The 144,179-nt window shown below is 39.9% G+C and overlaps 1 protein-coding gene across 7 annotated transcripts; it reads left to right on the plus strand.

The window, feature by feature from the left end:
- Window positions 1–1,804: 1,804 nt before the first annotated feature.
- Window positions 1,805–93,898, plus strand: NPR3 (natriuretic peptide receptor 3). 7 transcript variants are annotated; one of them, XR_009276081.1, is made up of 10 exons: window positions 1,807–2,827; window positions 7,422–7,544; window positions 11,070–11,236; window positions 27,810–27,945; window positions 31,788–31,882; window positions 35,537–35,672; window positions 37,142–37,229; window positions 49,350–49,424; window positions 87,783–87,899; window positions 93,266–93,386. XR_009276081.1 is itself a non-coding variant. In XM_058826360.1 (9 exons), exons 1-9 carry the CDS (start codon window positions 2,125–2,127, stop codon window positions 93,402–93,404), a joined length of 1,659 nt encoding a protein of 552 aa, XP_058682343.1. In that variant the 5' UTR covers window positions 1,805–2,124; the 3' UTR covers window positions 93,405–93,898. The 7 variants fall into 7 exon arrangements, 6 of the variants coding, with proteins under 6 accessions (XP_058682343.1, XP_058682341.1, XP_058682346.1 ...); XM_058826360.1 differs by lacking the exon at window positions 87,783–87,899 and having other exon boundaries at window positions 1,805–2,827; window positions 37,145–37,229; window positions 93,266–93,898; XM_058826358.1 differs by lacking the exon at window positions 87,783–87,899 and having other exon boundaries at window positions 1,806–2,827; window positions 93,266–93,897.
- Window positions 93,899–144,179: the final 50,281 nt, after the last annotated feature.

Consider the following 144,179-nt stretch of genomic DNA (forward strand, 5'->3'; position numbering starts at 1 on the left):
TACCTCACAAGGAGCAGCCTGTGTAAAGGGGCAGCAAACCTGTGATATATGAGCTTACTATCTCTTCTGTTGTGTTTACACAGCTTATGCTCAAGTAAGACAGCTAGGAAAGTATGGAGCTCACATGTGAAATAAAAAAGATATTCTGCTGGGGAAGAAGGAAATCAAGAGAGTTCTGACCAGATTTTGGTCCTGTAAACACATCTGTAGGGTCACCACAAAGCAATGATTACAAAGGTCAGCATTTCAAAATGTGCCTTAAGAAAATGTTTTTGCAAGATTTGTGGTAAAGATGGCTGGCATGTTGTATATTGTAACATTCTGCTTAATCTCCTCTATGTTATACAGAGTCATTTACAACAAAAAATGCCTGACATAACTTACAGCACAGGAGCACACAAAACCAGATTCACCAGGGTAGATGTTTATGTAATCTTTGGGAACACTCTGAAGTTTGATTCAGTAATCAAATAAAACTACGAGAAGCACATTTCTCAGACACTACCCATCTTTGAATTTCTGAGCTTCTTTATTTTACTGAGCCTTGTTAGATAAATTTTGATGATTATTTCTGTACATCGTGTTATCTGCTGTTTTCATTCCACTTCTCGGTTGTAATTGCACAAGCGCTTTGAGGTTTCTCTATTTAATTGAGACATCTTAAAGGTGAGCATATGGTCACCACAGAAGTGCAGGTTTCCCATTCATAGCCTGCAGAGGGAAGGCAGCAACAAAAGTTAAGTTTACACATACTGCCCTGACAACGACCTCTGTGCTGAACTAAACAAACCTTCTGTAAAGCCAGGAGCAGTTCTCTCACCTTTCAAACACAAACCTGGCACTCTCCAGCAACCATAAAACACCAAACTGTGCAGCCCTGCTCTGGCTTTCAGGATGTGTGCTGTGACAAGGTGCACAAGGCTCCACAGACCATCCTTTAGGATATTGCAGTAAAAAAGCATCAGGTGTTCCAAAGCCTCTTTCACAAAATATCTTGCCCATTTCACATCACTTTATTCCAGAAAAGGCTAACAAAATATGAAGCATAGCAGTTTTAGGCCAGTGAGTAGAACTGAACAAGGACACTCTTACACGCAGTGTTGTCCCAGTAATTCCAAAAGTTCATTTTTCTCCTCAGTAAAATAATCTCAGACCTCTCCTTCAGTGGGGTTAACCTCTGTTGCTTGAGGCATGAAACTGTGTCAACACAGTGGGAAATTACAAAACCCGGTATCCAGATCTTCTTGGCGCGGGGGACTCAGAAAGATCCCAGAGGGACACAGGCAGGGGTCACAGATCCACTGTCAAGTTCCCCGTAGGCTTATGTTGTGCATGGGCACCTTTCCGGGTGAAGTGACGGAGCAGGGCAGCTCTGCTTGTACCCTGCCGCAACGCCCTTCAGGCTGCCGCCTGCATCCCCCGGTGCTGATGCTGCAACATCTCCTTCCCCAAATCCCGCAGCCCTGCCGAGCACCGAACCCCTGAGTCCTCCGGGTGCCTCAAAAGCCTTCCTTATGCGGTAAAAGCCAGCTTAAGCAGGCTGGAGCAACCCCCAAAAAATATTTAAGAAAAAAAAAGAGTGCAATGGGATCCTTTACTCCCAGGGCCCGATGGCGGGGACTCGCTTGACGAGGGAGGGCAGCAGCCGAGCAGGAAGGTAGGCGAAACACACACATCAGTGTTAGATGTATGCGATAAGGACACCCCCCTCCCGCCCGCGGAGGTGTGCGGGGCGGGGGGGCCGCAGGGAGGGGGCGGGCGGGAGGGAGCGCCCGGGCCGGCTCCTCCCTGCGCACAAACCCGGCCGCGCCGCGCCGGGCGTGCGGAGACGCCGCCGCCGCTCCCGCGCTACTTAAGCGGGGAAGGCGCAGCCCGGCAGCCCCGCGGGGGGATCCGGCGTGGGGAGGAAAGTGATCATAGTAATAGCCGTCCATCTATAAGAGAACGAGAAAAGCAGAGCCGAGATGCTCCGTCCGTGACCCGCAGGCGGGGTGGGGAGGGGCAGGTTGTGAATCCGCCAAACACCTGAGAAATAAAGCACGACCGAACAATTTCGAGGCGGGCGGGGAAGGGGGGGGGCGAAAAGTTTGCCGGAGCTCGGGCGTCTCCGGGGGGGCGGGCGCGATGCCGCCCTGGCTGCTCAGCCTCTGCTGCGTGCTGGCGGCGCGGGCGGCGCTGGGCGGCGGCCCCGCGGGCGCGGAGGAGGAGGAGGAGGAGAAGCTGATCCGGGTGCTGGTGCTGCTGCCGCAGGACGACGCCTACCTCTTCTCGCTGGGGCGGGTGCGGCCGGCCATCGAGTACGCGGTGCGGAGCCTGCGGGAGAGCGGCGCGGGTCTGCCGCCCGGCTACGCCTTCCAGCTCACCTACGAGGACTCGGCGTGCGGCAACCGCGCCCTGTTCAGCCTGGTGGACATGGTAGCCCTGCAGCGCCGCCGCCCCGACCTGCTGCTGGGGCCGGTGTGCGAGTACGCGGCGGCGCCGGTGGCGCGGCTGGCCGCGCACTGGGACGTGCCGATGCTGTCGGCGGGCGCGCTGGCCGCCGGCTTCGGCGCCAAGGGCGGCGAGTACTCGCACCTCACCCGCGTCGCGCCCGCCTACGCCAAGATGGGAGAGATGCTGCTGGCCCTCTTCCGCCACCACCAGTGGAACCGGGCCACGCTGCTCTACAGCGACAGCAACCCCGAGCGCAGCTGCTACTTCGCCATGGAGGGCGTCCATGTGGTCTTCCAAGAGGAGGCCTTCCACATGGCCGTGCACAGCTTCGACGAGACCAGCCGGCACCTCGACATCGACGACGTCGTCCGCGCCCTCCAGACGGGCGAGAGGGGTGAGTGGCGGCGGAGTGCCCGGCCGGGCTCCTCGGTGGCGTTCGGTGGCGGCTGGGGCGGTGGGAATCCCGCGGAGGGAAGGACCTGCGGGCGGGGAAGAGCCACGGCTCGTCCCCACCCGTGGGGAAGCCCACTGCGGTGCTGCGACGGCAGCCCTGGGCCAGGCGTCCCCCGACGGATGGGAACAGCAGCCCGGAGTGAAAGCTCTGCCCGCAGAGGTAGAGTTTGGCTCCCGACCGCGTAGTGAGCGGTTTGCCCTCGGGGACTACCCTAGGAGGGCTTTGTGGCATGGTAAGAAATCAGCTTTCTGCTGGCGGTCTGGTTTACCCAAAATTATCCACGTCTGCAGGGCAGCAAAACTGTTGCTTACTCGCTGAGATTTTTGCAGTGGCACTGTAAGCTCAAGTACTAAACAAGAGTGTTTTCCTCTCACCCCGCTGGGTCTTGCAGCGGGAGACCTTTTCTCGACTTCTGCTATTGGGAGCCCCGTCGAGTACCTCGTAAATAACAGATGCATTTAGAGGAAACGGTAATTTCAGGGGATGTGTGCATGTGAAACACCTGAGTACATGCTGTGACATTGTCACTAACAGTTAGCTAGACACCGTGGAGATAAATGGCTTGTAAAACATCTGGGACAGTCATGTCTGGGCTGGAGGAACTGACTTTTCATCGTGGAGCAGCAAATTAAAATGCTTTGGAATGTGCAGTTTTATGCTTAGATGTGCTTTAAAGTGAGATCTTGCCTAGTAATGTGTGGATGTATTTATGGGCTTATCAGAAACACTTTTTCTGTTATAGGGTTTGGCCAGCCACAGGCTTCCCCAGTAAGTTATTAAAAAAAAAAAAAAAAAAAAAGTGTTCCAGGAGTGAAGTTCAGGGTGAAGTTAAAGTCCTTAGATATTTTCCAAGAAAGCTGTGGATGTACAAAGCCCTTTGTACAATTCTTACATATCTTGTTGTAAAGTGTTAAAATAGCATCAGAATTGGGCAGATAACGATCATGCTGTGTGTGGCAGGCAGAACTGGTACTATGGTGGTGTAGGCTGTGGATGGAGCAGCCTTGCACTGCTGATGTTACGCTGCTGTGAAATCATCAGCGTGCCAGAATGTGTGAGGTAACTGAGGTCTAGGTATACAGTATAGCAGTATAGGGCTCTTTAATTCCCTATTCACTGAAGCAGGTGCTTAAACCAGAGCTTTCTTTTTAAGCACCATTTGGGGAAATATAATGAATGGAGAGAAATAAATGTGTCAGTGCTGGAGGAAACCACAGTGTGGGGAAAGATGCTTGTCAAGTGTGTGTGTGCGGCTTTCCTGATGCTAAGAGCATTACAGCATGCTTACAGCAGGAAAAGACAAGTGTTCACCCCAGCACCACTCTTCACACCATGCTGACAGTCAGGGAAGAGAGCTTGCTTTCAGCCTAGTCTGAAATGCTTCGCTGAGCTGAGACGTTTGATCTTTCACAATTCTTGCAGCTTGCAAATGACTGAACAGAAGCAGCCCTCTTCTTTCTCCACATTGTGCCCTGTGGGGTCCCTCCTTCCATCTCACCTCTTCATTTGTCCTCTGACTCCTGCCACTCAAGTGGGACCCTCCAGCTTCCACTTGTGCCTTTCTGACCATGAAGACTGACTGCAGGACTCACCTGGCAGATTCATTTGGCCCTCCTGCTTATGGCATCTTTCAGGTTACCACAATATTTTAAGAGTTCTACACCATGTGGAGGGTGCACCCGATGAGGTCTGAAGATCAGTCAGGTCTTTATTTGTCCTGAGAACTCACTGGAGATCCCCTAGCGGAACAGCAGGACTTGTGTGCAACAGCACACTGTCCAGTGCGTTTTTTAGAAATGTTTTCGCTTGGTTGGTTTCCAGTTTTTAACTACTACTGTGTCACACCTGCTGTGATGCCATCCTTGGCTCTAAGCCCTCACCTTTTCTACTTTTCAGAGGCTGCTGCTGTTTAGGCTCCCACCTGAGTGGTCAGCCTTCACTGAACTCCCTGCCTGGGAGTGGGCTTTCAAGCAGATACAGGATTCTTGCTTAAAACTCTCCCAGAGCTGGGACAGAAAATGCCCCACCAGCTGTCCTGTGGGAAGCAGGACAGAGGCTGGCCCCAGGGGTTAGGTTGCTGCTGGTTGGGGGTTTGCACTAAGCTCTCAGATGCCTTAGGAGGAAGAGGCACACTCAGCCTTTCACCCCTGTGTACCAGGGACTGTGTGTTCAGTCCCTGGAGCCATGTGAAATGGTTGAAGTCTTGGAGCCACAGAAAAATGATGATGAAGAATATGATAATGAAAGTTAAGTGCTTGTCTACAATTAGTTTGATTAGTAGTTCAAGCTTCCTTATAGGCTCAGGTAAGCCTGCTGCAGAGTTCATGTTGTAGGCTCAGGTTTACTGTAAGGCTCACAAATGCAGGCCTGTGCTTAAATGTATATGCACATAGTCCAAAGGATGTGTGTAGCAAAGGGAATGCCTATTCCTTTAAACTGGAATTAAACTAAACTATTTTCTGGATGAGTCAACAATCCTAGTCAATAAATTCAGCATATTAGTATTAGAATTACTGTGGTCTGTGTGTATTATGGTGGAGGGAGAACATTTTGTATGGGTTTGCACGTACACATTTGTACATACACAATGGTAAGGTACAGATGCAGATTAAATACATAATTTATGTTTTTGGAAGATTGTGAGAAACATACCCATAGCTTATTTGCTTCAGAATATTGAAATATGTAATTTTTGCTTTCCTGCTGGGTTCGAAACCCCTTCCAAATAGTTAATATTACTTCCCTTACATTCCTTTAGAGGCTTACAAAAGACAATTTAATGTATTTTAAAGTAGTTCCCCACACACTCTCTTTCTTTTATTCCTTTTGCTCAATGTCTTTTATTGGTGTTGTGGGAATCCCTTTGATTCCATCTACAGATTACAGTTTTACGATAGAAGTGAATTACAAAGGCAAAGTCAAGGCAGAATTGGGAGGGCAGCAAGGAAACATTTCAGAAGGAAATCTCTCACCTATATTGAAATTAAGAACAGTGAGACAAATTCATTCCTGATGTGTGTCTGGAAAATATTTGATCCAAATTTTATTGTAAGAAATTTTTTTTCTTGTTCATTTTCCTTCATGCTAATATACTTCACAATGCTCATGAAATATGTCTTGCTCTGTTGCTCTGGAAATTATTATATTTCTCTGCCATAATCAGTAGGACAGAGCTATGCATGGTATAATTCTGAAGCGTGGGGTTGTACTGAACATGACTCACCCCAGCGGCACATCTGGAGGTTTATGCCTGTGATGGCATCCAACCAGAAAGGCGATGGGAGAAGATTCATTGTGTGCGAAAAGATTTGGCCTGTTTGGCGTTTTCATTTCTTATAATAGAAAACACTTCCACCCAGAAGAGCTGAATGCGGTTTTGATTCATTTTTATTGTTGGGTTGAAAATATTTGCGTACATTATTGTAGCTTTTGAGTCCTGCCATGTGTGACGGCGTTCCTGGAAACGTGCATGCAGTTGGTTTTGAATCGCTGTCCTAACAGGCTCTGTTGGGCTCTGCCTCTGCTGTAGGATGCAGTCCCAAAACACACACTTGTAAAGTACTTTGCTCCTCCCTCTGATATTAGGATCTTTGTACCTGTAGTCCTGTGAAACTGTGTAAAATCTTGTAGTATACCTTGCTCTGTATGGGAGCTCTCTCCCCATTGTTGAAGACCTCACCTTTTGCAAAAGGAAAGAGTAGCAAGAGCAGTAGCCCCCTGCCCAGCAGATCTGGGAGGAGACCTACCAACCATGGTCATCACACTGAGGGTCACAGTGCCCACACTGGGCTTGTAGGATTCCTTGTGGCAGCAGAGCCTCTGCTTAGCAACTGGCCCATGATAAATGGGGCTCTGTAGTGTTTGTACCCACCTTTAATCTTCATGCTTATAAAATGGTGCTCGGTTTTTCCATTTATTAACATTAAACATCCCATCACAAGTTGTTGCCTAGGATTGTTGTATGGTCTCTGAAGAGAGAGTCGTGTTCTGGAAAGATTCATACCACTGTCCCTGCTGCACAGGTGCTGCTCTCTCTTAAGTACAGAGAGGTAGCAAAATCTTGGCCAGATACCTAAATATTAGGTAGCTGAGGTGTAGGCAAGTTCAGTCTACATCAAACTGTTCAATGGAATAGAAATTGAAATGGTAAGGTCATGGTATCTCCATCTTTGTCTTATGTCCACTTAGAAATAACAAAAGAAGCTTGTGATTGTGGTCTAGTCTACAAATACATGCAGCTAAAGAAATTAGGAGCCAGAACTTACTGCATTTTGCAAGGGTAAAAAATCAGATCACACACAGACTCTATTTAATTACCTTCAGAGGAGACAAGGAAAGAGGAGGCCTCTCTGTGTTCAATACCTGTCTTGTCAGCTCTTTGGGAAATCAGCTTTGTTTGCAATCTGTGTTTCCATGTTTGTTGCAAAACTGGGAGGACAGCTGGGGTCACTGTCTCTGGCAGCATTCTTGCTTCACAGGCTGTTCTCTGAAGTTTTTGAGCTGCTTCTTATCTATGTTTCTCATTCTCTTCCAGTTGTAATCATGTGTGCCAGTGGTGACACTATCAGGAACATCATGTTGGCTGCTCATCGGCAAGGAATGACCAACGGGGACTATGCTTTCTTCAATATTGAACTCTTCAACAGCTCATCATATGGTAATGTTTTTCTTGCCCCAGTGTGTTGCAAAGTCTTTTGTAAGCTTAGTAGTATTTTTAGATTTGTTAGCCTCAAAACACGCAGCACGGAGTCCCAGAAGACACCACTGTCTCTCCCTGTTGTTGCAGTTTTCTTCCACTTGGGCTATGGTACTGCAGGAAATAAAACAGACCTTGTGGCTATAGTTGCTACTGGGTGGGTCACAAGATGCCAAATATGCTACAGCGATTACTTATTTAATTACTTTCTGGGGAAGTAGTGCCAGACAGAGATGCTGGTTATGGTGTGGGTACCCTATTCTGCAGTGTGTGTGCTCAGGTCTAGGTGACTTACACCATCCCCAGCCTTGTGACTGGCAGCCTGATGACCTGTGGGCTGAGCAGATGGCTGCAAGGAGTAATTAGCAACAGCCAGCATTGTGGGTAGTTGCAAGGTTAGGGTCTCCGGAAGTCTTCTCTGTGCTGGGACATCTACAAGTCTAATTTATTTTGATCAGAGGCTCACTGTCTGCAAAAATTTTCAGCCATGCTGTGTTGAAGGGGAAGCACTGGATGGGACATGGACAGTCCAAAGTTTCTAGAGCAGAATATAGCTGCTCTCAGCTGGTGCAGCTGTGTCACTTAAATTCAAAGTAATATCAGAGAAATGTGATTGCTGAGATCAAACATCAGATGGCTCAAACTGGGGCAGGTTTTGGTGAAGTATAACATGGCTCTTAAAAGGAGCAGGTTCTGCAGGTGTAGAGAAAACAATTTCCTCCATGCAGACTGCTTTAACTAATGCACTACAATAACAAATTAATTTTAAGTTAAAAACCAAGTGAAAGTTTAGAAAAAAGGCAAAGTGTGGAGGTTTACTTTCTTTAAGCCGTAAAGGTTGACCAACAGAAACAGTTGAATTTAAAATTTCACTGAAAACAGTGCTGTGTAACAGTTTGTGTAATGAAGGTATATAACAATATAAATTCAGAGATTTAGATATGTACAGAAGTATAGCTTCTGCTACATAAATCAAGATTAGCTAAAGGATGCCAAATTTTGCCAAGTAAGAAGGAAATCATTCAAATATCCAAAACATGAAGTTGTAGATCAAGATCAAAGCTAATGTGGGAGACTCATTACCACATTTCTTTATCACAGGTAGCCCAGTCTTCTTGTAGCTTTTCTGAGAGATTAATGAAAACTGTTAATTTTCTGATGTAGTGTAGTTAGAATGTATCATTTCCTGACATTTGTTTTAAATCTGTTTTTCTGCTTGTGGATGTGTTTCCCATGTAGAGTGAAATGACTGTGCATCAGAAGCTGACTTTTGTTCAGATGGCCACTGCATGTGAAAAACAAACACAGGAGAAGTGTAGAGAAATTCCCCCAAAAATCATTGTTCCCAGTGCCTTAGATTTTGTACTTCATAAAACCCAAGAGTGGGTGTGATTGGGCAATTGGCACTGCCTCCATGTTCAGATGACTTTATTGCAGTTTGCTGTTGCCCTCTGTTCTGAATATTTCTAATTTTTCAGAAGAACAGGCTTATTAAATGCCAAGACTGCAATAATTGTACACAAGTATTGTAACAAGATGACCTCCTGCAAAATAATCCATGAAGGAATTTAAATATGTAAATTATTCTAGGAACGCTGTAATGCAGGTGAACCTACCCCAGTCGCAGTGTCTGGATTTAAAGAAGGAACATGTATAGTGTCAAAGATAGAAAATTATATTCTACTTGCGCTACCTCTTTGTCTTTGATTTCTTTTTTTATGTATGTAATATCCTGCATTTTAACTATTTCCATTTGCAAATGCAAAGCTGGGGCAGAAGCTGTTCAGCTTAGATGCTTCTGCAAAGCTTCTACTCTCTTTTGGGGAAGGTAGCAAGATGTGCTTGCTTACATCTGCCAGATGTGCATTTCTTTCTCTTTGAAAGCAACAAAGAGGATGGGTGCAGGCAATGGAGGGAAGAGTGGCAAAACCAGAAGTGGGATATTAGCTGCTATCCAGTGTCTCCATTGGGTGTAATGAATAGGGTTCTGTGTAAGTGATTTTGACCTTGTTTTGGGACATAAGTCCCTCAATGAAAGCATATGCATCTGGAGCGCCTCCCTAAAAAAATTAAATCACTTAAAAAAATAGCAAAGCTCATTACAGTCCTAGGTGGTGCTGGGCTTGGTAAATAAGGCTTTCCTCGGGTCGACAAGAGAGGTAAAAAAGCTTAGGTGCTCCTGTGTCTCCTGTCCTGTGCAGGAACTGACATGAGCTTCCCTGGACCCAAAAGCTGCAGGAAAAAGGGCTTATTCCCCAGAAAAGTGTAGGGCCTTTACTCCTTCCGTTGTGCTTTCTGAGGAGGCAGAGCAAGTCTCCAGTTAAGTCCCACCAACAGTGCTGGGATAACAAAAACATGCTCTATTTACCTGCTTCAGGTCCAAGAGTTTGTTCTTGCAGCTTCGTGATGCAGCTGGGAAGCACTGTGCAAGGAGAACCATGGGTGTTTTACCTGTACTCCCATTTCTACAACTTGCTTCTCTTGTCTCCAAATGACACTGTGGTCCTCAACCCAAGCAAAATAACTACATCATCTCTGATTTCAGGTTCCTGTGTGCCTCCAGGTCACCTTGGGAATTTAGCATTAGTTTTGTCTTGGCTCATTTAGCTGTAATGAGGTTTGGTGCTGTTGTTCCAAAAATAAAGACTGTCTAGGTTTTAATTACTTATAAGCATTTAAAGGCTCACTGCTTAGGGCTACCACTGTTCCCTCTAGCTTTTTTTAGTTATCATTTACATCAAATAGCACAAAACCTGCTCCAGAACAATATGAACCTTTCTACTGACCTCCTGAAACTTTGCATTAGGATCTCAGGGTCTGCTAAGGCCAGGGTCTGTTTGTCAGAAGGACTTCTTTGCTAATAAACAACCAGTCAGCTACCGTGCTTTTTAAAAATGTGGTTTCTTTACTGATGGCCTGAGTTAAATTGTTCCCTTGCTGTGACACAAAACACATGTAAATACAGCGTAGGCACAGGATTCCATTTTATTTCTATGTATTCCTTTCCCATTAAAAGCAGGGCTAGTCTGGCAGCCATGGCACACGTGGTTTTGTCATTGACTGCAGTGGGAGAGCCTCCCATTCAGGCTGATGATCATGCTCTTGACTACTGATGCTTTTCTGACTGTCCAAGAGGAGTGATGTGTAACAAAAGCTTTGTACTTGAATCTTCTCTCACTTCTTCTAACCCAAATATCTCTGCATTTGGGATCTGGTATATGTGTTTGGCTCCAAGATGCCACACTTAGGATTTATTCCACTCTTTTAAAATAACAAACACAGCATGGGAGAAAGTTGTCCTTTGGTTTGCATATTTATTTCTTAGCTATTCCGTACTGCCTGGTTTCCTGCATACCTTGAAGAAAGGTCTGTTCTCCTTTGTACTTTACTATCTCTCCAAATCAGATCAGAGAAGGGGACTTTGGGGTGGAAAAAGGAATCCCATAATGGTACCTAGTTTGGAAATATGCTTGTTTCCCTCTTTAGGAAATGGCTCTTGGAGAAGAGGAGACAAACATGACCTTGAAGCCAAGAAAGCATATTCATACCTCCAGACTGTCACTCTGCTGAGGACTGTGAAGCCTGAGTTTGAGAATTTTTCCCTGGAGGTGAAGAGTTCTGTTCAGAAGCAAGGTCTTCATGAAGATGACTATGTAAGTAATTGATGACAGTCTTCAGATCATAGTTTCTTCAAAAAGATGCTCCTAATTAAAGCAGAAATGTTAGTGAGACCTTATCAGGACAGAATCAGTTGAAAAACTATGCTGTTGCACATATAATTAATTTTTGGGGGGGTGTATAATGCAAATTACAAGAATAGACTTGGTCTAGGTGCACTGTATCTGTGCACCAGCATCCATGACCAATTGTCCTGTGCTCACCTCCTAGTTCATCAGCAGAAAGGCTGGGCAAAGGCAATTCTCTCTCACCCTACCACTGATAAGTCTTCTTAACAGGCAAAGAAAATCTTCCTTCCTTTTTGTTTTTTCCCAATAATTAATTTTTTTTTTAGAATCCAATCTCAGAAAGTTACACTATCTGTATTGCATGCGATGAAGTCATTCCTGTGTGAATGAGAAAAGTGGTCTTATTTCTCAATGAAGCACATTTAAGTAGTTGCTGTTTTTTATTTTGAACTGTCTAAAATATCAACAGAGTCCTTGCCAGTTATTTTAAGCCTTGGGAACACCACTATTTTTCATAGGTGGACATGGGAAACTGTGCCTTTTTTTAGCCTCTCAAAATGTATGAGGAAAATAACTGAAAAAAAAGAAAAAAAGGCATCTGCTTTTGAGCTACTGCTAAGTTAGTTATTTAGGCCTTTTCATAGAAAACTCATCTGTGGGAGCAAGAATGTATAGCACGTACCTGCAGGGATTTTTGCATGCTGATACAAGTACTTCCTGGGCAGTCAGCCTTCTCCATGGTGCAGCCTCGAGAAAAGAGGTTCGAAGAGAATTTGGTCAGTCCTTAGCTGTAAGAAATGAGAGGCTGAAAGTCAAGAAAGCAGCCTAAACCCTAAATTTTCCAGTTTCCACTTAGGCTTCCATCTCATGCCTTTGCTTTAAGCATTGTGTCCATGTTTAGTTCATCAGCTTGTGCTTGAATATTGTGTTAAAGAATGAATAACCTTTCCTGTGGTTTATTGTGTAACTTTGGCTACCTTTAGAAAATTCGTTCTTCTTAGAACTTGAATGTATTTTATTGAAATATTTTATCTAAATTTTTAAATTTGAATCACAACAAGTGATATATATGTTATTCCTGTGATACTTTCAAAATCTAATCATAGTCTTTTGTTGGCATGTTGAAGAAATGCCACTTCACAATTTCAAGGTGGTACAGTCTGAAGAATCTGCTAAATGAGTTCTGAAGAAGGCCATGGGTCTTTAATTTGTGCTGTTCCTTCTTTTTCTTTGTGTCCTTTTGCAGATGTCACTTAGCAAGCTATGTCCTTTGAAAACCTGCTATGTGTCTTTGGTTGTGGCTGGTGAAAAATGTGATTTTAAATACTTAAGTATTATATATATATATAATATACTTCAGTACTGTGGCTTTTTTTCCAGTCTGGGCAGTGTGACATCATTGCCCTAGCTAAGAAAAGCCTTATACTGCTGAGAACTCAGGGTGCTGCCTGTGGGCAGTTTAGAGGCAGGCAAGAGGATGCTTTTCTCTTCTTTAGGGTGGTGATCCACTGCAAACCCTGTAAAGTGTTGATTGTTGACCTGTTCTGGTCAGCCAGAATTGTATCTAGGAGAGAGCAAATTCCTCATGTGCCGTCAGGGGGAAGATTTTGAAGGCTAATGTGTTTGCTGGGGAGATTCCCTCACAGCTGCACACCCACTGCCTGAAGTCCTGTGCTGTCATTCTTCACCCCATGGCTGCTGTGTGTGCTGTCAGTGTTCCTGGCTGTCTGGGGCAGCAATGGGGGCTGGCTCCCTGCCATCTCATCTTTGATCTTCAGCCTGGCACTGAGGGCTGCCTCTCCCTGTGCCCCATTTCCATCTGTGATCCAGAGTCCCTCAGATTGTTCCAAGTACTCCTTCACACAAAACCTCGAGTCTTTGCTAGGGCCAGGCAAGTTGCATATGCCCCGTCCTGCTGCTGTTTCTCCTACTCTTCTTGTTTTTCCTTTCCCACTTGGCTTTCTGTTTGCTTCCCAATCTGTTCTTTCAGGGACATAGAGAACTTCTTGTGATGTGTGTGCACCTACTGCAGGTTCCTGCCATCTGAAGCATCAGCCCTTGGCTCACAGGCTCCTCCATGGTGGAGGCCATTGTGATCTGGAGCTGTCTGTAGAGGAGATGCAGGTCATGGCTACGGGGGAGGAAGGTTTGGTTTCAAATGCAGAGTATCCTGGTATTAGATGGAATACCTTAACAAAAGCAGACCTCAGCAAAGCCTCCCCTACCTGCTTTTTCGTGGCCTTCTAACAATGGTAAAATAAAATGTCTCTACGAGAATTAGTTTCTGGTTGAGTATAGCAAAAAAAAACATAGCTGTGTTTCTTCATTAACAGTGCGTGAAGTTTAGCTTTTTGATTTGTTTTGCATTGTTTATGATGAATTATACATTTCCCCCCTTTGGACAGTGGGAAAGAGATGCATCATATTTCCTTAACTGATTGTCCTGCTGCCCTAGTCAGAGGAGAAACATTTTGGTGCAGTCCTCAGGATTAAGAAAAAAAAACATTCTGAAAGCTAATGGGGAAAAATAAAGTCAGATTGAAGGCAAATTCCTTCCCCTCTAAAAAATTTCTGGGTAGTGGGCACCCATTAAGTGTGCTTTCTTTGGCAGCATGGGAAAAACGTGGCCTGGGTATGCATTAGGCAAAGCTGTGTCCTCCAAGGAAAGACAGGGAAGAAGTCCTGGAGCTGAGTGGGTGAGAAGTGGCAGAGATGGATTTTGCTCTGCTGAATTCTGCTCCTGAAAACAAAAACTATGTAGAAAGATAGTCAATAGTACAGCCCATCTCAAGTCATATCCACGGGTGTTGAAATATAGTCATCATTCTTTTCTGCAAGCTGTGTCCCAAGAGGAGATGCTTAGGGAGGTTTGGATTTGAAGCATTCAGTGTGTCTGCTTCTCTGTGTGGATTTTTCCAATGTCATGGGAAAATGGGGCCCCAGGCCCATGGTCTAAATTATCTCACAGTGACCCTAACTCAGCAAAAGTCATTAGTGCTGCCATTTTGTCCTGGCCTCTTGCCAGCGCTAATCCTAAAGGCATTATTATCTACCAAAAAAGAGTATCATAAAAATGGAAAATAAGCAGATGACATAAGGAAAGATAAGGGAGACAGAAAGGGCAAAGTCCTAAAGCAGCAGCTGTCCCACTGCCAGATGCAGAACACATACAGCCCTTGGAGGAGTAACAGGTCAAAGAGTGTTGGCTGTCTTCAGCTCCAGCTGTGAAATCACACAGAAAAAAGAAAAACGTGTTTTGGGTATGTCTTTCCCAGCTCAGAAGTTTCTGTTGTTTCTGCATGGGTGTTATGCTTTGGAAATGGGGAGGGTGGAAGAACCTGTACCTTGTGAGGGAGCAGGAAACAGTGGGAAAGACAATTTCTCCAGGAATCTCTCCTGTGAAGTAAAAAGCTTCCTTAAGCTCCTTTTAACTAGACAGCATTGAAAATAAGAGTGGCAGAGAGGTTCTGAGAAAGCATCTTGGAAATATTTAGGTTGCACAGCATGGGGTATTGGTGATGTTCCCTGTCTGCAACGTCCCTTTGGAAAGTCCCATTGCTGCAGCTGCCCAAGTCCATTAGCAAATATTGTTAGTTTGTTTTGTTCAGCAGTCTGAGTGTGAAAGCAGTTACTGTCATGTTAATGTGACACAAAGAACTGTGGGGTGAAGCAATAAATCTGCTCAGCCATCATTTCAGCATTCAAGTGTCTCATGCTTTTTCAAGAAACATGGTGTAGTTTTGTAGAAAGCCTACCTTTCTTTTACTGTGCCTACTTGAATATCGACTTCTCTAATAAAATAAGAAAAAAAGGAGGAATTTTTTCAAAAATCTAATCAGATTTGGGTTTCAGGCATTAGTAGAATCGCTTTAACACTTTTATAAAAATGGTGGCAGTTTTCTTACTTTCGTAATATTTATGCATTAACAAGGCATTAACAGCAGAGAGTCCTGTGCTCTATAAACCAACTAACATCCGTGGTTTAATTGCAAAATACAGGCAAGCGCTGCTTGCAGACCTATAGCCTACTTGAGGCAGACAGCAGTGGGAATTGCATGCAATTACTTGAAGGAAGAATGTAAAACTGTCTCTAAATGGGTGTGTGAATAATTCCCAACACATACTGTAGGTAAAAATGTTTATGAATAAACAGTGTTTCAGTTGAAGTATATGCATAAGCCATTTTTATTAAATAATGCTGAACACTTAATGAATTGGTGGTAGGGTGCAGTTTGGAAGTTCTTAATGCACCTTCTGTTCCTGACTCAGGCATAGGATTCAATAAATGCTTTTTTTATGTCCAACCCAGTATTCTGAGTTTAGATGATTTTACAGCCAGGAATATTTGCTCTTCTGAGGTTACAGACCACCCATAGCTTGTTTTTTCTTCTCATTTAAAAGCTGAAAGTATAACTAATTAAACAAATATTTCTGCTGTGTTAACTACATGACAGCATTGTTCACAAGGTGGATGCATGGGTTTTTCCCTACCCACAGCCTTTTTCACCCTGAAAATGAGCACTGGGAGAAGGGAACTGGAGCTTCGGCAGTAAAGTTATCTCAGTGAAAGAATGAGCTATGTAGATTGATTAGCTCAACAAGATGCTACTCCCTATTAGAAGGGGGAACTCTGTTTTATTTAACTTTTGCAGCCCTCTGAAAGGAGAAATGGTGCACTCAAAAGCAACCTTTTAGTTCCAACAGTCAACTACAAAAGCTTCATGGGAGGTAGCTGTGCTCATAAAGTTTATCATCTCGTTCATAACATCCGTGCCAGACTCTTCCCTGAGTGCATTCCTTACGTCAGCCTTTTAATTAGGATTGCACATCAGCTAAGATAAGGCTGGGAGAAGTGAGCAATTCAGTCTTGTAGCTGTGATGCTGAAAATGTAACTTATTCAGCAATGTCCTTCTCACTTGTCTTTTCTCAGGCACAGGCAGGCGGGATTAATGTCAGGCAGTCTTTTGTGTCTTCTGACTGCATAAGGATGGGAGAGAGTTTTGAGGAGATTTAAGGGGAAAAAAAAAAAAAAAAGAAAGAACCCCCAAACTCTGCCAGGGGATAATTTGTTCAAATGAATGGGTCTATTCAGCTGCTGGAGTGCTTTGCTAATTGTGTTTGAAAGAATAAAAGCAAACCACAAGCTGCTTTCAGCAGCCGGAAAAAATGGTTTCACATGCCAGCTTATTAACAAGATGAATTCTATTAGTAAAACATATTTAAGATTTTCATGACCAACCCTTCACCCCTTGGAATTAATGAGAGTATCTTTATTTTCTGTAAGAGAAGTATTGACCTGTGGACTCCTAAATTTGGTGAATACAGCAGACTTTTTTTTTTCCACTGAAGTTAATGCTTTCTCAGTGGTATGAAAGACCAGTGTCATCCACATCAGGGTCTTAGGCAAAACTACAGTGTAATAGTAAGTTATTTTCCCGTAACAGATGTCATAAAAGACAGTAAAAGAAAGAAATTATTCATCTCTTTTCCAGTGGATTTGTTTAGTTTTTCTAGTCTGTCTAAGCATATTTTTGAAGCTGTCTTAAACCATGGAGGAGATAGTGTAAAACTGTATGTATATCTGGAAATAGTAACATCTGAACTTTTCGGGAATGTAGAAGTTTAGAGTTGATCTTCGTGGATATGTTGTATATTTTCCATAGCCCCATGTTTTCACTTGGATTTCACAGATATTCGCATTCCACTTTACTGAACAGGCACTCTGAAATTTATGGGTAAGGCCCTCTTTGAAGTACTTGCTAGAAATATACCTTATTTTCCGCTAATAAAGTGTGAAAAAGATGTCCTGCAAAATTCATAGCCTGTTTCTGGTTTTAGTGCCATGCCATTTGCATTGCAAGTAAACCAAAAGCTAACTTTGAGGTATTGTTTTAATGTAAATTTGTAGGATTTTTGACACTGGTGTAGAATGTCCTCAGGTTGGGCTCTGAATGAAGGAAAAGGTAGACTGTCTATCTCATTTTGCATAAAATAATGTCACTTGAAAAATTAAATACCTTTGCTTAACAGACTTTTTAGCAGCCACTGCCTTTTTCTGTGAATTTTGTCCTCTGGGTCTCATGAAAATAATACTGAGTTGGAAGTCTCCTTATTTACTGGAAGAATATTCAGCTCAACAGGGCATGAAGAGGAGGTTTGGGTGAGTCTGTCCCACATCAGGATGGTGTTGCAGCCAGCAGCAGGCTCCTGGGCAGGCAGCTGGAAGCTGTTTTGCACTTGCTAGATGGCTGATTGGATGCTCCAGCCTCAGCACCTTGGGTGCTGTTGGAGGGTTCACTTCACCTGTGCTGGCTGGTACTTCCACACTGTGGTCACAGTGTTTGAGTTCTGTCTGAGCCAAGCAGTTTAATCTGAGACTTTGATTATGAGGCAGGAGGTGTGGGGAGGGGGCCATGCTTTGTTTTCTTTAGGGATGTAAAGGGAGAACAATTCTTCAAAGCCAGAAATGTAAATTCCTTGTTTGAGAGCACCAGAGCAGAACTGTTGCCTCCACACTGAAGGGGGTCCAGGAAAGCTTTCTTGCACTCATTTGGGGTATTGGTATGGTGTAAGTGATTCTGAATGACAGCAGGGCAGGGTCTCACTTTGTGATACTCACAAGTGACAAGTCCTCTGAAAAACCAGTGTAAGTGGCAATCAGTAACACCTCAAGTCTGAGACCTCCTGCTGTGTCAGCACATTCATTTCATATGGCTGAGTGCTCGGAGGTTAAGGTGAACATAGCTCTGGGAAAGGTTCATTCTCCAGAGGGAAAAGAAATCCTAATAGAAGGGCAGGCCAGTCCCATGGGTGAGTCAGGTCACCCTGGTGTATGAGTGTTGGCAGGGCTTGGGTGCGCTCCACTCCATTGGGCTGTAAGAAAAGGACAGTGTACAATGTGCCAGCTCTGATTTTTTTATTCTTTTTTCAGGGGATATTTAGCAATTTTGCTAATGCAGAAGGGGCAATGTAAGTCATCCTATGAGAGTGGGCTGTGTGAATAAATGCAATGGTGTTCTTGTGTATGCAAGGAGGCATAGGAACCCACAGGAGGATACTCAAAACTTTCCTTCTCTCTTTAGTAGATACTTTTTTCATTAGGGAGAGAAGTCTGGGACAAAAATGAGAAGGTCTAGCCCACTCTAAAAAGAACTAATATATCAAAGTGTATTGAAAAGACAAGGAGCGTCTCTGTCCCAGAGGAAATGAATAAGAGGGGCATGAGAAAGGGGCATGCAACAATGGGAGGAGGGTAGGTGAGGACGCCCTTTGCTCCGTGGCTGGGAACAAGGTGACATTCACTGAGCAGGACATTTACATTTGATGGGAAATGCCTGTGTACAATACATCCAGTTAGCCCATCAGCCTGCAGACTGCAAAATACCGTATAGAGCAAAACCAAGGAGGATCTCAGAGATCAGACAGTAAATGCGGCGGCAAGCAGATAAAAGAGTGAGTTTTTAGTTTCTTTGAGTGGCTGCAAATCCTCAGATTTAGAGGTTTTAACTACCATGCTGCTGCTGAAGAGTGGGAGAATGTGTTTCAGGTGTGCAGCTGGAACCTTACTGCTTGCTGACAGGTACAGACAAATATTTGCTGAGACAGCTGTTGTACCTCTCCTGTGCTAATGGGATCCTTGCAGGGATGCCAGCAAAGGGATGGTTAATCAGCCAGCTGAACACCTTTCATCAGATACCCTGAAAGATCAGATATCTGAAAGAAAATAGCAAAACCAAATAGTTAAATTTTAAATTATTTGGAATGGAAGCATGACTAATAGCAGCCTGAGGGTTTGCATTAGTTCCATGCCGTTAAAGTTTACAAGTTCATATGCCCATTTACCCTGGTATTTAATAAAAGGATCATTTGTCATGGCAACCACAGCCTCAGGTGGTCTCTGCTAGCAAATTATTTACTCCCAGCCCACAGGTTCCCAAGGTCTTGGCAGGTCATATCTCTCCCCCAGCACCTGGATTTCAGTTCTAGCGGTGCCTCCACCTCAGGATGCCCTGCAGACAGGGCAGGGGAAAGGTGGAATTCAGATTCTCTGAAAGCAGAGCCTGCACACTGAAGTTCTCTCATGCTGACTCAGTAAAAGGATGCCCAGGGATTTAGGTGAAAGGAGCAGGAAATCTAAAAGGACTGATGCCCTATGGGGTTTTGTTAAGGCTCCCCACTCCATGGGGAGTTGTTACCTGGCTGGTGAGAATAAGAGGGTCACATCATCCCTCATTCCTAATCCTCCTCTGCTGGAAGAGGTGAACTGGGATACTTATGAATCCTGGGTTTGTGTGCCTAATTTTTGCCTGGTACGGATCTTAGATGGCTGATCACAGCTTCAAGCATAATTTTGAGCTAAGCACTTTTTGGCTGTGTCTAAGTCATTTGTGTTTATCCAGCCTTAAGACTGCAAAGCAAATGCTCTGCTGGGTAATCTTTGCTAATCTGCTGCAAAGCAGAAATGAAATGATCCTTTTTATCAGATGTGTTTATTACCCCATCCAAGATTTTGCCAGCCCACCAGCTAGTGTACACAGGTAAATTCAGTTTGAATATATGAGTTGTCTCCAAAGTGATACAGTGATTTTTCTGAGTTTTGTATGAGAACTGATGTGATCTTGAGAGTTTTTAATACAAAAAATAAAATATGTCCACGATTTTTGTGGTTTGGTGATAATGTTAGTAATCCAAAATCCAAAACAATTGCACACTGTACAAGGATAAACATTTAACAAAAAAATGTCCTTCCTGTTTGTCCTAGCTCTACATTCACTTAAATCACTTTAGCTTATTTTAACAAGTGGAACTGATTTTTTCAGATGAGTGACTGTCATCCAGAAAACCGATATGTTCCTGCTTGTAAAACATTCTTGCTTGCTGACATCAAAAACTTAGTAACTAATGAAAGGATGGGGGTGGTGGTTTTTTTGCAGCTAAGTGTTTATCTGCAATTAAAATGTCCCAATTTAAATGCCAACTTAAAATGTAAGCATTCATTACAACTGTATAACAGATTATCAGACTACCAATGGAGATTCTTAAAAAAATCTATTTAAAACAAGCATATTTTAGTTTCTGTATGTCTGTGTGTTTTCAGCTGAAAAGAGTAATTTCTTTTATTATCTCTTGTGTTTCACCACTATGACTAGATGTATAATTTCTGCACATAGCTTTGTAACTCATCATGTGACTAGCCACATAATTTGTTAGAAGGCAGGAAATCCTAAAAAAGTAGGAGGGTTAATTTTATAAATAACATGTTCTATGGTTAAGATCCATTCAGTGTTCAGGCAGTCACATATAGTGCTCTGTGCTAGAGATCCTTTGCATTTGTTGTTTATCTGATTTTAGAGATGTATTATGAGCATGGGATATTTCACCTTAACTGCAGGAGCACGATAATGTATTCTCTGATTATATCCTTTTCCTTGATAGGTGACCTGGAGCCCTTTAGAGGTAAATTATAAAGGTGAATAGTATGTGTGTAAATCATACATAAAGGAGAAATTCCTCTAAATTATTATTCTGTAGGTAGTTGAGTTCTGGTACAAAACAATTCTGCTCCTTAGATACATCAGTTGCATCCCTTAGGGGGCAACATTAAAAAGTAATGCAGGAACCAAACCCACAGAGGGGTGAAAGTGGCTGGTAGCAGCTTACAAAAGGAGTCAGTGAACACAATGGACGGAGCCAGAAATAAATCCCGCACGGTTTTCAGGGGAAAAATCTGGTCTAGAAGAGCATCCTGTCCCTGGAGCAGGTCAGTTCTCAGCTCAGCCTGCCCCTGCTTTGACCATGCCAGTGGAGGTCTGGGGAGAGTCTGAGAGCCCAGTGATGTCAGGCCATGGGTTGAGTGCAGCAGTCAGAACCCCTTGATGTGAAGTGACTGTGGGTAAAGTTCTAACTCTGCTGAGGTGTTTAATGTGTTTTTCCATGTTTAATGGAAGGAGCTCATTTTGGCTGTAGCTGGAAATTTCTTCCCAGCCTGTTCACAGCAGGCACTGGAGGTTTACAGCTATTTTTTAGATAACCATAGGAGAGTGTTGCTAGCAATAAACAAAGAATGGGCAGCTTTTGCAGGCAGTGGGGTTGGAAAGTTTTCTCCATGCCTTTGTATCTCAGTTGTCACTGTAACTTGACATATTCTAGCTGACATTTCACAGCACAGCTGCCCTGTAGTCTGGGACTGAATAGATTTTTGCTTCAGTTCACCATTGAGACAATAGAGCAACTTGTGGCTGCCCCAGCCAGATGATTGTGAGTAAATCTACTAGTTGTTCAAGAATGAAGTATTAAGAAAAACAAGGAAGAAGGCTTGAAGAATGAGATGAGATACAAGAGCAAAGGAGCTGGATTTGTGGTTAGTTTCCTTTCCATAGCAAGAAAATAACCTTCACTGACAAATACCCTTAACTCCCTGAATTTGGCTGCCTTATTTAAGGAAATCACAGATACTGCTTTAATTTCTTAATTTACTTTTATTTTCTTTCTGTTAATTTATTTTATTTCAGCAGACCTTTTCTTGGGTCAAAGGGCTGGCTTCTGGTCCACAGTTGGCTTTAAAGTGGATAGGAGTTTGTTGCTAGTAGTACTTCAGCCCTGTTGGAGTAAGCATCCTCTTGTCTGAGTGGTGCAGAGGCAGCAGTGGTTTGGCATGCCAGGAGTGCACATCAGCTCATGTACCAGCTGAGCAGTGCAGGCAGGCAGAGACATAGCCTCATCCTCAAAGACAAGTGCTTAATTGCAGAACAGCATCTTTGTGTCCAAATCAAACAGAAGGTGAATAATAAAGCAGGGATCTCGCTATACATCTTGTCTCTCAGGTAGTGGAAGCAGGCTCTTTCATGGTGGAGATGGGTGGCTGATGAGCTGCAAGCAATGCTTGAGACTCTCAAAAGGTGGGCTTCAGTCACAAATTCCTCATGCCACAGGCACATTGCCTGGTGTGCAGAGTGCTTGGGTAGGGCACACACCTCATCTCTGCTTTCAGCATCTCTGCTGCTCCAGTGAATACTGGAGATGAACAAGGAGATGGACACAAGCAGGCAATCTTGTTGGAAGAAGCCTCCTTAAAGAAAAGCGATATCTTGTTCAACTGTGGTGCTCAATTTTTAAGCTATAAATTTTAGAGTGGAGTGTAAGCCTCAGTCTGCAGAATTCCACTAATAAAGTCACATGCTCCCCTATGAGAAAAACATCTTAGGGATTTCCACATAAACACTGTCTCCCTGTGAAACATGAAATTGATGCTACAGTACTTGAATAAATCTCTCTTAGATATGCACAAGGTTTTACTGTTAAGCTCTTCCTCTTTTCCTAAGAAGACATGTGAGTTCCAGCTCCAAATAATAAAGTGAGTTTGGATATATTCTTTAGAAAACCAAGTCCTGAGCCCTAGCCTCATGTGTTCTTGAGCAGGTGCCTATTTATATATTTATAGAGACTGGATATCAGTGAATACAGCATGAGGCTCTCCTTGGCTACAGCTGTGCTGCCTGGAATTTGGTGTAATGCCATGTATTCCTTTTCAGTTTTGAATTAAATATTGTGGAAATGGCCTCCTCTGAAGAAAGCATGTATTTCTATTATTTTTCCCTTTTTCTTCCTATTTGTTTGAAGCACTATGGTCCAGTAGGGGAGCAGTATGGTTGCCCAAGCAAACAGTCTGTATTTTTAGTCTTAGGCATCTAAATATACAGATTTGATTAACTGTCTTACAGCTTTATTCGCCTTTCCAGTTCCTGCTTTGGTTCCACAGTGATGCATCCCTGTCTGAAGGCAACCAAAGATATGCTGTTTATGATAGCTGATCATGGGTGTATCCTGTGGCTCTGCATTTGTTGGGAGTCCTTGAAATCCTAGTCCCAGTGCATGTTAGCATTACCCAGCTGTTATCCATAGGTGATGTTCGGGAGCTCTGTGAGTTTCTGTTGCATAGCAGAATGGAGAAATCCTGTGAGGATCTGAGGAGGTGGATGGTGGGTTAGTGAAAACTTCGATCCTCTTAGGGTGGTAGCATGCTGAAAGACGCTTGGTAGTGTTATGGCAGTAGGACTAATACATTACTGCAAAGCTGAAACCTCATATGACATTGCTGGTTTGAAATGCACTTCACCTTTTCTCGGGTAGTGATCAGGTGTAAGAATATTTTTCCCTCAGTTTCACATTTTCAATCTACATGTCAGTTCCACCCAGAGTTTCTCATTGGGATTACATAAACTAGAAGTTTAACACAAAATCAATTTGTAATAATGATATTTTATCTTTAAAAAAGTTAAATGTGAATAATTTCTTTATGTTGATCATCTACTATATGGGAATCATGACCACCTTCTTCTAGATTTGTGCAGCTCAGAGCAAGGTCATAGCAACTCATCAAAGAATCGCTGAAAGATCCTGGCCACCTCAGGACCATAAATAAGTATTTAAAACAGCATGGGCTGTGGCAATGTCCTGAATGGGAATATGCAACATCAGCAAATGGTATTAAAGAAAGAAATCCCTGTTGTAGAGCTAAGTGAATAGCGCTGGATAGTGAGTCAGCAGAAGAAAACGGAAGATGTGTGCCAAGAATGCATGAAAGAAAAGTTATTTATGTCAGGGCTTCTTAGAAAAGCTCATAAAGAAGGGACCATAATTATAATTGGCTTGGTGAAGGAGGATTAAAAGGGGAGAACTGACAGTTAAATTGCAGCTGCTTAGAAAAATGCTTCTATTGAGATATGTTGTAACAGTGTGAGATAGTAGGAGCATCATGTCAAATATGTAAATTGGTAAGATTTTTGCAAAATGTCTGGGTACGGCCCTCTGCAGTTCCCTAGGGTCTTCACTGTTTGGGGCTGAAACTGTAGTTTGACAACTTGAATATTGCTATGGATGTACTTCTGAAAAGTAAATGCAAAGACCAAGTGTGGGAGATGTTGTTTGCCTTTCAATAGAAAAAAAAGTGATGATGATGCTCCCCACTAAGCATGGAAAGTGGTACGAATTGCTGTAATTGCTGTGATTCAGAGATGGGCAGTTCCAGATGGAGGAGAATAATCTTATTTTACAGTCAGTAGGCAGGATATGGAAAATTATGAGTCTGGCATAGCTGTATCTTGGCTGTCTTCCACATCGGTAGTATTTTGCATTGCTGTGTATGCTGTTAACACCTTGGTATATATGAACAGTGTGGTCACAATATAGCTGCTTGGGGAACTATAACTTTGAACTGGGTAAAATTTATGCACATGATTTGCACTGAGAGGGGTTGTTGGGTTTTGGTTGTTTTCTTTTCTCTGATAGAAGGTGATTAATTAGAGGAGAAAGGCAGGAAGATAAAAGGAGTATATATCTTATTCACCTGTGCAGTTAGCATACTTGCTTTTTAGGTGTATGGTATTAGAATAGGATGTGAAAGTAGAACAGAAGATAGCTCAGAAAGAGGTTTCCACATATTTGTACTGCAGCCTCCAAAGATGTTCAGCAGAGCTGGCAGCTTCTCTGATGCCAGTGGCATTGCTGCCACGTTGAGGGGGTGGGCCTGCAGTACAGGGCATGGACAGAAACATTTCAGTAGATCTGATATGCAAATTGTGATCACAGCATTTGGAGCTCTGCTCACACCTGTAATTAAAAGGCAGCATAAATTAAAATGGAAAACACTACAATGAAAAGACTGCTTTGTATTAGAGCTCAAGTAAAAGAACTTTTAATAATCTATAAGATTAGTGGGCCTTTAATAGATTTTATACTCTGTTCAGTTTTTATCCTGGAGGCGTCTAAGTTTGAACAACACATTATTGATTACCATGGATGCCTTCAAGCAGCCTGTAAAGACATCTTCACAGTTACTCTCATTCCTATTTGAAGCTTTCCTGCAATATAAATTTCAGTCTCTAGCCCTTTTAAATGCTTTTCCTGCAGCAAAGAGCAAAACCTTCAAAATTTTTGCAGCTATTACTTCACATTTTAATATTCCTCTATCCACATCATGCAACCCATGGTCTGTGTGGAATTGTGGCAATTTACAAAAGATTGAACAAGATGATATGCAGGAAAACTTTATTCCCTTCATAGGGTCCTGTATCACCTTTCAATAAATGCTGCTTAAACATGTTCCTGGATTAATGTGAAATGTCTCAGGTGTGCCCAGCATACCCTTTGGCTGGGGAGTGTAAGTGCAATCCCATCTGCAAACAGTAATTACAACTCTTTCAGAAGATTTTAAATGGCATAAGTTATCCATAATTTCAGCTTCCTTGACAACATGAGATAAAATGCTGGGGTTTGTGTGTGAGCAACTGAGCAGTGGCATAAATGATTTTCTGACAATTTTTGAATGTGATTTTTCACATGTAATGTAAGGGGTTTTGGCCAAGTGGAGCTTTGGCAAGAGGCTGTGGCAGTAATCTCCCAAACTGCCAAGTGAGTTTTGACAGGGCTTATCTGGCAAATCTGCAGTGTCTACAGAAGGGTTTTCATGGCATGACTAGATTTCAGGTTGAGCAAATTAGCTGACAAAATGGATTTTGAAGGTTGCTGTGTTACACTGAGAGGTCTTTGCCAAGGACAAAAGAAGTGACAAATAGCTTTCCTTGAAACAAATGCCAGCCACAAACTGTAAATCAGCCAGCAGAGAGGTATAGCTACTGGAGAGTTAATTTCTCTCCTGAGAGAAAGAATGTCACATTAAGAAAGCTGAAGTTTGATCATCCACAGGCCACTTGGACTCTAACACTGGCACATGAAGCAGTTGTCGAGCTTTGTGGTTTCTTGGTTTGGTAGGGTTTTTTCAGTTCTGAAAATTTAAAGCCCCTGCTGGCAAAGCTTGTCCTAGTATGCACCCTGTCCATCAGCTCTTTTTATTTAACCAAAAGCCTGACTTTCACCTCTTTTCAGGCTTTCTTTTTACTTCAGAATAACTGGAGCTGCCCTTTAGTCTGCGGCTGTCAGAGTGAGCTGAGCTGTTTTGCACCTCCTGTAGCACCATGGTCTCTTCCCCCTGATGAATGTAATTCATTTAACTGTAGCATAGCTTGGAGTTGTTGAAAGTCCAGTTTTAAATGTCAGAGCAATGTAAACTTTTATAATATCAGTAAATAATTCTGGAATTCTCCTTACTGTTGGCAACTGCTTTAAGAGTGAAGGCGTGTCTTGGGTGTAATAACATTATCAGGGTTTGACTGGCTCAGCTTAGCCAATCAACTATGTAATACTTTATATCTGTGGAGCAGGTATTTAACTGGCCACATGTTTTTGTCTTGTAACATTTTTAATGCCAAGTTAAACCTGAGAGAGTTAGAGTAGCACTTCATTTCCTGGCATTTTAAATTGTTTTGTTACACTGAAGTGGAAGATAACTTAAATGGTACTTCTGTCCAGGGGAGTATTTGTAGAGGTGAGTTGTTCCCTGGAAGTGGCATTAAGAGATCCCATAATGTGGGTTACGCCTTTGCTAGGATGTCAGGAGGTTTTTTTGTGGTTTTTTTTTTTGTTTTTTTTTTTTTTTTTTTTTTTTTTTATTAATTGTAATGAAACTCCTGAGTGGATGGGAACATCTTCCTTGCAGCTGAAAGATAATTTGTTCAGAATTACTGTGTATTGAGTGAGTACATTGCACTGCTGAAATGTGAGTTGCTGCCTACAGAGGAGGAACAGGAATACCTGTGCTGCTCAGGTCATTCTGCATCAACTTCTACTGATGGGTCTTCATCTGAACTCCACTTCTGAAATAATTATTGCTTCACCTCTGAAGCACACCAGGCTCCTGAGAGCAAACTTGTAATGTTTCTGCAGCACTCAGCTGTTTTTGTAACTCACAGACCAAAAACTGTACATTGCCTATGAAGGTTCATTGGCAGCAATCTTCTCTTGTGTTAGTGTTATAAAGCAGGGTTAGGGTTATTTCATTGATTTCATGTAACTTAGTGAGAAAAAGATAAAGGAGAGGAAAAAGTTCTCCTGGCAGTTCCAGAGAATGCATTACTGGAGAGGGTAAGTAGCTTTCTCCATTGCTCATTTGCTAGTGGAGAGATGCTTGGCTGAACAAGGGCCAGGAATAGAAATGGTAATCATTAAACAAGCAAATCTGCCAGTTGTGCTCTCCAAAAAAAATCATGACAGAACATACTTCCCAGACCTGAGAGGTGCTAAGTCCCCTGTGCAGAGGGAGGGGGTTATACTTGCTGCTGTGGGACGAGGGTGCTCAGCACCTGACAGAATCTCACATGGTCAAGTGCAGAATTTGTGCCTCTGGGCATGGGAACTGGGATCTACAAATTTCTACCCTATCTGCAAAGTTGTTCAGACACAACATTATGAGTGTCCAGAATAGCAGATAGTGGTTAACTGTTCTAAAAACAGTTAGAAGTTGCCATTGTCCCCCTGAGGTTTTTTTGAGATATATTCTTTTCTGTTCCAGCAGCTGAGAAAATAACTCTCCAAATTAGTTGCTTCGGTTAATTTGTAGATTTGCTCTAGTCAATCAATTATCTAGGAAAGAAAAAATTTATTATGTACCAATTGCCACTTTTTTTTTTCTTCTTTCTTTTTTAGGTGAACATGTTTGTGGAAGGATTCCATGATGCTATTCTTCTTTATGCTCTAGCTTTACAGGAAGTCCTGAAGATAGGTTTCAGTAAGAAAGATGGGGAAAAAATTGTTCAGCAAACGCGGAACAGAACCTATGAAGGTAATAGTTGATATGGAATTCCAGTTTTCAGAGTCAAAAATCTTCAGGTCTTTGTTCTGTACAAAGTAAGGTCTCATGCATATTCCACTTCTAAGAGAGAGGAAAGCAACCATATGAAACCATGTGCGTCTTTAAGGCTGGCTCACATATCTCACCAGTCTGTCTTTTATTTGCACCAACTGTTGAGGCTTGACTCAATTCAAAAACCTCTTAATGTAATGACCCTCACTGATGTAAAGAAATACCAATAATTTTCTCAGGCTACTTATTTGTTTTTGAAAAGATTACAGCTGCTTGCTTTGCTCACATTCATCTATTAGCTCTGAGATTGCCTCATTTTTTCCATTTCACTTTTTTATCTTGAAAGCCTGGGAATGGATAGAAGCAAGCAGGTGCCAGGGTTGAGGTTATTTTGTGTTTCTCAATGGGATTCCTTTGGGCCCTAGAAGGATTTTCCCCAGCCCCCTTTCAGGAGCTCTGTGTGTTGTCTCAGAGGCAGCAGCTGAACAGCACTGTGCTGTTTTGTGCCTAATCCTCGAGGATGCAATTCTGCAGTGCAGCTGGCACTTGTGTGTCACCTTGCTGATGGAAAGCAATGCTGATGCTTTTGCCAGGTAAGAATTGTAATAAAGAAACTGAAGATTATTGGTTTCATCTGTCATCTCTTAAAATATTCGCATCCATCTCACATAGTAGTCCAATCATTTGATGTAGGACTGGCAAGATTTCCTGTGGAAATGCCTGAGAGAAGGAAACATTTCCCCTAGATAAAAAGCAAATGATTCATCTGAATATGTAAGAAAAACCTCAGTGGCCAGGTTCTCAGCTCCTATAACACACTGGATATGGTGTAGGAAGGCAAGAAGGACAGTAGCCCCAAACCAATTTTCTGTTCTCAAATTATGGTACAATTGTGAACACAAGGCAAAAGAACACTCAGGGTAGTTTAGGGGAACACTCAAGCACTTTAAAGCAAGTGATTACTTTAAATTATGCTGGTTGCAGTCATCTCATGAGAAGCCCTGCACCATCTCTAGGTTGTGCTTGGTATTCCAAGATATCTCTTCATATCTGGGGCTCTCCAAAACACTGTTTTAAAAGGGAGGGAATCTGGTGCCTAAGGATTTGCTTGTCTGTTTGTTTGTGCTGTGTGTGAGCAGATGCCTCAGCACAGCCTGTGTTTTCTCTGCTTCTGTACCTGTGCTCCAGGAAGCCACAACTGGTCCGCCCATGCATCCTTTGTAGTTCCATGTGCTCCGCGTGGGCTACACGGTTGGTTCTCACACCTTGCTTGTAAAACCTGTCAGGAGATAAAAATGTTCTCTTTCCTCACTTTAGAAAACCAGATTGTTGCTGATGGCTGGCTTATTCCACCTATTCTGAAAATGTAGCTGACTTGGGCTTTGAGGGTGCAGTTGGTCAAAATTCTTGTAAGTCATATGACTTTTTCTCCCTGTGGCAGTACTTTGGTGGACATAAAATTGACTTTTAAAGAGGCCTTTATCTCAATGTCTTGTAGTCCTGTCCCTGAAGGAAGATAATGTCCCTTTATCCTTCCTGTGAGCCCCTCTTTGCAGTGGAGGCAGCATCACAGAGTGTGGTTCATACACACCCATCAGGTTCTGCTGTGGGACTAAAGCTTTGTAATTCCCTTTGTCTTTTTCAGGCCTTGCTAATGAGAACTTCAGTTTCACCAGTGGCATTAGTTTAACTTCTGACATGTAGATATCTGATTGTCTTGGCACCTCATTTTTACACCTGCTCTGACTTACCAGGACTCCAAACAGAATGTAGATGCTTCTTCCTGCAGAATTCCATCTGCTTGCCACAGCTGCACAGACATTATGGGCTTAGGAAAGGACAAGGCTGAGGTGATCAAAGGATTGCTTAGGATTCATTGGTTTGTTAAAGACAGCATGGTATAACTTCAGGGCACATCTGGTGCAGAGTATTTGCTATTCATTGTTATTTCCTCTGAAAAAGTAGAAATTTTTTTTTGTATGTAGGTATCTCACATAAAAAAAAAAACAACAAAGAAAGCTGAGATAAAATCATTCCACTTTCATGCAAATGCAATTCTTCATTAAGGTTTTTTCAAAATTCCCTACTTCTGTAGGAAATTTCTTAATTTCCTTAAGGAAATTGAGGAAATGTTTCTTAAGGAAATTGCAGGAAATGTCAGCTTTTCAAATTCCTATTTTTGATTCAGGTGAAAAATTGAAAAATTAGTCCTTCCTACTGGAAAAAAAAAAAAATCCCATAGGAACTCCAGGTTTCAATTTTAGTACTTATTTGCAAAAACTGAGTTTTGGTTTTTTTAGGTCACAAAAATGTCTGTTCCAACTAGCACCTCCTTTCAGACCCAGAATCCAAATTCATGAGTAAGCAGGGACATCACAGTTTTTCAGAGTGGCCTCTTCTTTCAGTGTCTCAGAGCCAAGTGGCTGTTACACCCATTTGATTTCCCTGCAGTAATTGAATTGACAACTATGTGATTACTGTGTTGTTACAATGAAATAGATGCTTAACAATAATCTTTGATTACCACTACATATTTTGAAAACTACAGCAAGCTGAGATATTCTTGACATCACTAAATCTGAACAGACACAGAATAAATGGAGATGTGTTAAGTCTGTTGCATGCTCACTATCACTTGGCACATTGGGGGAAATTTGTACTCTGAATATCTGACCTCTCTTTTCTGATTGACTCTTGCTGAGAGCCTGAATCTCCATGGCTTTGTGCCTGGTTGTAGTTGGTGCAGTTGGTGTAACATGGGTGTACAATGGTACGTTTGCCTTGCCCAGGTGTCAATGGCTGTGTTTGGTGTCAGACAGTGGAGGATCACGTTTGAGACTATCTAAGGTGAAAAAGTGTACCAGCAGTCTTAAAGTGTCATCACCATAGTTAATTGGTATTGTTTGATGGATTTTAAGAAACTGTTTGACTTACACTTGAGAATTTGAAGCCAAGCTTTTTGTACACAAGGACATGCATTTAAAGAACAGGTTTAGATTCAATCTAAGGATGTGTTTATTTCCCTTGGCAGACCAAACCAGTTGCCCCAGTGAGGCTGTGCAATTTCTATCCTTGGAAATTTTGGAGAGCAGATAAAACCTTGAGCGACCTCCTGGTTGATGGTGCTCTAAGCTGGAGATTGGGCTCAGGATCCCCAAAGCCCCTTCAAACTTGAGATAACCTATGAATCAATGAGTCCCAGTTTCACCAAAATTTTCTAGAAATTGTAAAACAAGAAAGTGGAATGGGGCTCTAAGAATATAAACCAAATTAAATGTATTACGTAGTTAATCTTATGTAGATGAATACAGGGCTTAATGCATTTGTAGTGCACATGGAGCCCCTGTTCCATGCCATGTCCAGTATCCCATTAGGTGGAAACCACACTGGACTAGTTGTATGGGTGCAGTAGCCCCTTCAGCCTGTGGGATCTAGGTCTCTGCCCCTGTGTCCTCTGCAGCACATGAGCTGGACTCTATTGAGGCATCATCAGATATTTCAGGATTAGGCTCTCTGTAAATAATTCATGTTAAATATATTTGTGTTTTAGTTTTACATAGTTTTTGGATTAGATTTTTCTCACGTATTCTTCAGTCTCACACGTTTAATATTTAAAAGGGAGAAATGTTAAGAATTCAGGAATGCAGACACCGAGATGAAATTACAGTTTCTTCTGGAATGCCAACAAAAATGCAGGGAGATTGATGAGATTTCCTGTCATATCAGTCTGTAAAAACCTGTCCACTGTTTTCATGTTTTGCTTGGAAAGGCTGAGTATTTTAACTAATTAATCTTCTGATTCCTCACATGCCATTCTTTAGGCATTGCAGGGCAGGTGTCCATTGATGCCAATGGAGACAGATATGGGGATTTCTCTGTGATTGGAATGACAGACCCGGAGGCAGGCACACAGGAGGTAAGGAAGCAAACACCCTTGCAACTGGCCACTGATGAATTAGTAATTCAGAGTAATATGATATCATCTCTTTACTTGGTGGCTTAATCTTATCAATTTAAAGACCAAATCCTTTTTGTAAAATAGCTATCTTGAAGTATTTATAGTAAAGTTTTTTAAACTTTGTTCTTTTCTTTAACAATACAACTTCACATGATGCTAGCCTTTAACTAAAGGGTGAATTCTCACAAGCTGGCTAAGTACTGCTAATCTTGCATATGAGAAATTATTGTTTAAAAATGAGCAAAGCCTTTTATTTATTGGTGGGAAGAAAGATTAATCTTACAGCGACGCTGATGCACAGGTTGTCCTGATGTATTAACACAGCAAGTACAGGTATTTAAATCTTAGGCTGTGGTCAGCCACAGGCAGGAGTGCAGGCCTTGCCTGGCCTTGTTTGTCAGGCAGCCATTCCAGAGTGCCCTCTTTTCAGTGTTTAAGAAACATTTTAATCAGATGGCTCCATATGCACCAAATAGGTTTTTCCACTGGATGCAGAAGAAATGGAAGAGATGGACTGTGAAAAAGTCTGTGAGAAAGAGCACCAGCTGCACGTAGAGAATAGCATGCCTGGGCTGAGTTTATTAATACATGCAGTGCCCTAAGTCCAGCTGCAGGGTAACGCTTTTGTTAGTTGCAAAATCAGCATCAGCCTCAGCTTTGCTGGTCTCCCCGATTTCAACAAGCTCAAACAAAAAGTAGCAGTATCTGAGCTGGACATTTCAGTGAGTGCTTTTGAATCCAGTGAAATTACATTGCTGCTGGTATTGCAGCAGAGAAGAATTCAAGGAACCCTTTTAGAAGTATGAGGATGTCTTGTGTGTTTTAGTGTGTAAAAGTGATTGAAAAGCTACACCAGTAAACTGCAGACACTCACAGGGGTAGTAGGAGTACAAAATGGTTGGGATAACTTCGGTGTGAACAACCTGTGTTTCTTCTGTTTTCTCAGCCCATGAGCTTTTTATCTCATTTATCAATTTAATTTTCATCTCTTGCCCTTCCTTCCATTGCTCTTTTGCTTGCAATTTAAACTACCCTTTTTTTTCAAATGTTACATTTATTATTTTAATTTATTGTGGAATTTCCCTCTGCTTTTTTTTAGATACATAAATATACATGCAATTAACATTTTACACATGATTACTTACTACTTTTGTCTGCCACATAATTTCTAACCTCATGCCTCACTCTAAAAACTCTGTTCGTCTGGATAACTTCTTCTGTGTAGGAGAATGTTTCTCATCAGAACTGTGCCAGGTGGATGGGTGTTTGGGCAGAGCTATTTTCCCAGGTCTATTCTCAGAGTTTAAGGCTAGAAGAAAACCTAGATTTCCTAGTTTGATCTCTGCTATATTAGGCACAGGAAGGTTTCTTAACCTCTATGGAGCTCTGTTGTTTACAAGTGAGTAAAGCTCATGCTGCAACAGGCATTTATTTTTGGTTTGGAGACACTGAAAGAACAGAGACTGCCTTGCTGGTGCGCTCAATGTTTGTTCCAAAGATGAACCATTCTTGCTCTTCAAAAATCTATCTCCTACTTCTGATCTACTTCTGATCTGAATCCATGTGATTCCTGCTTATAGCTTATTGCTCTTAAAGCATTGTTCATATTTTCTTATTTAATAAGTCTTGCTGGTAGAGGACTCACCCACTCCTGCTTGAAAACATATAAATAAAATAAATTAAACAGTCTTTTAATAAAAAATCTGCTGCCTGTGAATGGTCTCTATTTTTCCGGTTTACTGATTTTGCCTTAATTTTTGGGCAACTGCTGAACATAGTCGTTCTTCACAGGATTTATATCCCAGTTACAATTGTGAGAGAAATAAGTGTCTTTATTTAGTGTAAAATGTACCTTTTTGTATTTAACCAGAGGAAATGTTATTTAATGTCATTGACTTCAAAATTAAATTCAGGTGAAAGATTTCAAGAGGCTATCCATGCCTGGTATTCTAAATCTAGTGTATTAACATCTAAGCTTTATCTGTGGTAGGATAAAAAGATGTATTGATGTGATCCTGCCATTGTTTCTGACCACTTCAGTGTCACAGTAAATGGTTTTGCTGCTGTACATAGATGTTTTTAGACATATTGCTGCAGTAGATTCAGTATAGGTTATCTTGAATAAAGCCTGAAACTGCTGAAGACAGGACTGAAATTCTAAAGTGCCTTTGTGAATTGGTATGAAAAAATACTACCCTACTACCAGAATAACGCATATGTAAATACCAACAACTGCAGAAAGACAAGATTTGAAGGTTTCAATGTAGTGAAGTATATCTGAATTCTGCCAAAACAGAAGACTCCATCCTGGAGTGTGTAGTTGAGAGTCTCAGCACTCAAAGTGCTCGAATCCCTGGAACCACAGAAGGGTTTAGATTGGGAGAGGCCTTAAAGATCATCCAGTTCCAACACCCCTGCCATGGACAAGGACTCCTTCCTCTGGACCAGATTGCTCTGAGCTCTGTCCATCCTGGTCTTGAATGGGTGTTGAAGTTATATCCACAGTTTCTTTCTGCATCCTGTGTCACACCACCCTCAGAGTAAAGAATGCCTGCCTAACATCTAATCTAAATCTCTCTTCTTTTAGTTTAAATCTGTTGCCCTTGTCCTGTCGCTACCTGCTTGTGATACAGTTGTTCTCCCTCTATTTTATAAACCCTCTTGAAGTACTGAAAGGCTGAAGTGAGACCTCCCCACAATTCCAGCTCTCTCAACCTGTCCTCACAGCAGAGGTGCTCCATCCCTCTGATCATCTTGGTGGCCTCCTCTGTGCTGGCTCCAGCAGGTCCCTGTCCCTCCTGTGCAGGGACCCCAGCTCTGGATGCTCCAGCTGGGTCTGAGCAGAGCAGAGCAGAGGGGCAGAATCCCCTCCCTCCCCTGCTGCCCACGGGGCTCTGGATGCAGCCCAGGACACGTTTGGCTCTCTGGGCTGTGAGTGCCAGGGCCAGGGCATGTCCAGTCTCTCAGCCACAGCACCCCCAGGTCCTTCTGGGCAGGGCTGCTCTGGGTCTCTTCATGCTCAGTCTGGACTCATGTCTAGCTGCTGATGCTTTCACTTAGCTGGGTGATAATCCTAAGCACTCAACTCACTATGGAGCAATTGAATACAAGCCCAGGGAGAGTAGGGGGAATATTCAGAAGGTTAAAAAGCTTGTATAAACTGGATTTATATAGAAGAGAAGCCTGAGGGCAGAATCAGATATGAGTCTGTAAAGCAGTGTTGCAGAAAGGAAGAGTTTCTATGACAATTGACAATTTGGTAACAAGTGATGGATAGTTACAAAAAAAGAATTTTATGTTAGATGCTAGGGAAAACAACTGACACTAAGGGTAGCTAAGTTCCAGAATAATTGATGCAGAAATTGTCAAGTCTCCATCTTTGAAGGCTTTCATGAACAGATTAGATAAATATCTGTCAGGAATGCTTTCCTTCAGCTGATTCTGCCCCAGGGCAGGGCATGCACTAGGTAATCTCCCACAGACCCCTTCAGCCCTCTTCTCTGAGATTCGACATCATACCACAGGAGCTGAGTGAGTGATGCTTCTCTTCTGTTTGTTTCACTTCCCTAAGTTGATAGTAAAATCTTTTCACCCCCTTCTTGTTTTGGCTAGGTGATTGGGGACTACTATGGAAAGCAGGGGCGATTTGAAATTCGATCGAATGTGAAATACCCATGGAACCATGGCAGGCTGCGACTAGATGAAAGCCGAGTTTCGGAGCACACAAACAATACACCATGTAAATCATGTAAGTTTAGTGACTTAATGCTGCTTCACCAGCTTCAAAGAGAAGAATCCATGAGTTTCTGCAAAATAATGGGCCATATTAAATTGTTTAGCTCAGTTGTCCAACTGAGACATGGTGTCTGTCTCTGTCTCTCCCAACTGCTTGGGAGGTTAAGGTCCGTCAGCCGTGGGTAGTACATGGTCTGAATCACTTCCTTGAACTTAAACATAGCAGTAATCATGCACAGGCCAGAGCCCTGGAGGCTTTAGGTCTTTATGGGGGCTTTTTAGCCAGGAAGAGGGATGTAACTGAAACCCCAGCAGAGAATAATCACACTGATAATTAGCAGCTGTGCCAGTGGGAACAATGTTCTCCCAGTGCAGAGTGATTTTCAGTGTTATGAGAAGGCACTGTGAGGGGCTTAGTAGGCTAAGGAGAGGTGAAGACAGTTGAATGGGTTGACATCTGTGAATTCAGAAGGCTGGGACTACCCTCCAAAGGGTGAGTGTCCAGTCTTTCTAGCACACTGACATTGCAGACCTTCTTGTAGTGAGTAGGAAGTTGCAAGGAGATTGGGATAGGAAGATAATGGTGCCTCGGTGACAAAGAATAATCTTTTCACAGGAGACAAATTGCTAGTCCTGCACTGAAAAGCTAACTTCATCTTGATAATTCTTGAATCCTTGAAAAACTGGTTTGAATGCAGACCATCTGTGGTCAGTGTACTGTAGATATGCACCCTCTTCCATCTGTACAGACAGAATGCCCTCAAAGGGTCAAGGATGAAGGAAGAGAAGAAAGCAGTTGAATTTCCTTCTCTGTTCCTTTCCACAAACCCAGGTGGGAATGGAAATGAGAATAGACTACATGCACATGAAAGTGCCATTGCTCTTCAGGAGCCCTGCACTTCCCAGAGACACTCCCTGTTTGGGCTCCTCTTCAGCCACTGTGTCCCTGTTCTGCTGCTGCTGAGATTTGAAGCAAGTTGAAAGTCATATGGCTTTAACTTGAAACAATGTAATTTCAGGAAATAATATGGAGGAACTGGATACTGGATAATTATAATAATTTTAATAAACCTGGATAATAGAGGGTTAAGGTTCTGATCCAGGTAAGAAAAGTTTGATTCTGTTAACAGTGACTCAAGGCATATTCAGTGCTGATTCCCATTATGTGTGTCACCCCAGTCAGTGTTACAATTCAAACCAAGCTGTCCAGGCCAGTTTCCTAACATTCCCTTGTGTCATATCTCCAGAACTGTGCCTTCATCTGACACTGATCAGTGGGTTTTCTCAACCCCAAGGAAAGCAAGGACAAAAAAGTAAACATGCAGATACTAGAACAGGTTCCCTTGGAGTCCTGAGCTCTGAAAGGTTTTAGTTATTAGCTAATGTTGGTCACTAATTCCCTAATTGTGTGTATTTTCCAATATGTGAATGCAGATAGTTCTCAATATGAACCCTGATTGTTTATTTTTTCCCCCTTTCAAGCAGGTGGTCTAGGAGAATCAGCAGTTACAGGAATAGTTGTGGGCGCCTTGCTTGGAGCAGGATTGCTAATGGCTTTTTACTTCTTCAGGTTAGTCCAATTCATTGAAAGTTCTGTAAACTTTTTATTCATCATCCAAACTTCTCAGCTCCTGGCAGAACATCCTTGATGGGAGACAGAGAGGCACCATAATAATGTGTGGTAACATTTTCACCAGAGACAGTGAACACACTTTGATTGTCCTTTTGTGTTTATCCAAATAATTTTATTGACTTGAGTCTTCATCCTGTTACTACTTACATCTCTAAGTAATGTTACTCATGGAAGTAATTCCAGTGAGTCCCAGGCATTCACAGTTGCTTTAGTGAAATGCTCTGGCCTTGAAAGCTGCCTTTGTTTGGTGCTCCTTGCCAGCACAGTTGTGCAGGCTGTGATCTGCAAGAGATTTATATCTTGAATGGAATTGTACTGAACAGAAAGAGATTTCTGTTTTGGTGTAAGAGAGCATTTGGATTCCAAAGCTGTACATTTAACTTAATAAGCTGAGGTCAGTGCAGGGTGTTCAGTGTTTCATTCCTGTTTAAGTAAAATAATCCTTACAATGCTAGTCAGCAAATGTAAAATCTTGATAATTGATCCTATACTGATGGAACACATTAGTTATACTTGTTCAGCACCTTATGTATACAGTAGTTTATCCTCCTGCTATGGAAAAGCCAGACAGGAGAATAGAATTAATCTCTGCATACAAGAATCAAATAATTCTATCCAATAAAAAGTACCAGTTTATAAAAAATGCTAACAAAATAAAACAGGCGAAGTCTGCTTCAATTCACCACGACACTTTCAGTGTTTCAGAGAACCAAGCTTGTTCCTCAGGTACTTAAAACTGAAATTCTTCAGGGTGATTTTATTCTTGCATGTGTTCAGTGCTTATAATGTTGTTTGGGTTTGAGATAGCATTAAGTTGGCTTGGACTGAATAAAGACTATCTTTAAAAGTAAAAGAGAATAAAAATCTGTCTTTATATTTTATGTCATCAGAGGTTCTTGCATCTTACATAGATTCTCCAGAATCTCTGTCAACCAGAGATGACAGTTGTTAGGTGTGGGCTGTAGCATTGCTGATATTGGGAGGGAATTGGTATGTAAGAATAAGAAAAAACCAGCAAATATCCTGGGCTGCTATAAAGCTATGCAAAGTATCATTTTAAGAACAGAAGTTAAACTCCTAGTCATCTGACACAAAGATTTGGACTGGAAACCCATGTGAAGCAAAGGTGGGTGCCTGTAAAAGTAGATGTAGTACACCTGAGCTCAACACCCAGTCTTTTTATGTATGGTCAGAGGGGAGAAATGAGCACTTTTCTGCTGTGCAGTCCATGTCATCCTCATGTAAAAGTTAACCAGGTCTCTTATGAGTTCCTTTTTCTCAGTTTACTGAAGAAAGCTGTGGGTGCTGTCAGATGGATCTATTTTTTGGAGATGTCTAATGACCTGTGGGTGAATTTCACTCTGCAGATCTGATTGCAATTGCTCAAAACAGAGGCAGGGACAGCCCCCTTATTGCACCATTAGAATAAATATCTGAAACCTAATAATAAATAAATATAATAAATATCTGAAATAAATTATAAAGATATAATAAATAAAATTATAAATAAAATTATAGAGATATAAGAAATTATATAGTTATATAATTATGTCATAAATATATTTATAAAATATAAATTTTTATTATTATAAAGATATAATAACTATCTGAAACCTAACAAAAAACCTCTGAAACCCCAGGGTTTGTGGGTCAGATTTTCAGAAAAAGTAGGCTTAGCAATTGTGTACCTGGGAGTAATTTGTACTTGCAGCTTCTGTACCTTTTAAACTGCAAATGTACCCTTCTAATTACCTTTCATTTGGATCTGTAATTGTCACAAATGAGTATGCAAATACAGTTTTGAGTGTCCATGCAAACAGTTAAAAGGTCTGGGGAGTAGTTCTGATATGTGGCTTTGGCTGGATTTTAACTTAAACTCCTTAAATTCTGGTCCTGTCCTTGTGCATGATCTACTACTGTGCATGCTCTGAACCATGGAAGGGTCTGACTTGAAAATACATAAATAAAGTAAACAACACAGGTTTTTCAAGTTATTTTGGCATTTACTGATACAGACACAAGTACTGAGGTAATATTTTCAGAACTTTTCGGTTGCCACTTTCTATTCAGCTGTGTTGTTTGAAGTAAAACCTTGGTGTTGTGAAAATCTTTCTTCCACTGCTGCATATGTAGATGTGACTCCTGATACCTGTGCTGGTGGAACTTTCCTTGGCATACAGGGGTTTTGCCATGCATTTCCACCAGTAGCAGAAGCACATGGGGCTGGACTAATGCCCTTCTGAAAAATTTGTTCTGAAACTGAGTAGAAGCATAAGTGTATAAAACATAAATGTGAATCATCTGATGATTTTTGGGGGGAGATTTGGGTACTAAAGGGGAAGCAAAAAAAGCAGTCAGAGGGTTTGTCTGACGTACAAAGTAACATAGCAGAATTCTTCAAAAGGCCCTAGAAGAAGACACACAGGAAGAGCTGTGTCTGATACATGAGCATTTGTGTTTATTTCTTATCTGTCGTCTACATCCCTTGTCTTAATTAATCATGTTACCTCCTCTGACATTAGAAACATAGTAGCTTTCTCAGAGGGAAATGGGAAGATTAGTTAGTTAATACATAGTTTCAGTGAGAAACACTGCTGAATAGTCAGATCTGTTTTTTGAACTCTCCAGAAAGTTCCCCCCCACCCAGCATACTGAAAAGTAATTTGGCTTTGATCAATATAAAGCAGTGATGTGACACAGTTCACATGACACTTCACAAAAACTCCTAATCACTTAGAACAGAAATTTTCAAAGAAGCAAATGTCCATGCCTTAGTGCTTTGAGACTGCCATGTACAAATTAACAGGCATTCTTGAGCCGGGTAAAATGTTCTGAGGCAAACTACTTTAATCTTTGACCAGGGTTTCACATTCTGCCACGTTTCATTTTTCAAACGGCACCCAGCTGTCCCCTACAGGCATTCTTCATAAGGGAAGTCTGTTAGCCTGTAGCTGGAGAAGGATTTCTCATTCTGTTCCTCTCCTTTCATGCAGAAAGAAATACAGAATAACTATTGAGAGACGAACTCGACAGGAGGACTGTAACATGGGGAAACATCGGCAGTTACGTGAAGACTCCATTAGATCTCATTTTTCTGCTGCATAAAGAAGTTGAAAAAGAATCCCATTCTTCCTAGGGAAAAGAAAGAATCAGAGAAAAGGACACAACCAAAGACATCAGTGTAAAAAGAAGAGGCTCTTGAAGAACTCACTCTTTTAAGCAGTAATTTTGTCTTAATTTCTTTCAGAAGCTCAGGAATGATTTACTAATCACATTATGCCGCATGGCCTTTCATCTCATGAGAAAAAAAAATTATGCAGTTTGATGTTATAGGATGTACTTAATATGTAAAGACAATATTTCCTAAGGCTATTAGTGCTAGCAGATCTTGGTTTAATTGGTGGGGAATGCCTCATTTTGTTCCCTTTTTTTTTTTTTATTTTTTTTTTTTTTATTAGCTTCTACCACCTTCTTCCATATTTGCATCTCACCCATGGGTATCAAATATGGTTTCAGAGGCACAGGTGCTGGTTGCTGTCAAAAGGTAAAAAGGGATTCGTTTGGGGTATGATCCTGCATCACTGAATCACTGACATAGATAACAGGGGATATGAAATTTGGTGTACGGGCCTTAGTTCTGGGAGGGAACTGGCACTTGGTTGTAATTATTTCCACTGAGAAAGTCAGGCAGGTGGAAACACACAAAGCATTCTTTCCTTGTTTGTGTGGCATCACAGTCAAAAGCACTGTTTCTCCCTCTTAGCTGGTGGGACTTAGGAAAATCTCCAGTGAAGGATGAGGAGTTTCACATGTGTAAAATAGTGACAACAAAGACAGTCACATCTCTGGAGAGGACTGATTAATTCCTCAGTCTTATCTGTGCTTTGTCACACTCTTTTCTGTCCACTGCCATGACTTTTCAGGGGGGCAGATGTAGTCCATATCGAGCCTGCTCCTGTTCCCAGTGAAGTCAATGGCAAAATCCCATTAACTTCACTGAGCACGGGACTGCATCCATAACTGTAAATATGAAAGTATTTGTATAGCTGATGCAATTCAAAAGGGGATTTTTTTTTGTATGTAAAAATGACATTTCATGCTACCATTTTATTTTTTAGGATATTTTTAATCTTGTATTTTTCTATTAAAGTATCTATTTTTGCTTTGGTAGGATTAAAAATTAAGGAAGAGGATGTTTTGAAGACATATTTTTTATGATAGGAGTAATATGCAGGGAAAGTCAACAGCTGTAAATACACTTTAGAACCAGTATTTAGGGGAGGGGAAATGATTTTGTGGATGGTAATAGACTTTTTGCCCCACATTTTTCTCCAGGCATGTGCAACATTCAAAGAGTTGCTTAAAAAACACAAATGCAGTTATTGAATTGTCTATGTGATGATCATCCTGATGCTGTAAATAATGCATTTTTCACATGTTTAAGAGTCCTATAGAAGTAAGTGAGATTTAACTATCCACGTGTGTACAATTAAACACCCAAGGAACTTGTTCAGGATTGTTCAGGAATCATGTGTTAAAACACTATTTGAGGCTGACTTTAATCCTGCTGCCATCAGTATCCCTGGAAATTTTGCCATTTATTTTACTAGGAGCAAAACTGAATCTGTGTTGAATTAGCTACTGACAGGTTATTTTATACTAGACAAAGGAGAGCTTTGCACTTTCTAGTCTACAAATGAACAGTACTTATGTAAATGTGATGAAGACGACCCATAAAAGTATTGCCAGTGGGGATACAGAGCTATAACTATGGTTCTTAAGAGTCCATGAGATATTTTGGTTTATTCTATTCTGATTTCATAAGCAAAGCTTTCTGGTCTCAGCAGTTCTAGTCAGACTTGAAAGTTAATCTCAAAACTGTCTCTAAAGCATGATTTCTACAAAACTTCTATGCCCTAAAAAGCCAGACTACCAATTCTGAGAAACCACTTTGGGACACCTGGGAGTGAAAAACAAGAACCTTGCTGTGCCTGCTTTCTGCTGCCTTTTTTTTCTTGTTGGACATGTATTTTTTTCCTTATTCACTTAGCTTTATTCTTAGCGTATGGAGTGTTCATCATCGCCTGCCCTTGTGATACACTGTCCTATGTCCCAGGCAGCCACAGGGCAAAGCTTCGTGGCTGTCAGGGCAGCTCCAGTACAGAAAGTCAATTTTCAGCACCCCATTTCCCAGTCTGGGCCTGTGTCCCTTCTACAAAGGTGCTTTAGCCAAAGCAGCACTGATCAGTGGACAGTTTTCGGAAATATTCTCCTTATTTTCTGGGCACCAGAGAAGGATGGTATTCTCTTTATATCATGGGCACCAGAAGTAGGCTACAGCAGCATTCATACTGCTATGGACTTGGGGAGGAAAAAAGACTTCCTGATTATTTTCTGGATTTTTTTTTCCCCCAAGCAGTTGAGTTTATCTAGCCCCTGGTCAAGCTTAAGGCTTGGGACGTTTTCTAAGATACTTTTCAAATCAATTTTGATCTACTTCTGGTTTTGAAAATAGGCCTTTCAGTATTTTGACTTTCTTTTACCCATTATGACTACTCTGCCACAGAAGGCAAGGAAAATTTTTAAATGTGTGGAGAAAAGAGGATATGATTTGAAGCATAAGCTTTTTTGGAAATTATTTTTGTTGTGACTTGCTTTGCAGTATGCACTAATACTCAAACAGTGGCTAGTTAGGAATCAAGACATTTGTGTAGATGTGCATTTTTCCTGTGCCATGCACAATTGAGTCACACCAGAAGACAGGGAATCTGGCTGGGACGATAAATTCTCAGGACAGTGTATTTATTATGTCATTTTATGATACCTATTAAAAAAAAAGCATAGTGAAAGGTCATTTTTATAATTAAAAAAGTATTAATTCTGATCCTTTAGAACTCTTGTGCAGGGTTTTAAATCATGACCTCAGGAAGTGTTTCTTTGATGTCTGTTGGTGGATGCTGACCTAGGCTTAGCCAAAACTGTGCATCCCAGCACCTCCCAAGGAGTGAACCTTCTTTGCACCTTAGAGCATTTTGGATCAATGGGGTTTAATATTTGCAAATCAATGCACACAAACGTATGCGTTTTTCCCATGGAAGTGTGGAGATCATTTAAGATATTTCAACTAAGTAGATTCCTTCACAGGATAAATAAACTTGCTCTTCTTAGCTGCCTTTCACAGACCTTTTGCTAATAGTTCCCAAGTCTTCCATGGACCATAGATCAGAAGCTGCCTTAAGTTTAGATTATTCAGCAGAGAGATTCTTTACTGGCTAATGCACTTTTCCTTTCTGGTTCATCTGCATTAGCTCAATGCCACAATGTTTAGGCTCCAAACTCTGTAAGGGAATGTCTAATCAAAATAATAATAATTGATTATCAAAAGAGCTTTCAAAACCTACATTTTTGGCTTCAACAAATTGCCCATAATACAAATATACATCTGTATTACAGAGAAGCACAAGGAGACCCTTGACTCAGCTCAGCACTTCAGAACACACTTAAAATATGCTCAACTTCAGCTTCTAAGTGCTTTGCCCACTTGGGACCAAAGGGTATGACCCTGGCCATGGCTGAACCAAAGGGAGATTGGTCATGTGCTTGAATTTAAGAAAGTCTGGCTATGTATATTTATTGCTAAATTTTACAGCTGCGCCAGTTAAATTGAAATTGAGCTAGTGGTTCATACTCTGTTTGTCAAAGTTTGACAAATTCTGCTAATGCAGTATTTATTAAAATTACTAAACAGTCATCAGCTTAATTTTTGATTCACCTCAGAATCCTCTTCCTGAGGGTTCTGTGGACAGTTTTCCTGCCTTTTTACCCTCATAACTTCAACACCCAGGCTTCTGCTGCAATTGACAAAAATGAAGCAGAACTTTCTGAAGTATTGTGATTTAGTTTCCTGAAACCCACAGCTGCAGAGTCAGATGTCTAGATCCTGGGCCACTGGTAGTTCTGAAACGTTTGTTTATGGGCAGTTTGTGTGTTCTGAGTTGTCTGTGACTACCACCATCCCTGGCTCCCTGGCTAACTACCAGCTCCTGCTCTAGTGTGCTTCATTGAAGACCACACCCAGCTGAGCTCTGAAAACATTCAGTCTTTGCTAAAACTTGTGGGTGTGATTGAAAGCACCTTGGAAGATTGTGGACAGAATTCAGTTTATTAAAGAGTTGTATTAATTAATTTCTGAAAAGAAACCATGCTGATCTATTTTCAATTTGCTCTTAAGCAATGCGCCATTGCATTATTGGAAGTATTTTATTGGGGTTTTCCAGTGGAGAGTTATTAAGGTGTAGCTAATGCTTCGAAAACATTTGTGCTGGACAAAATAAAGAGTGTTCTCCCTGACATATTTTACTGGGAGGTTGATCTCTGATTCATTTTTTGGCTTAGAATTACAATCACACATTAAGCTGACAAAAAAACCCCTCTTACTGATTCAGTGGAAGTAAATTCGGGCCCTCAATGAGTTTCTTCAGGCTTGAAGCAGTTCAGAGTGAGTTTCTCAGCTTTGCAGTAGAACAGGCTGCATCAGCCTTAGGTGACCTTGGCTCCAGTGATGTTTTCAGCTCATGAATGCCATAGTGCTCCTGGAAAGCCAAGAATAGACATCAAAGACAGGAAGCTAATAGTCCTGGTCATAAATTTCTTTGGCAATTCAGTCCACCTTTTCCGGAGCTCAAGACAGTTCCACATCCTTCACTGCCCTCCTCTGTGCTTCAGAGTGTAGCTGTGTGGGCATTCTGGTTCTTTCAGTAAAGCAGTCAAGGTTATTTTTCCTCATTTTCTCGATGAGTAGAGTGAACAGCCTTTATTTACCCTTTTTTTTTTTTTAATGGTCTTTTGTCTAAGTTCAGAAGTACTTTGAAAAGAAGACAGCCATTTCCCATCATTTAGTCAGAAATGCTCCTTCTTCACTGAGAATGTTGTTTTTTATGTAATTTCAGACATGGTTCATTGCTGGACACTGCTCAGCTGTCAACACACCTTGTGTTGGTCCATGGTTACGCCACCCACTATCAGAGTTCTGGACCTAGAATTACCTGTTGGGTTTTTTTTTTTATCCTTATTGTTTTTGCTATAAAATGGTGTCAAGTCTAACAACCACCTTCCCCAAGGCAGGGCACATGGGAACAGACATACCAATTTCTAGTGGTACATTAGCTTTCCTGTTGGTTAGCAACGTGCCTTAGTAACTCACCTCACAACAGTGAGCTGTAAAGGGACAAATTTCAAAGTGCATGTTTAGTAGGAATTAATTTTAGCCCTTTTTAGAAACAAACAAACACAGGCGTTGCTCTTGGAATGTATTTTTAAGGACATGCTGGGAAAAGTTTTGCTTTCAGGTATGTTGTGTGTGTGTCACCTCTCCTCCTCCCCCTTTCTTTCTCGCTGTTGAAAGCACAAAAAGATTTGTATGTGTGTGTGAAACCTTTCAAGTGGAAGAATGGAAGAGTTTGCACTGTGCATATCCCTGCTTAGAGGCAGAAATTAACGCAGATGGCTTGAGGGCTGAATTGTTTTTCATTCTCAGATACCTTTTAACATCTGAACTCTGAGACTGATGAAAAGTGATTGTTGAAATTAAAACAAATAGCTGTTTGTGAGACATTTCAGATCTGGCTGTCTGCAGGGTCAGCAAGCTGTGCAGCAGACATTGATAGTGTCTGTTCTCTTCTAAAGAGTAACGACAAAAGGCCTGAGCACTGTGGTTTGCTCCACAGAAGCCTTAAGTCTGTCATAAATGCAGCTCCCCCTTTATCTCACACATAGAGGAAGAAAGGAAAAAGGTTAATGTTGGACCTTTAATGGAATTACTGCTGGTTTTGATCAAGAAGATAAGACTGCCACAGTTTTGAGGCTTTCTTGGCTAAGTGTTTAGTTGTGTCCAGTGTATCACTATATAGACTTTTATTATGCAATTACTTCTCCCAGAATTTACATTTTAGAAGGTGCTAAGTGACATAAAACAAATTTACTGTATAAAAAACTCGTGGAAAAGGAGAGGCTTACAGTTCCCTCAAAATTTCTCACAAACCACTAAATTAATATTCTGAATCAAAGACAAATTACTCTGAATAATCTGACACTGTCACAGTTTGTATGTTAAGCTATATTCAGAAATGTTAGCTGAATTAATTCGATGAAAAATCTTTGAAAGGTTAAAATCCACTCTGTGTAAACTGTTCCTTGGTGTTTCTGTCACATGAATGTTTCTAGAGGACACTTGAACAAGCAACAAAAATATACCAAAATGGGTATTAAAAAAATAAATCTTATTTTAGGGGTTTCTTTTGTAATGTCAACTGGTATGCATAGGGAACACACAATTCTGCCCCCCACAGCCCAACTACAAGCACAGGTTTTGCTGATATTGTGCACTGGCAGCAGGCACAAGGAGCTCAGCCATGTTATTTTCTACTTGGGGATTGTCTGGACTTCTCTTTCTCTCAGAAAAGAGGGTCTTAATGTGCAGGTCTGAAAGTGCTGAGAAAACCTGGAGAGGTGGGATGAAGGCAATGTGTAGAATTTGCTGTGTTTCTTGTGCACAGGGTGTAACAGTCAAAAACTAACAGGACTCAGGATAGACACTGTGGACAGAAACTTTGTCCCCCTTTTTACGGTGATGCTGTTCCCTATTAATGGAAAAATACTGGACAACAGAGAAACCTAGTGCCAGGTGAGCAGAAAACAAAAGGAAAGCTGCACAGTATATTGTACTGATGTAAGTAGAACTATCTGCATATAATGTGATTTTATTTATTGTTGTTTTTGTGTAGAGGAGAGTGAGTATTCATGACTGTGGATATAACCTTTGTTTATTTGTGTAATGTGTTTTATTCTATGACTTGGTCATTTAAAATATCTACATTCACTGGTGTCCTTTGACTCTTTATTCTGTGCATTTTCTTTCACACTTTTTAAAAATGCAAGAATATCACATAACAGTCACATAAATTGTAACAAAATGTTTCCATTAAAGACATAGGAATATGTTATCACCTGTTTCTGTGGTGTCTTTTGTCATCTATTTACTACATGGTCTGTTCCACATAAGAAAGTATTGTCAGACAGTACAGAGTTAATAACAGGAGGGTTATTCTTGGTCTAAGAAACTGTATAAGCCACTGATTTTAATAATGCTTAGCAACTGATTAAATCAGGAATTAGTCTAACCTTTCCTTGGGACGAAAGCTCAACCATTGTATTTTGAGGTCTGGGAAAGGTTTTAATCAGTGAACTCCAAATGAACTTTGAATATTTTTGCATTTATTCTCAGTTGTCTAGAAATTCAAGTAATTATGAACCAAACTATTGAAATGCATTGAAATCTTAACTAGCAACCATTTATTTTTATAGCCTGCAGAGGGACAAAACTTATATATTTCACTAAGTTACAAGTTCATTTCTTATCAGCAATCTTATCAAAATTGGGGAATTTGATTCTGTTTCGTTCCTGTGTTATTAAATTCAGTCTTCACATTATCCTGTTTTGTCTAGCCTTTTGCTTTCTGTATGCATGTATCTGTTGGAGAAATGTTGGCAAATTTAAGATCTGTGTTTTGAGAGTATGCCAGACCTTTATAATCTGAAATAACTGGAAATGAGTGTGAGGAAGAAGAATCTGATCACACTCGTATCAAAACTTCAAGTATTAAGAAGTCACTGGAGAGTTGATAGAGAGATAAAAGCATCCTCTGGGTTAACTGTGGACCCTTCTACAGCCCAGGAAAGGAAGAAAAAAAGCAGAGTAAAAGCACAGATTTTGAGAGGCCCATTCATTTAGGGGAGGGTTGAACTAATATCCTAGCAGCGGTTCCTTTCACTGGTAAAAACCTAAATATGTCACTATGTTTAATTAACTCAATGCTGAAAAAAATTTTAAAAAATAAAAAATACTAGTTTTTACAGCTGATTAAAAGTCCAAAGTCATTAATCATCTGAAATTGTAGAAGATATTTCCAATATTTGTTAGAGTTGAGCTTATTTTAAATCTGCCTCCTTATAGATACACTTATATGCACATTTTACAAATAAAAATTACTATTTCTCCTGCTTTTGCTTGATGGTTATGCTTTTATATCTTCATCCCATTACAGACAGGAATCCTCTGTAAGTACCTAACATTTTTCCCAGTATTTCTGTATAAAGCATCATAGAAAAATTTTACAAATAGGCTTTTGTGTTCTAGATAACTCAGTTAACACTAAAGGTGTTTTGGGAACAGAAGTAGATGTTTTACATGACACATCTCCAGTGTCTTCTAGCAATTTAAGATTCAGGTCATGGTAAGCTAAAGATCAGTTTGCTAATATTTGCTAATTTTCTAAATTTTCTAGAACTGAGAGTAGTAATGGTTAATGCTTTAACCCTGCTATCTTGTAGGGACACATCTTCAGGGAAGACAGCAGAAAGACAGACTTTTGACATCTTGCCTTCCTTGACGGCAACTGAAAAAAGTCTCATCAGCTTTTCTAAAATGAAGTTTTCTCTCAGTCCTGGGGATATTTTCACTCAGGCATGAGAGATCAGTGACTGAATTTATGTTCAGTACATGACCCTCAGGCCAACATGTCACCACCTTCACAGAGACAAGACTGTCTCCCACTGTCACTAGATTGATTTATTTTTTTTTAATGGCTTATCCTTCAAAATAAATGCTTTAAATGGGTGTGATGAACTGTGTAGAGATAAACATACATCAACATTTATGAAACTGTTCATCCAAATGTGTCAGGGATCCCTTTGTTAGAGAGCATCAGCCAGTCTGACAGGTAAAAATGTCATTTGGTGAAATTACTTAAGGCACTTGATCCTCAGTGGTAGAAACTTTTGGATATCATTTTAGATATCCTGAAACCTATCTGGACACATTTTTGTGGCTTCCTTAGGAAACTATTTCTTGAGGAACATTCATCACATTTCTGAAAAATTGTGGTGGCATTTGAGCCAAATCTTGGTCTTGAACCTCAGCCAATGTTTTCTTGAGTTGAAAGAGCACTGCCAATAAAAAGTAATTGTACAACTGACAGAACCTCTTTTCTTTCCTCCTAGGAATAACCATAATTTGCAATCTCTAAAGCCTGTACGAGCCAAAAAGAGTCTCCCTGTGTACATATGCTACTCTTGGTAAGCCTTTCTGTGTCATTTGAGGATTGGTTTGATGGTCTTTAGTCCTCAGAAAAAAACTAATCATATTCCCCTTTCCCCAGTTAATTGTTCTGGCAAGTCTGGCAGTTTATTATCAGTGTCAATTACTTCTTGACACTGCCATTTAATTTAGGTTTTTAATACCTGTGTATGTAGTTCAAAAATAAGATGATGGCAAAAATTGTAACTGTGTATTTTTAGTTGTCCAGGGCAGAAGACATAGGAAGCACATGTCTATGTAAGCTCTGGTTTTCTCCTACCTGTATTTTTGTGATATGAAAGCAGTCCAGGTGCCAGCTGCTCGCTACATGAGCACCTCTGTAGGCCAACAACCACTGCTGTGCTGTCTGTAAGCCAGCAAGCTTCCCCTTTTGGTGTCTAGCAGGCTAAAAGCACACTTAAAACTACATAAAGCACGTAAGAGAAGGGGTGCTTGTGCCTCTTCCTCCTGTCTTGCCTGGTGTTAGAGCAGTAGTGGTGTGACTGGAAGAAACTCAGCATCCTGCATTTGGATGAGGTGTAGAACTGCAGTCATTCTGCCTCCTCAGAGAAAAAAACATGCTATTTGTAGAACAGTGTGTACTCAATCTACTGTTGCATAAAAAATGAGAATGCCTCAGGTAAAGGCATTTAAAAATAATTTCCTCATAATCTGAATGCCTAGATCACCAGACGACAGCAAATATTTCTCACCTTTTTTTTCTCTTTCTGCAGCAGAACAATTTTTTGTCATTATTTAACCTTCAAGGGGGAAGAGTGAGAAGACAGGCTTCACTGTAGCACAGGGGCATTTTGACAGAAACATTGATTTAAATCCCTCTTAAACCCGTACAGAAGAAAGGTATGATCTGGCACTTGCTACAGCCCTGGTAACTAATATTTATTAAAAAGACAGTGTTAGGAGCAGTCCCTCTGACTGTGACTTAATGTGTCCTGGCCAAGTTAGATGCCTGAATCAAGGACTGGAATAATGTCTCTGACATCTGAAGAGGGGGCAGCCTGCTCCCATAATGAAGAATTTCAGATAGTGAGAAGGTCCTGGCAGCACTGTCTGTCCCTGGCCTTGCACACATGTATAAACATGTGTATAAACATGTATAAAATACATGTATAAACATGTATAATCCCTGCTAAACAGGATTGCCAGTAACCATTAAGTTGGACTTTTGCTTGGGCATTCTCAAAGCATGGAATACCCTGAAACTCCTCTGCAGTATTTGGCTGCATGTACAGGATGGAGGGTCCAGAGGAGGAATTCACAGACAATCCTGCTGTGCAAGATTTCCTCAGAACAAATGAAAGGATCCTGCTTGCTCCCGTTTGGTTACTGCAGAGTTTCATGAGAAATCAGCTGAAATAACAGCATAAGAAATACCTTCCTTACTTAAGAAAAAATACTTAAAGAAGTATCTCTTATGCTCAGACATCTAAGTGCAATAAAAACAGATTGATAAATCCCTCAATTTGGTGAAGGAGTACAAAAAGCACAGCAACAGCCTGATGAGTACAGGAAATTAAACTGGAGGACTTCGGCTACTGGGTAATGATGAGAAAAAGGCATATTGTAGATTGAGGAGGTGAGGGCTTTAGTCTGTTCTCAGGATAGATTTACCAGAGCATTTACCAGCAGGAACTGGCCAGTATCCAACCTTCTACCATTCTGGGGTAGAGAGAAATGTGACTTTCTACTGGGTCCTGGGCAGTTTCAGGGAAGAAATAACAGAGTCTGTCAGGAAGGCACCAAAAGGTTTAAAGAATGCACTTAATCTCTGGCTTTTTGCGTGCCTTTTTAAACAGAAATAAACGTCAGAACCACCTGGGATTCACCCAGCACCAGTTATAAATATGAATAATCGAGTAAAGACATCAAACAAAGGAAAATGCAGGCTATATATCAGGAAAAATTGCATAAGAGTGTGATCTATTAGCCCTCGTGCACTCCTCCCAAAGGGGGTGGAGGTAGAATTTCTGTTGCTCGAAGCAATGAAACCCCAGGCCCTGGGGAATGTGCTGCAGGAACAATCCCACACTGACTGGAGGGATGAGGTGATTTAATGGGTGGTCATTTCCACCTTCAAATCTCTTTTATGTACATGCCAAGGTGCCTTTAGTGACAAGCTGCAGTTCAACGCCAGAGCTGAAAGCAGCCTGGACACAGCTCGAGAGAGTGATTCAGAAGTAGTAGACAGGAAAGGAGGTATAGAAAGAGGGGTGGGGGTGTTAATTAACTGAGACAAGCCAAAGTGCATAAAAAATTTTCCAGTTCAGTTTGGGATGGGAACTGAGGCTGAAAGGAAGAAAGAGTGGTTAAGTGATCCCATCATTCCTTAAATATTTATGGACACATGTCACATGTCAGTGGCAAGTATGTTAAAGTCTTATTAATATTGCTTTCCTAAGTCAAGACCTGACAAATTAATATAGATATTAAGGGTTTCTGCCTTGGACACAGATACCACTTCTCTGTAACCCCTTACCTGGGTCTGACCAGGGGAAATTCTTTCTCTGCCTGAGCTGCAGCTGAAACAAAATTTTCCATCAGCACCAGCAGCAAACACTTAATTTCCTCCTCCCTACAGCTCCCCCTTCTCTGCCAAGGAAATAAAAATGAAAGAGAAATAACCTTTTCTAATCATGAATGTCTGCATAAGAGATTATGTTTTATTTAGCCCCTTTACATTGTCAGTTGTTTCTATAGTCACTCCTTTCATTACTTATTTTCACTGTGTTATTTTTTCCCTTTGTTTCCTCCATCACCCTCTCCAGTCCCTCTTCTCCACACCTATGTCCTTCCTTCTGCTTGCCAGTTTTCCTAAGTTGATTATTTCTCTTCCTTTAATTCCATTTTAAAAATTTTTGTTGACTTACTTTAAAGAGCCCGTCTGGACTGTACACTCCTGGAGGAAAAGTGCCAACCAAGCTGGAAGCCTGACACAATAAATCTCATTCCCAGGGGTCCTTCCACTGTGTCCCCCAGGCTGTGCTGAGGGGTGCTGCATCCTCCTCCTTTGTCATTGGCCTGCTCCCTTAACTGCAGCAGGGGCTGATGCTGAGGAGCTCTGATGGAGCTCTGATTTTATTTCTGGCCCACCACAGAAATAAAACTAGCTTCAAACAACTCCATTCCTCCAGAGGAAATTATCACCTGTCCATTCATGGATATCAGACAGTCTCATGATTTTTTTATTTCTCCTATAAAAAACCAGCACAATTTTCCTTAGGATATTTTTATTTTTAATTTATTTTTACTAATGTAAGTGGCTTTGCTCTGGTTTCTCAGACTGCAAGAATGACAAAAATCCAAATGCAATATAGGAGCCTTCAATCCCATACAGACCACCTGTTGGAAATAAAAGTTTGTTGTTTGTCAAACAAACATCATTAGGAGGCTGTGTCCTGCCAGAACACGATGTACCTAACTTGGCAGACTAATGTTAACAGGATAGTGCCATCACAGAGGGAGGAGGCAAAGACACACCCCTACACAGCCCATGGTGCCAGCACAATCCTTCCTATCCTTCAAGACCTATGAAATTTGGAGCTGACTTTGCTGTCTGTAGACCTACATCTCTCTGTGTCTGGGCAGCAAGGAGAGCTGGACTGCAGGAGAAGCTCTTCAGACCCTGGTAGTAACTTACCCAAGCCTTACCCAAGGCTTCACAAAGCTAGGAAAGTCCTATGGAAATATCAACCAGCACACACATTGTTCTTGACAATCAGCAGTGCTGCCTTTGCAGCAGCTTTGCATCCCAAAGGATGTTTTAATCTTCTGGCTGAATGCCAGCGTGGTTTGCCTTGTGGAATAAGTTTTTCAGATGAAACTCTGCATAACATGATCTGCACCGTGACAGATCAGGCATCTGATGCAGCCCTTGCATTTCTGTTGTTGATTTTGCTAAATATTGAAACTGACTATGGAGCAAATGCCACAATTTACTTGCATCAGAATAGAGTGGTTGAGTTAAAATGCTTCCAAATGTAGCAGCCAAGGCTTTGAAAAAGAACTGGTGGTTTTAAATCTCTCAGTTCAGAGGATGCCTAACTTAAGTTACTTTGATGTAACTTTACTTTGTCAAAGCCTGAGAAAATCACATCTACTTCAGATGATTCATGCAGACCAATGTATAAACAATGCATCAAAAATCACCTGATCACTTGGAAAACAGAAGTATTAAAAACAAAAAAGTCAGTTTTCAAACCTTCTTAAATCCCCAAATCCTTAGCTACTAATAAAAAATTATTATGGCCTTTTTTTGTAACAGGTTTCTTCTCAGTAGTAGTTTCACAAATGCACGTATGGGAATAAACACTGAAATAGCAAGAAAGGTGTATAGGAAAACTCAAAACATTGTAAAAGAAAGAAGAACCACCAGCCCTGTTGATGTAACAAACCCTGATTCATTGCTTGACTAACACCTGCCTTAGAAATGCAATCTGAAGCAGGGCTTTCAGTCAAAACCATCACCTTTCAGGTCTACAGCTCTGGTTATTTTAAATGCCCACATATTTACATTGCATTTACACTGCTCCATAGCTCTGTGTTTCATGTGTTGCTTAGGCTCCCTTAGGCTGCAAGGGTAACTGGATTACTTCATGATTTTCAAGAAGGTTAGAATCCAAGGTGGGAGGCAGGAAGTTGGGCAGTGTTGCAAAAAAATTGTTTCCTATTGTAGTTCCAGTTTAAAAATCAAGGGGGCCATGTTATACTACGCTGGTAGTTAAAAACTAATGTTTTTAACTGCAGCTTACTGAATGTAGACAAAATATATTGATGCATTCTCATGCACAGCAGATTGTCTTCTTCTGTCTGATTGTGCAACATAAATAATGGAAACACTACAAGCATTATGTACATAGTGGAAACAGACCTAGGTTGTGTAGCTATGTGGTTTTTTCAAAATATCAAGCCTAAATGCTTCATGTGCCATAGAAATCATTCCTCCTCCACATATATATAGATTTCTCTCCAATAGTTGGTGAGAAAACCAATAGTTGAGAAACAACAGTTTCTAAGGGAAATGAGGGCTCTTTTCGCTTCCCAGAACATTCTTCTTTGCACAATTCTCTTCAGAGTTCAAAGAGTTCAGAAAAGGAAAATGCAGCTTTTAAGAATAAAAAACAAGCTTTAGAAATTGTTCAAGGCATGATCTACCAAAATACATAAATTCTGATGCAATTATTTCTACTGTCCCACCCTTAAGATGTGTGCAAGATTTCTCACAAGTACTTGTATGTAAATTCAATCAAAGAAAAAAATACATTTAAGGATGAAAAACTTTTCAATGCGTATTTCAACTTATAAAACTTCTTGTTTTATTTTCTGTTTATTGCCAATCTTAGTCATGAATGATTTGGTGATCACATCTGAAAAGCTTTTTATGTGAGCTTGCCTGAAAAATGTGTATAGACTCAGTGAAAAAAGGGGACACTACTGAGCCCTGCTTATAATACTCTTTCCTTCAAAATCCTGGAAAAGCTATTACTTCTTGAATTTAAAAAAATAGATTTCTGACAGCCCATTAAAAAAAATATATTTCTAAAAGGTAAGCTAAATAAGTAATGTTACCTTCAATATTATTTGTGGAAAAAGAATTGAAGGTTCAAGCAAGTGTTTTGTAGCAAAGTTTTTCTGTAATTTAAGGGCATCATTATGCTTTCCCCTGTGCTTACCTGTTTTACTGAGCGAATGGGATTATGCACTCCAGTAGTTTGTCCATCAGTGGGAAGTTTTGAAAGAGTTGTTTGGATTCAACTGTTTGATAGAGAGGTGGATGAGTCTTAAAGATACTTGGGGTTCAGAGATTTCATGCAAATGCTAAGTATAGGGAGGTGATAAGAGTGAGAGGCAGAGAGAAACAGGTGAAGGTCTCTATTAATGGAAGGAATCGAAGCTGCATTCAGCATTTATTTTCTCTGTTGTCCTCGTGCTAGCCAGGCCAAATCCAAGCACTGAGCTAGTGGTCAAGCAACCACCCCAGGCTGATTTCACAATAATGTTTTGAATGGTAGTGTAAGTTGGGAGTCATTATTTTTCATTTGGCATTGAAATAAACAGAGGAAAAAGACAAGGAAAGGGAAGAATAAACATTTTTGCAAAACACATCTATGAATGCTGCAAACATTAAATCATTTCTACAAGCCTTTGCAAGTCAAAGGAAACAAGGAATAAACCTTCCTAAGTTTGTTAGATTGGGAACAACTACTCTTATTTTTCTTTTTCTACTACTATCTGGAGTTTTCCTTTTTCCTAGCTTTATCATTTTTACCTTACATTTAAGCCGCACATTAAAGTGTGATTTAGCACAAGAGACATGGAAAGTTGTCAGCCTCCAAACATCATCTACACTGCAAGGATCTGTGTATATTGGCAGGTTTGTAGCTCAGAATCAAGCTCCCTGGAGATTTGCTGCAAACTTGTAAACCCATAAGGAATTTTTCAGGCCAGTTCTAAACCTAATTCATTCACATATGAGACAGTTTCATTGTAAGATTCTCAACAGGGATTTTCAAATCATTGTTTTTCTTTGTCATTCTTGCAGTTTGAAACATGGAAAAAGATGTCAGATTAGATTTCTGAACCAGATCTGGATATCAAGGTGGAATTCTTTAATTTTTGGGGTTGTTATCTGGGATGCAGAAAAACAGACAGGACAAAAAATATTACAGCATTTGTTCTTGGCTTTTTACTTGGGTTTATTCCTAAGTGTGCTTCTTGCCCTCTAGGTCAAATGCCTGTATCGGCTGTGCAGCCAGACAAAACACTTCTAGCTGTAAAGGGCAAAAAAAGTGAATCAAGTAATCATCAGAAAAAGCACTTCATTTTATGTTTAGAAGTAGACTTCAGATAATCTGAAATATTTTGGTTCTTTTATTTGTTCTCTGCTGGGAAAACCTAGTTTCATTTAATTTTGGTCTGTATCTGTCTCTCTGTCTGCAGATACTTTCAGGTCACTTAATCACTAATGAAGAAAAAGCATGAACTGGGCTGTATATTACAAGATTATTTAATCTTTCATTAATCATTAAAATATTCTTGTTTTTCAGAGATCCTTTTAAAGAGGAAAAGAATCAGCTTCTTTTTTGACTAGAGGTTGTGCATGGAGCCCCAGAAGTATGAAAACTTAGCTCAGTAAATTACTTTACACTTTGTCCCAGGATTATAGCTTCTTTATATGCTTGGCTTGCTTGACTGAACCATTTATCTGTTCTTCACATCAGTGGCTTCCAGTCTTTCTCTCTTACTTTTTCATGTTTTTTTCTCTCTCTCCATCCTGTGGGACCTCTTCTTTGTACTATTAAAGCCATAGATACAAATTGTTTTTCTGAAAGACTCATCAAGTCTCGATTGATTCCTGAATACCAGGACTAAATTGCAAATTATGTCCCCCACCAGCAGGTTCCCTCAGCACAGAGATGGGGCTTGTATTCAGTGCAAAATGTATTTCATGGCAGAGAGAGGACACTTTGGAAAAGTTTAGGGACATGGTTAGTGTACAAGTTTGCTTTACTCCAGCAACTCCCTTGTGCTATTGCAACGAGAGAGCAAAACCCTGGAGCACACCTCTGTCCCTGCCCAAGGTGAGAGGAGATGGTGATTTACTGATGCAGCTGATCCTTTTGCTGCCCTGCAGAGCTCCAGCACACCTGGAGCTCTGTCTCACGGGGACCACGAGCAGCTGTGGAACCAGCCTCCGGAGTTCTGGCTGCCAGACAGTTCAAACAGCATCCTACAAAGCACATTTCTGATAAAGTATTTACATACTAGTTTAAAGTGTTTTCATGTAACCCATACTTCCTCCTATTCAGTTCTTGCTAATTTACCATGTCCACATCCATGGTGAGTAAGAGTGTCCAGAGACAGTGTGATTACATCTGTTTTATCAATATGCATCATTCTGTGGAAATGGGAGCAGCAATTAAAATTAAATTATGCTGTTTTTCCCCTTTGAAATCATTGATGAAAAAACAATCTACAAATATTATCTTAACCTTTTGCTAATATCGCTGTGAACCCTTGGTTTAAGGTCTCTTTATTTAACTGTTTAAAAGAGGAAATGATAACAAATGTTTCAAGGAACATTGTTCCCAAGACGTAGGAACTCTGTCTCCAAGCAAAATACTTCACCACTTCTTGTTTACAAGAGGTATTTTCTGATCTTCTTTTCTGGTCTGAAAACTTTCAAAACCTATGTTAAAGGAAAGGAGAAGCAGAGAAACACCTCTATGGAACTCACAAATAAAATCCTTCATTTGCACTGTAGCTGGGCTGATACAGCAATGCAAGACAAGATCTGAAAAGTACCCAGCAGGGAATTTTCTCATAGGACTACACTCTGAAGTACATAAGCACAAGAGAAGTTAGTAACACCTAGCCAAGTTAAATTGCAGTTAAGTTAGAACCTTCTCTTCTTGAGAAATACTAGCTGATGTTTCTCATAGAGATTTTTGAAATTCAGCTGAAATAAGTAATTTAATGGTGCAAAATGTTTGAGATAGCTAACATTTAGTTAACTAAATTAACTCTTTCAATTAGGGGGGGAAACCCCTACACATATTATGAGCTGATTTTTACATTGTGCTGGACGTTATTTTTATCCACATTCTCCTCCATGATATTGATGGAGCTGAATGGGAGTAATATGGCATGGGAGAGGAATCATCACTTTAATTTGATTTACTCATCAAAGAACCTGCAGATTTGAGAGATTTTGATCACCAAGGTGTAGAAATAGTACTGCAGTCACAGGAGAAGCCAGTGCCCCATGGGTTTTCCTGTCCTCAGGAGCAGACGCTTAAAGAACTCAGCACTTTGAGAAGGGATAGAGCTTTTGAAACCTCTGAGTATTACCAGTTGAAACAACTTTCAGGATTTATGTTACTGATGTGGAGAACATAACCTGGCCTGCAAAATTCAGTTACTTCCTCAGTTTTCTGCAGCTGTTCTGGACAGTTGCTGAATCTGGTCTCTTATGGGATTTCTCTGTTGAACACTTTCTGACCATCGGACAAAAAGACCCCTGTTATGTTGTTTTCTTCTTTGCAATGGTAAGATAATTCACTCTAGCAGCTAGTTTGAGGAAATCTTGAGATGGAGACAGGAGGAAAACTTTTAAAGAGGGTGATATTTAGCATTTTTAAAGGTAAAGAAAACATTCCAGCCAAACTTCTGACCGCTCATAGTCAGCATTAAAGACAAAACTAAGGACCATAAATTTATTTGGGGTTTCCATTTTTCTCTTTTAAAAGACTGTAGAGTAATTAAGTGAAGATGATAAGGTCATTCCATTGACTTGAAACAAGGTTTCATTTTTAACCCTGGATGTGGATATTGGATTAATATAGAAGCTCTATTGCTGTAGCTGGAAAAAGAAACTAGGGAGGCTGATTCTTCCTGTTGAGGAACATTATGACTATTTTGAGAGTGAGAAATGTATTCATTACTCAAGAGAAATGCATAATAAATGCATAATAACAATAACAATGAGAAAGAACTCAGATTTTCTAAGGGATCTTTAATTTTGTTGCATTTACCCTGTCTTCTGCTGTGGTTGAATGGTTTAAAGAAAGCTGAGAAAAGTCTCATCATGTAAAGCTTTCCCAGAGGAGGAATTTTTCCTAGTCTGTATAAGTTAGTGATAATTTTTTGTCCTGAAGCAAAGGATTCATACATTAACATAAGCTACATTTCATATTTTAATTCATGCAGTTATCTGTCTGTGAAAAGACAGCATTTTCTATGATGGTTTTCCAGAATATTTCTGTCAGATATTCCTGTGCCTTGGGTATTTCTGAAAAGCAAATTAAACCCCATTATATAGTGAGTCTGTGAAAATTGGATGTGGCACAATTAAAAAATAGGCTCTCTGGACATTTTTTTAATGCTAAAACACCACAGTGGGTCTAGGTGAAAGTTGCATGGTTCAGTGCACACTAACATGAAGAGTATCTTAAAGAAAATTGCAGGCTGTACAAACCTTTTACAGCTTTCCTGAGAAAGGCACTTCAGCACTGCAACAACCACAGCAAGAAGCCACAACGGTACCTCTGTCCCAGGGCAGGTCTTCAGCCAGATTTGGAGCTTTCACAATAGTACTTGGACAGAAGGAAATTCATCTTGATTTTTGCCAGTGTCTTGTGTTGTAAAAAAAAAATCTGTCTAGCCATTCCAGGAGGAATTTTGGAGGTGATTATTTCTCACATAATTTTACAGTTTTTAAATACTTTTCACTTTCGTACAAGCAGAAGAAAAATTATAGTCAGGACAGCAAGCCATGCAACAGAAAGCTGACCCTGATGGTGCTTCCCTTGATCGAGCTGAAGTGCAAATAATTTCTCATAGAAATTATTTCCTGTCTGCTGGATGTATTCCCACAGCACTAATAGAGAGCTGGTATATTGCTGTAATTGAAAAAGCTTATGTTGTCTAGAAGGCTAGCTTTGTATAAATGCAACACAGAATATTTGCTATGAGATAGCAGAAAATACAGACGTTAATCCAAACATGTCTGTGTTGCTTTCAGCTAAAAAAATAATAAAAATAGTTCCATAGATGGAGAAACTAACACATGCTGGTTGCCCTGTGCATTATGCTACACTAGCCTTTTAATAACCCTCACTTCCTGACCCTTTCACAAAATCACTCTTTGCTCTCTCATATTTACCTTAAAGCATTTTGTCATTCATTCTAATCTCACCTCATTTATTTTACTCAGTATTTCCCCTCTTTCTCATCTTCTCCAGTTCCTACTTACGTGGAGTTCAATGCTAGTTTAATTCCACATATAAATGCCCAAGTGTATGTCATATGCATGAGCAACATATGAGTTGCTTTCATATTTAGTGGAACTATACACAAACCATCCAGGTGCAAGTTATGCTTCACAGACTTCAATGTATCAATTTATCAGACCTGCTGTGTATTCATCCATGAACACTTAAAATGCATCTATAGCAATTAGGCTACCTATCTGTCTGCAGGCATACTGATCTAAATTGACCCTAAACCAAATTATTAAAAAAAAATCCATTCATCTCATGCAGGGATTTACAGAGTACTGATGAAAAGCTATTACCCCATTGTGGACCAAAAACTCCCTGTCTCAGGAAATGCAAACCTGACAACACATTTGCATATTTGCAAGCATCCTTTTTCATTAAAAATCTGAAGAGAAAATTGAAGGGATTTATGCTTTATCAAAAGGGGACTTCTGCAAAGTGTCTGTGCTCAAGAAAATCATCAAGCCACCACTTTTGCATATTCCTGAGGTTGCTGAGAATAGTAAAAGGCTTATTCTGTTCTTCCCTCTGATTTTGGTGCTGAATAACCCATTTCTGAGAGCTGGAAGGCCGTAGTCCCTGAATTTGGACACTGCTATTAGTACAGCAGCCACAGGCTTCCCCGTGCCTGAGCACAACCTTTCACTGAGTTCCATTTCATGGGCAATCTGACTTAGAGTCCATGTATTCACAGATGCACAATGGTGGAAGCAGACAGACACAGGCCTTGAAAAAGATCCAAATCTATTAATCTTTGTTTCTGGTAGCACAAGTGATCTCCGAACCCAGACACACAATAAGCCATCTGTATATATTTGCCTGTTTCAGTTTCCTCATGCTTAAGCATTCTTTTGGGTTAAGTTACTCCTCTAAGGAGTTCAGCATTTTCTTCTTCCTATTGTATTTTGACTTTTCCTTCAAAGCACAGACTTCAAACAAGCTCTGTCTTAAACTTTTCCAAAGTGCCCACTAGTGAAAAAGAGGGGATTCTAAAGACTCACTTTACCATGACAAGATAAATAACTTTGTTTAATCTCTCTGTCTTGAGGCTCTCAGATATGAAGAAATAGTTTGTCCTGAGCAACAGTTCTCTGCAATGCTATTTGAATGCACAATCATCTAAAACTTTAATAATTATCAGTATCTTCTATTATTATCCCTGTAATGTGTGCAAAATTCTTTTTTGGAATTACTGCTGAGGTTTAACCTAGTAGGAAGACAAAGGACAGCAGCAAAAGAAGTCAAGCTCTGCCTCTAAAATAGATGTTGCAAGCTGACCAAGTCATGTGCATATGAAAATCTCATTTCACATGGACATTTTCAGTGACCTTTCTTGCTACCCTGTTGCAGGAGTGATATTCTGCAATAACTGTGTCCACATGGCCAGCTGTTTCTTACTTAATTTCTGTAACAATGGCATAAAGACAGCAGGGGCCTATTCTGGGCAGGAATCCTGTACTATTTTTTCCAGATGGTGAGCTAGCTGTTTGTGTTCTGGATCCTCTCTTGCAACATGTTGTGACTGCACTGCAGAGCCAGCTGGAATCAGCCAGAACTGCAGGACTTGTGGTCAAACTACTCATTTGCACTGATTCATCTTCTTTTGATGAACTAAAGCATTTTCAAGTTTCCATCCTGGAACTCTTCATTCTGACATGAATCTAAGAGTCTCTCAAAAGAGTTCAGATCTCCATACTGGGTGGGCTTGTGTGTGGAAAACACACAGGATTCTGACAGGTCATTTAGCAGCTCAAATAAGGTGACAGCACAAGGAGGAAGATGGGAGTATTAAGCAGGAATAAACAGTTTCTGAAATAAATTTATTTTCTGAGCACAGGTAAAAGATTAACATGCTGAGGAACTGCACTGTCCTGCAGATGTGTAATGCTTAGTGGGGACAATAACAGTGCAGGAACTGTGATGCTTTCTGTTCCTGGGAATTCTGCCATGCCAATCTTGCAGAAATTACAACAGCACAGCAGCATGGACCATAAAACATAAAAGGTATGGGAGAGTCCTAGTGGTATTACTGCTTGTTCCCATGTGATTTTAATGCCTTAGTAGTACCCATGTGCCTGTACTTTGGCTGCTGCACCAAGATGAAACATTCTAAAGAGATGTGGTTAAACAGAAGTTTCTCTTTAGGTTTCGGTGGCCTGCTTGCTCAGTACGGTGGCTTCTCCCAACACCACAGTCACAGACCCATGTATCCATTGAACAGAAAAGAGATATTGCTCCAAAACCCACAGGGATTCATTGATGGCATTTAAATTGTTGCTACTGTTTTAGAAAAAAAAAAGAAAAAAAGACCTACCGTTCCCCTTACTCTTAAGCAAGAGTCCTGCACAGAAAGATATATTGGTTTTTCCTGGGAAACTACAGATTGACAGTGGAGGCAGTGTATTTAAGAGTTGGAGCAGGAAATGAGAGTGCTTAAGTGGCTGATGGTGAACACTACCTCCCTTGTAAGTGCCTGCTTGTTTGCTCCAAATTGTTGAGAAGAAAGGAGACTGTTTCATGGAGTCAAAGAACAAGAGGTGTTCCCAGATGGCAACTGGCAATGACAACAAATTCAGAGAGCATTTGGGCTCCTACAATGAACATCAAAATAAGGTTTCTTTATTCATCATATGCATCATATGGGAATTATGGTTTTATGGAAAATAGAATGACTTTTCACAGAACAGCATAGGTAAATATATTGCTTTGGCAGTGGGGACAAATGTACTTTACTTTGCTGACGTGTGTGAGGATCAATGGTTCTATCAGCCACTCACTGTGCATTCAGCCACAGGTGCTTTGTCTTACAAGAATCAAATCAGATATAACCATGTTCTTATGAATCAAACATTGCATCAGTGACATATAAACTCTATAACCACTGAAAAAGAGAGAAGAATGAGTGAGGACTGAGGAGTGTCCAATTTTCTACCAGCTTCTTGATGAGTTCAGCAACATACTGAAAATTTAATATTCAAGCAGGTCATGTACCAGAAGCTCTGTCTGCCATTAAGGGAGCTGGAGGTACACAGAGGAAGGTGCTGCATAGAAAATCTCCCCTCTGAGCTGGCAGCATTCTCAACAACTTATGTTTATGACTGGATCATTTCATTGCCTGAGACTGCTGTGGTCTCTGAGAAACCAGCAGTAATAAGTGCAAATCATTGTGCAAAATCATTTGCCTCTTCATCAGCTTCAAGAGCTTCCTCTGGTTGCCTCTACCCTGTGGGCACTATTATAGTGCAGATAAATGCTCTCTCATATAAGAGTTCTGCTGCCCAAAGCTGTCACATAGATTCTTAACTTTCTTTCTTTCCTTCTGAATAGGATATAATCTGTTTTCACTTTCTTCTGCTATTTTGATACATTTCTGGCCTGTCTTCTTTTTTCCATCTCACTAGGCCAGTAGTTAGCAGATAATAAAAAAGCTCACCTTGGGTATCTTGGCATTTCATTTATATTGGTTGTAGAAAATGGTTAAAAGAAAGTAAGGCCCTGTCTCTGGGGGTTAAAATTTCCCTGCTTTTCTCCAGGCCAAATTATTAATCTTCCACATACTGTTACTGGTTGTGTGAAGTAATGATCTGGACCAATGGGCAACAGCATCTGGCTTTACAGATACGTGAAGTGGGACACATTTAGCATTCAAACCATGAAGCAGCTTTGAGTGTGAGGCAAGGGGAGAGTGGACTGTGTGGGGACAAGTCTGTAATTACATCTGCAGGTCTGCAGGCAGCCTTTACAGTTTTGGGTACTAATATTTGGATTTAATGTTATTAGAAGAGACTCTTCACAATACAAGAAAGATTGAAGAAATGTGCAAGAATAATGAACCAAGTAAACTATTCCAAAATCATGCTGGAAGGGAAAAGTTTGTTTATGTGTCCTTGCTGTACAGTTCTGCCATGCTGTCTGTCTTGTGCACCAAAGGACAGCATTACTGTGGTTCTTTAGAAGGCTAACAATACATTCACCCTCCTCAGATTTCTACACAGATGTCCTAAACATTTGGGGGAATCACTGTGTCGAGAAGTCCTGGCTTTCAAGAGGAGCTGCTTATCATTGATAACTTGCCATATCTTGTTAGTCTCCTTATCATTGTCCTCCACAATCCTGGATGATGCAACAGCCATGCACAAAAGAGTAGAAGAATAATTGGAATGCACAGAGCACCAACCAGGAAGACAGCAGAGAATGGAAAAGCTCTGGAAGACAGATACACACATGCAAAGATTAGCCAGCAAATAATAATCAGCAAAACACAAGGAACTGGAACATTTATCACTGTCGTCAGAAAAGATCCTACCAACTGGCAAGTAAATTCTCAAAGAAAAGCTGCAGAAAGAATAAATGTGGCAAATAATCTGATGCAGGCATGCCCATGGATCCTGATGGAAATTTTCTTCTGCCAAAAGGTTAACCAGGCAAAAGTTTCTCTTAGCATTTAATATGAAGTTACTTGTCCAATTTATGTGTTTAAACTCTGCATGAACTGGAGCTCAGGTTCATAGGCTTTTAAAAATTAATGCAATTATGCTCATCAATCAGGTGTGAAAAATTTAATTCTAGATATTTGCATATAGCCCTATGTAAGTAATTGATTTTTCAGTTGGCTAGGCCAAGTTTTCTGTTCTATTTCACTTGAGCGCCCAGAGGAGATACAGGCTCCTCATCAACATGGAAAGATGAAATATTTCCTAGTCTTTGTACTTCAAAGACTCCTATAAATAACACAGACTACGTCTTGATACAGTTATAGTAGGAGGTAAGGTTTAGTTTGTCATCTAAGAATCTGTTTCTCCCTATTTTTAAATTTATAAATATGCTTTTAATTTTTGAAAGGTGTTGTGTTGTTGATGTTCAATTTGAGTTATCTGTGGAGAGATGTGACAGACAGTAAATGTGAATGGTCCTAGCTTTGGTATGTCCACATAAGGTCCATTTTTAAAGAAAATTTTTCAAGAAACAGTTCATTCATGTTTAGGTTAATATTTCCACATCATTGTCTTCAAGAGCAAAAACAACTACAGAGATAAAATTAATTAGACCAACTCATACACAGATTCCACATCACTGATGCCTCTTGCAATAATAACCCACAACCTCTGTTATGGAGATTTGTTACATAATGAAAGTGTGACAAGGCCCCAGAAATCACACTTATATTTTTATTAAAACAGCACTGCCCAGGCTGGCAAATGTAAACATCCAGATGTGCATCAGGAAAGAAAGTGAAAAAGCATGCACTGTTAATCTTTAGCTATGAGGAAAACATTTTCATGCATAAGGTGGCAACAATTTCCGAATATGATCTCAATATCAAGGTCATGCTGGCTTTTGAGAAAAGGATTATGTTCAACTTCAGAGTAAGTAGACCTTGTTGTTTCGGTAAAAGATTTCACATGACCATTTCTTCCATTTTCATTTTGTAGAGGCAAAATACAAAATACAAAGTACAAAATACAAAATAATACAAAGTACAAATTAGAAGTGTTTCACTGGAGAGTTTTGAATTGAGGCTTGTTGGTAGTTGACATGGGTGGAAATTTTGAAGCCTGGAATTTCCTTAAGAATCATGTTGAGCAGACTTTTGGGAGGAGCACCATGGGGATCCAGGGCTCATGCTGAATGTAAGGCAAAAGGGATTAAGTGCTTTCCAGTCTCAGCACTGTGCCTGTGACTCGGCTCAGCTGCAGTTTCTAGGGTATATCTGTGCATGGAGCTCACATACACATCAAAATCCTGTTGTATCTAGAGACTTTACCTGAGATTAAGTCAAATCCACACTTGCATGGCATTTAAATATAACAAAGTGTGAGCTGAATTGTAGACTCACAGATGTCAAGGAAAGGATTTCTGTGAGCCTCAACCATGACACCTGGATAACACAGGATAGGGAGGTTATGATCACCTGATTTATAGGAATATTAAAACAAAAGTACCACTGAGTTCAGTGAGCTGATATAATTCTAGCAACTACAATAAAAAGTTTATTGCTTTTTATTGCAAAATTTTCATGGAAAATACAGTCTTTGATGAAGAGAGATCTTTGATGAAGATAGTTTGCTGAATTTGGGCCAGGGACAGCATCATCTGGAGTTAATCAAGGCAGTGGATTGCTGGAGTGAACAAATGACCCTAACCCCACAGCTTATGTTTCCATACTGTAGGAACCTTTAAGCATCCCTGCTGCCAGAGGTGAGTGCCAGAGCTCATGGGACAGCAGCTGTGGCTGGGGGAACCACTGCACCTCCAAGCAGTGACTGCACTCTGTCTCTCCTCTTCATGTCAAGAGCCTCAAACCTCCTGCCTTCTTTCCTCTTCCACATTGTGGGCAGCTCAGTCCAAGTCAGGAACATGTCACTCACCCACTATGCAGAAAAAAAAGCTGCTAAGAAACCTCCGCTTAGCCCCAACTCAGGACTATTACTCTCGGATCCTTGAAATAAATAAATAAAGTATGCCTTTAGATTGCTAACAGGACTCCTGACCTTGTACTATTGATTAGTAATCCCAAACTAAAATCGATAGGAACCAATCGATAGGAAAAAATCCTTTAGGAAGTAATGCCAGGCAGTCAGACTTTCAATGTACTTGGAATTTTGCTCCATGTTGCCCTCAGGTGAAGCATGAAAGGACTAAGATTGCTCATGCCACCGACCAAAGGACCCAGAGGACCTGTTCCCTCATTTTTTCTGCATACAGTAAAGTAGAGATTTGTAATCCTGTATGTATGAGGCCTTTGAATTTATAGTGTGGTGAAAGCAAATTCAGACATTAATTTAAATACATGAAGATACAACTGTGCAACTTGGTGAGATATGTCCCCCATGGACAGATATCTACCTGTTGAAAGACAGGTGAAGCCTTGGATTTTTTGGTTGGCTTCACTCCACATTGGGGTTTTCTCCAAAGTGGCCTGTGGGTCTTGGTGCCTGCTATTTCCGTGTTTTCTTTTAAATGAGTATATGTTCTGTTGCACATAGCATAAAAGCCAAATTTTCACCCAAGGCATGTGTTTCTAGGCACAGTCTGGGGTTTGGAAATACTCTGGGCTACATGCTGGAAGTGAGGCTGTTCCATGGCATGCTGCCACATCTCTTTTGATTAGGAAGCTCACAGCTGGATAACTTCTGAAAACAGGAAGGTATGACAGCAAAACTTTATTTCGATTAAATAGATCCTATGTAAACACAGGAATTCCACTGTCATCCCTGCTCCTTATCCTCAGCAGGTTTTGCAAGGACAGGCTGGCTGGGTGACAGGTCTGGTGGCACTTTGCTGGCCACAGGTCACTGAAAGATTTCTGACCTAGCTCAGCTGGCAGCTAAAAGAAATTCTCAGAAAAGTCACAACATAGGCAGTGTCAGCAGAATTGACTATCCCTCTGTGGAACTAGTGATTTTTCTAAATTGTCATGGAGACCTAGAGGAAAGCTTTCAACACCTGAATCATCTTATACACAAAATGTAGACCTGTCCTCCCCTTACTGCCAGTGGTTTGGGAGAAGACAGAATGACTGCCCTGACTCCCACAGTGCGTGAGGAGAACAAGTGGAGTGAAGCACAGGAGAACAAGGGAGGAGACGGCAATCAGTGAGAGCTTGAAGTGTTATGGGAGTGGGACACTGAGGCTGGGCTGGCAGTGTGTGGAGGAAGGCCACCCCTTCAGGAGCTGTGTGGATGGCTGCTCAAGGCTAAATTTTAACCTTAGAGACCAGTGGACACCTTAGAAGTACCATCTCCCCTTAAACTCAGCTGAACAGCCCTAAAAGTAGATTAATTTAGTGTATCAACAGTGATTTTTTATGTGTGCTTCTGTTTGTTGAGGGCCTGGCTGAGATCAGTGAGCAGTGCCATTTTAAATGCTGACAGCTTCTGACTAGTGAAGCGTGATTCTTCTGAATTACTTTTGGTGTATTTCAAACATGATGAAAAAAAATCAAAGATGTCTTTGGAATTGAAAAGAGGTATGTTCCTTCCTAGTTTCTGGTGAAAGAAATCACTTGTCACAGATGTATTCCCTCTGTTCTCACTGGGCAGTGACAACTGTTTTGGTGAAGGAATTTGGAAAGCTGAGGACCCAGTGAGCTGCTGCAGGGAAGTCAGGTAAAGGGAGGTGGGATGTGGTTTGGAGACGACTGAAGGGAGCCATGGGAAGCTGCAAGTGGTAGTAGTGTTCCCACCAAACCCAAAGGGCATTAAGGGGAGGTGAGCTCAGCTCCTGACCTGCAGGCACTGAGGGGAAAAGGCACCACTTGCAGCTACCTTAGGCTGAGGGCAGGAGGTTGCAACAGGGCATGGAGGGAGAAGTTTATAGAGTACAGAGGGTGAAAGACACATCTTTCACACCATTTCTTTAAATGGTTTTTACCTATTGGATGGAAGGGATTTGTGCTTGCAAAACAGCATGCAAAGCAGTAGAGAACAACCAGATATCCTTCCCACATCATAGTGGTCCCCAGCCTATTTCAACTTTAGTCCTGTGCTCAGTAGCATCATGAACACCACAGTTAAACTCAAATTAACCTACCTACTACTAACTACCCAGTGCACATGTAAAAATCACTGATCCACATGTATTGACAGAAAACAATCAAAGGAAAAGATGCTGTGATTATTTGATGAAATACAGGAGGGGAAAAAATGCAATGGTAATGGTATCAATTTTCCCTGGCATCAATTTTCCCCGTTTACAGATCAGTTTCCCCTAAAATTCTCAATGAAGTTTAAAGAAAAGTATGAAAGATTACTAAACATATTTGTTAAACAAAGAAAACAAAACTTTGACATGCAATTTCTTAGAAGGCTAGTTGAATTAATTTTTAACTTAAATAATCTGCTCCCAAATCACTATAAAACTCAATTTTACACAGAAAAATTGAATCTGAACACTTGATTTTCATGAAGCAGTGTTGCATCATTTAATTCCCATATTTAACTCGCATTTTAACCTCAGTGATGCTTTCAGTGTTTGTATACATACAGTGTATTGCAGTTTGAACAAATCCCTTTAGAAGCTGCGAATATTCAGGTGACAAACAGGTGGAGAAAAATTACAACCATATTTCAGAATTATTATTTAAGTTTTACTGTCTCTGAATAGAATTATTTAATATTGATGGGAATCTAGTTTCTTAATAATTTCAATCCTTGTGCCTACCATTAACTCACTGCTATGCAGTTCACAAACTACTGGTGTTAAACAAAGTTTGTCATTCCTTCCACAAATGCACCTGGGATTTAATTACAGACAAGTCTGAAAATTTTCTGTATCTCCACCCTTGTGGACCTCACACTTCTGATAAACTCTGAAAAGTACTTTGTACTGATGAATTAAAAACCCATCCTCAAAGCTGCCCTTAATAGTCATATGTTGTTTAAACAGAGTGTGCAAACTGTGACTCCTTAGAACAATTACACAGATCAGTTTCCTATATTTCTTTATAAACATTACTGAGATTAATTAGTTGGAATGGCTTCCTTTGCTTCGCCTCTGATGTCATGAAAATGCTATTGCTAGCTCTTCCTTGGACAGAATAAACAAGCGTATCTGATATGCAAGCTAATATAATGTCCTTTATTTACATGATTGTAAATCCTGTTAGCTTTAAAGCAATTTTGAATTTAGGAGAGAGCCAAAAAGGGGAATAACAAAGGAGAGAAGTGACCTCAGTGATTCCACGCTGACGTATCTTCAGCCTTAGAACTGCCATGGGAAGGTTGTGTTATCAGTTGGCTTGGGAAACCTGAGTGCTGGCTCTGCCATTCTGCCCAGAGCGGGACATAAACAACTAGTAATTGTTTCAGGAGTTCATATCTTTTACCTGTATCTCAGCTAAGATTTCTGTGTAGCATGTATAGGTTTTCAGACAGGCTGAACAGAGTTAATCCCTGAAAAAGATCAGAACTGAGATTTTAGAGCTTCATCTACTAAATAACTTTGTATTCAATACCATTTCAATTTAATTTAGGCTTCTATTATAACATCCATGAGTATTTTTTTTCAGTGGCTGTACATCATATTGGACAAGTAAATTTAAGAATGTAAAAGAGAAATCTAACCTCTTTCAAAAATGGTATCATATTCCCAACAAAAATATTGCTGTATGATAAAAAAAATGCCATGAAAGATCAGCCGGTTGGCTCTGTATTTGTGAGGGAGTGCTACCCAAGCCTAAGCTCAGGCTGGTTACCTAAGCACTCTTACTAGTTTATTCTGAAAAGTGTAGTTGTTTACATTTCCTCATGACATCTACCCAAGAATTCATATATTGTGAAAGATGAGCATTTAGCACACTTTTTCTATTTAAACATATAATTTCAGCTACATCCTGCACTTCATTGTGGGACTTGTTAAACACCAGGTCTTAAGGATTACAAATGAAGAACCAGGGTGGAGGCCAGATCCATAGAATGAATGGCAGAACTATTTTTTTCAATGGAACTGGGTTTTCAGCCCAGCCTTTGTCAAGGAAGAACTCACAGAGAAGTGGCTAGGACACTGGGTTTGCCTCACAAGTAATTGGTTGAGATCAGGACCTCTCATACACCCAAACATTTTATTTTTCTCAAATTGCAGTACTTATATTTAAATTTACAGAATAACACAAATTTTATAAGGCTAGGAAATGGAAATTTTGTTGAAAGATACTCAGCCAGGTTCATATTTGTTTAGAGCTGATGTACTGTAACTTAACTCCTAGCGATCTTTCATTTTCAGCTGTCCAAAAGCACAGCACTACCATTTTACCAGATCTACTCAAACCTCCTGTTGTCATAACACTGAACAGAGAAGAGAGGCAGCATAGCAAACATTTTACAAGGACACCAAATAGTTTTGATTTCAGGAACTTCATAAAAGGTCCTGTCCCCAAAAGTGATTATTCCCTTATGTAGTGCATAATCTATGAATGGATGCTAAGGAAGTACCTACCCCCTGTACAGAATTCAGCCCTTTAGAGAGAATCTCCTAGCCCATACCCCATGTCCTATGTGTAATAATCTGATTTTTTTGCAGCCCCCTCAGGAGGTTTGCTGATTCTGGAGCACACACATAGTAAACTATGTTGGGTCTTCCACACAGGGATCTGTTCTTGGTCAGGAGGTCTGGTCATTTGTCAGGGAAAGGATGGTGACACTCAGGCTCTGCCTGCCTCACTGACAGAAGGTGGAAACCACTGCTTTTGTAAATGCATTCCCTTTATTAGTGAACATGTGATTTATGGGATCAGGCTTGGTAAAAGCAGGATTAACTTTGCTGAAATCAGTGACATTCATTCCATGATCTGCCACTCTTCCTTTCTAAGAAAGACATGCGAAAATAACAATAGAAAACGTAAGTGATTAATTTATCTTAAAAGAAAAATTAACCTGATTTTTGTTTTTTCTCTCTTGCCCTTCATTTTTGCATGATAGAAATGGAGTAACCAAGGACCGTATAGTACCAAGAAATCAGAAATTGTTCAGAGACTTAAGTTTTTCCCAAAAACCTAGAACAATGTTTACATATTAGAGAGCTTGTAATATTTAATTCTATATGATAAACATCCTCCATTAAAAAAATAAACAAACCAAAAACCAAACAAAAATAAGAACCATAAAAAGCACTGGGAATTTCCAAGTATAAAGCTAAGCCTTCAGCCTATAAAGCTAACTGGGACATGTTAGACTTGTGAGTAATCAGAAGATTCAGATTAGCAGAGTGGAAAAATTAAAATTGGATTCAGTCTTTATAACTTTGCTGTGCATTTTCCTTCTGGACTCCACGTCTCTTGAGTGTGCCTTAATATTATATAACTTTTGATACTTAACATAATTTTGATAGAATTGCCAAAGCCTATGCCATCTAGAAGAATTAATATAAGCATATGTAACTGTATTTAAAATAATTAATGTGCTTAATGTACACTAAAACATTGAGAATTCTGCTGAAGTTAGATGAACTGTACAATCTGGTCTTAAAGAATGGTGGCTAATAAGCAATCTAAATGCTAGATTTCTAGATGAAATTTCTAGAGGAATGTCTCGAAGAATTTCTAGAGTCTTTATGTCAGTGCTTTACTATTTTATCAGTAAAATACCAGTATTGCTCTTCCAGGCTTAGCAACTGTGCAAGAGGAGCTGCTGGTCAGGTCATGAGTGAAAAAGTGCCCACTCTGCAGTTCCTCATCACAGTTAACATTAAAACCATGGGCTCACTCTCCTCCCCTCCTGCCTCAGCCCTTTTGCACTAAAGGAATTTTATCTTTCTGCTTGTTTTCTGCTTTCTGCCCCAAATGTTTAGCAGAGACCTGTAAGCTCTTCCAGCTACATGGAAAACTGGACAATAGATTCAAGTGTTTTTATTTGCAAAGAGTGTTTTCCTGAATGAGAGATGAGATGATACTTTCTTTGCTGTAGAGAGTCCCATGACACCCACCTGTAAGTCCCCAAACCTGATTGCATAGTTTCTTGTTACATTTGGTGTTGTGTTCTTGTGAGGGAATTTTCTGAGTTGGTTTGGAGTCAATTCCATTGAGTTGCTGTTTGTATTTACTGTGTTTGTGTTTTCTGTTGGTTTCTTTTACTGCTGTAGTATTTATTCAACAGAAAAGCCTAATTCATCCTTACAGATTTGCTGAAGGAGACTGTGCACTGCAGTCATTGTCTTTACAAGGTTTAGCTCAATACATGGTCACTTATTCTGGGATGTGAAGGACGATAAAGAACAGGCAGAAAGCAGAGTGAGGGCTACTAGAAAGTCTCAAAATTTAAAGGAAAACTGACATTCAAAATGGTGTTCAGCTTCATATGCAAAGCAGCTACTTTTGACAGGATTAAGTTCTCTAATTTCAGAAAGAATTTACAGTAAGAAATTGGAAGTTTTGTCTGTTTATTTTTACATACGTAAAATTTGCTCGATTTCAGTCTAATTTTTTTAGGCTATTTTTAAATCTGTTTTTTCTAGCATTTGCCTAATTTTAATATTGTGTAGTCTTTTATGAGATGATGAATTGCACTATGTAACCATCTGGGTTACGTGTGCTGTTCACTATCCTGACCCAGCAGCAGGTCTGGACATGACATGATGTAGCAGTCAGGAGTGATGTCCTAAGGGCTCAGTTAGTGCAGGACATTAATTGGAATGCCACAGTTTCACTGGTCTGCTGTGTGATCTAAGACAAACTTTTTAACCTCTACACTTCAGTCTTGGAGCTCAGAAGATGCGATACCGCAGACCTATCAATTTCCATGTAGAAAAACACCACCGATTTCTGAGTTTCTTGGTGGTACGACAAAGACAAGAACATTAACAGAGACAAGGGAATAGAATGTTGTTCATTCAAGACTATTGGCTAGAATCCAGGGTTTAGTTCATTGGGTAAGAGCCTTAATCTCTCTAATCTTATAAATGTGAAGTAGAGATAATGTAATTTTCCTTCTCGCATCTTCTTTTTGTTGATGGTTATTTATGCAATACTTTTCTGTCAGATCTACTACATGAATGTATAATTTCATACCTCCCACACTAAATGAAGTGACTTTCCAAACACTGCTTGAGGTTTGGGGCTTTTCCCCCCAAAGGATCCAGAGTAAAATCTGTCTTTATGTGGTTGCTAGGTTTTTCATTACCATCTTCTACTCTTCTATCCAGAGTCAGTCACTTTAACATCTGATAACTTCTGGTGAAAAAAAAGTGTTCTGCCATTCCAGATATTTCAAAGTGAAAATAAATCATTACTTGCACCCAACACATGACCTCTTTGCACTGCCAATATTCAATCCATGCTTTTCATTATTTTAAGCTACTGCTATTGCAAGTACTGTCTAACTGTGAAATATTTGGTCTCAACGTCTAAACGGCACCACAGAGGTATGAAATATTACTGCATTGCTATTTTGTTATATTGTTAGGATAAATATAGCAGTGATGTCAAGGGAGATGTATGTCCCACAGCAGTTCTTGGAAAGTAGGTTGTGGTCTGATAGAGCATAAATGTCTTTTTCTCCATTTTTTCTTCCACTAAGGCTGGCAAAAGCAGAGGACAAATCCTAGGGCATAGTGAATTATGACTTTTTTGGTGACACTCATTGTCATTGAAAGATGAAGAGTAGGATTTTTAGCTCTGAAACAGGAGGCTGTAAGGTTGGGATGAATAAATAAAAATGCCAAGGGATTTACATATCATTCTACATCTTTGAACTGCATGTTTCTAAGATGTGTTTTAACCATATTTCTGTACACCACAAACTATTTAGAATGATACTTGGATTGAAATATGTCACATTCCTGTAAAGATGCCGATATCTGAGTTATTCATTATGGTTTAAGGAATATTATTTGACTCCTTTCTGGTTTTTCATGCATCTTAAAATCTTCTTCCTTCTGAAATTCACTTATGCCTGACATTTTTTGTTGCACCATTTTAGCCAGTGTTGCTATAATTTCAGAAAATTCAGTGTATTAGACAGTAATGTCTTCTGCTCAAGACCTTTAAAGATGCAAGTTATCTGAAGATCAGCAAAGGTGGAGATGATATTACTGCATCTCAGATTTGTGCCTTGAGGGGGTTGAGACATGGGCTGTGTGCAGTCACAAATCACAGCAATGTGCTCAAGGATGGCTTAAGGCTGCTTTGACCTGCCCTGATCTGAAGGCTGATTTGCAAATGGTTGTGAGAGCAGCACGAGGCAAATAGTCTGTATTTGCCATGACATTCATATTCAGATCAGCTTCAGGTGAGCAGTGGAAAAGGATGACAATGCTTTAAGGATGCTTACAAGTGTTCAGGGATGGTCTTACTGACCATCTGACGTGTTTAGCTGACACTGAAGAGAACTACAAATGCACAGAGGTTATTAGTGCTGATACCAGCTGCTGGAAGTAACTTGCACTGGTTTTGGACACCATCCTTATCATGCACTTGAGATACTCAGAATCACCACATGGTAATCCTACTTACAGGCATTCTGCCTCATTTGTTATGTTTAGGACATACCTATATATGTATGTCTATAAACTCTGTAAATAGACATCTGTATTTTCTATGCTGAGGTAAAAATTGATTCTCCCTCATTACTGAATTTTTTAGGCACTACCAATAAAGCCTCTGAGCCATTCAGAAACTTCTTCAAGGAACAGCCAGTACCTCATGGTGCTTCTGAGCACAGCATTATCAAGCTGTGGAGAACAGACCTTCCAGCTTTTACCTGTAAAAATAACCTGGCCTACAGTCTTAATCTTCCTCCATGGGGAAAGGCTGTAGATTTAGGGTAATTCCTTGGTCAAGTTTCCACCAAAGATGATGGATCCCTGCAAGCAATATTTTGTTAATTGGTGGGTTCCTTTTAGGAAGGAAAGGGCTGTAGCACAGGAATCTTATTCTCTTTTCCTCCCTCCCTCCCATTTCTGCTTTTGCTCTGTGTCCATTTTTGCCTAATCTTCCTGTTCTTATGAGGTGAAATCTAAAAGCAATTGAAGGAAGAGATAGGAAACAATATTTCTTGAAACTGTTGGTGTGGATGAGAATTAATTTTGGACTGTCCAGCACCAAAGTAAAGGAGACTGTCAGCAGGTGAACCTAATGGAAGAATCTCTTTTAACTCCCACGTTATGGAAATCCTTTACCCTGACTTCTAGAAATGCTGAATCATATGCCAGGTAAAACCATTGTAACCCTGAAAAGATGCCTCAGTTAGTTTTTGTTGATTTTGCATTCAATGCCATCTTGGTGCTCACTAGCTTAGAAAAAAAAGAAGTCAATTTTCTAAATTCATTCTCTGAGGTCACTTGGGGCTTTAGGAAATATTGAACTTCCAAGTACTTGCATTGTTTCTGCAAAGGGGCAGGAAATTATTTTAAAATATCGTTCTTCCTCACAGAATTTGTGCCTGGAATTGGAGCAGGAAGACAGCTGCAATTCTTCCAGCATTTCCCTCATTGTTTTAGCAGCTTTGATAGCTCAGAGAAACTCAGAAACAGATCTTTTTTATACCTATCTATACGATGTTCTTGATCTTATTCTCTGGATGCCTGTTTGGTGTTTAAAACATTTTCTGCACAGCTTTACAGACTGGCATGTGGGAGTTCACTTATTAGAAAAATAGTAAATTTGAGTAAAATATTTTTAAAGAAAGTAAGGATCATACATGTTGGCACAAAGTCTTGCACAGTTTCTTCATGAACTACCTTTTATGCTTTACACTGAAGATCTTCTAATGTGTTTGATCACTGGCATGCTGCCAGCTGTGTCACACAGACCACCCACCCTTCACAGTGACGTCAAGGAAGTCCCCAAGTTTGCATTACTCAATGGCAAGGAAGCCTTTGCTATCTTTGACTACACAGATGGTGAGCAAAGGGATGGGAACCTTTGGTTTGGACTGCATCCCTCAACTCTGATTTGTTTTCTCTTCTCAACAGAGCCCCCCTGTAACAAAGAAATCTTCTGTTTCATACACTTGCAATAAGGAAAAAAATGCTCCTGTCGACGACAGGTGCTTTTGGAAGTGCGTCACACCACTAGGAAAAAACCCAGCTGAAAAATGCATGGAACTTTAAAAAGCCTTTCGCAAGTCCTGCTGTGCGATCTCCAGGAATGTGCTTTACTCAGCTGAGCTCAGTGAAAGGCTCTTTGCTTTCACCTTTTTACCCTGGTTCTCTTTCCTAGGGTCGCTGCAGTGCCCCAGTCTGTGCTCGTGAAAAGTTTGGGTTGTAAAGGACCTACAGGGTATTCCAGTCCAGCTCCCCTGCAACAAGCAGTGACATCTTTAGCTAGATCAGATTACTGAGAACCCTGTCCAGTCTGACCCTGAATGTTGCCATCTGTAGCATGCACTGGAATTCTGATTTCCTTCTTTGTACTCCGCATCCTCTGCCATCTGCTCTTGGACTCTTCCTGATGTTTTTATGTTGCAAAACTCTTCAAGACAGGATGTTTTCCTTTTTATTTGTTAAGGACCTAGTGTAGAGTAATGATAAACAGGAATCTGAAGCTATGATGGATATCAAGTTGCTGTATTTTCCTGGCATTGTGGAATGTGTCAGTTACTCAGGTGTGTGGGACTGATGCAGACTAGAAGGAGAGAGCCAAATATCAACTAATATCTAAGAGTGAGAATGATACTAAAACTACTGACTTTTTATGATTTTGCATCTAGATGTCCCCCTATTTTCAATTAAGAAAAGGCAAGATCTGTAAATTTAGATTAAAGGACTCCTGGAAAATTAAATATTTTTATTATTTATGTAGGGGAGAATCAAAGGGTGGAAAGAGTTTGGTTTCAATCTATTCAGCCAAGGTGAAAGACTGTGGTTGCATTAAAATTTGCCTTTGTTCAAACCTGGTAAGCACTTAAATGTGTACTTCTGCCTTTCTCTTCCTCCCCACCTCAAATTCAGAAGAAGTGGGAGGCCAAATGATCGGGGATGGGTCAGGCTGCCCTACGAAACTCTTCTGAACTAGGCAGCCCCTACTCCCCTCCAAGGGTTAGAAAGGTTCTAGGGTAAAATAGAACTTTGCTTGGTATCATATCTCAGCTTTCTGTGCAGAGAAGAACCCCTTTCTGTTTACAGAGCTGCTTGGTGATGTATAGTCCTGTTCAAAGGCACACAGAGCTGCAGATCAGATTTGCAGAGCCATGAGCAGTTAGTGCTCAGTGCAAAAGGCATAGCCCAAGAAGAAGAAAAGGACAAATTTTAGCCTGAAATCAGTTGAAATATTAACCTAGAGTTGTGGAAATATGCAGGGAGAGAAGAGATGATAAACTAAGACAGAGCTGAGGTACCCAGAACACCAGAATGGGGGGGGTGTTATTTGAAGGAATATAGTAACGCCGAAGCTCTGCACTGAGTGATGTGCAACAACATCTCTTTCTTAGCCACTTTTTATGAAAACTGAGTTGTAAAATCTTAATTTATAGAGTTCAGCTTTACAAGTCTAACACATTTTGAAGTCATTTGCTTCAGATGACAGCAATTTTATGAGCCACTAGGGAGCAGAATGGCAGAATCATGATTTACTTTTTATGTTCCACCCATTAACACATGCTTTATCATCCTGGACCAAACAGGAAGAAATATTGAACCTTTTATATTAATTAGGCATGCATTCAGAAAAAGTCACTCTGAGGCTATTAAGCGGACATAATCTGCTTCTAAATTTCTTTTACAGAATTTTTCTGTGAACCTTTTCGTACAAAAAAAGTACTGTGGCTTTTAAGGGGACTGCAGATTTACATATGTACCTTGGACAGATCTAAGTTTCAATAGATTGTTGAAATGTAGTTGTGTGAGAAAATCTGATTTACATGTATAAGTTTTGTTTATAAAATGGGTGTACAAATTTTGTGCATACTGTCGAAAATATGCATTTTCAGTTTAAGTGTCACTGCCTGAAGGAACATTGAGGAAACCAAAAGCTATGCTTGAATAAATTGGTAGTGAAATTTAAGTCTGGCAGTCCTAAAATATGTAACTTTACCAAGTTTAGTTTCAAACATGAGCTGTATACAAAAAAGAAGTGTGAGGGAGATAGGTTCAGTGGTAAAACAAAACCCTGTAAGCCTGGATTGATTTCACTTAACTATAAGTGCTTATTTGAGTGGCCCACTACTAAAGACACATTTTCCTCAGTCTGTTTTCTGATCAATGGCGGGAAAGGCACTGCAAATTAGTCAGCCACCTTTAAGCCAAAATCACCTTTGAAAATTTCCAGTCATCTACCTGTCCATTAAATATAGACAGAATCTGGAGCAAATGAGCTGGTATCTTAGGCACCTCACGGATACTCCAAAAGTCAGAGGAATTAACCCAAATCTATATGGATTTCATAACAAACCTGGAGAAAAAATTTGCTTTTCCTTTTCCTGGATCCAAAAGCAAATAGAAAACACCAAATTAGATGATTACCACCCTCTAAAAGTCTTTCAGCTTCTCTCCCTAAGCCCCAACCCTTTGTTCATCTCTGTAATATGCAATTTTACATTAGAAGTAAAATTTACAAGTGGGAGTCATGTCAGGTACTGCCCTCCTACTTTGATTTCTAGTCAAATACCTGCTAATTAAAAAAAAAGGTGTGGGAAAGAGCCGAGTGAGAGAAAAATTCTGAAAAATGTCATAAGTATATCTCTAAGCTCTTTATAAATGGTATTTCAAGTTCTGGTGAAACTCAGATATTCTCATTAACATTAAATTATTTTTCTCAAAAAAAATTTCCATTTTTTAAGGAATCTCTATATTAGAGTTATTATATTTTATTAATAAAATATGTGGAAGGAGATCCAATACTGACATTTTGGAATTGATTTATTTCCACTGGATTGAATTTAAAATGAGATATGACATACATCATATGGTTCTTCCAAAGAATTAGCCGTTTCTTCCAAACTGAGAACTAAAGCAATTATTGTGCCTCCCTAGAAAACAGGAAGAAATATTTCTGAATCCTGTCTGAACAGTACTTTCCGTCACTTTAAACAATAGATCAACTCTCCCCTTGAGTTACTTTCAGGCAACCATTTCTGTTCTTAGAGCTCAGCAGCTGCATTTCCAATCTTGCTGTGGTTCTGTCCTCTAGCCTTCGTGCCTGCAGTAGCAGTTCTCTCACCTTCTTGATAAGCAATAACAAGATTCTTTCCCTGCACGTGTCTGCCAGCCAGGTAAATTCAGCACAGAGCACACGATCTGGCAGTAGTTCAGCAGTTTTTCTTGATACATCCACAGCAACCATTTTGGTTTAAAACCAGCATTGATTCCAGATTGCTTAATTTCTAATGTACTGACATCAGCATGTGAAAGTGTATTTGCTGATTAGAGGCAAATGAAGTGTGGGAGCTGGGAGATCTAGCTGAAGGAATTCCTCAGGCTCTGTCCAGGCCCTTTTTGTTTCTTTTGCTTCTTCCTCTTGGCCCTTTGTGTTTTTGTCTTAGGGCCACAGAGAGCAGAGGCCTAGCATGTGCAAGGGTACAATCCAGTGTTTGTCCCACTTGCTCTTTCAGAGCAGAACCTGTTTCCCAGTTAAAGGAATTCCATGACCAGTGAATAGGCATCAAGGCTGCTCTTGGGCTCCAACAGAAGAGTAGAAGAATTCAATAAACCGGAACTTGAATTTCCAGTTTTTGGGGCCCTATCAGTGATTGCTGTAGCAAAGAAAGGAAATGCATAATGTAGCAAGATGTCCCTTTTACAGCTACTGTTTTCACATGGAAAACAGCCCTCAGCTGCTACAGAATGGGGAGCAAATTACATTCCTTTTTGTTTTGGTATTCAAAAACAGCCAGAGATATCCTCTTGCTCCAAAATGTCTTACTGGTTCATTTCTTCTTGAGTCATCTCTTGCATCTGTGCCGGCTAAGGATAAACTGCTTCTGTTCTGATTTGGTTGAAATTACATTTAGACTGCCAGAAGCTGTAGCAAACCAAATGGATCAGGTTTGTATTTCACTTATCCCCAGGCAACCCTAGTGGGTTCAGCAGGTTCACAGGGAAGTGATTAAAAATCAAATTCAATCTGTGTCTTTTTTACAGGGTTATGTGCAATCTGTCACACATGCTTCTCTATTTTCACACAGTTACTCTTTGTATTATACTTCTGCATCACATTCATTTCAGTTTAGCCACAAACACCAGCTGAGAAGGAGAATTCTCTAAGGAGTTTGTTTCTCGCTCTCTCCTGATATGATCTATACCATGCTCAGGTTGAATGTTCCTTTAGTTATGTCCTGGTTACCTCTAAGAAGTAAAAACAAGTTTTTATTCGGATGCTCATGAAATTGGTTAAGAGGAAAGTCTGTAAACCAGCTACCCAGGGTTGCATTTAATAGTTCTTTAAAAATGTTTTTATTTCTCTTCCAGCCATTGCCTTGTTGGTCTAACATGGGGAGTTTATCATCTTTGTTTTCAAAAGACATAATTTTTTGAGCTTGGAGAGATATTTTCCTAACCTTAAATAGGAGGAGAGCATAAGTCAGAAGAGTCAGAACCTCAGATGACAAAAATAGATTAATTTGATAAGAATGATTTATAATAGCCAAGGATTTGGCACAGTATCAGAGCAAACAGTGTAGCACCATTTGATGCAAAGGATTGTTGGGTAACATACGAAGCAAGGAAATTTCAGTTATTCTTCTCTGAGGAGCTGGCATGCAGTGTTTCTTCTAATCAAACAATCACTATCACTAGGCTGAAAAACTAAGGCTCGACCTTGAGGGCAGGGCTGACAACCTTGTTTGCTGAAATGTACACTCAGTTTTGAAAATGTCCTCCCCTTACATGATGGATTTGATTCTTCACTGGAAAATCTTCTGCCAGGAAGACTGCTTGGGATTCCATGGGAGTTCATCTGAAACACATCCAAGATGGAGCTCAGAGTCTGTGTACACACACAGTGAGCTGAGCTTTGCTGCCTAGGGTGAACTTACAGGGCTAAGTGGGCAGACACCATCTATCCTGAAGGTGACTGTGCCAAATCCTTCATGTGCCACTTTCTATATGTGAAGACAGGAATTTCAGGTGGCTTAGGGAAAAAGGCTGCTGGTAGAAATGGTACATGGCACAAGCATATTTGAAAGGGTTTTGAGTTAAAATGTTCTTCTAAGAACAGTTTGAGGTGGTTGGAATTCCCATTTATCATCTAATAGAGACAAGCAGGTAGAATGAGATGCTGTGAGATCTAAATACAAATCTTATCCATCTTCCAGGGAGGACATGGCATTTTCACAGGATTTTCACAGGATTTCACAGGATATTCTGCATTGGAAGGGACCCAAAGGGATCACTGAATCCAGCTCTTAAGCAAATGGCCCATATGCAGATAGAACCCACAACCTTGGTATTTATTAGCACCATGCTCTAAAAAACTTTGACTTTGACTTTTGACCCTAACTTTGACTTCAGCCTGCTGGGATTTACCAGTGAGGTGTTCTTTAACCTCCCTGCTGGAGAACTAGTCTGAGGGTCTTCTGAGAGTGAGCCTGTCAAGACTGGTCTCATCCAAAAGCTGTCCAAAACAGCTAAATTTTTCCAAAGTAGATGTGAAGGTGATGTTTCCCCAACCAAGTTATACCTAAACTTAGTGGATGGACTTCCTGGGGGTATGAGGGACCTGTTCACAGCCTGTAATCTGGTGCCCTAGGCATAAACCTTTTCCTTCCTCCCTTTCAGGGGAAGGCTGAAGAGCAGACCAGCAGCCATGGGTGCAGCAGAGCGGTTTGAGGTGGCTGCATGGGTGAGGAGCTGGCTGCCACACCACGATGCTGCATTACTGTGCACATTCTCCTGTTTCTCCTCATCACTCCCTTCCTAGGCCAAACACCAACCTCAGCCAGAAAGGCAACAAAACCCGTCTACCTTCCCTGTAGATTCATAAGGATGTGTTTCTCAGTGTAGATTATTCCACAGTCCCCTACATAAACAACTCCCAGACACAGACTCACAGGCTATATTCCAAATAAATGCTAAGTATTTTCTGCAATACTAATGCTGCATGTGGCCATTCTAATCAAACTTCTTTTTCTAAATATCCTGTTGTAAATTTCCAAATTTGCATCTGATTTGGTACTCACTCATTTACATGTTCCTCACAGCCTCCCTTCAAGGAGGCTTAGTGAGGCTCCTCAGTGAATAGTCAAGAATATTTTTCAGCATTGTGTTGAATGCATTTGCATAAAACAACAAAATCATCTTCGATGCTCTGTGAACAATATCATAATTTGCTATAAATGTAATTTAGGCAATATAAATCCAATACCGTAATAATACCAGATTAATATTGACTATTAGCTATTTAAGAGCCATATCCCAGAAGAAAACATTGATTAATGGATCATTTCATTATTCATAATTTCATAATTCAATAATTTTTGCCTATCTCATCTGACCTCTTTTTTAACTGAGTATTCCAAACCAATGGAAATGCTATTTACAAATATATGATGAAAACTGATGTATATACACAGATTTGAAATTAAATTGTATAACAAAAATACAGATAATAGCATGAATAAATGCTAAGATAGTTCTTATAAGCTTTGATAAACAGAAGCAAAATATTATCCAATTCTAATTTTATCTTGCATTCTATAGGAACTGTATTACCAGGTGTAATCAGTTCTGTCCCAGAAACCTAGAGTCATAAGAAAATTGTCCAAGGGAAATGACCTTCACCAGGAGTTGTGCTCAGTGCAGTAAAAACACACAGACGATACAGAAGAGGTCACAATGAACCCTTAGACAAACTCCAGCATGTTAGAGAGCTAAATATTTTACAACAACAGTACACTAGGGGGACAAGTTTTACTCTTTCTTCGACCCTGGACATATGTCACAGTCAAAGACAGTGCAGCTTCAAGGAATAAGTACTTTTGGCACTGCTAGTAGTGGATCCTGCATGTAGCAGGCCAAATATCATTGCTCTTTGTCTTCTAAAATCAGAAAGTAACTTAATATCTCAAAGTTATCTGATGTATAAGTTTTTTCCCTTCAGCTCTGATGTTTCTCTGGCAGAGAACTGCAATTGTTAAATATGAATGTGACAGGAGAGAAGAAATGAATTCTCATAATACTGAAATTGATAATTTCAGATATCATTAAGTAGACCAGATTGAACACTTTTCTGCTAGCATAAATCTGCAGCATATTCACCACATAAAATGGACTTGCTTAGAACAGGTGCTATCCAGCCTCCTGCTTATTTTAAATGGTACAACTAGGAAAACTGAGTTTCATTCAACAGAGCATATTCAAATTTTGGTTTGAAAGGAAACTTGATTAGTTTGTTAAATAAACTTCCCTTACTTCTTGGAATACATGACTAGAATTAAGTACCAAAGCAAATGAAACTTTTCCTCACTTAGATGTTTTGTGCAGAGAATTCGAAAGGGTAAAGTGAGAACTTCTGACTGGTCTGGTACTGCCTCTTGTCTTTTTCTAAAAATCATAAAAAGTCTCACCTTAATCTCCCCTCATACTTTTATTTAACCTTTGGTGTGCTGGCAGTTTTAAAGGCCAGTGTATCCTTAGGGCACTCTGGAGGGGCTGTACTACACAGGTGAGATTTTCAATAATCCAGCACCTGAATGTTCCTCTTTAATTGTAAACATAAAGAATAAAAAACTGGATCTGGATTTTTTTCACTCAGCTGTCATTCTCAATAGGATCTGTGCTATGGTGGATATTTCTCTTAAGCATGTCAGGTTTTAAAATTTGCTTCAAATTTAAATCTCCTTTGTGTTACTAATAAAATTACAGAGAATCATAAAGAAAGAAAGATTATATTAAAAGGTGATGATTGTCTAGTATTCAAGTTTCACCAATCTGTGTTCTTTATAAAGTATTCCTCCAGAGTAGCTCACCTTCACAGTTAATGGAAATCTTCCATGATGCTGTCTCAAAAAACTTCTTTTGGAGTTGAAGGTTATTTCAGTCAAGAACTTCTTACTACAGCCTAACCTAAACTTTCCCTTCCTTAGTTTCAGGCCATTGTTCCATTGCAATTGTAAATATTTCTCTTCCTTCACTTAAGATAAACTTTTAAGCAAAACACCAAGCAAACACACACACACACACACACAAAAGTATCTTCTCTCCTTCTTTATAAGCAGTTAAATACCTCAATGTATTTCAAATATGTGCAGCTTTTAGTATTTGTGCAAGAAAGCAGTCCATATGGAAAGTCATAACTGGAGAATAATTGTACATATTGTAAAGGCTTCTATCCCAAGCAACTGAAAAATTCTCAGGGACAAAACTCTCTTCTAATCAGATTTTCAAAGGAAAGTTCACATTGCTAATTTGTGGAGAGACAGCTCTGTCACATGTGTAGCCCCAACTCTGACATTTACATGTGACCACCAAATTAGGATGAGTGCAATACGGTTCAGGGTTTTTAAAACATTTCATCTAGTACCTGCTGGCATTTTGATTAAGAAAAGATAAAAACTAAAATACCAATATTGCGCATACTAAATATAATAAGAGCAAGTATTAGTTCTTGAAATATAGATGCAAATTGAGAATCATCAATGATAGGTGTTTAGTGATACTCCAAAAGCCCTTTTCTGGTGCTGAGATAATTATAAAATTTTATAGATGATCTGAGAAAAACTTGAAATCTCTGCTGACCAATTTTGCAGATGCCACAAAAAACATGTAAGTAATGTAATGAATGAACTGCTTATTATAATTGAATAATTTCACAAGGAAATCACAAACAAATCCATGGAATCACTGTATCAATCTATCGACATGGGCAGTCTTATACCTAGAAATGTTCCTGTAGCATGTGGATGGCCTTCCTGGGGAAGAGTAACTTGGGGCTCATGGCAGATAGCTAACTTGGATATGAACTACCACCATGATGTCATTTCCAAAACTGCTATTGTAACCCTTGGATAAATATAAAAGGGAAAATTTACCATAGATAGAGAAGGCACACATTAGTTCTGTATTTGGTGCTGCAACTATGAAAATTCTGTCCAGCTCTCTTGCCCAAGACTGGACAGTTGATCTTGTTATCTGGACAGTTTCTCTTGTAATTTGTGTGTTGATAAATTAAAGAAAGCTCAGAGCAGGGTTGCAAAAGCAATTGGTACATGAAAAACATAATACAGTAACAAATTCATGAAGCTCGGTCTGATTCAAAGGGTTATGTGATGACAGCCTCTGCCAGGCACTTTCAAAACAAGAAATCAGAGCTAAGAGAGGATGCTAAAGCTAGTCAAATAAAGGCTGAAAATGAGTCTTTGGGGAGAAAAAACCAAACCAAATTAAAACCAACAACAAGAACATCATTGGTGGCAACTGATTACAGAAAGAGTTGTGGATTCATAGTGGATTCTCAATTCCCAGAATTTTTTGAAGTCAGATAATTTCCACTGACATGGGAATTAATTCTTGGCCCTGTGCAACTTAATCTAAACTGATCCCACTTTGAGCAGGGGCTTGCACAAGATGACCTCCTGAGGTTTCTTCCAGCCTTAGAACCAAAATTACTCTTTAATTCTATGGTTTCTGCCTTCTGGGAGACTGACTGGATAACCCTTGTGGCCTTTAGGTAAGTTCCTACTTGTTTGCAGTGTAGGGTAGAGATAGCAGCAGCACTGTAGCTGCAGGGAGCACGGCTCAGCAGAGTTAATTTATCTAGAGATCAGTGTACCTTGTCCTCCAGTAACCTGAGGCAGGTCTGATTTGCAGTATTCCAGAACCAAGGTGTGCACGTGGGCCAGTGGAATGCAGATGCTTCACTTGCTTGAGGTTAGTCTTCAGTTTTGATATTTGTTTTCCAATAACAAACTACAACGGATTCAAAGTCAAGCTAGCACTGGCACAGAGTTGGGTACAGGAAATATTTTCACGCCTTTAGTTCCCTTTAAGAAAGGGAGGGATGAAACAGGGCACAGAATCAACATACCATTACCAGCACAGGGGAAGGAAGGTATGTTCCCTGCCCCGTAAGAGAACTTACAGAGTTTATTCAGATAGGATGTGAAAGGGCTGTAACAAATAATAGGAGCGCAGAGGAGCTGCAATCAAACACACACACACACACACACACACACACACACACACACACACACACACACACTCAGTGATGAGCTGCTCAGCAAAGTATTTCTGATTCTCCTGACATCCACTTGAAGCAGTAGTGGTTTGCTTTATCAGTGTTTACTCAGTTGCCAGCATTCTGTTGATTTCTGTAGTTTACTTAATGCTACTGGGGAGGGAGGAGGAGGACTTAAGAACGAATGCAATACTGTTATACATTTTCTGTGGTTTGTAAGGGACTATCCTGAATCAAGGCAGGCTTGAAAGCACTGTGTGGAAGTCAAGCACAGATTGATTCACTGATGGAGCAGCACAGGACAGAAACACCTAAAGAAGATAAAGAAGAGCTGTGGTTTCTACACTATTTACTGGACTTGCCTTTTTTATTTTCCCTGTGTTGTTGTATGGTTTACATTTTTTCTTCTGGCTTTAGTATTCTTGTATGGTTATTACACTGCACCCCAATGCCATGTTAATTTTAGTTTTGCATTTCAAATATCCATATTCAGCAAATATTTAGCTACCTGTTTGATGGATTATGGCTAATCTCAGTGCTTTTATGTTGAAATTTTCTCTTCTTAAACCCATAATATTTTCATCAGTGAGTACAGTGAGTACAACAGCTCACTTAAAGAACTCATATATATTAGCTATGGAGCTCAAATACTAAAAAGGACACAGATGGTTATTAAAATATTTACTGTGTCCATTCTGCTTGGCCCAAAAATCTGTTCTTTGCACACTTGAAAATCAATCTGCTAAAAGAAGTTAAAAGCAAGTAAGGAAAATGAAACATTCAGCACCAAACAGAATTCCCTCTTACAAGATAACAATGGGCGTGCAAGGACCTAAATATCTGTCTCTCTGTCTTAGCCCCAGGTTTACATGTGGACAGAAGCACAGGAAGGGAGGCAAATTAGATACCAGTTTCACTAGGATCACTTGACGTTCATTTTTAGAATACAGCAAAAGAATTTGGAATCACTGTACAGGTACAGGTCTGACAAATATTTTTAAATTTATATGTTTTTGCCCTAGAAAAGCCAGCAGATATTAACTGGTCCAGTGAGTCTGTGCATTAAATGGAACCTCAGTGCTGCCTGAGGCCAGCTGCAAGAAGAGGAAGGAAACAGGTTCCCAAAGTGCCACGCTGGGGTAAGATAACTTTTCCTTTGGCTGCTGGTTGTTGTTGTTTCTGCTGCAGTAGCAACTGCTGAAACCACTGACCTGAATTGATGTTTCTGCAAGAAATCTAGGAAGCTATTTTATATAATGTGTTTTCTATTGTTGAGACTGGCTTTACATGTCAGGGTTGTGAGTAAGGTTCCTGAACTTACTTTGTTTGAAGATAATCAGTAATAATTGATTCTCATGGAGTAGGGTACTAATAAAATTACCAAAGAAAAGCCAAAAAGGTATTAACTTTTGCACTTGTGTGGGAATGAGTAGTGTTAATGGAAGAAAACAAAAGGAAAAGATAAGAACTGTGTGGTTCTGTGAGCCTAAGGATAGAGAACAAGCTGTCCATTTCAGTTTTCCAGGCTGACTAAAGTGTAAGAGCTCCAGAACTTGTTTCTGCAGCTCATATGGGACAAACCAACTGGAAGACAGAGCAGGTTTTAAGCAGGATTCTGTTATGGAGTTCCATAGAAAAGACAGTAAGATTTTGCCTTTGCTATGGAGGAGGGGACCTTAGTAAGAGGAAGGGAAGAGCTCTATGAGGATGAAGTGGAAAGATACAATGCTGGGCAGTCTAACCAATACTCTGTGCCTCTGTTTCCCTTTTTCTGTAGTGGGTCATTGCTGCTGCTCTTTCTTCCAAAAGTACTGGTAGATAAATGGTCACAATAATACACTATTTGCAAGCTCTAAAATAGAAATTTGCTAAGAATGTAGGATATGCCAGGGGACGACTGAATTTCCAAATTCAGACTTAATGAAAATATCCTAGTAAACATATTAATCAAGAGTTTAATGTTATGGAAGAGTCTGTGACTATGGACTAAAACTGGGTCCTCAGAGGGGAACACAAACATTTGTCTTGTGGAAAGGATGACGTTCAGGGTACATTGTGTACTTATTTCTAAGTGCAGTCACCCTGTATCTCAAAGGAGTACGAAAAGCATGTGAGAATGCACATGTTTCATCGGCACACAAGCCATAACCCGCAGCCTCAACACAAGTTGTGCCAGGCAGCTCTATTTTTTTAAATCTCTGTTGGCATAAACACAGTTTTGCCCTCACCCCTTTGTCTCCCCTTTATGTTTGTCAAATTTATGCAGCTGTATCTGGCTGGACACTGGCTGTTCCAGCAGCATCCACTGAGTGAGCCCTGCCCCACTTCCCCTCTTGCTCTCACCTTGGAGTCCCCGGCAGAAAGGCAGGCAAAAGCACTCCTTGTGTCTCCTTCCTTGGCCAGGCAGCCCGTTTACTTTAGATAATGCTGCTGCTTTGATGAAGGAAACAGAGAGTGTCAAAGTGTTCCATGGGGCTTATGTCTTCATAAACACGAGATTTTCAGACTAGATACAAAGCAAAGAGAAGGCAAAATCCTGAGTTATAGAAATAAATGTTAAAATAATTACAAGTACAGGCTGTATTTGTATCATCCCTCTCCCCAAAACCTTAAGAATGACTGCTGTGCCCATGAGCCGGGCTGCTTTTTTTCCACTTACCCTAGGTAGTCGAATGAGAGATATTACATTAATTTGTAAATCATCTCCTCCTTCCCTTTGACTAAGACAGGTTTTTTCTTCATAGACATGTACAAATAACAGTATTTGGATAAATGTCCATTAAGATTTTGTAAACAACTTTTTGCCCATATATCACAGGATACCTCCCCATTACATTTCTGTTTTAAAAATAAAACTTTTTTCTCAAGCTCATTCAAGAAAACTATTCTGGTATTGTAGGCCTTTTTAGAGAACACTCTTATATTGAACCTGCATTTTGTCATCATTAATTTGTGAGTTTTAAAGAACAATCCACACTGTGTTACAGGAACAGACAAGCTGTTCATCCTCCCTTTTGTGGGCATTCTGTGAATATTTAATATATTTGTAGAGATTTTGATTTATTTAGGAATGATTCATGATCAAAAGAAAGAGAAGGGTTAACCCAAATACCTTATGAATGTGTAGTCTAAATAAGTTTATAAGAAAATTTTCCAGCCTATTTATCAACATTCCTGATAGAAAATTTCTAGTGTATGTACATCTGACAGGAAAACTGTTGAAACAATAATAGTTTCCAAATGTAACTCTACACTGAGCAGTGGGAGTCAATGTGTATTGTTCAGTGTATCAAAAGTAATGAGTTTCTGTGGTCAGGGGAAACTCTGTAAGGATTAGAGAGAGATTTCAGTGATGGCATGGCCAAAACAAACAAATACAAATATTTACTACTTTTTCTAATTCAACCTGACAGTTACTGTTATCAGTAACTGCAGAGTGTGGACGTGACAGATCTTCCCACTGGAAGGGCAAGGAGGACTGTGTGAAATGGTTAGTGGCCTGAGCTTAACCTTTTTAAAAGATGTGAGGGTTTCTCCTGGCAGAGAGAACACAGACAAGAAAATGCTGTACTTTTTATGTGGAATCACTGTGTATCTAGATAGAGCACAAACATCCAGGTAGAAGGATGCAAGCTCCTTAGGTTCAGTGTACTCATAGACCAAAAAACACAGGCTGTCAGTGGGATCCAGAAAATAGTAAGCTATGAGGCAGAGCAGAAGGCTGTTGAATTGAATGTTAAAGAAGTTTTCAGTCATTTATGCTACATTTGTATAGCATCTCACTAGCAACAACTGGCACTGTCTTCTGAATTAGAATGCTAAATGAGAAGGAAATATCCTAATGTGACAGGCACACGAGTGTTAAGATAATTACCAGAGGAACAGCGTCTGCACATAATCATTCTTCCCTTTCAACCTTCAACTAATAGAAAAAGTGAACGGTATGGAGTAAAAGTGTGCAGCTTTTTATACTCAGAGGGGTTGCATTACCAGGTCATAGACCGCTTAGCATGTCAGAGGAGACAAAAACACCAAGTGCTCACAAAGTGTCTTTCATTTTCTCTTTCTAAAAAATTCAATACATTTCTAGACATTTGAGAAAAATTAAATGCAATTATTTCTTCAGAAAAAACATTTAATTTCTCTCATTCCCTCAAAGTCTGGACTGCATTTTTTCCCTGGCATACACAGACAGATACTGGGCACTGCCACTGCTTCCCACACCATGACCTCAACATGCCCTGCACATCATTCACAGTCCCTTTGAAACACCAGCCCAGCTTTATCAGATGCTAAGTGAAATTTCACCACATCCAACTTTAGGAGTCTCCAGTGAAAGCTCTGTGATCTGAGCTGGCTGTCTATGTTCCCTTATCCAACACACAGAAAGGGGCACTCAGGAGAGGTGGTTATCCAGCTTACATGGGCACCTTCCCGAAGGCTGCTTCAGCAGTAAACTGCCCTTCCCTCTCCATCATCTACAAAGGAAGCCTGGATAACTGCCTGATATGTACCTTGCTCATTAGAAGGTTCTTTTTGGACAGATACCCTACCTGAGACATCACTGGATGCTCCAGTCTTTCTCATGGATATCCATGCATGATTTCCTTTTCGTGGCTTCTCAGCTCTTCCATAATTGTCCCCGTGGAGCATCCCCAGTGCCTAGCTCTGAGTGTGGGCCCATTGCCCAAAGTTCTGCACAGATACTACTGTTCCTAAGTCTGCCTCTGCCTCTCTGCCAGCTCTCATAATGTCCACTGCCCATCAACAAATGGATTTTTTAAAAATTCTTGAACAGGCTAGAGTCCAGTTCTAACTTCTGGAAGTTAGCTCTGGAAGTGTCTCAGTCTCATGAGGTGAAATTCTCCATCTTGACATTCCTTCAAATTCACAGCAATCTGGAACAAAAACTCAGAAAAATCAGACCATAGCAATAGGAATAGTAATCCTTTAGGAAGTGTGCATTGAACTGATAATGTCCCATAAAAATCAAAACCGGTATTCCTCATGCTTTAAAATTCTTGGGAGTCAGTAAATCTGGGCTATGTGACAATTCCAACTTGCTAGTGAGCACACAATTGTCCTTATGGAATGAGCTCAGCTGTGCTCTGTGGGATTTCATTTGTCTAAGTCAGAAAAATATTGCCCCCCCCTCCACCATGCTTGTAATTAGTGTTCGCTCAGAGTACTAAACAGATAGATCAACTCTACCCTTTTGTTTACAGAAAACAAAATTTACTGATTTCCTAGCTGGCCCAGAAATCATATAGTTTAATGTTTTCTTTTTATTTTCCCTTTTAAAAAATTATTTTAATATTTTTATTCACAATTAGTTTATTTGTGACTCAAATCTATTGAAGAACAAATGAACCTCATATATTAATTCATATATAATAATTAAAATTAATATATAGAATAATTATATTAATATATATAAAATAATTAAAATTCATATATATTAATTCAGAAAAGAGAGTAACTCTGTATTAAGCATACCTTTATTCAATGTGACTGAGCACCTTGAAGATATAAAATGTAAATCTAAAGGCCTTCCTGACAAAATATATCACATCCTAATCAGTTTTTGCCGGAGTTTTTAAAGCTCCTTCTACTTTTGATGCACATTTTCTGACAGTGTCTTAATATTGTTTTCCCCTTAGCTCTACCTACATTCAGTCTGAGGTATGACAGCAGAATTACTCAGAAGCTCATGTTGTAAAGGGTGTAATTTTATTTTCAAAGGATGCCAGTAGGACTTAAATTTGAAAGCCTGTATTATGTCAAGCAGCAGGCACAGAACTGAAGGTGGGCCAGCAGTTTACCACTTTCATGGGAGAATAAACAGTGCAGCATGACTAAGTACCATAGTTATTATTTGCTATGCAGGAAAATGCATTTTCTTTTAGCCTTGATTACTTATCTGGAGAGGTTGGAGGCCACAGTAGCACTTAATTCTCAGTAGAAAATTTGCTTAAAATCACATTCTGATGCTGCCTTTACAGCAATACGAACTAACCCTCTACATTTCTACCTACCTTACCCATACTGTCTTAAACCTTAATGAAGCTATGTTAGCTCAGACAGTCTCTTATGATGACTTGAAGAGTGTTTGCATCTTCTGTAACAGCAATCCCACTTCTTTTTGCTGCTTGGAATACACCTACAGAAATTGCATTTCCTACATAGAATTGGATTTGAATATAGAAAGAATTTTTTACAATAACCTGTTGGTATTTAGATGTCTAAATACAGGCATTTACATGCAAGATGGGTATCTAAGTTCTTATTGCTATATGCCTATGTCCGAAGTTCCTAGTTTTTGGAAAAATACTTGAAGTACAGAGGGATATGATAGCTTTTTCAAACTCACAAAGTAGAAGAAAAGAAATTAACCCATGTCTCAAAAACGCTGTGTCAGTCACTTGTCTGCCGTGACTTAATTGGCATGGTCTTCCTTTTATATATGTGTAGAAATAAGCTCTCAATTTATGCCTTTTTTTCACAGCCACAGAAAAAGAAATAGAGCTTCATCTTGCATAATGCAAGAATCATGTTTGGACAATAAGACCTTCACAGCAAACATGAAGAAAATCTATTCTGGTTCATCCATTAATGTAATCTTCCTATACTGCAGCAATTCTTAAGCACATGGACCAGTCATTAGGTTTGAGGTGGTTTGGAAGTTTTCTAGGTGTGCATAAAAAATTATAGTGCAAACTCCTCCTGCTTATTTTAGTGAGGACTCAGTCCTATCAAGTTTAGTGTGTTCAACTGAATATGATAAGCTATAATTTTTGAAGTATTTTTGGGAGAAGTATTTCACTCATAACCAGTGAAAACACAGACAAAAGCATAGTGAAGATGGAGTCTCAAGGCCTGCAGTATTAGTTTTATTGCTTTTAATAGGCATTCCAATATCATGGTGTGACAGACTGGCATTTAAGAAAACAAAGAGAGACACCTAAAACCGTTGGAGGCTGATGGGAGTTTTTTCTCCTAACCAACAGCTGGCCATTTCTAAGAATTGACAGCAGTTTTGACCATTGAAAAGTGAGATCAACATGTGAACACCACCTTAAGACCTAAGACTGGGAATTTCTTTGTCTCTTTGTTTCCTGGCTGTGAAAGGTAGCAGAGCTCCGGCTGCCCTCCCGTTCCCTGCCCAGGCCATGTGGCCCGGGCAGGGGCTGGGCTTGGCCCAGCGGCTCCCGGCCGGGAGATGGGGCCTGCGGGGCTTGCCCCGGGCTCTGGCCGGGCCAGGCCGGTCCCTGGCTCGGCTGCAGTTTCTGCTGTGACTGAATTCACCAGAGATTGCCGAGTGAAGAAAAAGAAAAAGCTCTTGACCTGCGGCGGGCTGAGACAGCGACCACACTCTCCAAAGCAGCCATGTAGAATCTTCTATCGAAGACAGCTCCAGCTCCTGCTCCAGCAGAGATCACAGAACCATTTACAAAGCCTGGGCAAGATTTTAACCTTTTCATTACCCAGATGAGACTTGCAGATTTATCTTTTTTTTCCAGAGAAAGAAAAAGAGAGTAATCAACATGTAAAGAGACTTTATATATTATTAGAGACAGTAAAGAAAAGAATTAAGTTTCAGAAGAGGTAGAAAATAAGGAGATGCCTTAATTAAGCTGAAATATTTTTATGTTAAAGCTATGGAGATGGACAATAGTGTCCTGAAAAAGAGCTCCTTTAATTCATGACAGAGTATATTGGGAGGAATGGAGTGTTCAAAGTGTGGATTTTGAGCAAATAGTGAAGTGACTGTGATGCCGTGAGATTCTGAAACAGAGGGGGAGAAGTAATAGTTGAAGATTTGTGGCCTTTGAGAGGCAAAGAGAAAACTTCTGTTTCCAGGAAAGCTCACAGAGACAGATGAAGAGAACTTTTACCTTTAAGTAACTCATCCTTAAAAATGACATCCCTAGACTCATTTGACCCATACACACCTCAGAGTGATGTGAAATGGGAGGACTGGACTGATGACAGATTTTTTTTTCCGGGCAGCTGGCATCAGAGAAATAGAAAGCTATGAAGTAAAATAGTTTTCTTGTGAAAAACTCCATAGATTAGCAGAAGAAGACTTCTGTTTCTCTACAAAGACTGATGAAAACACTCTAGCAGGAACTGGGACTGATTTAAACACCAAAGTTCCAAGTTTTTTGTCTGTATGTTGTCATGTGAACAAGGGAATGGTTGGGTAGTGTGGGAGAAAGAGGTTTTCTGAAAGTTATTCTGGTTTTCTTATTCCTGTAGTTTTGTTAATAAACTTTCTTTATTCCTTTTAAGTTTTAAGCCTATTTTGCTCTTGTTCTAATCCACATCTCACAGCAAGAAATAAGTAATTTTCTAGTTTTTTTTTTTTTTTTTGTTACTGCTTTAAAACCACGACACATGGTCATTGAGTAAATGGATAGAAGCTTTGTGACTGCAGCTATGAATTTTTAACTATGAAAGAGCTTAGAGTTAGGAGAATCACATAAAAATAACTAAAGAAAGCAAATAACTTACACTGTTACTGGCTAAAATTACTATGTTTTCTGGAAGTTTAAAAGCCCAGTCATAAATGGAAATATCTGTGATAGAAAAACAGATTACAAAGATATTCAGATGGTCTTCTGATAGGAATCTAGGAAGCAAGCAAATACTTTTTTTCAAAAATACTGGATTTTATTTAGACCACTTCAAGCTTGATGCAGTTCTCAGTCATTAATTTGGCTTAAAACAGTGTCCTTCAACTTCACTGGGCTTTGGATCAAATCCTTAATGGACATAACAACTCTTGTATGCAAGTCAGTCAAAACTCAACTGCGTGCTCAAAGCATTGAATGCTTCTTCTATTCATAGAAGCTGCTCTTAAAAAAAAGATATTACCTTCCTCTAAAAGCATGGCTGAGGTCCATCATCCACCACAGCACAGTGGATAAAGAAAAATAAAAAAAACCAAGCAGACCTTCTTCCTAGATCAGATAATTATTCTGGCATATTGTAAGATATTCTGGTCAGTAAAAGCTGTATATTATTTGCATTTTCAAAGTAGTTTAAAATTCAAAGATATCATTTTGTTCTGTAGGTGTGAGTACTGCAATTCTTTGTAAGATGCAATCTAGGGCAGCAGAGCAATGTCTGCAATAGATGTACAGTTGTACAGAAACCCTTGAAGAAAGCATGTATTTATTTTGTGGTTCCTATTGGTTCACACAAAGCAGCTTTCTACCTAAATGGATATCACTGTGGCTATTAATCACATCTGGCTGTTCATAAATAATGAAGATTATACCCCAGTGGATCATCAACTTAAATTTGGAAGAATGTTATAACAGGATGAGAAACTTTCGGTTGTTTATTTGGCATTTCAAGTAACAACTCTTCATGTCCTTCTGAAAATCATGTTTTGGTGCACTTTGTGAAGTGCCTTGTATATTTTAAGAAAGCAATTTGATCCTTTAATTGGCTCCTGTAGCTGTTTTTTCTCTCTGACGAGAAGAGTTTTGCTGTCTGGAAACAGAGTTCTAAAATCTGTCATGTAAAGTGGCATAATCAGGGCATAAAATAACACCAGTCTCATTTAATTTTCTTCCTATGACATCCACACCTGGCAAAGACAGAAGGTGAAAACATTCAAATTGTAATCATTCCCATTTAGGCAGAATTAAGGATATAAATTCTTGTTAGCATTCTAGGTATAAAAATTACTATTTACATGCCTAACATGACCCCTTTACCTTCAAACTACTGAAAGAAATAGCTGTCACAACTTCCAGAAAATTAATTTCTCTCCTGTTTTTAATATTTACACCACAGAGTTTGAGTGAGGTAGAATGGATGAGTTCAGGAAGGCAGATAGCTGTAGCCTGAAATTTTTTATTACCTAAGTTGCAAAGTCAAAGCAAATTTTTAAGCTTTTGGGTTGTTTCTACCATTTTTCTTATTTAAGCAAGGAAAAGGCAGAGGCACCCACTTTCTTTCAGAATTCACTAAAGATAAAGAAATACAGATATTGTGGTCTTTCATGAAAGCTTTGCATTATTCCTTCTTTTGTTGTTTTAATCTAAAATCAAAATAATGCTAATTAAAAGCATATGGCAGTTCTTTATACATGGCAGGTTTTTTTGCACAAATATAACCATCTAGGAACAATTATTGGATATCTTGCAGATAGAAAAAAAACCTTTCTTAGATTTGTGTCTATTTTACAGATTTACAATAGGTTCTTCTTTAACATACCTTAGAAAAGCATATGAAACTTTTTATCTGCTACACAGCTGAATTTAACTGTGATTCTTTGAATTGCCCCCTAACAGTTGAACTCAGTCACAGGTCTGGCCACATTTGTTAAGCAGAATCTGTCCCTCCTCACACAATGCTGCTGAAATCAGGGAGAATAGAGCACATGTTAACATCCACAGAGCAGAAGAAAATCTCTAAGACAATTGGTAAATTTTTTAATTTAAAGTGGAACTTTTACATGTCTAACAATTGGCATTTGCATACAGGCCACTTTGGAAAAGGAGAAAAGGCAGATAGATATTTCTGCATAATCCAGCTCAGGAACAGACAGAAACAGCTCTTATGAAAGATGACTATGCCTCGCAACGCAAACAGGCCACTTACATATTAAAAAAAATAAGTCTGCCCTAGTCTTTCCATGTCATGTGTACCTACCATATTTAAGTTGATACATTCATACTGAACCCTCTTTGTGAAGGTAAGATGAACAGAGATGGGAAACCTTTTCCCTTTCCTCTGTGGAGTCATGCTGACAAAGAGGAGCATCAGTCACAGGCCTGCTCACACCAGTTAGATGGCTAAGAGGCAGAAATGGGTGGAAAAGATTGATCAATCCATTAAAAATTCATGAAGAGGTACTTACCATGATCTTCAGAATTATACCAGCATGCTACTCTGAAATAAAAGCCATTCTAGATGTTCTCTCTGTCTCTTTCTTGCTCTGCAGAATTTAGGAAATACTTCTTGCCTTGTCACCAGGGCTCAACAACACAAATACAGTCATGGTTCCTTTTTGTCAAGTTTTACAAATACACATTTATTTTACAAATAAAATAAGATTCTAGATAAAACCAGACTGATGAAATGTTAATACTAAGATTTATATATTTGTTGATACTGTAAAATACTACTTATAATATACTTTTTAAAATAGAGCATTTACAAGAATATTTCTTTTCTGAAGGCTTATTGAACAAAGAGATTGATCTCATTCTTAGTGAAGTCAAGACCTTTGACCCCTGGAGTCATGACTTTGTATGCACCTGGATTTGCCTTAAAACTTCTGTCAAATTATTTTATTGCTAAATAGGTTGTTTTATTAACCAAAAGTGAGTATATGAAATATCCATTAGCATGGATAGATATACTACTATCTAGTATACTAAGAATTTTTCCATAGTATTGTACTACCAGCTACTACAAGCATATGGAAAGCTGTTTAGTCTTCAAGGCATGATTTTTAAAACAACAGAATCAAATAACTAAGGTTCCTGATGGCTTCTTCACTTGGAGTGGAAGCTGCATTGCATTTGGCCTTGTGGATTACTTTAAAAAAAAAAACAACAACAACAACAGTTTTTAAAGAATAATTGATGGTATTATATTTCTGATATATAACAAAAACCCCTACAGTAAAGTTCATGCATCATCTAAACTTCAAAGTTTTGCTGGCATATTGAGCTGGCTGCAAAGCAAAGCTATTTGCTGAGGAAAATTTCACCTGATGTCTGGATGCCTCAGCTTGGAATGCCTTATGAACTGGAAACAGAAAAATATGCCAGCAAAGACCCAAGCAGAGATGCAACCAGAGCCACACAAACAAATTTTAGCAGCATCCAGTACAGTGTTTCCCAGGACCAGTAAATTTGCCAGGACTGAAATCTGCCAGTGCAGTGCACATCTCTGCTACAGGACCGTCTCCAGGCCTGGAGGAAACCTAGACCCAGCAGGGGCACACATGCATTTCCTGAAATGAAATCGAGAAGGCTGAGCTAGGCATTCTCTGTTTCACAGGAGGTGTTAATTTAAGCAGGGCCCAGAAGAGGTGAGAGACTGGAAGAGCCTTCAGTCAGCTCACTGTCCCCAGAGTTCCCATGGACAACCCACAGGAAAGGGGGACCTGCCTGAATGTTCTGTTAGACGTTCAGAACGGAGCATAGACCTTTGTTTTCACTCACTGGTGAAAATTTCCTTACAAAGACATGCCCACATTCCCCTTCCCATAAAGGAAAGACACAGCATGTTTGGGAAGGATAGGCATCAGAGGAGCACTGCCTTTTTGTGCTGGCCCACCAAGACACCCTGTGCGCTACCAAATGGAGCTTCTTTAACACTTGCGTGTTAGAAGAGGGTGCAGGTAAAACCACTTTATTTCTGTTTTAGCACTAAAGATTAGAAAGATGCTGACATCACTAGAAGAAGAAATATTCAAGATATACATAGGAAGAAAAGTCATGCAAGTTTTATACATATGATCCATATGATTTCCATATGTGAAATGGTGGAATTTTAAACCCAGGTGTTTTAAATGTAGTAACTGATTCTTTATCTAGAAGGAGAAAACAGAGGGAAACAAAGAGATGAAAATTGAAGCTTAAGGAATCAATTCCCTGGAAGCCATCCTGCGCAAGCACAACAGAGGAAAGTAATCTGCTGGGGAGAATTCAAACTGAGTTTTGAAAACCTCATCATCTGGCTGTTGACATTGGGGGCCCCTTTGACAGTCACAGCTGGCAAGAGTGAGACAAACAGTAGTTTATGAATTCCCTTAAATACTAGACAAGTGACTGAACATTACCAGAACTGTGCCAGAAACATCCAGAGTCTCTCTTGTGTTTGTTTTCACAGCACCTCCTTGGATGAAAAGATGCTATTAATCAATTGTTGTGATATATTTCAGAGTCAGGTGGCTGCAATTGTAATTTTGAATTTTTTACCCATTACTCAAATACTTCATCACCGTTACTTGCTTTCTCCCCTTCAAATTCTTTTAATATTTTCATCCATAGAAAAAGGACAACCTCTTCAAGGACATTAATTACGTGTGCCAACAACACTGCTCAAACAGCACATTTACAGTAGCCATGAATGTAGAAAAATAACAACCTCTAACAAGGCTTGAAAAACCATGATGCTCATGAATTTTTGCCAACAGAAGGGGTTAGCTTATGCTATTAATAGAAGAGAAGCCTCCTGGCCTTTGAAAGCATATTTTAGAGAAAATGATACTGCATATCACTCTATATAAACCCAACTTTATGATTCTGTGGTGTTATGATTACTCAAGTGAAGTGGCACCTAAGTCCTTAATTAGAGTGAAAAAAAAAGTCCCCTTATCATGACTAAAAGGAGAAGGATTCAACTCCTTGGATTTCATTTCTTTGGGGTAGTAACTACAGTGTCTTCTGAGCTTTGTCCAACCAGGACTACATCTTTTCTTGAGGATGGCACAACTATTAATTTTGGATGTTGCTGTGAGTGGATGACTTGGGTTTGTATATTGTTGCCAAATCCAGGTTTGTCAACCCAGCAGTGCAAATGGAGGTCGACAATGTTAACAGAGTAGCATTGCAAAGCAAAAAAATTGACATGAGTACCAGCCGAGTGTTGCCCTGAAAACTAAAACCTTCTGATAATGTTTTCATAGTTTTAGTTATTTTCCCATGAAAGTTCTATAAACATAAGTTGTTTATCACATTCCTTCTAAGAAACACCTTTTGATGGACGTTTCACATGACCAGTGTGCTTGGGAAAGTGGTAACTTAATTATCCAATCCCTGGTCATTGTCAAGAATCTATATATACTGGAGTCAGAGAATTAAGGCGGCTCTTTCCTGTTCTAACAATGAGAAGCATTCATGTGAATAATTTCATGTCCTTCAGCAATGGTGGAGTGAATCAGATCAAGGCACGCTCTATCCAGTAGCTCATCCATGACAGTAAACAGTAACATGAAGCCAAGGGGAAGAGTTTTGTAGGAGGTGAGGTGTTAACAAGGTTCTTCTGTAACAGACCCTGTCTGCTGGCATTCTGCAAAAGGACTTTCTGAGCCAGGATTTGCATTTGAACCAGCGAATTCATCCAAAGTCCAGTTGCTTGGAAGAACTAGTAATGTATTTTTGGGTACTACTTGTACATTAGGATAGTATGACCATGTAAATAAGAAGACTTGAAAAGTATTTAAAGTAATTTAGGTGGTTGTTAGAACCAGTTACTCCCTCATAGCGGAACAGCAAAAGAGAGAGAGAATTGTAATCCAAATCCAAACCACATCTGCTAAAGAGGAGGCAGCAATTTACAGGTGCAAGTATGATTCTGTTACATATTGATTAATGAGTGTTCACATATCTGGCAATATTTTCTTTTTTCATGGTTTCCCTCAAGCAAAACCAAAATATATGCAGTTTGAAAACTGCACTCTCTTAAAAATGTTTATACAGACATATATATAGTGTATATATATAGTGTGTATATAGATATTGCACATTTGTTTGATTTAATATGAATCTCTGAGTGCAAGTAAGCAAAGGATAAGAACCCTTACCACAAAAAACGTGTAGTGTTTAATTTATTTTTCCCTAGTGTTATCAGGATGACTGTTTATTATCAGTATGATTGCAGAGGCTATTCCCAGGTTTTCTTGTCCTTTCTTTGCTCCCTATGGAGACTTGGAGGGATTCACTCCACCCAAAACAAACTTGTTCCTCCACCCATCAGAGATAACTTTTGTAGTTGTAGCAACATCAGTGTAAATCCTGTTCTCATAAATTTAAAATGTCAATTCTGTGAATGAAGCTTCACAATGTGTTCTTTTGAGCAGTTATAAACAAGATACGAATATTGTATCTGACATAACAAAATCTGTACCTCATTCACAGCTTTCACAAGGAAAATAAAACCTTCATATCATTACACAGGGGACTTCTTGGAACTGCAGTTGGAGATGATGATTATGCGGAAACTGAGACTTATAAATGCTTTATTGTTTTGATGGAAATCAGCCAAGAAGGCAGATAAAAGACTTAAGAAGAGCTAGCTAGGAAACAAATCAGAGACCTAAATGACCCTACTGGAAAAATAAATTCTGGAACTTAACATCTGGTTCTTGCAGTTGTCAAGTCACTCAGCAAATGGTCAGACTGATTAGCTGCTTGCATGCAGAATATGGGGACTGGAGCAAAGACCACATCCTATCAACAGTAGCAGGCAGTGCCAAGTGACTGCTCATAATCTGCAGTGATACTGACATAGGTAGCAGATAGCAGTGTCCAGATAAATGAAGTTTGTGTTCATGCTTTAGTACGTCTTCACTGGTACAAACAATAAATAGTGATTCGTTGGTTGTTAAGGAAGAGGATGTGGAATCTTAAGCCTCACACGAAACATTTGGTAGCAAATTACCTCGGACTTTGTTGCAAACTTTTAACTGAGGCCAGGTTTACTCAGGTCAGGAGCTGTACTTCCAAATGTTTCAAGACTGACTGACTTAGCTGAAAACAGCATTTTGATGCAAATTGACAATCAAGTCAATGAGCTTGAAGAAGACTTTCTGTTGAAAAAGAACTTAAAAATTAAGAATGTGGGAAGCCCTCTTGGAGGAGAAATGCCTTCTGATGAATGCAGCAAACATGCAAGACTAGCATTCTACCTAGGCTGTACTTACACCACACAACAAAAAGGAGGTTTAGGAAATTACTATGTATTTGGAGCCTGAGACAAAAAAAAACCAGTCAGTGCAGCTTAACACAGTGCAAATCCAGGCATATCAATCAGCTTGGCTCTTGTCAGTCATTGCAAGGTGTGAAGCAGATGTGGTGCCAGGGCCACACTGTTTGCCTGCTTCCAGATGCCAGCTGTCCTTCCCCCAGAGCAGTCTAGGTGTCTGTCCTGGCCCTGAGGGTTATGGGAACCAGAGGCACAATGTTTCCCTCCAAGCCATGAGTAACACGTGCCAATTGTAGTGGCGACCCAGCAATTGCTCTTTTACTTTTACTCAGCACTGGTCTTTATTCAATACTATTCAAACAGAACAAAAAAACATTTTCTTTATTATTTAAGGGAGAGTAGTGGAGTGCAAATATGTTTGCTTTGCTACATAAAGTACAGCATGTTTCTGCATTCCCTCTAATCTGGGTTTTGTCCAGGATGGCAAATCCAACAGCAAATGCTGGGAGATACCATTCCCCAAAGTCTGATGGAATCACAGTCTTCTGTCATGATTAGTTGTTCTCACATTTAAGGATTTCAGCACATTTTGCTTGCAGATAAGTGCTATTCCAGTATAGAAACAGGGCACTGGAAGGGATCTTTCATAATTTTCTCACTTGTGAAAATCAGTCTTTTTGCCTAAACAGTCAGCAGCAAATAAAGGAACACTTTTTGATGATGTAGTGACTAATGCCAGACAGGGTGCTGAGCACAAAACTTTGCCTTCCACTCCCCAGCCCCCCTGAAAACACAGAAATCTGACTGTTATTCTACCAAACTTCTTGGTAGTGCACCATCCTGAAAGGCTACTGGTGCATCTCCAGACAGCCCCCATTATAGCCTGGGATCCAAGACTGGAAATGCAGACTCTCTCTTTTTCTGCCCTGCTTGCTTCCTGTGAGCCATGCTGAGTGCCACTCAGGTGTTTCCATTGGAGCTGCACTCATTTCCAGCAGATCTGAATGTGGTGGTAGATTTATAGAGCTAATTTGTTTGTAACATTCCATTTTACAGCTATATTTTCATTCCTTGCATTTTAAAATTTCTAATGTGGGTCTACAACAGTTCCATCAGCTCAAGGTGGCTGAATTTAAAGTAGATAGAAGTCTACAGGCTAAATATTGATTTATACAATCCAATAGAATTGTATAGCCTAACTAGGGTGGAATATGGCCCCAAAGGTTTTTTTAGAAGCTCAGAGATTCATCCACTCCTGCACATTTTAACCATCAAAGTGACTGAACCATGCTCAGAAACCAAACATTTACAGATTCTAGGTTACAGAAGTAGCAGTTAATGACCAGGAAGAATTTTTAACTGGAATTTAGGTGACCTGAATTTTTAAGGCCAGCACAATGCCCATTAAAGAGCATTTCAGGATATTCAAGTTTGAATATCAAGTTTTCAAACACACCTCTCTGCCGAGGCTGCATCCTGTGTCCCTCACTATGAGAAAGACTTTGAGGTGCTAGAGCATATCCAGAGAAGGGCAGTGGAGATGGGGAACTGTCAGGAACACAAGTATGATGAGGAGTGACTGAGGGAGCTGGGGGTGTTTATCCTGGAGAAAAGGAGGCTCAGGGGAGACCTTATCACTCTTGACAATGACCTGAGAGGAGGGGGGTCAGTCTCTTCTCTCAAGCAACAAGTGGCAGGACAAGAAAAACAGCCTCATGCTGTGCCAGGAGAGGTTTAGGTTGGGTATTTGGAAAAATTTCTTCACTGAAATGGTGGTCAGACATTGGAACAGGCTGCCCATGGAAGTGGTGGAGTTACTGTCCCTGGAGGTTTTTAAAAGATGTGCATGTGGCAATCAGGGACATGGTTTAGTGATGGGTTTGGCAGTGCTGGGTTAGTGGTTGGACATGGTGAACCAAAAGATCTTTGCCAACCTTTCTATGATTCTATAACTTCATGTTCATTCATTGTGATTACTGAATTGATAAATCTTTAATTTGGATGGAACACATGAAACCTTTACATTTTCTTGGTCTATTTTACAGTTTGAGCTGGGCACTGGAAATGCAAAAAGAGTTGATTTAATGAAACAGTCATGTTTCAGGGTATTGCACTCTCCCCATTAAAATTCTTTTGTAAAACAAAAGCATGCAAGTTCATTAAAAGAATAACTACATAGCCTACTCCATATGTTATTTTCTTTCAAGGCTGATGCATGTAAAAAAATCTGTATTGCATTACATAAGAAGTGAGTGTAAATATGACACATGGAAATCTTCCAGAAGATTGAACTGTAAAAAACTATTTAATGCTGCAAAATATTTCTTCTCTCTTTTAGCTAGCAGCATGCACTTCTTTATAAAGACAATACAAAACTTTTCATGTGTTTATTTTAAAGAAATTTAACCAGCACTTTTAGCAGAAAATATCTCATTATTGTATTGCTGAGTTGGGATTTTTACTGAGTCAAAAGAAAAACAGTGACTTTAACATGAGGTCTTTAATATGAGGCTCTTTCAATCAGTGCATATCAAAATCAACTCTGTTGAAGTGAAATTCAATGGTACAAAAGTTACAAGGTTGGGGTCTGTTCCACTGACTGCAGTACAATTACCTCTGACCTGCCCCAATGTGAGATCAGATTCAATCCAATATGGATAGACTTGCACATTCCATTTAACTCCAGGAACAGGCTTGAGACACACAGCTTAAATCCATGTCCCTGCTTCCCTAAAGACAGGATGTTGAGCACATTCATTTGGGGTTTGACAGTGAGAAACAGGAGAAAATTCAGAATACCTGGATTTTAAAATCAAATTTCTGCCAGTCAACACCCTTGCTTATATTGTCAGAACCTAGCTACATGTCTCTGAATTTCTACTGTATGAAAAACTAATATTTAAAATAAAGATTATGCTTGAAGTGTGAGCAAAATTATCTGCTGTTGCAGAAGAAATCCAGAACTCTGTTCTTGGCAGATAAATAACTTTTGATTCATCTAAACCTAATGTTGATTTAATAAAGGACAAGATGAATAAAACTTGGTTTTCTAAGTCTTCTGAGTGTTCTGCATGAAGTAAGATAACAAAGCTGGCTAAAGTGGTGAAAGGATTTAGTAAACAGAGGTTTGAACTGGATGGTTACATGCAAAAATGTTTTTATATTTACTATAATCCTTGAACCCTCCCCAAGTCCTACAGCTACCTCCAAAGTGCACTATTTTTTGAAGTTTAAAACTATTTCAATAAGCCTTTTCCACTTTTGGTTTCTAATTGCATCTTGAAGTGCCAAATGTCTCAAGGAAGGCTGCTCTCTCAATTTATTCAAGATGTTTGAATACATTTTAAAACCATATGGAAACCAAACCTGAATATAAAGCCTTTGGATATGTCACCTCATTACACCCCTGCAGGCTCCAAAAAACCAGTGCCAACCCACCTACCAAAGCTGTGAACACCTCTACCTCACATTGCATGCTTGTTATGTTAAACCAGGCAGCAAGCTGTTAATAAAGATCACACTGTCAGTAGAGCATTATAGACACTTACTTAAGAGTGTATAATCTTTTGTTCCGCTTCTTATTTTTAAAGCATATCAGCAAAATCAGGAGGGAGCCAAGATTTCCTCACAGTGCTGGCATCAAGGAGTCTTGCTAGGATCCCATGGAAGGAAAAGGAAAAGAACTAAACATAGCACATGTGCCTTTTTAACCTGACCCAGGAATAGCCAGACACTGAAGTTAATTCAGACCTTTTCTCTCTTCTCACTGTCATATGGAATGAATTTCCAAACAGAGGAAGCTAAGAACAAAGTGGAGGTTAGGTGATGGTCTGGTCATAACCACATAATTGTAAGGATAGGGAAGTCTTCAAGACGTAGTACAGTACAACACAAACACAGCATTTTCCCTGGAGACACTTCCTTAACATATTTGAGCAACAGGAAAGTTCTGAAGTCCATTAAGACTTAACTTCCTGGAAACCTATATAGTTGGACAGATTAAAGACCTAAATCCAGACAAAAAAGCTGCCTAACAGGATAGGAGTTGAGTGATAGACCAGCAATCTATCCTTTAAAAAAGTAGTAATATGATAAGGCTGCTGTTCTGACAAACAGCATGATAAATACAGGTGGTAGAGGTTTGCTCGGTCTCTATGCCATATTTGATGATGCAAAAAACCATAGGAGTATATACAGAAAGTATAGACTTAGCTTGGTGTGGTTTTGTAAGTTTGCTTACTTTTGTATTGTAGCAGTCAGATGTATAACTTGAAATAAAATAAAAGGTGATTAAGATGTCATGTTAGCTTTATTTGGTTGTTGATTGTCCTTTTTAATTTTTAAAGATTCTGCATAAAAGATTTATGGATCAAACAAATTTCAAAAAGAAAATACTATTCACCGAGTTCACCGAGTTCTTCTGTGAACGTAGATCGTTTGCATCTGTTGTGCTGCCTGATACTTCACAGAATGGCAGAGCACTGAGATCAAGAGGCAGCAACTGATCCCAACAGGAACTCCAGAAGTGTAATAGAAGGGCCCTCTGAGACCATCCCACCCTGGTGCAATTATCTCCTGTTACTAGACAAATGCCAAAGTGCATTCAAGTCACTATCAAAACAAAACGTCAAGAAAAAGCTGAGATGTTTATTTTCAAAGCTGAAGACTCTGCCCCAGGAAAGCAACCCTCTGAATGACCCTGTTCCTCCTGGCTGCATCAAATGACAGATGGAGGTGTAGGGTCATGTCATCTGATAGGCACCAGTGCAAGGGAGTGACATTTCTCCACCATGAAGGATTCACAGAAGTTAACTATTTGAAAAATAGTCCGTATTTTTCATTCTGATTACACTTAAGAGTTTTAAAAGGTCTCTGGGAGTTTAAGGTGTTCAGTGAATGTGAAACCAGGTTAGTGGGAAGGCCCCCAAAGAGCCACATTGCTCATGAGACAGAACCACTCTGTGGTTTGGTTTTGACCAGTGTGGTCAATCAATATGGGACAGGACACTTTGGAGAGGTAGCAGTCAGAAGTTAGGGGCACCATCCCTGCACATCCCTGCATCTGGCAACTGCCAGCAACCTGCATCTCAGGAGGGCTTTTCCCTCACCTTGGCCTTTGCTGGGTCTGCTTCTCTTCAGGATTTACAGGGGGAGAGATGATTCTCTCTCTGGTCACACGGGTCAGTGACATCACTTCCATTTATTGGTATCTTTTGCTTTATGCTATCAAAATCAGGTCAAGAAAATATTGCTTCTCATGAAAAAGGCTTTGGGTTGCAGGGGTTTTTTTAATAGTTTTATTTTAATGAAATTTAATTTAATTTTGAAGTTCTGTATTATTACCCTAAATTCAGCACAAAACTGAAAAGAGTTAACTTGAGGGTTAAAATTATTTTTTCCTTATTGGAACTTCTTAGAAGAATATCTAAAGAGATAAGAATCCTGGACATATAAGAATATGTCCAGAAGATGATGTCCCATCTGTATTACAATAGAGGAGTGTAAACAAACAGCATTAGGATGTAGGGAGAGTGTGGGGTGAACAGACTGAGTGTGTAACCTCCAAAAGCACCGAGAAAAAGAGCTCAGGATCCAGAAATGCATTTATGATCCATCCAGCCTAGGCAGATGCTGATCAATAGAAATCCATTAAATTTAGAGAGCAGGCATACAGTATTGGGAAGCTGGTTAAAAAATTCTAATGTCAGAGTTTGGTTTAACTCTTTCAAAGCCTAAATTGAAAGGAAAACAAATCCACATATTTTCTTGTTTTTCCACTGTGTTTTATAATTTCTCAGTAAAACGGCTGGAGAAAACTACTTTTCCTGGGATGATGGAATTAGTATTGAGAAACATAACTGTTTGGCTTTAGATCACTGAGTTGAACTGGAAGGGACAAAGCCTGTCAAAATTTAGTGACTGTTCCAGGCTGCATATAGAACTAATTAGTAGCTTCAGTTTTATTCTCAGTTGCACAAAGATAAAAAATACCACTACCATGATTTAAGCCTTTTATTGGCAAACCCAACAGAACAAGATAGGTCAAGTCTGAAAGCAAATGAGTGGGGTGGGGTGGGGGAGGATGGGGGAAATTCTCTCTCAATTCTACAGGTGCACTATCTAAGCCAGTGCTGCAGCCCATGGAGGAGGCAATAATAGCAGATTTGTGCTGCCAGAACACCAGATGGATCTCCTCTGAGCTTAACCAAAAGACAGAAATTCATGTTGGAATGGCCTGAAAACTCTTCATTTAAAGATAACAGACCTCCAGCGTCTGTCACCAGAACTTGAGTCTTCCCAGGCGGCCAGTGGGTCCCAGGAAACTGAAATAGAACAAACTGCCAATGGAGTAATCCTGCCCAGCCCCAGAATGAAGCAGAGCATGAGGCACAGTGCACCTTCGTCACGTTTGACAACAGGAACACTTTCAGCACATTTTTATCGGTATCTGGTTTTTATTTCCTCATTTGTAAGGGTCCTGATATTAAGTTCATCTTAAGGCAAACATTCACTGTGCACTGATAACAAACTGGAGACACTTTGCTTTTGATAGTGATAAAGAAACCCCTTTCTTCCATAAAGTACAAAACCATTTTTACTTAGCTAAGTTTGCCTAGGAATGAATCCTATTTGTTTTACAGTGTACAAGGAACAAAGCCCTTCATTAAGGTAAAGAAAATTCTATATAATTTTTTGTGCGTGATATTGGGAAATCTCTTAATCACTTCCAACACTGATATCAAGACTAAAAGGCAAATGGTGAATGTTTTTCATGTGAAAGATCCACACCTTTACTCTTTACATCTCAATAAATGGCTGTGTCATTTAAAAACAAGTGGTCATTTAGTACCTAGAGTAAAATGAATCTTTATTATAATGAAGGAGAGAGAATTGCAGTGAACAAATCACTAGCTGAATTTTATTATTTTATTTTCTATTTTACAGTTTGTTGTTCAAAGACTGCTATTTTCAGGAATGCATCCATTGAAAATCATTCCAAAATTGTGAAACTATTCTAATTCAAAACATTTTTGAACCCAGGGGAGTTTGTCAATGAGGATAGTATAGTAAGTAATTAATACTAGTATCAAAGTGATCGAATGCCTATCTTATTTTTAAATAACCATAATAAATATTTATACACACTTTCAATCTGAGTTTGTTTACATTTAAATAGAACTAGAAAACAACAGTTATGGTCCAATTCTTGTTTCAGCATACACAGGAATTAATTTTCCTTTTTTTTAATTTGCTCTAGTTAGCTCTTAGTTATTACTGCTTAAAATACGATTCCTTGGGAGAAAAGTCAGAAGAAAACAAAAGAAATATATGAATGTTTAATTCAGTTCACAATTCAAAGAAAATCTTCATTCTTTTAAGAACAAAACCAGAGATAATTTTACCTAATTCTTATTGAAAAGGTCTCTTTTATTGACATATTTCATCTAATCCTACTTGTTTAGGAAAATAAAGGTGCTTTATGGCAGCTCTATTTCCAGCCCTATGGCATTAGAGTGCTTGCCAAGTTTTTCTTGGCTAACATTATCGATAATTATTTTTCAGCTGTGTGCATTTTAGCACTTGAACCACAATATTTACCTACATAACAACTACGGGGAGAGTAAAAGTTTCCTCAAATCAGTGTGGCTGAGTTATTTTTGTGATCAAAAGCCATAATGGTAAGAAACCAATATAAATGATAGCTATTTCAAATGTACAGATACTCAGATCTGCTGGAAGCACAGAGTTATACTTTCATGTAATTCACACTGCTGTTACCAAGCTCAGAACCCAGTGCAGAACATTTCTTAAATTCTTGATGTTTTAACAAGTTGCCAGTAAATCTGATAAGCAATGCTATTAGCAATAGCTGTACTACAGCAGAGTTTGTTTTTGTGCTGTGGAAGAGGCTGATTGGTTCTTCATGGTCCCATGCATGTCTGGGTGCAGTGATCTTTGCCTAATACAAGCTATATCCACAGCTTAAAATTAAGGGCCTTTCCCTTCCATATCTTAATCCTGAAGGATGAAGAAGATGACTGCTCTTAATGACCTTATTTGCCTGCTGGATCCAGGCTATGTATGATTTTCCCACCTCCATGGTATCTAGACACACAGAAGGGGTGATGAGTGATTTCTCAGCTTTTTGAGAAAGAGGGACTGGCTACCTCCCAGCAGCTCCCAGGTACTTAGGTTAAGTAGTCTCCCACAGGGCACAAGACTCTTAATGTTTGCATCAGCTGGTTTATTTGAAAACTACTGACACATCTTTTCTATGTCCTAGGAACATGTTCAAGCGGGATTTCAAGTTTTGAGGTTGTTGTAGTGGAGAGGTGTGCCTATGCTCTGTATTAGTTACCATCAGTTGCACTGTGGCTTGTGTACAAGATAACAAGATAACAGTTGGTGTGCCCCATCAGATTCTCATTCATTCTTAATGTACCCATTATTTTTCAAAGGATTAAAAAGGACTTTGCTAAACAATTTCTAGAGTATCCCCTACAGATCTTTCTTTTGAGTTTTCTGTTTGGTTGTTTGAATCTTATGTTGGGAAACAGGAAGGAAATTTAGCCAGGAAAGAGGGGCAGTGCCTGGTCTCACAACCGTGGCCAGACCTCAGTATGACTCTTTCCCTACCTCTGATAGGGGAGTGATGTGTTCCTTGTCCTGTCAGCATCTAAAAGCTTCTCTACTTACACAGACCTACTCCACTTTTGAATGCCAGTGAATCCCAATTCAGTGCTTGGAACCCAGGCATCTTTGGGTGGCCCAATCATTGCCCATGGTAAATTACAAGAAATACAGGACAGGAATATTTTGCACAGAGTATTCCTGTTCCCAACCCTGAAGAAAAACCTGGGAAGATGAGAGATCAGATTTCTGGCATCATTAATCATTTGTGCTAGAATCCACAACTCCTCTATGATTTATTTGCATTCTCTAAAAGAGAGGAAAGTTGTCCAAATAATCATGATCACAATCCAATAATGTTGTAATTCCCTACAAGTCACTTTGCAAACTGAACTTGGATTTTATATTTCTGTAGGGATTCACATAATAGGTTTATATAATTTAATTAGCCAGCTACTTCCCTCTCTATGATGCAGGGTAAACAAAACAAACAAAAATAGCCCAACTTCTATTGCTCTGTTTGCTTTTTGATGTGTTGGCAACCTGGGACAATTTTGCACCACAAATAAACACTCCCTAGAGACAGATTTCAGAATGGTCCAGCCTACAAAAAACTAGGGTAAAGGTCCAGGTTCTGATAGTTGTTCGTTGGTGCTTCTATTTTGCAATATTTGAGCAAAATCACAACAGAGCAGTAGAAATCTGTTTACTTGCTCAGTTCTCTCATCTGCTTTGAATGTTCAGGCTGGCAGGTTCTTGGAGCTGTGTGAAAAGGTGATCAATTCCTGAAGCAAAAAGGCTCAAGGATTCCTCCATTATTTTGCAGGAATTCAGGATAATTTCCTTCAACTGGAGTTCTTATGCAAAATACTCACAGGGAACAGAAGTCTTAGGTTAGAAGTGCCCCTTTTTTTTTTTTTCTTCTTCTGGAAGTTCAATAATGCAAGCTTAAAAAAGAAATTATTTTGCACACACATCAGCCTCATACAAAACTAATGGCTCAACTCCAGGCCTGTTTTTGTCCATTTGGTGGAGTCAGGTGTCCTGATCAGGCTACCCTGGAATTGTAGTGCCTAAATGGGTAAATACTGCATGTCAAAACTGCTTGGTTGGAGTGGGTAATGGTTGCACAGCTGCAAAGAGCTCTTCACATGTGTGCCCAGTCTAATTAATAATGTGATATTAATTAATTCAGAAAGGCAGTCATGTTTTCTGGGCCAACAGTTTCTCTTTAGGTTTGTTGGTATTACGGTTGCAAGGATTTATCCAGGAAACAGTCATTAGACTAGTGCTCCAGCTTCTGGAGACTTGAATCACCACAACAATCTGAAGAGAGATGAAAATGTTTCTGACACATTCCTTGCTTTCACTTCTGAAATTCAGAACAGTAGTCACTGCAGACATAATCTCATGAGGTCTTTCTTCATGAGCAATTCTGAGCAGTCATTCTGTCACTTTTGCTCTTCGATCTTGCGCTTCTGGGCTGACACCCTGAAGAAAATGTAGCTTGTTGAGTTTTCTGGGAGAGCAGAGAGATAAAATATTTTGTGGACAAGTGTTGAGGTTGAGAATATTAGCTGCACAGTGATTTTTGATGTGGTTTTCTCCAGAACACCAGTATCCTGAAGAACTGACAACAAATCACTGCTCTTGGTTTCAAAACCAGTGATTCTATGAAAAAACACCACAGAACTTGCTATCTAACCCTGATGATCCCAGAGGATTTGTAGTCCTCTTCTCTTTACTGGGCCCCCCTTGTCTTTCCTTTCAGCTCTGAACCCTCCATGGTCTCTGCCGGCATGCATTCACTGAGACATCTGACAGCCTCGCTCTTCTCACAGCCACCACTTGGTCCCTTGCTGGCTGCTCCCTTCCTCAGCCAGCATCTGCTCCTGCAGGAGCCAGTGGTGCTGAGGTGTGGGAGCAGCTGGAAGCATCAGGCCTGTCCATCCAAGGCCATGAGCACAGCTGGAACAACAGGACCAGCATCAGCAGCTGCGAGAGAGGAGCTGCTGCCCTCGGGGAGCAACAGCCCCCGGGAGCCCGTGGAGTGAGGCATTGGCAGGGCTCTGTAACCCATGCTAAGAAAACCTACCCCAGCCAAAGCCAGGCTCTTGGCACCTCTGTTGTTGCTGAAGGTGTTACACAGCTTCATACAAAAAAGCATTTTTAAGGCTAAGTGGGGAGGAAGAGGCTTTTGCCTACCTAAAACTTGCACTGTAGGCACAGACATTTAAGTTTTAGCAGCAATGGTGATACAACTTTCGTTTTCTAAAGTATGTGCACGTGCTCTAACAAGAGAGACTTACTGGGAATGAATAACTAGCTGTAAAAATGTGGCCAAGGTAAAAACTTTCAGGTCTGTTCATGCCTGTTAATTAATTTAGATTTCCATTTTACGATCTTAAGTTATGAAATGGTCATGCAAAGAATTAACAGCTAAAGTGATCCAAGAGACAGTCTATTATGCCAAACACTAATCACTAGACAGTAATTAGCCTGTCAGTTACAAAACACAGCATTTGTGGTATTTCCAAATGAAGCAACAGCCCATGCCATATGTCAAAAACAGGGATTGGTTCAGACAGGTAAGAGTGTCTTCCTTTGACAGCTGCCAGCTTAACTTCTGAGCAAATTAAGACCTTGTGCCATTGTGCCAGTGAGTCTTGGTTTAACAGAAGATCTTACAGAGACATTTTCAGTGCAAGCCCACAGATAATGAAAGAAAATTTTCCTAAGAATACAATAGAGACTTTTCCTCTGATTTTCAACAAAAAGTAGATTATTACTCATCTCATTATTTGAGACCTCAGGGCATTCCCTTAACACATGCATGAGCAGAAGTTTAGTATCACAACATCCTGAAGAGTTTAGTGAAGTTTGTTTGATGGCTGTCTTATATGTGAGATGTGTATTAAGTCCAGCATTTTTAAACAGTCCCCATGAAAGTCATGCAACAGGATCCATTTTGAGAGTTAAAATAGAAATTCAGTGGTTCACTAGATTAGGGGCCCAAGTACACTTATCTGTCCATGCACCCATATATTTTGGTCCTAGGCTTAAAGTAAATTTTTACTCACATTTACCTACAGCTCCCCAGAGCCTGCTGGCTGGGAGAGGTAGAAAACTAAGATGCACATAAATCACTATACTCATAAACATTGTTCTACTAGCATAAACATAGATAAATAAAACATTTATGTTCAAATGCAGAAACAGTAACTGATGGTGACTGTGGGTGATGTAAACAAAACCAGGGATATTTTACATTCAAATATGCCACTTGGGTCTCCCACAGGAGCTTGTTTGTGACTGTACTGTCCAGCCTGACAGCAGGAAAAACATCTCCCATCTGCATAACTAACCACTGCAGCAGGTACTTGACACGGTAGTGATGAAATTTCTGGATTTACAATATAAGAGTTATTTACTGAAGATGTCAGTGCAAAACTTCCTGTGGTGACAAACTGGTGCTATAAGGGGCAGAACCCCCCATGGTCCTTCCTCAGTGCAGAGAACTGCTGTGTATTTCCTGAGAATATCTGTGTGTGTCTGCAGATTTCATTTCATGCAGTAGCAAAATTAACCTTAGGAAAGATTAACATTTAATACTGGAAAAGGAAAGACTTACTAGAGATCAAGATTCTTCCTTTTCATGATTTCAGTACATCTTACGCATGATTTAATTTTTTCTTCCAAGGTCACAGAATCATAGAATGCTTTTGGTCGGAAGGGTCTTCTCCTTCACACCCCCTTCCACTATGTCACATTGCTCAGAACCCCATAGAGCCTGGCCTTGGACACTTCCAGAGACAGGCATGCACAGCTTCTCTGTGCAACCTGTTCCAGTTCCTTACCACCCCACAGTAAAGAATTTCTTACTAATACCTAATCTAAGCCTGCCCTCTTTCATTTTGAAGTCTAGAACCTTTGTTCTATCACTACATGCTCACATATAAAGTCTCTCTCCAGCTCTTCTAGTCCTTTTAGGTGCTGTAAGGTGCTGCTACTGTAAGGTCACTTGGGAGCCTTCCTTTCTCCAGGCTGAACAACCCCAATTCTCTCAGCTTGTCTTCCTAGCAGAAGTTCTCCAGTTCTGTGTCCATCTTCATGTTCCTCCTCTGTGCTGGCTCCAGCAAGTCCCTGTCCCTCCTGTGCAGGGACCCCAGCTCTGGATGCTCCAGCTGGGTCTCAGCAGAGCAGAGCAGAGGGGCAGAATCCCCTCCCTCCCCTGCTGCCCACGGGGCTCTGGATGCAGCCCAGGACACGTTTGGCTCTCTGGGCTGTGAGTGCCATGGCCGGGGCACGTCCAGCCTCTCACCCACCAGCACCGTCAGGTCCTTCTGGGCAGGGCTGCTCTGGGTCTGTTAATGCCCTGCTCATTCTCCCAGTCCCTGCCTTTGCCTTCTCAGGCAGTCTGGCTGGAGCTTTTGCTGGAGACTGATGTAAAAGAGTTGCTGAGTACTTCAGCCTTCTCCATACCCTGGGTAACCAAATTTTCTCTGCCAGAGATGCACATACTGCACATATCAGATCATTGACATGGACAGGAGTGTATCATAATAAACAGCAGGAATATTTTCCAGTTTGATAGAAGCCAGCATGAATGCTTTGGCAATTGTTGCTGGGAATAGCCAGCTCACCCACTGTGCTATTTTTAAGGTTAACAGGTCCAGCTCCAAGTACAAGCAAGCTGGAGGACAGTGTGTGTAATTTTACTGCTTTGCACAAGACCAGCACCAGTTGCTAGTGAGTCTGTCCTTCTCAGAATAATTTATTTGGAGAAACAATTGCTCAGACATTCAGACATGATATAGACATTTAGGGATTTCTTCTCTTTGTCAGCACACCTTTTGTTTTGCATACCAACCTATCTTGAGTCTGGCTAAACTTAGGCAGCTATTTGGCCAGTACATGCAAGTAGATTTTATGAAATCCTGGATAAATAGGAGCAGTAAATACTGCAAAGGACAGAAAATACTACTCAAATATTTACTGAAATTGAAAACATAACAACAAAGCAAGACTTTTTATAACATTTAAACAGCCTCACTATCAGCGCATGTAGGTGTTTTGCAGAGGTGAAATGCACTTAGGCTCACAGCACCCTTTAGTCACAAAGGGTTATATTGCCTCATCTTCCACAGAGCTGGAATGTAAACACAGAGTTCTCAAATCTTTTACTAGTATCATAAGCCATCATTCTGCTATTACAACCAGAAACATACAGAGTACGCAATTCTAGGGAATTGCTTACTGCCAAATGAGGACAAAAGGAGAAACACATAGAAAGAAAGAGAGTTACCATGGAAAAAAGAGACAGATATGAGATATAAAATACCACTTTTCAGTGCAATATGATAGCAAGAAAAACTTATTTACAAACTACAGGGCATTAGGTTATGGGGAAGGGAGGTTGTATAACCCTGTCTATAGGATTCTGGAGAGACCATCGCTAAAAATACTTTTGGTTTTGAGCAACTTACTATAAGGGTGATTGTGCCAAACTGGAACAGACTCAGTTAACAACAAAACAATTATTAAATGACTGGATTTATGAGGAAAGATAAAGCAGCTAAATATACACATAACTTGGCTATGAAATATCTAAAGGGAGACATTAATTGTCTGTTAGTACAGTATTCAAAAACTTAAACGCCAAAGAGGCTGAAAAATCGTATGAATTATTTAGTGAGATAATGAGAGGATCTAGTTGTGGCTAATGAAATAGTCTCCTGTGATAGAGAAAGGGCTGGCCCTCAACTATGTAATGCAGCATTAGTCTTTGGTCTTACTGCCAGGTTATCTGCTGCAGGTTTATTGAGAGTACATGTATGTAGGCCAGGGAGCAAAATGTCAGACAGCAGAGGCAGTTTCACTCATAAATTAATTTGTGGTTTATGACATGAAATTTACACTCTGGGTGGGCAAACAGTGTGATTTATAAATGCAAACTCTCCCAATCCTTATAAAAACAGTGTTTGGTATAAGGACTACAGCATCTGGCTTTCAAAAATTTGAAGTTTCTGTGCAGGTTACACATTCACTGCAGACTCCAGTATTAGCCCTTCTGTTACTGGTTTACGTCAGCAGAAAGAACATATAGAGTACAACTAAATAAATTTAAATTGCTCAGTGGATTTAAAAGAATGTAATATCCTGCCTACTGGATTTTCCAGCATAAGGGAGAAACCTCCTGAAGTTTTTCTTTTGTTTACATGTGAAATGCATGAAACTCCACAAACACAGAGACCCCAAACTCATTTAATCTCCTTCATTCCCTGGCAAAAAAGCATATAAAAACTTTGGAGATCTTTGGTTCTGCTAAAAAAAATAGAATTCATCCATTTCCGCTGTGCTGTTATGGTTTTTATCTGTGATGTTCTGTATGGAAGTTGCCAAACAACATCTGTGTTGCTCATGAAAAACAAATGAAAATGTTTTCAATTTGTTTAGATCAGCACAAAAATATATTTTCACATTAAATAGTTCTTGTTCTAGCAGCTATCTGATGAAGAATTGACTCACAAACACATGAGTCAGAACTGCTCCTGGCATTTTGCTGCTTTACGTAAAATACCAGCCCAAATACCCATTCAATTTATTATCATGTTTGACAAGTTAATTTAAGAGTGTTCTATTCAGTCAGAATTTTGTGAGACAATTTGTCTTTTTGATTTTGCTGTGCTTTCTGCTCTTATCCTATTGTCCTCAATCACCTTCATGCTTCAGCATGTCCTTTTGCTCATGTTATGCTTATTTACTAAGGATATTAAAATTATTTTTTCCATTCAGCCTCTCTTAATGCATTTCCTTTCTTCTCCTTCTTGTGTACTGTTTTACTGAAGTCCCATATTTTCTGGTCCAAGCTATCCCAGTTGTCACATTTTGCCACCTAAAGAGCCTTAAGGCTCATGAATGCACATACCTTTGAAGGGAAAGTGCCCATGAAAGAGCACCTTGGTACTTTTAAGGCCTACAGTGGAGAAGAAAAGTACAGATAGCTAGAGAAAGGGCATTAGTTTCCACTGCAAAACTTCCATTGTTCTGTTTTTATGTGATTTTAACAATTCTAGTATCTGTGGTTTTTCTCCTGTCTTTGAACTGCTGCCTCCCCAAATCTGAAAGCAGAGAAGACCTTGCAGTCCAATCTGCGGTGCTGGGGCACATGAGCACTCTGTCCTTCACTTATAAAAAGGCAGGAAGGACCATGCAGATGAGTTTCGTCACCTTGGTTCTGCAGGATTAGCTCAGACATGGCTGATACAGATCCTTAACACACAAATGTTGTCTTTTGGAACAGGTTTGACTTAGATTTTGGCAGAAACACTCTGGTGCAAAGGATTTCAGTTTAGCAAAAGCACCCAGGTTCCTGATGTAGAAGATAAGGGTGTGAGACAGGTGTGATAGCACAGAGTTTTATTGTTAATTCCTGTTTTAAACTTCAGGTCAGAGGCCTGAAATTCACGTGTCCTTCAAACAAGGGACCTTTCCAAGTTGCTCCAAAAAGCTGCAGTTTCTGTAATTCCTGCAAAATGGTCAGAAGCAGACAAATTTCACCAAGAATATGATCCTTTCCCATCCTTTGCTGGGAAGTTTCCCTTGTGAAACCTGTCAAACTAAAGCAAACATTTGGAACAGAGCTCCAAACAGCTCAAAAGTTTACGTTAATATTCAGGAACATTTCAAAGAACAGGAGGTAAGATATACATTTATGCACATGCATACACATTTACATATGCATATGAATGCACAACATGCATGTATTAAACCTTTTGAGTATTCATATTTATTAAGATAATGTAGTTTAAAATTTAAGAAGAGGGTACATCCAGTCAGGATTCTTCTCTTAATGTTTTGCCCATGCTTGTTTCCAAGGATAATTTCTCCCAATTTGCCTTCTACTATTTTCAGCATTTTTAAGATATCCTGTGTGAAAGTGAGACCTTAAAATTGTCTCATAACCATATTCAGACTGTCTAGGGAAACTCTGAAACTTGATGCATGAGAAATACTATGCAAACTGATTATACAGAAACTGGAAAAAATATCCAGGAGTTTGGGAGTGTAGGCATAAGTTACAAGCACCATGGAGGTACTTAACCATGGTTTAGATGGAATGTGTTACCCCTTGATTTAGTTTTAGAAAAATATTCAAGAAAATGTGAGGCCTGCCCAGGACACACTGATTTTTTGGTTTTGCAGTTGCAGCTGTCCACAGAGATTAAGGAACTTGGATCAGCTCCAACCTTCATTTACACATATTGAAGCAGCAAAATTCTGTTTGTTGTGTCACCTGATGATGATTTTAAATAAATGCACAGATTTGCTTCCTACTTGTTGGCATTGCGATGAAGATAGAAATAACAGAGGAACATAGGCAATATTATGCTTCCTTCCTGATTATAATTTAACTGTTACAGTAAACTTTGAATATGAAAATGCATATATGACTTTAATGTCATTATAAGACCTGTATTCTAAACACTGCTTCCAGCTGAGCAGATTCCTGCAGCCTCCAGAAGCCCATGAAACTGACAGGAACACACCAAACAAGGGTCTGATCAACAAACCCGAGCAAGGGTCAAGGGTGTGATCTTGTATCATTCTCCACAGCACAATAAAGCTATTTTTTAACACAGCACAGCTATTTTAAACATTCAGAAGAAATAATTCACTGTACAACTCCTAATACATCCCAAAGGAAAAGAATACAGCAAGGAGCCTCTTGATTTTGCTGATGTGAATAGACTTTGCTCATGGGAACAGCTCTGCTGTTTTCAGTAGGAGGGAAGTACCCAGCAGCAGCTGAAGAATGCAAGAGATGTTTCAGAAATAATTTTCATTGTTAGTGGTGTTCAAGTTGTATTTAAAACCCTGTATTATAAAAAAAACAAATAAATGTCCCAATTAAAATTTCACCAGGCACAAATCTTTGTCAAATCTATTATCAAAAAACAACCAGTTAGAGATCAGCTGTGGAAAGAAACAGTTCCTTGCTACTGTTCCCAGACATTCCTGCAACAAAACAGGGGATGTATAAAACACTTTTCTGCTTACCAGCAGGTACCATCAACTACTAAATTCTAGGCACTGTTAATGACATCACCAGGGACCATGACTTAGGTCAATAGCTTGGCAGGAGGTGCTGGCAAATGTTAAATCAACAGCAATCAAAACTGGGAAACCAACATGCTTGCTACCATCAAATTTAAAAGAGAACTTATTGTGCCTCAAACACAGCAGTAGATTTAATAGAAAAGTAGACATGTTTATGGTTTCAGATTTACAACAAGACTTATAAAAACCTTATTACTCAGAATCCAGTCTGCTGCCCTAGAAACTAAGAATGTTACTTTGTTGAGAAGAAGGATCTGTTGACACAAATGTCTTGCCTAGGCTTGCCATTGTGGTTAACCAAAATACATTTACTAGTGAGAAGGTAAATAAAAGCAAACAAGATGCTTCTTATACCACAATACAGTAAGATTCAAATTGATCAAACTTAATGCTATGGCATAAATATGCTTAATGTTTATGGAATTTCTCTAGGAGCTGTTTGCTCTGTTGGACTTAACGTCTTACATGAGACCTAATGAATGGGAATGTGTTTTTTGCTATTACACATACTTAAAGACCTCATCAAAAATATTCAGAGGAGCTGCCATGAATACCACAGTTAACCACACTGCAAATAAAATGGCTCATGGTTTACTCTTAGATTAACGTGAATAAATCAATCTTGTCCCATACAGTATATGTACACAGAAAAATTAACTGACAATTAAAGTGATAACACTATTGGATCCAGGGCTGTATTAACTATATGAACTGTATCAACTGCACAGACTGTGCTGAAAAAACATAGTAGCTCTTTAATCTGCAAGAGAACAGAGAAAGTGCTGAAACCCAGCTCTGGTGTCTGAGCTTCTGCTTGGGGATGCAAGGTCTTGCATGGCTGCTTATCTAGTAAGTAACCAAAAGCATGCCCAGAATCATCTGATGCTAGTGGAGAAACTCCAGGCCACAAAAAGCTAGACAGCCAGTCTCAGATTGCCCTTCTGCCATGCAATAAACTCCTCATTTTTGTCTTCCTCTTATATGGAACAGAAGACAAAAAGAGTGAGAGGGGAACTACTGTGAAGAAAATAAGCCCATAGTGTGTCCATTTCACTACACAGTCTCAGACTGAATCAGGTTGGTTTGCAAGATAAGAAATCTTGAAAGGCACTTCCCTTTCATCTGAATTTGGGGTTTGTTAAATTCATCCTTTAAGACTCATTAATTTTATTTTTAAAATTAAGCTTGAAGTAATAAGAAAGAAAGAAGACCAGCTTCCAGGGGCTTTAAAAAACATCTGTTACTCTTTCTCCAGAATATGTCTATGTAAGTAGACATACAGCATTAAAATGAGTTTGTTTTCTCAGTATATCTCTGAGCAAGCCTGGACCCTCACATCAGAAGTGTTACAATTAATATGAAAACAAAAAAGAGCCAGCAGCTGTTCAAGGAAGGAAAAAAGAAAAAAGGTGAAGGGATTAAGATCATGTGCACAGTAAGGCTGTAGCTTACAATGAGTCACAAATCAGCATGGAAAGGGCCACTTTTGCTAAGAGATCACACATTCCTTCAGGGAAGACCCCCACAGGGCAGCAGTAATTTGTGACAGCACTGGAAAACCACTCAGTGGAATAATGCTGTCAATAATGATGTTTTTTACCACCATAGAAAAAGCCCCAGGGTGTGATTTCCACAGCTTCTCCCTTCTTTTTCTGGCATTTTTCTTTCTTGGTGATGGCAAAAGAAGCACAATATTTCCAGTCACTCTATATTTAACAATATTGTGCAAAAGCTTGTGAAACAGCATTTCTTACATTACATTCTGAGAGAATGAGAGCTCAGGACTTGGTTAGACACGTGGTTCAGTTGTGGAAGATCACCCCTGCCCTGAGATACTATTCTCCTATAACTCTCATGTTTAGACAAAGCATTGTAAACACTCCTTGCCCTCACCATCAGCAAGTAGACCAGATTCAGTTCTGTTAGAAATGCTCACATGGCTGGGTATTGTATGTGAGCTAAAGCCTGATAGCTTATGGAAAGCCTTCAAGAAGGAATAAATGGTTAGCTGCCTATGCCTGAGCATCCTGATTTCCAGTTGTACCTTTCCTCACTGAAAAGCTTTCCATTTGACCCACAGAGATTCTCTGTCATTTGTTGCAAAAAATGAGGTAAGCTAGAAGGAGGGAGATAGAAGCAGTATTTACAGCAGGTGAACCATGTTTCTGAGGGGGCTTTCCAAAGAACTGGTATCAGCCATGCTTCTGAATTGTATCCATAATTACACAAGCTTCCCAACCTTCCAGAATTCTGCTGCCAGAACATGATCATCAGCTACTCATCCACAGACCACTGGCAGGTGAAGTCCTCTCCAGCTCCACTGAGTTTCTCAGAAGGTCGATGTGATTGTAAGGTCACTCTCAACAGTGTTTGAAAAGCCATGGTGATCTGAGAAGGTTCTTGAGACACAGAAAATACCACTCCTGTGCTCAAGAAGGGCAATAAGGAGAATCTACAGCCTACTCATCCTCAACTAGTCCCTGAGAAGGGGAGGCAACAAGAATTTTTCTATGAAGATCAGAATACTGTGTAAATTAAGGTATGAAGAAATAGATAAATCAGATAAAATAGCAGGTAACTTCATTGATACAGTATTTAACTCAGGAAGTCCTTAGCCACAACAATTCAAAGGCACAGAGTAATCATTAGGGAAGGTCAGTCTATGCAGACTATTCTTACACTCTCAGAATCTCAAAATCAATTAGATTGGAAAAGACTTCAGAGCTCATCAAGTCCAACCTATGACTGAACACCACCATCTCAGTGAGACCATGGCATGTCCAGTCTTTCCTTAAACACTTCCAGGTACAGTGACTTCACCATCTTCCTAGGTAGCCCATTCCTAGTAGTGTTTAATCATCCTTTCTGTGAAGAAATTCCTCCTAATTCACTGCTGCTTTCTGTCCCAGACATGATAGCATGGCAATTCTTACATGGTTTATCCCTATTTACAAGCCATCTCTCAACTGAAATAGGAAATGGCTTATCAAGATGCTCTGAGTTACTGTTCCTTGAAAAATAAAGATGAATCAAAATCCAATAAGAAATTATAGTTTAAATTGATATCAGAGGGAAAAAATGGAGCATTTGTATACTGAGTTTGGAAAACAAAGAGCTAAAACATTTTCTTCCAAATCTTGGCAACAGAATTTATTTTTTGAGATTTAAAATAACTCTTCCAAAAAATAGGGGTGTAGGTGTAGATTTTTCTATAGTGTTCATAAGACAGAATAATCACTATGCTTTTAAAAATGTTTCTTCAGAGACCTTAATTTTCTTTGAATCCTGCAAGTAAAACACCAACATCATTCTCTGCACACATATGCTTAGAAAGCATTTCAGGCTTTTAGGTACTTCTGGGACTTTACAGTGAGAAAGAGTTCCTCCTTGTAAAGGAAGCGGACTGTGGGTGATAGTACATGGGCATAAAAGTTAATTTACTGTGGAGGTGAGGTATTTGGGTAATACAATTTTGGCTAATAAGACCTGTGATTTGGGAGTTAGAACACTTCATAATTGTCCTTTTTAAACAACTGCACAATGCATATTTCTAATCTACAAATAGAGAACATCTGTTACAGTGAAGGACACCTTTAGGATATTGGTCATACTATCTCTTATTTACTGAGGGAGCAGAATGAATTTTAGGGAGGAGGATTAAACATTTGTAGAGGCAGTAAACTGCAAAGGCAAGGCCAGCTGGAGCCCTGAGCATACTCCATAATAAGACAAGGGAATGCATGTGCATAGCCTGAAACTCTACATACCAGCTAGATGGAAGGGTACCAGTCAGACAGATGCTAGTAGGAGAGGCCTTTCTTTGTAGGTCATCTATAGATTTTCTTCCATTTCTTCAGCTGTGTCCTTAAAGCACTTTAAACGATGCTGGCTATTTTGTCTACCATGAGTGATACTTTGATTTGCATTTTGTCTTGACTTGTCTTGAGATTATCATGATTGCAAGTAGGTAGAGAATGAAAATAATGGAGTAAATCAATAACGCAGGACTCTAGGACATGATAGTTTGTGTCCTAATTCCTGTGCACATCGTAGATGTGATACTTCATCTCCCATGTGGACTTTAACAGGTAAGGTGAAAAGGAAATAAGATAGGACAGAGAGTGATGGTGGGAGCAGGAGTGTCTGCCAGCAATTATTTCTGACAGTCAATGCACATTTAGGGTCCCAGGCAGAGTATCCCACTGTCAGTTTAATTTTTGTACTCCTCTGCTATAAAAATGGCAAATCCAAATTAATATTATATTATCAAGACAAAAATCAGGGTTTTTTTCATAACAAGAGGGAGTCTATCCAGCCACTGAGACTGAACATGACTCAGATTAACCAAGGTGCCACCCCTTAAAATAAATCTGTACCTAGTCTGAAGAACTTCCTTTTCAGCCTGAGTCAGAGCAAATAAGTTTTAAGCATTACTGTTTCATAGCCAGACATCCCATTAACTCAGTTACTAGCCTCCATTTTCTGCTACTGATTAATATTCACAAAATGTAACTTTTTCTTCCTAAATGGCATATTCTTTTTTATAAAACTCCTTGTAGTAATGAAGTGCTATGTATCAAGAAGGTGCTTGAACCATTCACTACTTTGTGTCTGTGCTCTGAAGACTGCAAGAGATTTCAGCTTGTTTCTTGGTATAATTAAAGCTGGGTTGATATGCATGACTGTGAAAATTATTCCTTAACTTAAGGACTGTTCTCACTTTTGTTTTGAAATTACTCACAAATTCCTACATTAAAGACACGTAACACATTCTGTTTTTCTTCTGCTGTTTTGAAACTGAGACAAAAGTTGTCCAGGGTTGGAGTGGAGAATGTTTCAATTTTCATATGAATTTTGACTAATTTTTTTATGCTTCTCACACCGTGCAGTAAGAGCACCACCAAGTCAAATAAAGTACATTAATCAGGATGGAAAGGCTCAGCTCAGAAGCCCAAATACTCAGTACTGATCTCCTGTGTTACCGGCAGATGTCTCTCTGTCAGCTTCTCCCTCTGTCTTTCCCCTGATCAAAAATCCCCCTTTGAACACTGCTGTGAAAGGATGCCTAGCATTTTTCATTGCACCTGCTAATCTGTGTCTACATCCAACTGATTTTGAAAGAAATTCAAAGAATCTTGTTTGTCTAAATTATTTTTAAATTATTTTATTATCTAAATTATTTTAAAATGTAAACCAATATTTTTTTTTTAATGTAACAGTCAAACTACAGTAACTAATTCAACATTATTTACTGCATCTTCATCCTGAATGTCTACATGGTATTTATGAATTAAATTAAGCAGTAATTAATCAGAATCACATCACAATTATTGATATAAAGAAAAATGGAGTTGACACAAAAGAAGAAAAAACCTACAATAACAGTGGCTCTGAATTTCATATAATCTTAATGCACTTTTTCATTCAAAGAAAAAGAAATAATATCAGAATTATGACCAGAATGAAAATACTTTTCCCTCTAGTGCTAATCCTTAAGAAAATTGCCTGAAATAAAAGATGCTACTAACCAATAGCATAAATACTTATTTTTTATAATATCTAAGTAACTCCTCTTTCAGTTTAAAATTGTTCCTCTTTGTCCTGTCACTATCTGCTTTTGTAAAAAGTCACTCTCCTTTTTTAAGTCCCCTTAAAGTACTGGATGGCGACAGTGAGATTTCCCTGGAGCCTTCTTTACTTCCAGCTCTCTCAGCCCGCCTTCATTAGTTGTTCTAGCCCTTGGATCATCTTTGTGGCCCTCCTCTGGACCCAATTCCAGCAGCTTAACATCTTTCTTGCACTGAGAACCCCATAGCTGGAATCATGGAGTCGTGGAATCCTTTGGGTTCAAAAAGGTGTGACTGACAGTGACCCATCACTGTCACAGCTGCAGGTGCCCTGTGGGGAGGCTGAAAAGGGATCATGACCTTCTCTGAATTGTTTCATTTCTGTCACTCCTCAGGTGACAGTGACTGGGACAGCTCAGAAGGCAGGGAACTCTAGAGACTATGAACACAAGCAAAAGAGGAGTAAGCAGTGAAGATAAGCAGAAAAATAAGTAGAAAGAAGGTATGGTAAAGGATTTAATACATTGCTTTATTTCCTCATTCTAGGGGGCTAAAAAGATGTCTGAGGGCAAATGTGAGTGGGAGTGAATGTGAGTTCAGCTCTTTCCACATGGAGGACACCTGCCAGCCTGCAGGAGTTGAAGGTCACTGATCTTGAGATACTGGCTGATGCTGAAGAGATTCCACAGACAAGATGTTGAAATTGCCCATGGTTGAAAAGTTTCCAGCAGCTGAGGGTATTTACTAGAATGTTGAAGGTAAGCCTAGAGCTTCATAGATGTAAATTTGTATAAACAGAGGCCAAATAGCTTATATTTTTGATAAAAAGGGTAAGGGACAAAACCAAAGAGGGTAGGAAGAAAAAAAGGTCATGATAGAAAGAAAATAAAAGTCATGGAAGCAAATTAGCTGTAACTTGGAGAACACAGCTCTAGTGAATGCCCTGTGTGGTACTGAGCTGAGGATAACTTACTGTGTGCTGTGACCACACTGATCTAACATCAGTGAGGACATGAGTCTCACTTTCAAAGTTTAGTGCCACTGTGGAGAAGGAGCCCAGACCCCAGGACAATCTGAAGCCTCAATGGACACACACACTATTGCTCTAAATGATAACTGTAGAACAATTCCAAAGAGATAGGTAATCTAAACTACAATAACAAGAGCTACAAGTCTCATTTAACTTCAGATTAGTTACACAAATGACAAAAAAAAACACTTCTTCAAGGAATTCCAGGAAGAATTCCCTCAGTTCCCCACAGCGTGCTGCAAACCGCTAGAGCAGATCACTACAGAAATAATTCAGAGAATTTCTCCATCAAAGCTTTGTTTTTGAAGACACTACATGAGCATTTTAAAAACTGGCTTCAGATCGTGAAAGAATTAGGTGTAGAAATTAAAGCTTCCTGGCATAACACTTTAATGGAACACACTCATCGTTTATGGAACAACTGACCCACATGTACTGGATTTTTGAAAACACAGTGTTTTCTCACACATTAACTCTTCTCTGTTTGAACTAGTGCTATTCCCTGAGCTGCTCTACCAAATTTTTTATTTTTTTTCCTTCAGGTACTTGTGAACAAAATCAACTTCCCTTAGTCCATGTCCAAATGCCTCAGAAACAGAAAAGAGAATGCCAGCTCAAAGTTTGAGGCTGTTTTGTAACTTTGTCCTGAAAGAAACCTGTGTGAAGGGGGATTTCACTTCTAAACACCTAAAGAAGATGTCCACCTAGTTTCATGTACGATAGCCTTCACAGAGTAATTATGTCAAAAACCTTCTTCCTTCCACTGATTACCAAAGGAAAAGTCTGCACTGCACTCCAGGGCATGGTGCCAGTAGATGTTACTGTGCTGTCACTTATGTGAGGTTAATATCCCCTCCAACACAGTTTGTCTCTAACAGCATGTTCAGGTTTCCCAGGAGAACGAGCTATAAACAAACAAGCAAACAAACAACCAAAAAAAGAAGGCACTTAAACTGAAGAGATTAAAATAGCAGAAAGACTTGTTTTAATCGGCATATTACAGAACTGTTAGAAGTAGCCTACACAGACATGGTTAAACACACTAGATTTCAGTGTGTAATAACTTAGGAATTTAAGAAGGTACAAAGAACAATGAAGCTCAGCATCTGAGAAAAATGATTTAGCACGGTACAGGAAAGAGACAAGCTGCCAGTTACTGGACATTATGCATTGTTTTATTTTTCTCCCCCCTGAAAAGCACCTCAGATTTAATTTTATAGTACTTACGACTGGTTCAGATAAATAAAAATCAATCCAAACTCTTTGTTCAAGTGGAAATCACATCAATGATTTCAAATGCATACATGAAATTAATAGGTCCTTTCACCTTTCTTTTCAAGTATCAAAACTCAGCTCCATTATAATTCTTTAAAGCCTTGTATCAGTGTACTCCTTCTACCTCTTGCTTAACACAACCTTTCCAGAGACTTGCTCCCCAAAATAACTCAATTATGTCCAATCCTCACCATCTCCATGCCCCCATTACTTACACCTTCTTCCTCTTTTCTTTTGGATTTGCAGCCTTGTCTTCTGACAACTTCTGAGCTCACACCTCATATGCTTGGTAACTTAGAATAAAATACTTCCACTTTAGTACAGATGGCAAAAGTGTAAGTCACCACCTGTGTAATCCCAAGGAAGACGACTTCCATCCTACAGCTATTTTTAAGGAATGCCTTCCTTCAGCCCTTCCCAGTAACAAGTGGCTTCAGGACAAAGGAAAAAAAAAAGTATTTCTCTGAGGAAAAGCTGTGATGTGAGAAGGTATTAACCCACTGCATTTCCATCCAAAGTAGAAAGAATTTGACCCATTGTGACAAGGTGAACATTTCTGCCGGAAAAAAACACCAATTCAGCCTTAAAAAAACCCTCTCATAAGTTTAACAAAAATTGAAAGAAACACATAAATATATATCTGCCTGAAGACCGTGATAAGGAGTTGTAATGTTTTGTATTTGGAAATGAACAACCGAAGAGAAGCATTTACATTACCACGACAATTATGCATTTTGCTGATGAATAGTAAGAATTACTTAGTGCTGTTCTCTTGAATGTCAGTTGTTATGTGAGTGATGTGTACAGAGCAGGACAGCATGGAAGCAAGTGTGAGAGACTTGGGATTTGGGCATGTTGTCATCAGTGGCAGTCAAACAAACATTTCTACTAGAGAAAGAAACCAGTCCTGAAGGGAAAAGGTATTATTGTTTTGTTTAATTAATTTAAATATTCACAGACCTCTTAAATATGGTTTGGAAAGCTCATTTGTGGGCAGGGACACATTTCACTAGACTAAGTAGCTCAGAGATACATCCAGTCTGGCCCTGGACACTTCCAGAGATGGGGCACCCACAGCTTCTCTGGGAAACCTGTCCCAGGTCCTTACCACCTTCACAGTAAAGAATTTCTTCCTAACATCTCATCTAAACCCACTCTCTTTCAGTTTGAAGCCATTCCCCTTTGTCGTGTCACTCCATGCTCTTGTAAATATTTCCTCTCCATCATTCTTCCAGGCTCCCTCAGCTACTGGAAGGCCACAACTTGGTCACCCCTCTCTTCTTTAGGCTGAACAGTCCCAACTCTCTCAGTCTTTCTTCATAGGAGACGTGCTTCATCACACCAGTGACCCCCTCTGTGCTGGCTCCAGCAGGTCCCTGTCCCTCCTGTGCAGGGACCCCAGCTCTGGGTGCTCCAGCTGGGTCTCAGCAGAGCAGAGCAGAGGGGCAGAATCCCCTCCCTCCCCTGCTGCCCACGGGGCTCTGGATGCAGCCTGCAATGGACTTGGCTTTAGAGAATTCAGTATGGGCAGTGCATTTAGAAAGCTTTTCACAGCACTTCTTTTGATTCTTAATAAAGACTTCAGAGAGAAAAAGGAGTAAGTACTCCAAGGAATCTCCTTTTAGAAAAGGAAATACAACTTACACTTCCCAGTTTAAGAGCTCCCTCATTAATACTGCTACATGACTGAACAAGGTAAAGGAAATCATGGGTTTTGTCTCTTTCATTACAGTCATCCCTGGATGAACAAACCATCACAATGTCACTCATTAAAAGTCTCAAGTACCCAAGATATTTTCCTTCTTGCAGCACTGTGCAGTTTGTTTTATCAGCAGAAAATAAGATACTTGTATTGTTGTCTCCTTATCTTCTTTCTGCATCTTGTTCAAATTCCCCACCTCCTTCACCCCTGCTTTCCTCTTTCCTTCTTCTCAACCAATATTACTCCTACGTGTACAACCTTCTCACACAAGGGGTTAGTTTTTTTTTTTTTTTGGCCCTCCACACTAAGTACAAAAATGTAAAGCCTGCAGTCCTCGGTATGTTACCAAAGGAAACAGTTTTACTTAAAATCTTGTTTTTGCCAAAATACTTTCAAAGTATCTGGAGAGGAGTCAAACCACAGTGGCTCTCAGTTGTATTTCCTTTTACTATTTCCTCAGGTACTCCCAGCACAGCACTAAGTAATTGGATAGTCTTAGAGGCAGGGAAAAAAAAAAAAAAACCAACAAAAAAACTGCACGAGACAGTTTGTAGGTTTAAGAATTATCCTTCTGGGGCCTATGGGGATCAATACAAAGCACACAGCTGCCAAACTTGAAATCCTTGCTGGTGTTACTTGTTCCTGAAGACTGGAATCAAATATGACAGTTTGTATAAAATACACTGATTATATTCAGCCCTTGTAATGCTGTTTCATATTATCTTAACTTTTGAAAATTAGGATTCAGAGATTAAAATTATCTGTCATTTTACTCTGTTTTGATATCTGATCCTTCCTCTATTTCAGGTGACCTTTTTCCCATAATACAGATATTGTATTATAAGTTTAGACTTACATTACTTACAGAGAATTAACAGTGCAGAGGGGGGAAAGTGTCTAATGCAGCTAGGTTTGCTGAATTAATCATGTAATTATATGCTGTGACTGCTATCATTCCATTTTACATGCCATCTAACTAAATTTTGTTACATCCCAGACTTCAGCTTATATTGAAAACACAGCTGCAAGGCTTCTTGGTATAAGCCAAGCACATATTCCTTGTGTACTGGGGGTCTTTCCACAGGCCACCTGTAGTCTATTATTTTTTAATTTTACTCAATTCTTCTCAAGCTATTTGTGGTCTTGCTGACATCTCCAGAAGACTTATTCCACATCTCTCTTCAGGAGTGTTAAGATCTTGAGAACACAGACACTTCACTTTGGCACTAAGGATTCTGTCTGCTTCTCTTGATGATTGCTGAATTCTCTCCCACTAAAACTGGAAAAAATGTTTCAGAGCTGAAATAGGAAAAGGCTTTTTGTCCTGTGCCTTCATTATCATCATAGGAAGCTTGACGGGAGTGAATTCTCACTTTGTTTTCCTTTCTCTGCAGGATCATACTTTCAGGGGGGAAGAGGGATATCAGGCATTGTTTGGTGAAGAACACGTGAGAGATTGGCTGAGGGAGCAGCAAAATAAACATGAATATCACAGCCCACATGATACAGAGTTTATGGCTAGCCCCAGAGGGATGTCTGTTGTATGCAGTGTGTGCAGCTAGGGGTTTGTTGGATAGACCTTTCAGTGAGTCAATTGTTCCCTTACATCTTAGAGGAGCCAGTGTTAGCAGATGGACTGTAATGGGTTTGTAAAGAGGAGATGACAGTTCCCTGGAGTACACAGAGCTGCTATTCAGTATATGGGCCCTACTACAACAGTGTCTTACAGCCCTTAAAATGCCTTCTCAAAGGTTATTCTCCTCAAAATGTGCACACATAAACAACATACCTACAGCTGAAGCAATGTCCAAAACACAAAACCTTTTGCCTCAAGCTGGGATTCTCTCATCACTCAGTGTAACAGAACCCCTTTCCAAAAAGTGTTAGGAAGAATTACATACTCTGCAGTCTGAGTTGAAAGTCAATGCATTTACGCTTGGTGGGATGGAAACTGATATTATTCTGTTCCATTCCTGTGCTGGTTTTGGCTGAATAGAGTTAATTTTCTTCATAGTAGCAGGTATGGAGCTGTGTTTTGGATTTGTGCTGAAAACAGCGTTGATAACACAGAGACATTTCAGTTACTGTTGAGCAGTGCTCACACAGCCAAGGCCTTTTCTGCTCCTCACCCCACCCACCAGTGAGGGGCCTGGGGGTGCACCAGGAGCTGGGGAAGGACACAGCCAGGACAGCTGACCCAGCTGACCAAAGGGATATTCCTTACTATAGGGCACTGTGGTCGGCATAAAAAGCTGGTGGAAGACTGACGAAAGGGGCATGTTTGTAGTGATGGAATTTGTCTTTCCAAGTCACCATTCCATGTGTGATGGAGCTCTGCTGTCCCAGGAATGGCTGAACACCTGCCTGCCCATGGCAAGTGCTGCATGCATGGATTTCACTTTACCTACTAAACAGTTTTTATCTCAACCCACGAGTTTTCTCAGTTTTACCTTTCCAAATCTCTCCCATGTCCCACCTTGTAAATAAGTGAGTGGTGGTGTGGATTTGCTGACAGGAGTTAAACCATGACAACTTCCAAGTAGAAATAACCAAAAAGTGCATGAGAGACAAAATTGTTCTCAGATTCAAGTACTGCATTGCTGTGCACTGCTGATATCCTAACATGACACAGTATCTTTGTGCTTCTGTGACATCTGTAGAGACAGATTTGGTTGCATCACTGAGAGCAGTCCTTACTCTGAAAATGCATTTTGGATACACAAGGCAGGAAGTAAAAATCCATCATAAGTTTTAATTTTTAGATCTTGTTCCTAGGATCATACAGCAAAATATTTCACTTCATCTTTTCTTGCTACTAGGTTCATAACATAGATGAACCTATGAACATAGAGAATAGGCTCAAGGACCTGCAAGGGACATTTTCATTTGCTGTTCCAGAGTGACTAAATCATCTGTTCATTCTGATTTCCAAAATGAAGGTAAAATGCTTTCTGCCCATTATGACTTAAAGAATTTAAAGAGGCAATGGAGCTGAACTCTCTCTTGTGTAGTGGAAGGTTCAGAACAAAGATGCCAGCCACAGGTTAAATTTTAAGAGGTTCAGACTGGAGATTAGAAAAACTTTTCTATGGGACAGCATTACAGTTCTGCAACGGGTACTCAGAGAAAAGTTGGAATGTCCATTCTGGGAGATTCTCAACACAGAAAATCAGCTGCATCACTTGATTAGCTTTGATGTAGAGTCCTCCCTGGAAGATGACTATTGATAACATCAGAAGTGGGAAAGCAGTGGAAAAGCACTTTAACACAGATCTGTGCTTCCATGCTTCACTCCCTTCCGAGGTGTTGAGCAAATGCCTGCAACGAATGGTGTCTTATGAAGTGTACTCTTTCTGTAAAGAAGGCAGGCCTCATAATCCCCATAACAACATAATTTTATTGTAATTTTTTACAAAGTGTGTTTTGCCCACTGATGCAGGCACTATTTTTCCCAAGGATTAAAGAGTCTATAATCCCTTAAAAGTATTTATTCAAAAATACTCCAGCTGGTACCTTCTTATTGGCTGCTAAGCTTAAGGAGAAAGATTTTTCAAAATCACCCTGCAGGCAGACTCCAAAATGAAACAATTATTTCTTTTTTAACATCATTGTTTTTCTTGAGGGCACCCCAGTTTATAACTGGTCCCAAGTTATTTCTTAATTTCTCCATATTTGCTCTTACTCTGTTTTATTATGGTGAGGATAGAAAATATGAGTCAGTAACCCTAAGATCATCCATTTCACTCACTTTTGGGGGGTTGAAGGCCCAAGGCTAACAAAAAGTGTCAAATATTTCAATAAACTGAAAAACCTCTACCATTTACCACCCACAGCTGTGTTCACATTTGCAGCAGCAACATAGCTGGTCTAAAACATGTTTAAAGAATTAAGCAGAGTAGTCCCACAGAAAGGAATGTTACGCTCTCAAGCGTTACACCTGAAAAGGAATTCTGAAGAGTTCTTTTAAATGGAGCATTTAATATCTGTAGATAAATTTTATATATTCTTTGATGTGCAAATAAAGAATCCACATTTGCCTTAGACTGCTGAAAGTATGACCAGTCCCCATATTTTCTTTATTAAAAAAACTTTACTGTTTGCTTTCAACTTTTCATTTTCCTGACGTTATCCTCTTGTTTGCAGCTGAATTATACATAACCACTCTTACAGAAAGTTCATTCTTTCAGTATTTCCTGTTCAACAAAAAAGCGCCATTAGTTGGACTTCTCTAGTGCTCATCTACTCTCCAGGGACTTTCAGATCTGCAGTTAAGGTCAGAGATTCAGGCCATTTAGACAAGTTTCTGTGTGCTTCTCTAGACCCACCTTGGAATAGCTGATGGACCTCAACCATCCAGAGTAGCACATTTCCCTAGAAACGGTGGCTAAAGAAATCTTCCACCACCAAAAGACAAAAATATTAAGCCAAAAGTTAGTGATGACCACTGGACCTTTATTGTTCACTTAACAGCTGCTCCATGGTTGAAGTGATTTAATTAGGTGGAATCAGACTTTGAAGTCTTTAATTGCAGAGTACAGCAAAATCTCTGTGACTTACACCCCCAATGACAACGTTCACAGAAAAGAACAGGCCAACAGGAGCAGTGATGGACAGAGACATCAAAAGAGCCACTTTCCTTCTAGGATGACGTTTAATAAGTCCAAGTGCCAGGTTCTGCATTTTGGCCACAATAACCCCCTGCAACACTATAGTCTGGGGATGGTGTGGCTGGACAGTACCCAGGTGGAAAGGGACCTGGGGGTGGGTACTGGTGACAGCCAGCTGAACATGAGCCAGCAGTGTTCTCTGGTGGCCAAGAAGGCCAACGGCATCCTGTATGAGGAATAACATGGCCAGCAGGAGCAGGGAGGTCATTCTCCCCCTGTACTTGGCATGGGTGAAGCTGCACCTTGAGTTCTGTGTCCAGTTCTGGGCCCCTCAGTTCAGGAAGGACGTTGAGACGCTTGAGCGCGTCCAGAGGAGACAACAAGGCTGGTGAGGGGCTGGGAACACAAACCCTGTGAGGAACAACTGAGGGAGCTGGGGTTGTTTAGCCTGGAGAAAAGGAGACTCAGAGGTGACCTTATCACTCTCTACAACTTCCTGAGAAGTGGGTGCCATCAGGTGGAGTCGGTCTCTTTCTCCAGGCAACAATTGAGAGAATTAGAGGACACAGTCTTAAGCTGTGCCAAGGGAAATACAGGTTGGATATTAGGAAAAGGTTTTTCATGGAAAGAATTATAAAGTACTGGAATGGTTTGTCTGGGGTCATGGTGGAGTCATCATCCCCGGATGTAATTAAAGAAGACTGGATGTGGCACTCTGTGCCATGGTCTAGTTGAAGTGTTAGGGCATGGACTGGACTCGATGGTCTTGGAGGTCTTTTCCAACATAGTCATTCTGTTGAATTCTGCTATCTAGGCACTGTCTGCAACACCACATCAGATATTTGAATAAAAATGTGGGTAACAGTATGAAACCCATATCTGACTTAAGTTTTCCATTTGGAGTGGGACCCTGGTTACACTATTCTTTTAAAAGATGGGGAGAGGTCCTGGTACTGCTACATTTTTGGTAATGGCCTAGTAGTGAGAGTATATGTGCAGGAAGCATGAGTCCTAGTCTCAGTGCTAAGCATCTGAAAATGTCCATAAATAACTTCCTGCAATTGGCTACATTCCCTGGAACTGTTATTGCACTTAGGAGAAAGTTAATTTGCATTTTGGCAAAGAGTGGGCCCACAAATTTTGGTTTTCATGGGAAATATGCAGTACATCCAGAGTATTGCTGAACCACATGGTGCTGTTCCTGAATGAGCATTGTGAGATGAAGTTTTAGAGCACAAAGACTGGTGGAACCAGCTTCACCAGTTTTAGGTTTTCAAATAAGGTGTGGGGAGTTGCCATTGGTGAACAGTGGATAAGCAGGAGCCATGATAACAGTCTAATCCTGCTGTCAGATCACTCACAAAATTTTCTTGAGGGATAACCTTCTTTGGGAAATTTAAGTGTGCACTTTTGAGTATAATTTAGGCACTACTAACCAACAACATCTTAGGGTAAGTCAAGGAGAAATATACTAGGTGATTAAGTTCACTGGTGGTAAACATGTGGTCCTTGTGTTTAATTAGGGACCTAGGATCTGCTCATTCAGTTTAGATACCTAAGACACTAGACTCCTAAATGCTTTATTAGACTTATCTTTCAGTCGTCTGAAAGCACCCCCTTCCCCCTCAAATTGACAGAATTTTTTTTCTTTCTTCTTTTCAAAAATGTCATCTCACCTCTCATGTCTGATGTGAAGAAATATGAATCTTAGGTTGACACACACCTTTCTAAAACCATTATATAAACTTACCTGGGGTAGCTGCTCAGTAATATGACAGAGGGAAACAATTTGACTCTGATCCTGAGCCTCTGCATCAGGATTTTATCCTTTGAGAAGGGCAGTGTGCACCTCTGTGTGGTCTTTATAATGAAAGTTTTTCCTGTTGATATAAATAAAGTAATCCAAATATTAAAAAGCACTTTAAGTGAAATTGTCTCAGAGTCATTCTGTTGATTAGATGGAGACACTGCACAGAGATACTTGGCTCTGCTTTTCCTCTGAAGCTCTGTATTTCATTTGTTTGGGAATTCAGTTAAGTCAAGGCCAAAGTTCTCTGTGGGAGGTTTGTAGGGTATTCACTGCATCATTATACATTTCTTTGTTATGGCATTGACTGATTTGTATCATGTTCTTGTGGTGCTCAGCAAGCCTGGGAGCTCAGCCAGGTCTCTTATTACACATTTGACTACAGACATGAGTACATTTGGGAAGACAGAAGTGTTATTAAACTGAATCATGTTATGTCTTCATTTTTCTGCTTTAGAGTAGCATGATTTAGAATGAATTAAGCCAGGTTTGGGGCCTTTGCGTGAAAGCAGTGAGTTAAACATGAACCTGGTATGGACAGGGCAGTGATTTCTACAAAATTTCAAATAAATTCACTAATCTTAGAGTAGTCACAGTTTCCTCTTAGTGTATCTGTCCAAAAAAAACCACCAAACCTCTTTAGTGTGACTGCCTCTTGATCTTTAACACGGTTTTATACATTCATGCTTAGTTTGGCTCAGAATCACGTATCAGTCTTAGCAAAAAGATGGCTTCTCCAACTATTGCCCCTTCACATGCAAGCTGATCTAAAGATCAAGCTAACTTCTTTTTTGTGACTCATCAAGAACAATAATGTTTCTGCAAGACAATTCTGCCCCTAAATTCATGGCCTCACATTCATCTGTGCAAATAACTAAATGGAGAATTTGATCTCCAAATAAATCACTTGGGAAATTGTATTATTCTCCACAGGGTTCTGCAGGGATTCTGTGAGGTTAAGGCCCCCTCAGCCTATGTCTTGCTACATATTTTATCATATTTTTCTCTCTAAAAGCAAATAAAAATACATACTTTTGTTTCTAAAGTAGCCAGAGAATTCCCTCTCATATAACTTTTTCTAAATCTCTTCATAGTCTAGTCACAGGTCAGAACTGGGTTACAATTATATATTATATATTATATATTATCGTTATAATACAGATTGGAACTGCTGCATTGACCAATTTTCTGGGTGTTTTGATATTATGTTTCAATTTAGAAGCATTTCTAAATATCTGGAAAGCGAAAAATTTCAATCAGAGTAGTCTCAAATAAAAACCTTTTTATGAAACTTTTTCCTTCAAAATCAAGAAAGAAATATAAGTGCTCCTGGTTAAAAACTCACCAATTATGCAAGCCATTTTCAAAACAATACCTATTAAAGGAAAACTAATAAAATATTAAAGAACTAAAAGAAATTTAAACTAGCTGGTAAAAGTGTCAGCACAAGAAAAGGAGTAACACTACCAACAATTCTACTGGGAATGAAGGTAAATTGAGGCAGGTTAGGTTGGCAGGTGTGAAAATAAGGCACATTTTTGGAACAAGAAATGTGGTTGAACACAATGAAAATCATAAATAATAATTTATGATGAGTAACTAATGCAAGAGAAAAATAAATAAGAACATTCAGTAATGAGCCTGAAGGAAAGATGATCCACCCATAAGCTTTTCTAAGTTTTCTAACTAGTGTTTCCCTCTAAGTCCTTACTTTTGTCATCATACAAACAAACAAATAAACCCACATGTATTTGTAGTGAAGACTTTACACACATGAAGATTTTAAGATATTTTGCGAGCTCAATCAACACTGTACTTGGCTGATGCTTGAAGGGGTTATCTTCCAATCAGAATATCACAGAACATTTGTTCCCAATCTCACAAGCTTCCTCCTCAGTTTGGTCTGCAATGCTTTAACTGAAGCAGTTGCTGCAATGGCTGAAAGCTGTTCAAGATGTGAGACTTTATCCATTGTCACTGGAATGAGAGCCAAAAGCTTGCAGTGGCATCACCAGCCAGGCAGAACCCAGCTGTGAGCGTGAGCATGGTGCAAACAAGGGGCTCTCAGAGCAGCAGAGCCACAGGTGAGGAGCCCTGAGCCCGGGATCAGCATCACAGCTGGTGCAGGAGAACAGGCCCCACAGTGAGTGTGGCTGCCGTGGCCAGGCCTGCAAGCTCAACAAAGCTTTCTCCAAGGCAGAAGGTCAGAGAAAGGCAGTCACTCAGACTTGTTGGGAAGGGTAGTGCAAAGGTTTTGGGCTGTAGCAGGCTGAATGCCCCAAGGCACATTGGAAACAGCACCAAGTGTTTTTACCTTCCCAAGCATTGCTTTCAACTCGCTTGAGACAGTCATCTGAAGGGCTATTCCCTGCCCTTTGCTGATGCATTTGACATAATTAAATGAGCAAAGGACAAGATAAAGAGTAGGGTGTTACCATTCTGTTATTGGTAGCTGAGTGTGATGGTGTGTTTTTATTGTTAACTCTTTGTTTATGGCAATGGTTGCCCCCGAATATTCCCCCCCCCCCCCCCCGCCCCGAAATTGAGTGGTTTCTTCCTAAGTTCCTCCCACCTTTCTCCTGTGTCACTCATCCCAAGACCCTTCCCTAATTTCCAGAAGGGTCCAGGTCAATCCCTCCCTTGTCCAATCACCCCAGGTTCCTGGTTGTTTGTCACTGTAAACCCTGCCTTTTGTTCTAGACCCTTCCCGTCCATCTCCTGACCCTCGAGGCCCCATTGGCCTAGATGACCGATCCTCTCCACCCTCTCATCCCTGTTGGTCCCTGAGTTGTAACCCCCTCCCCTTGTTCCTCCCACTTGGGCTCAATCTTGGTTGATGATTTGTACTCCCCCTCCTCATCTGTATATAAGTTGCTGTAGCCCTGTATCTTTTCTCTGTTGGTCCCTGACTTTTCTGGAGAATAAGCCCTGTGGACTTCATATCAAAGACCCCTCCTTTTCTTTTACTCTGGTCCTCAGTGCTAGCCTATCTCTGCAAACCATAGAGCATTGTGCCCCAGCCCACAGCTCCTGAGCAAGCTGCACCCCAGTCTGCCTTGCTTTCTGTGGGCAGCCCACTCTTGTTGCTGTGGCCAGAGCTGGCTGGACAGAAAGGTCAGGCACTGCAACAGCGAGGCCTGTGGTGTTTCTTCTTCCCCTTCTCCCAGAAGTCTCATTTGGATTTTGAAAATGAAGTAAAAAAACCTCCAGCGTTAGCAGTGATCACTGCAAGGTTCACAGAAAGAGAAGTTGCACTTAATAAACCGGGAAGATACCTGGTAGACCATGCCTGTGTATTCCTGCTACATGACAAAGGCACTGGTGCTAATGGTAGCGTGCTTTGCTCTGTAAAGGGCATCCAGTAGTTTGATCAGGAGTGTTTAGTGTGTACTTATGGCCTGGAGAAAGTTTTTAAGTATTCTCAGCACTCACAAAACCAGATCATACACCGGGGCTAAGGTTGTCTTTCAGGCTTTATGATAGCAGGAAGTCCAAAAGGAGTTAATGTCATTGTCCACAATGCCAGGATAAAAAGCTTTACAGTGTTTTGGTTACAAATAAACTAATCATTTACTAAAAAAAAGAAAACTATTTTTAAAAGACCTCAAAGATTAATATTTCAAAAATTGAAATGAATGTTATGGAGTCTAATTTCAGTAGGAACAAAAGACTCTGAGATCATTCCCAAATGCCACTGTAAAAATATATATAGAACAATTTTACAAGAGACATGAAATGTGAAATGAGCTTGGATTTGAATATTGTTACAAGGAGCCAAATAGTAAACTCTAAAGGCTATTTTTTTTTACAATGGAAACGTCAACAATTAACAAGCAGGTCTGCTTCAAAGCTCAAACAAAAGCCTTAAATGCTTGTAAAACATTAATAATTTCTAAAGCCATTCATTCACAACTGGAAAAAATAATTTCATTTCCATGTTTTCTCCTCAGATCATTTAGGCTGGGCTATACTTGAAGTGCTGACCACAGTAAGAACCCCAGACATATAAAAGAGCTTGAGCAGTTATGCTATCTGCCAAAGACAACTGTTAGTTTAAGAAGTTGTGTGGTGAAAGCACGTCACACCACTTGCTGGGGTCAGACAAATGCACACAATTTAAAGAAAGAGAGAAACCAACCATAACTTAACTAAAATGTTGAAGACCTGGCATGAGTTTCCTATCTTTTTTTCTCTCCAATTCAAATATAGGTAACACTTCTTCCATCCTCAGGCCTACTAAAAATAGGATTAAAGCAAAATCAAAGTGATGTTTTCCTGCTAGGTGAATAAATAACAGTGTAAAGAGCAAGCTGGACTTGAAAAGCTGCTTACAGACTGGCAATTCTACTTCAGATTCAGCTAACATTGCTCTGAGGCTACAAAGTGATTATTCCCCTGGTACAGAAGTAAAAAGCAGTAATGCTTAAATATCATAGTAAGCAGGAGACCTATCTGTAGCCTAAGAATTTTCTTCTTAGTCATTCAAAGATTGTATTACTGTCTTCAGTAAAAGTGTTACCTGAAGAAGAATTACAAATCAAAAAAGGACATCTTTCTGTGCCTGAAGACAATCTGAATTAGAATTATGCATGCATCAGGCACATCTGTTGCTTTAGGTCCATATATTCTTCTCTCAGTATAAAACTCCTTTAATACCCAGTTCAGTTGCTTTTCAAGCAGATGATTGAAATTGGCTCTTTTTGAAGATTCATTGTTAAAAGTATCTTCTAAGGACTACCCTCTGCTGATTATACCAAGCTGTTGTCAGTTTTTCTGCATCATTCAGTTATGCTGTACATTTCCATATTCAGTGTCTCTTGCTCCCAGACACTGGAAATCACAGAGCCAATAAACTAAACTGGCCATGTAGCCTGTCCAATAACCATTACATGGGGGAAATACAGGATCTGACACTGTGCAATCCCAGGTGCACAAACTGAGGCACGAACAAAGGCAGAGCAGAGCTAACCACAGAGTTTGTAGGAAAGGGAAACAGAAGAACAAACACCGAGGGAGATTCCTTTTGAGAAAGAGAGAAGAGGTGGGACATTTTTAGAAAGGGCTCACTGTTTATTCAGGGAGAGAGAAGGTACAAAAAAATTCTATTAGCCTTGAAGTTTACTGTTGTGTAAAAGCAAAAGAAAATAATGCTAGGTAAACAGGCAAGCCATGCTCATGGTTATCCCAACCCTTTCAGAAAGAAAAGGAATTGCTGGTTAAAAAAGAAAAATGGTATAATCTGGGAATCTGTAGAAAGTGTGTGATAGGAAGGCAGAGTTTGCTCACATGGCAGAAGACACTTTTATCTGTGAAAAAATCAGGAGTCTACTGCAACAAGGAGTGTTCCACTGCAGGATTGTCAGTGGATCAAGACTTGGGAAAACTGAATGTTGTGGTTTTAAAGCAGTAACTAAAAAATTACTTATTTCTTGCTGTGAGATATGGATTAGAACAAGAGCAAAACAGGCTTAAAACTTAAAAGGAAATAAAGAAAGTTTATTAACAAAACTACAAGAATAAGAACACCAGAATAAACTTCCAGAAAACCCTTTTATTCCCCACTACTCACCATTCCCTTGTTCACACGACAACATAGAGACAAAAAAACTTTGGAACTCTGGTGTTTAAAACAGTCCCAATTCCTGCTAGAGTCTTTTTATCAGCTTTTGTAGAGAAACAGAAGTCTTCTTCTGCTAATCTATGGAGTTTCTCACAAGAAAGCTACTTCTGTCATAGCTTTCTATTTTCTGATGCCAGCTGCCCGGAAATCCTGTCATCAGTTCACTCCTCCCATTTTACATCACTCTGAGGTGTGTATGGGTCAATGAGTCTAGGGATATCATTTTAAGGATGAGTTATTCAAAGGCAAAAGTTCTCTTCGTCTGTCTCTGTGAGCTCCCCTGGAAAACAGAAGTTTTCTCTTTGCCTCAAGTGGCCCCAAATCTTCAACTATTACTTCTCTCCTTCTATTCCAGTACTGTATCATAATTACTCCACCTTTTGCTCAAAATCCAAACTTTGAACACTCCGTTCCTCCCTATATACTCTGCCATGAATTAAAGGAGTTTTTTCAGGATGCTATTGTCCATGTCTATAGCTTTAACAGAAAAATATTGCAGCTTATAAAGCAGCTCCTTATTCTTGACCTTTTCTGAAGCTTAATTCTTTTCTTTACTGTCTCTGATAGTTTATAGAGTCTCTTTACATGTTGATTACTCTCCTTTTCTCTCTCTGGATAAAAGGATTAATCTGCAAGTCTCATCTAGGTAATGAAAGGGTTAAAATCTTGCCCAGGCTTTGTAGATGGTTCTGTGATCTCTGCTGGAGCAGCAGCTGGAGCTGTCTTCGATAGAAGATTCTACATGGCTGCTCTGGAGAGTGTGGTCGCTGTCTCAGGACGCCACAGGTCAAGAGCTTTTTCCTTTCTTCACTCGGCAGTCTCTGGTGAATTCAGTCACAGCAGAAACTGCAGCCGAGCCAGGGACCGGCCTGGCCCGGCCAGAGCCCGGGGCAAGCCCCGCAGGCCCCATCTCCCGGCCGGGAGCCGCTGGGCCAAGCCCAGCCCCTGCCCGGGCTGCATGGGCTGGGCAGGGAACGGGAGGCCAGAGCTCTGTTACCTTTCACAGCCAGGAAACAGAGAACAAGAGAGCTCTGACTTTACATCTTAAGGGGGTGTTCATAAGTTGATCTCACTTTTCAATGGTCAAAACTGCTGTCAATTCTTAGAAATGACCAATAATTGGTCAGGAGAAAAGACTCCCATCAGCCACTAGCAGCTTCAACTTCCTTAGCTCTCAAAGCTATCTTAAAGGTAAAGTCACCCCATGACACTAAAAATTCTCATATCTTAGCTACTACCTCTTCAATTTGAACATTGGTTCTTTACGCATGATCTATTTTTTTATACTGGTCCAAACATGCCATCATTTACCTTTCATGGGGATTTATAGGACTTCATTTTTTCATTTAAGCATTTTTTTGTGCTGGATTTTTTTTGTGGTTTAAAAATCCAGTGTATTTTAGTAATTCTCATACTCTATTCTAAGAAAAATATACAGAATTTTCCCATCAAAACAAAATATATGACTGAGTTGGGGTTGTCCAGCAGGGAGAAGAGAAGACTTTAGGGGCACCTTAGAAAAGCCTTCTACTAGCTAATGGGGCTATGAGAGGGCTGGAGACAAACTTCTTACCCCTTTTGCTAGTGATGATAATCACCAGGTAATGGCTATGAAGTGAAAGAGCGCAGGTTTCAATTAAATATTGGGAAACTCTTCCCTGTGAGGGTGGTGAGGCAGTGGCAGAGGTTTCCTAGAGAAGCTGTGGATGCCTCATCCCTGGGAGTGCTCAAGGCCAGGATGGCTGTGACCTGGTCTGACCAGCCTGACGTAGTGGAAGCTGTCCCTGCCCATACCAGGGAGGCTGGAATGAGATGATCTCTTCCAAACAATCGTAGGATTCTATGATACATTACAATGATGTTCACTAGTTCGTGGGTTCACCCTATACTCTGGGCTAAAGCAAGAATTTTCCCCAGGAAGTCTCTTTCTATTTCTGTAGCTGCTGATAATATCATTGTCCTCTGTGCAACACATGCATGAGCCAGAGCTGCTATTCATTTCAGAATTTGTCAAATGCCATCCTCCTCCCATAGTCCCAGATGAATAGTGAGATACTGTTCATCAATAAAACCAAAAGCACTATTAAGTTGCCACTGAGAAAGCGTTCTAATATAAGAGGAAGTGGAAGCAGAAGAAAATATCTAAAGGATAAGAGTCTGAATGATGGCAGCTGGAACCTGCTTTTTTACCAATGCCTAATTTCCTTACTTGAAATCACACCACAGCTGGATGATGCACTCCAGGACATGGAATAATACATATTGAGATTTGTGTTTGAAATCCTGTCACCTTCCTGGGGAAATGATCTCTGTAAAGTTACAAATGTCTCAGAGAAAGTGATTAAAATTCCCAATATTACACTGGCACAGATCCATTCCTCT

This window comes from Poecile atricapillus, chromosome Z, assembly GCF_030490865.1.
Source record: "Poecile atricapillus isolate bPoeAtr1 chromosome Z, bPoeAtr1.hap1, whole genome shotgun sequence".
Lineage (NCBI taxonomy): Eukaryota > Metazoa > Chordata > Aves > Passeriformes > Paridae > Poecile > Poecile atricapillus.

What these genes read in the sequence shown, in the direction of transcription:
- NPR3 (XM_058826358.1), top strand. Translation starts at nt 2,125, where the DNA reads ATGCCGCCCTGGCTGCTCAGCCTCTGCTGCGTGCTGGCGGCGCGGGCG. An exon ending in CAATACACCATGTAAATCAT is followed by an intron (nt 35,673 to 37,141) that starts GTAAGTTTAGTG and finishes CCCCCTTTCAAG; the next exon opens with CAGGTGGTCTAGGAGAATCA. An exon ending in ATGGCTTTTTACTTCTTCAG is followed by an intron (nt 37,230 to 49,349) that starts GTTAGTCCAATT and finishes CTTTCCTCCTAG; the next exon opens with GAATAACCATAATTTGCAAT.